Source organism: Chrysemys picta, chromosome 2, assembly GCF_011386835.1.
Source record: "Chrysemys picta bellii isolate R12L10 chromosome 2, ASM1138683v2, whole genome shotgun sequence".
Lineage (NCBI taxonomy): Eukaryota > Metazoa > Chordata > Testudines > Emydidae > Chrysemys > Chrysemys picta.
Window position 1 is genome coordinate 25,157,846 of NC_088792.1, and position 126,757 is coordinate 25,284,602.

General features: G+C 42.6%; 2 protein-coding genes across 11 annotated transcripts; one reads left to right on the plus strand and one right to left on the minus strand.

Moving 5' to 3' along the window:
• Positions 1–265: 265 nt before the first annotated feature.
• Positions 266–35,923, minus strand: IDI1 (isopentenyl-diphosphate delta isomerase 1). 4 transcript variants are annotated; one of them, XM_065582830.1, is made up of 5 exons: positions 35,703–35,923; positions 8,433–8,596; positions 7,281–7,373; positions 3,026–3,156; positions 266–2,149 (listed from the first exon to the last, which is right to left on the minus strand). In XM_065582830.1, exons 2-5 carry the CDS (start codon positions 8,572–8,574, stop codon positions 1,832–1,834), a joined length of 684 nt encoding a protein of 227 aa, XP_065438902.1. In that variant the 5' UTR covers positions 8,575–8,596; positions 35,703–35,923; the 3' UTR covers positions 266–1,831. The 4 variants fall into 4 exon arrangements, with proteins under 4 accessions (XP_065438902.1, XP_065438903.1, XP_005314099.2 ...); XM_065582831.1 differs by lacking the exon at positions 35,703–35,923 and adding an exon at positions 30,785–30,868; XM_005314042.5 differs by lacking the exon at positions 35,703–35,923 and adding an exon at positions 11,519–11,740.
• Positions 35,924–40,382: 4,459 nt separating this feature from the next.
• On the plus strand, positions 40,383–104,057 carry WDR37 (WD repeat domain 37). Of its 7 annotated transcripts, none has more exons than XM_065582833.1 (16): positions 40,393–40,694; positions 41,232–41,656; positions 47,350–47,381; positions 50,304–50,481; positions 56,425–56,521; positions 60,187–60,282; positions 60,445–60,509; positions 65,680–65,815; positions 67,462–67,533; positions 69,667–69,711; positions 72,509–72,585; positions 78,562–78,799; positions 79,373–79,514; positions 96,634–96,768; positions 97,121–97,235; positions 100,738–104,057. In XM_065582833.1, exons 4-16 carry the CDS (start codon positions 50,344–50,346, stop codon positions 100,867–100,869), a joined length of 1,488 nt encoding a protein of 495 aa, XP_065438905.1. In that variant the 5' UTR covers positions 40,393–40,694; positions 41,232–41,656; positions 47,350–47,381; positions 50,304–50,343; the 3' UTR covers positions 100,870–104,057. The 7 variants fall into 7 exon arrangements, with proteins under 7 accessions (XP_005308135.1, XP_065438905.1, XP_065438904.1 ...); XM_065582832.1 differs by having other exon boundaries at positions 41,232–41,255; XM_042858858.2 differs by lacking the exon at positions 47,350–47,381.
• Positions 104,058–126,757: the final 22,700 nt, after the last annotated feature.

The window sequence follows — 126,757 nt, forward strand, 5'->3', positions numbered from 1 at the left end:
AAACAGCTGTCCTTAGAACCTCTCAATAATTCAAATCATAAGTGTTTTGATATTCCACCATGATCCACTTGTATGAAGTGTGAGACTTACGTAACCACAGTAGGCTCAGTTTTGTGGGGTGGCAGTTCCATTTTGGTGTCCACAATGTAAACTGAAGGGGGGGAAGAGGAGGAAACTAAAAAACCAGGAAAACAGTTGGCTAAAATTAGAAGTGAAGAACAGCGTCAATGGTGGCTTGACCCACAACACAAATCACTCTCAAAGGTTCATGTAAAGGACAATGTTTATTTTTGTCATCAGAAGAATTTCAGAAATGAAGCTACTTAATCTTCTACAACACTTCCAGGGTGCTCCATTAACGATAAGGGAAAAGATGTCACGTGGTCACAAGGTGTTACCTTTAACTAAACCTTTCAAGAAAAGGGTAATAGCGCTTTCCTTGTGCTCTGATTCTAATGGAGAACCCTCAACATATTTTTACTTTTACACTGTACAAGACTCCCATCACATCACCAATAGTAATTTTAAGTGCATTTAAGTTCAAAGAACTTGGTGAATTACTAAGGTTCTTATATTTGCATTCTAACAATGGTTACGTTTCACTTCTTTCTGTGCTTTTAAGGACTGCAGTTAACAGCCTTGTCATTCACTTTTTTTAGGCAAGAACAAACATTTCCATTTTAGTTGTAGTTGCCTTGTATGAAAACATTTAAGTTGAAATTCCATATTTTGCTTTATAATACCAATAAAATGTTAAGTTATTAAACTTAGTGGAAGTCTTCACTGATAGTAGTAGTCTACTTCAAACTTATACAAAAGAGCACAGGAACCAGTCACTCCAGGTGATTTTCATTTAACTTAGCTAGGAGTTTACATAACTTACATTTTCAAAGGAACACATACTTTAAATTTTCATTACAACTTCTAAATATTACTGAGACTGGCATAGTTGTGAAGTTTGTGATCTGTTTACTTTGTGTATTTGATGGCATTTACCTAGTAAATCAGTTCTCTCCCCTCCCCCCCCCCATGAAAGATGAAGAAATGCTAGTTATACTGTGTCCTTGAACTAGTATAAATACAAGTTGATAAAATTCCTTTAATTAACCTAACTACCGAAAGCCTTGGGAAGGAGAAGTCTCAGATTAATTGCCAGTAGATGGGTGTTTACATCAGAAGTGGCACTTATTTACAGTCACAATGGAGACAACTAAATGGAGTTAGAGACTAGATTATCCTCCATTCATTGCAGAGAATCACTCCCGGTCAGGTTATAGGCACCACACTGGAAGGCAATGCAGGGAAGCTTACTTTGCTGTTGCCTATTTGTGTCTATCTCCTTGTACAAAACTCATGTCTGCTAATAAACCTCATTAAATGTATTTCAGTGCCCCTCAAAATAAAGGCTTACAATTTCTTTTCTACATGGGCTTTCTTAGTATTCATTAAGCCCCAAACAAGTTCATACTATATCTACGGTTATTTACTTATCATCAAGGTTGGCTTTACACTTGAAACTTTTTTCAGCACTTGGGTAACACCACACTTTGCCTGCTCTGAAAAGATGACTTAAGTTTCCTATGCTGTCAGGCCAGCACCATTCAGCAGCTGTAAATTAACTAAAAAAAAAAACCAACCCCCACCTCCAACCCAAAAAACCCCCAACCCAACTGCCACACCATCACTATGCATAGGTAAAGAAATTCCTACAATAGGTACTGCTGATGTCATTTTTGTCAGTATTCAAAACCTTAAGGATTAAAAGTTACCTTACTGCTTTTAAGACAGCATCCTACTGTTACCCCTCACCACTACATTCACTTAGAGCTTTTTACATTCTGTGTATTTTTTCATGATCCACAAATCTATTTAAATTATGCAGGTTATCCCACCATTTAAAAAGAAAAGTCTCTGCAATTAATTTGAACCAAGGAGTAATCTTGATTTCATTTTTTGATGCTTTTTCCAAGAGTTGTTTTAGTTCTTCCTGTGTCACATAACAGTAGCTTTTGATCTCATTTGGATCAGGATTCAGTGTTACATTCTTCTGCACAAACAAGATGTAATCAATTTCATGTTCTCCCCAGATCCCATCAGAGCGGGCCTTGTAGTGAATTCGCGTTAGGTAGAAGATTTCTTCTGGAGTTACCTACAACCAAAATCCTTAATTAACTAATCAGTAAGAGATGGAGATACAGCCAAGATATTAATGAATGTATTTTGGAAGTGGAAAAAACAAAACAGTTATGGATCACCTTTCTGAAGGGACACTGTCAGTTTAAAAACCACTCCAACATATATTTTTGGTCTGGAAAAAAGTTTGAAGCTTATTTCTAATACACAAATAGAGAGAAAAATGCATAATTTTTTTTTGTCCAACTTGGTGCACGTGACAGCATGCCTGTTGAGTTGGCTTCACTGTTTCCCTATACAGCAGTATGCTTTCTCGTTTTGTGTGGGTTTTTCTACATGGAAACAGAATAAATATTTTAAAATAGTTAAGTAATTAAAAAAATCCAACACTGCCATGGGACTCAGGAACAGGCATCCTACTTGTTATTCCTTTTATCTTTCATAATTGAGTAGGTACAGCAGCCCTACCACCCCCCTTGCCAATTTGTATTTTTAAAATCACTGAAATATTGTTGGGTGACTAAGGTTGGTGATTAAATGTCCTTTCCCATGTTAGTAAACATTAGAGGATTTAAACTGAAATGAGGAAGTCTTACTTTGCACCATGTTATTTACTTTTTGCCTTATATTTAGGTTGAAGGAAGAACTACTCATGAAGGATCCTTTAGTAGGCAGTTAGACAAGACTTTTAGAATCTGTGCCAATTGTCTCACCAATATTTACATCTATCCCTAACCAACTGGACCTACAAGGTTAAAAAATTCCTCTTCAGTGTAAGCTTTTGCATACAAGTCATAGCTGGTAGTTATTTTGTGCCAAATTCAAAAGTCTATTTACTGTTCAACAATTTTTCTTCAGGTAAATTATAATCTGTAGCAACACCCTCTATTACCTGTTCCAGGGGAATGCCTAACTCTGCTCTTAATCGCCTCTGTGCTGCTTGCCGAACACCCTGGGCATTATTTTCTTGCAGTTCTAGTGGGGTGCTCAGTGGATGGCTGCAACAAGTGTTGGTAAAACAATCTGTAAAAAGTTGGTGTACAGTCAATGTTCAGAACAGTAATATATGTTGCAGAAATCCAGTAAAGAACTAATGCATCACCAGTCAGCATGTTTTTAAAAAGATGTCTGCAATACCCTTCACCTTAAACCCTGAGCATCTATTCCTGCTCCCTTTGTTTGTATTTGACAAAAAAAACAAATTTCCCCATATCAAATATTTCTAACAGAAGTTAAAATTAACCTGACTTTGCATGTTAGTGCCTTATGTGTGCTGCAGTATCACCTTGGATAACAAATGTTGTCCCCCCTGAGGATCTCATTCACTTTTGCAAGATCAGCAGGCAAAATCCTGTAGACTTTACCTGGAGTGTTTGAAAGTTTGATAAGCAACAGAATCCAAAGGATACTCTCCAGCAGATGGTGCAAATCAGCTCTGAAGAGGCAGGACAAGTGAGTATAAACTGCAAATGCTGCTTGCTTATTTAGGGCTTTCCTATACAAAACTTAGGGCTTGCTTGTCTTCACTACTGGCTGATCAACGTTGCTGCAATCGATGCAGCAGGTATCAATTTAGCAGGTCTTCTAGTGAAGACCTGCTAAATCGACAGCAACGCACTCTCTGGTCAACTCCTGTACTTCAGCTTCCCGAGAAGACTAAGGTAAATCAGCCGGAGAGTGAAAACACCGAGGTAAGTTATTCATGTAGCTGGAGTAGCGTAACTTAGGTCGACTTACCCCAGTAATGAAGACAAGTCCTTAGCTTGCTGCAAGCTGGGGGGTAAATATACCCTATGCTAGCCTGCTGCCACACACTGAAATTTCCCCAGTGCATTTTAATTTACTCTAGTTTCAAAGTGAGTTAGATCAAGGTGCCCCAGGGTCCATATAGATACTTAATCCATGGCAGGAGTAGAGTCACACCCTAGCTTGCTGCAAACTAAGCAGTTGCATAGACAAGCCCTTAGATTGGTAGAAAAGAGCATCCACCCACGGCACTGAATGTTTTCACATTAATTACAGATATTGGAGCATGGTAAATGCTTCTAGTTTACCAAACCAGTCTAAATAATCATTACAACCCAGGTGCAAAGCACTTAAACACATGCTTAAATCCTACTGACCTGAATGGGATTTAAAGCACATGCCTGAGTGCTTTGACTGAAGCAGCAGTCTTATAATACAATGAGATTTTTCTGGAGCAGACAAGATTTAGACATTTTCAAGTCTAAGATGAGTTTCAGAGTTCTAAATGGAAACAGGCATATTTAGGTTTCTCTGTAAGTTGTCTTGCCTATTGTTTTGACATTAGTAAAGAACTAAACTGTGAGAAAACAGACCAAAGCCGAATTTTTTTAGTAAAATAGGGAAACACCAGAGAAGGGGGGTTGCCTTATGAACAGGTATAGAGAGGGAGAGGTGGGAAACAGCCCCTCCCCCCAACAGAGGGAGCAAGGAGAGGCAGCAGAGCCAGAAGGGAAGAGGCGGGGCCAGAATCTCTCCCCTTCTGGCCACGCTGCTCTGCCCCCAGCCTCCGAAGCAGCTGCAGCTCAGGGGCTGGCAGACTGCAGCTGTGCCGCTCGGCCCCGCCCCCCAGAGCAGGCTGTGGCCGCACCACCCAGCCTGCCAGACCAGCTCCAGCCAGGCCAGAGACATCCTCCCTTGGCCCTCCCCAGATAAGGTGGAAAGGGATGGGATGAGAAGAGTGTGGGGGCCCCGGGCTAGGGGTGGGATCATGTGGGGGGTGATCACTCCCCTGACTCCCAACTTCTCCTCCCCCAAAAAATTTCCCCACCAGTTGCTGTCCCGGCCCGTCAGGGTAAGCAGCTGGCACGCCAGGACACTTTGTTTACCTAGATTTACCTCCGTCCCTGCGGATGCTCGAGGTAAACAAACCATCTCGGCCCCCCCAGCGGCTTATCCTGATGGCCCAGGAACCAAAGTCTGTTGACCCTTGAATTATAGGGTCGGCTTATGAACAGGTTATAAAAATTTTCCATTTTTACTTATCCATCTTGGTGCGGAGGGGGATCAGCTTATAAACGAACTGGCTTCTGATCGAGTATATACGGTATGTTTGCTTGCTTTAACCTGTCAATAACGCTTATTTCTTTTTCCCAGGTAATAAACCTTTAGTTAATTTGTTACAGAACTGCCTTCAGGGATTGTCTTTGACATGAGATCTAGAGCAGGGGTTTCAAACACGCGGCCCGAAGGGCTATTTCCTGCGGCCTGCCAAGAGGCCCCCTCCCCCCCAGCCTACCTCCAGGCCAGGGGTGGGCAAACTACAGCCCGTGGGCCGCATCCAGCCCACGGGATTGCCCCCCATGGCCCCGCGCCGCTCCCTGAAGTGGCTGGCATCATGTCCCTGCGGCCGGGGGAGGAGGAGGGTGGGAAAGCAGAGGGCTCTGTGTTGCCCTGGCTTCCAGGCACTGCCCCCCCCCCGCAGCTCCCATTGGCCGGGAACAGGGAAGCAAGGTCAATGGGAGCTTCGGGGGAGGTACCTGGAGGAGTGGCAAGCAGCACGAGAAGCCCTGCGTTCCCCCTCCCTCAGGACATGGTTCCAGCTGCTTTGCGGAGCAGCACGGGGGCAGGGGAGGCAGCCTGCCCTGGCCCCAGTGTGCGCTGCTGCCACCCCGGAACCCTCCTGCACCCCGCCCCTCAACTCCCCGCCCTGAGTCCCCTGCTGTATCCCACACCCCTTCTGCACCCTGAGCCCCCTGCTGCACCCAACTCCCTGCCCTGAGCCCCCTGCCTGAACCCCAACCTTCTGCCACACCCCACACTCCCTCCTGCATCCCACACCCTAACTCCCTGCCCTGAGCCACCTGTTGCACCCCAACCCCCGCCACACCCCTCACCCCTTCGGCACCACACACCCAACCCCCTGCCGAGCCCCCTGCCACACCCTGCACCCCAACCCCCGCCGCACCCCTCCTGCACCCCACACCCCAACTCCCTGCCCTGAGCCCTCTGCCACACCCTGCACATCCTGCCCTGAGTCCCCTGCCGCACCCTGCACCTCAACTCCCTGCCATGAGCCCCCGCCACACCCCTCCTGCTCCCTCTGGGAGCAGGGAGGGGGCAGAGTTGGGGTGGGGACTTCGGGGAAGGGGTTAGAATGGGGGCAGGGAAGGAGTGGGAAGAGGCGGGGCAGGAGTGGGGCCTCATGGAAGGGGTGGAGTGGGGGCAGGGCCAGGGGCAGCAAGGGGTGTGTGTCTCAGTGATGCGGCCCTCGGGCCAATGAACTAGTCCTCATGGTCATTTGAGTTTGAGACCCCGAACTAGAGTACCAATTGATCTGGGGCAAGTGACTGGCTTCTTGGAACTGGGAGCAACCTGAATATTTTAGTGTAAGTGACCATTTATCACTAAGTCCAGCTTGTCTGGACAGCAAGATAGACTGAAGAGTCTAAGGGGACTGTGACTCCATGGTAACACCGATACAGTGATTCAGGAGTTCACTTATGTTACTGGCTTGGTGAAATCTAATTATAGTACATACCAACAGTCTGGGATGTCGGTTCTATTTTTGACAATTTGCCCTGAGATAGGCCCTCTCAGTTGTGAGCCACTCTAGACAGTGTGATAGGGGCACTGTACCTTTTGCTCAAAAGCAGTATTTTTGCTACCTCTTGGGTGGGGTGGGGTGGGGTGGAAAGAGAACCACTAAGACAGCAGGATCAAGTAAAAGGAGTCAGTTATTAAATTCAATTCAGGATCACCTTTCAACAGCTAAATATTTTTTTCCTGAGAAACTTCAGTTGCACTTCTTTCCAAGTGGAATCTAAAGGATTAAATTCCATTTGTACAGGTAGTTGCATGGCTTTCCCACTTTGTTTCTTAGCTCTTCTCTACTGGAAAAGTTAGTTACAAGCACTCTCTGCACCTGCACAAACATGTCTGTACATGTCCTAGGACAATCTCTCCCTACAAGCCTCTAATCCATGCTATAATTATTCTCTAATGCAAGAAACTGATGTGCCTATACATTGACTTCATCCCCTGGAAAAGCCCAAAACTAATGAACTCTCTCTCCTCTCCCCAAGGAAACTGATCTTAAAGTCTGTAGAGGAAGTAATGGTGGGAAATGAGAGAGAGACACAAACACAGCTTTTTACCTTAGCATGAAATGCTTACATACTAACCTGGAAAAGTAATTTTAGCATCTGATCTCTGCTGCAATAGCAACTTATCTTCTGTATTGAATAAAAAAACACTGAAAGCTCGGTGCAATAATCCTAAAACAGAGACAAGAACCATGAATATTAGTCTCTGAAATAAAAGATTTAAGAACTGCAAGTAGAATAGCAAAGATCACAGAACCAGAATAGGTTAATCTTTTAAAGGTTTTTTTCTCAATCATATGTGCTAGAAACTTTTCTTAAGTAAGAAGTGGAAAAAAAGAAACACTTTTGATTTTGTATTTTGACTTATGTTAAATGTTAACTTTTCCTATTCCCAAACATGCACAAGTCTCTAAGTATCTGCTTCCAATATATTATTGCAATTAAGCTCAACATCGCTGAAGCAAGTTTATCTATGGCATGTTTGGGCAAGTCACTACCGAAGCTTAGTCCTTACCTGAGATTTTATATCAGGGAGAGAGAATGTAGAACAGGCTGTTAAAATCCCAAACTTAACTTTGGAAGACATCCAGCTCTCACAATAATGGGCATGGAATAAGAAGTAGAATTTAAAAATAGAACTTCCCCAAAAATGTTAGCTCTCCGTCCGTCTGCAGGACAAGCTCCTTACTTTTTACTGTGAGTACACAAGAGCAATCTGCAAACCCTTACATGCATACCATGTATTGGGCCACCAAAAAATATAAGGATAAGCATTCAAGAAGTATACAGACTCATGTTTCCAGTAGACACAAACCAGCATATAAGATTGAGACAAATTCCCGTTTAACACCCCTCTATAAAGTGGTTACATTTTGCCATTTGAAAAAAAAAAAAAAGAGAAAAAAAACCTACTAAAATAAAAGTTAATTACTGTCTTCTAAGACTTTTATTTTGTTATAATGTATCTAGTTGCTTATATTTCATAAGTTAAAATCTAAGTGAGTCAAAAGCATCTAATACAGCACCTTTGCTAACGTTCATGGCCACATGTTCCTAGTACTATTGTCTTTATTCTCCCTTCCTTATTGCCTCCAATTGTTTGTTATTCCCACTGTAGCATCTTGCTTTAAAATTAGATTGTAAACCCTTCAAGGCCAGGTTTGTGGTTTTTATATATATATATTGCACACAATTATTGTTAACACGATTTCCTATCAATTTAAACTGTACCTTTATCAATGTTTTCATTCAGATGGCAGTTTTTCTTGGTATCTGCACCAATCTTCTTGTCATTTTCATCAATAAGGATACACATCTCTGCCAAAAGCTGCACCTGCTGCTCATCAAGATTATCTGTGTTTACTTCAGGCATAGCTGTGGTACTTCTCTTTCCACTGAAAACAGTGATCAAAAGAGACAGTCACTTGATGAGACTGAGAGCCAGCAAATTTAGTACAAGTTAGAAAGAATACTTCACACATCACATGTTCAGCCTTCAGAATTTGCTGTGGACTCTAATACTGTGGATAGTTTTACAAGAAGTTATATTTATCATTATTTTGTTTAGAGAAGGATAAGCAAACCTTATTCTGCTAAATGTAAATGGATTGGCACAGATTATTGGCTACCCCACAATATGTACTGTACTGTACTGCAATATTAGCGAGATGCTTTATGGATTTTTGTCACTCTCCTCTGAAAGAGCAGGTATTAGCCCTAGAAGGAGGCTGGATATGTGATCTGATATAGGAAATCCTGCATCACATGCTACAGATCAGCTTGGCCAAACCAGAGTCAGTGAACTAATCATATGGCCTGGACCAGATGTACATATATGTATGTGAAGGGGACACAGTTGCTTCCCAGATAAAAACACCCAAGGACATACTTGAAAGACAATGGGACAATCTATGAGCTTCAAGGACCCAGTCTCCAACAAGTTGCAAAGATTATTTTCAGGGTGGATTTGATTTAAATTTCTTACCTCTATATAGTATTTATTTATTTAAAAACATTTTTGCTGTTAACAAGCAAGTTATCTGTGGAGACACAAATCCACAGTTTGAGAGCTGCAAAACTAAGCATCTCTGATGGCATCTTCTAGACTGAGCACTGAGTCCCATTGGGCAGATTGAAAGATTAACCTAAATAATCTATACAGAAGCCCCTGGAGTCCCATAAGATTGGGTTCCTAATCCATGAACTACTGGAACTCATTTACAAAACTTTTCTTAAACATTCCATGAATATATTGTCTCATACTATAGAATTAGAATTTATAATCCCTATTCCATGATGAGATATCTTAGAGCTATAATGTATCTTAATTAAAACTATCTTTAGATAGATTTTTCCTCAAAAAGCATTACCAAAAAATCTGATTTAAATAACAAAAAACAATCTTTTTTAAAATCTTTTTTATCCACCCTGATTGTTTTGCCAAAGCTAGAGGTTACCAGATCAAAGGACTATAAACAGCTAAAAAGTTACATGATTCCTGCAAAGGAGGGTGGAGTTGCCAGACTGCTTAGGGCGTTGTCAGTAAGCTCCCCTAGGGAGACAAATTGAGACAGAGAGAGGCTCAATGGAAAACTCTATAGGAAGTCAGATCTACATGTGAAAGATGGTTAAAAATCTGATAAGCTACACATGTACAATCTGTTTTATTATTTTTTACGATTTTTTTCCTGACATGCTTGCTTTAAGCAGGTTGTTTGGTCACTTATCTACCATTGTCATTGCCCCACAGAGGGAACAGAATTGCAAAGTCTGGACATAAATCAGATCTGCTGAGATAATCAACCTAGGGTCCTGTCAGAGTGGGACAATTGCATGATTCCACCCTGAGAGACATGTGACAACTACAGGCCTGAAACCAAGAGGGCGCGTGCTCAGAGTGTACATCTACACTGTGATAAAAATAACTCACAGCACTGGGTCTCCGTGCCAAGGTCAGCTGAGTTGGGCTAACGGGACTTGAGCTGTGGGGCTAAAAATTCCAGTGTAGATGATCAGGCTTGCGCTGGAGCCAGGGCTCTGAGACCATTGTGAGATATCTTTTAACGCAGTGTAGCAATAATGAGAGAGCGCAGGAGTCTGAGGTGCAGTATGCCCAGAAACTGTAACGTGGGGCAGTGTATTCTAAACCATTTTCTAATTAAACAAATACCTTTTTCATCCTGTTTTTTTCCTATGCCCAAAGTGCTGCAAGATCTGCCCAAGATGTGACAAGTTTATACAGAGACTTTATTCTCTATACAAATCAATTTATACTTTTTAAAAAGGAATTAAAGTTAGTTATAGGTGATTTGTCTTCCCCTATGGCTCCTACAACTGACTGAGGGTTTTGCCCTCACCTTTTGCTATTTTTAAAAACTGTTTCATTTTTGCTTTGTGACAAACCCACACTACCAAGTGGAAACAGTGATGACGACTAGACAACGAGTACCATCAAATGCATCAAGGAAATATTTTCCTTTAATCTCTCTCAGTTACAGGGACCTGCTTCTCAGTATTGCCAGCAACACTGAGAAGCAGGTCTCCGACTGAGGTATGAGTTAAGATGATGGTTAAGAGACATGATCCGAATTCTCTATGTGAAGGTTAGTTCCACTGCAGCAGTGCTAGCCTCACACACCAACCTACGCAACAGCATGAAAACATCCAGCACAGAAAGATACTCCTGGGCCCTCAGGCTGGGACCAGATGAAGTGAATGAGGAGTTACAGCTAAGGAGCCAGGGGTGTAAAAAGCCCTTCCATGCAAAATCCCCTCAACCCCACCTATATCAATCTTATGACACCCCCCTAACCTCCTGTTCCCCTTACACTCCCAACGCACCCCAGTCCCCAATACCACCCATCCTCCCTTCCCCAACACCCCATCTCAGACAGCCCAGTAGAAGACCCTATAGAAAGTCAGATATACCAGGGTCTCCCAATCCGTTGACACCCCCCATCCTATCCCGACACCCCCACTCCCATCCCCCCCGACACACCTACTCCTGTCCCCGACATCCCCACCCCACAGCTTCCTGTCCCCCCAACATCCCCATCCTCCTATCCTCCGACACCCCCACTCCTGTCCCCCCAACATCCCCTCACGGCCTCCTATCCTCTGGCGCTCCCAACCCCCACCCCCATCCTCCAACTCCCCCGCATACCCTACATCACCACCCCCCGTCAATACCATGCCCCCGCTCTGCTCCCGTTAGCGCCCCCCCGCCCCATACTGTTCCCCCGCCGCTCCGTTCCCATTACTCCCTCCCCCCGCGCCCCCGCCGGAGACGGTGCGGCAGGCGCCGCCGCTGCACTTACCCGACGGGCAGTAGCGGGGTGGGAGCGCGCAGGACCAACCTGCCAACCGTAGTCCCCCGAATCGCGCACAGCGCCCGCCACATCGCCCGTCACCCCGCTCCCGCCAATACCAGCGCCCCGAAACCCGCACGTCACCGCATCGCCCGATCGCGCCACCGCGCCTCGGCTTCCGGGCTGGGCTGTGCTCCAGGTAGCCTAGCCAATCAGAGCCAGCTACTGACTAACTTGAGAGTAGAGGGAACGGGTACAGCCAATGGCGAGCGAGGGTCAGGCAGCGACTGACCAATGGGAAAGCGAGGATCAGGCTGCGTGTATGGCCGTGGAGAAGTTTGACCCTGTGTCTTTGCCGTAGGAAGGAGCTGCAGACTCTACAGGGTTAATCATTAATCCAGGGCCCGCTCCAGGCACCAGTTTAACAAGCAGGTGATTGGGGCGACCCAGGGAGAGGGGCGGCACCTGTGGCAATTCGGGGGTGGCAGGTCCCTCACTCCGTCTAGGAGCGAAGGACCTGCCGCTGAACTGCCGCCGATCGCGGCTTTTTTTTTTTTTTTTGCTTGGGGCGGCAGAAATGCTGGAGCCGGCCCTGCATTAACCCCTGGCGGTGAAGATGAGCTGGAATGAGACTGAACTATGAGCAGTGCGGTGCTGGCCTGGCACGGCCTGGGCTGTGGGGCCTGAGCCTTTCTTCACAATGGAGCATTAACTCTGAAACCTACAGAGGGGACAGCAAACCTCAGCGTTAGGAACTATCATGCCACTAATGGCCATTTTAGCAAAAATGTGAATGTATTTATTCCCCATAATCCTGATCTGTGACCATGCTTTAGGTGTCACCCTAAAAAAATGCTGTGGGAGCTGGGGAGGTTCTTATTTGCATTGCATTAGCATGTAGGCACCCCTGTTGTGGACTAGGACCTGGTTGTGTTAGGTACTGTACAAACACAAAACAAAAAGATTGTTCCTACCCCCCAAAGAATTTACAGTCTCAGACAAGAGACACCAAGGAGATACAGACATAAGAGGGTGCATAAAGAAATAGTGAAACAATGGGGCTTCCTGCAGAATTTAGTTTGATTTTGCTGCAGATATGTGAGTTCTTGGTTAGACTAACCCAGGGGTCTCAAACACGTGGCCCGCGGGTGGAGCTCCCCCCCCACCCCCCGTTACTTCCTGTCACCGCCAAACTCCCCTCACCCTGCCCCCCTGAGTTATTTTCTGTGCCTGTTAAGCTGTTAAATGTTTGGGGCCACCCCCACGCGCCCCCCCCCGGAGTGTCTCCCGGCACCCACTTGCTGCCTCCTCACTGCCCTGGAGCCTGCAGCACACTTGAATCCACTCTGCTCTGCAGGCTGCCGGCTTCCAGCAGGTCCTAGTGTCCCTCTTCACTAGGGCCAGGGCAGGCTGCCCTTCCCCTGCCCTTCTGCCCTAGTCCTGAGCCTCTCTCTTCAGTGAGGTGCTGCCACCCTGGAGTCGCTCTAGGTAAGCGGCGCCGGCCAGAGCCTGCATTCCAACCCCCTGTCCAGAGCCCCCTGCCACATCCCACACCCTCCCGCACCCCCAACTCCCTGTCCTGAGCCCCCTGCCACACCCTGCACCCCAACCCCCTGCTGCACCTCTCACCTCTTCTGCACCCCAACTCCCTGCTCTGAGCCCCCTGCTGCACACCTCCTGCACCTCAACGCCCTGCCCTGAGCCCCCATCACACCCCGTACCCCTCCTGCACCGCCTGAGGGCAGAGAGGGGGCAGAGTTGGGGTGAGGACTTCGGGGAAGGGGTTGGAATGGGGGCAGGGAAGAGGTGGGGCAGGGGCGGGGCCTCATGGAAGGGGTGGAGTGGGGGCGGGGCCGGGGGCAGCAAGGGGTGGGCATCAGTGATGCAGCCCTCGGGCCAATGCACTAGTCCTCATGCGGCCCTCGTGGTCATTTGAGTTTGAGACCCCTGGACTAAGCAATACAATCATCATATGGAGTACTATAAAGCTATGAAATTAAAGCACATATAGGCCTTTGCTTATTAGAATTAGGGTTTAACATGTTTAGTTATGTGAATAGTGTAAAATATGATGTTCTTACTTGCTCATGTCCTTGTTTTTAAGTGCTTGGATTTGTAAATGACATACTAACTAAGTTTACTGTTGCTTAGCGATGTTAAATAATTTTGAAACTAAGAGGGTTTTTTGGGTGGGTTTCCCAGAGGGTTTATTAAATAAAATGTATTCAATAAAATGTGAAACAATTAAATGAGCTGTTCGCCAAATTAAATTAAAGGTGATGCACAAACCTCTAATGGCTCCTGAGTACCATTGTCTCATTCACTGCACACTCACCAACAAATTCACATAGCTGCTGACATTCCAAAGAGCTCAGCGTGGACAGAGTTCACCACCACCTGTGGGCCTCTCCCCTAATTCTGTAGGTTGGAGTGTCTCACAGTTAATGCCCTGATCCTCTCATAAACTCTGCAGAGATGGACTCCTGCACTGCATGAGCCCTAATACCTTAAGGCGCTTGAGACCCCAACAGACATCTCTGTGGTATACGAAGTGTCCTAGTTTTTTCATTTTGAAAATCTGGCCACATTCTTCAGTTGCAAAGTGCTACAAATGGAGTGGATACCCCTTCTTAGCACCTCTCAGTTCTCAGCAAAAAATTACTATTATCTGAGAGTTGCCAATAAGCAAAAGGTAGATTTGCAGGGCTCCAGCTGCAGAAGGAAGCACTGGAATGTGTTAAGGCCTGGCCCATGGTGCCAGGGCAAAGTGCAGGTCAGAGAGCGCAGCAAGAGGTACCACGCAGCCCTACAGGCCCCCATTGCCCTGCTCTCCATGGAAACGCTCCACACGCAGGCTGCTGCACCCCGCCCCGCCCCCCACTGTCCTGCCTGCAGCCTTACCTCCTGTGACATTCCACTCCATATATTTTATGAAAATATGCTTATGAATGTGAATATAATGTAACTGGAATATGCTTTATGCAAAAGGTCCCTTGTAAGGTATCATAACAAAGGTTATAACCTACTGAACCATACCTATTTGTATGTATGTATCATTCTTGTATCTGAAGCTAGAAATATGAAGTATAACTCTGAGGTCCTATTGTAATTATGCAAAGTATGGGCCATTAATGGTGGTTGAGAATCTTGATGGCTCCCATCCCCTGGCTCCCATCCCCATTGACTAGGATAATTGGTTGTGAATGGGTTTATTTACCTGCAAGCCTTCCTGTGTACCTGTGGGCTAGCCTGTGGGTAATGAAGAATGCGGTCTCACAGGACATGTGACCATGTCACATGATACTGGAATCCATCTTAAATCTGGTACTTGTCCATTTAGAAGGAGGGGTGGGGATCCAGAGAAACAAAAGAGTCCTGCCTTGTGCCAAAGCTATAAAAAGGGGTGGAACAGAACAAAGGGGCAGCCAGTCATGAGAAAACCCCTAGTTTCCACCTAAGATGTCTGCTGGAACTAACAAGGACTGTACCAGGGGAAAGGACTGGGCCCAGACTAGGAAGGAGTCTAGTCTGTGAAAGAAGCTTATTGGAACATCTCTGAGGATGAGATTTTACCTGTAATCTTAATGTATTAGGTTTAGACTTATGTGTTTTTGCTTTATTTTGCTTGGTGACTTATTTTGATCTGTCTGTTATTACTTGAAACCACTTAAATCCTACTTTTTATACTTAATAAAATTACTTTTGTTTATTAATGAACCCAGAGTAAGTGATTAATACCTGCGGGAGCCAACAGCTGTGCATATCTCTGTATCAGTGTTATAGAGGGCGGACAATTTATGAGTTTACCCTGTATAAGCTTTACACAGAGTAAAATGGATTTATTTGGGGTTTGGATCCCATTGGGAGCTGAAGGCAGGTCTGGGTGCTGGAGGCAGGTAACCTGCTAAGCTGCTTTCAGTTAAGTCTGCAGCTTTGGAGGTGTGGATCAGACCTGGGTCTGTATTTGCAGCAGGCTAGTGTGTCTGGCTCAACAAGGCAGGGTTCTGGAGTCCCAAGCTGGCAGGGAAAATGGGTTGAGACGTAATCTCAGCACGTCAGGTGACAGACCCAAGGGGATCTCTGTGACCAAATCCGTCACACCTCCCAGCTTCCCTTCCTAGCCCTTAGCATCAGGACTCGAGCAGGGCTCCCCCACTGGGTGGGGATGTGGATGCCTCAGCACATTGTCTCCTGTGAGGGTGATGGGTCCCCAAAAACAGACCAGTTAGTGGGACTGCAGCAGGGAAGGAAGCTGTGGAATGTGCTGAGCCTGAGAGCAGGATGCATCTTAAGAGCACAGGGAGAGGTACTGTGCACATCCCAGCACTTCCTTCCCTAGCTGCAGCCCTGCAAAGCTGTCTGTGGCCAGGGCCCTTTTTCCAAAAAGTTGTCAATAAGCAGCATGCCTGTTGCCAGTAACTGAATGCCATTAACGTGACGGTGTGATGGGGTATACAAACCCCATAGTGGCAACAAGGGATTAAGGAACTGCTCTGGACTCAGCCAGCCCCTCCCAGCTACACCTGCAAGAGATGCACAGATTGGGGGAGGAGTTAAAAGGGAGCAGAACAGCTCACTTGGTGATAGACCATGGCAGAGAGTAGACCTGTAATTGCTAAGGGAAGGCAGCTGCTCAAAGGTCCCTCCCTGAGAGAAGGGAGGATCTGTTTCAGGTACACCCTGAGAGGGAGGCACTTCACCATTGCCCCCCCCCCCTCCACCCCCCCAGTATGAACTCTGTTTGTGTTAATTCCCGTTTGTGTTGTTTATGGACTACACTGACAGGGGAGAGACTTGGAACTGACTGGGCCAGAGGGCCAAGTCACAGGAGGAGGCAACTGCTACCCTGAGAGGGAGTGCTTCCATGCCAAGCCTGGACATGAGGAGGCATCCAGCAGTGAGCTGACCCGCTTCACACCTCCTTGCTGCAGACTGAACTTTGGACAATAGTGGGGTGGTAGGAAGTGCCCAGGGAGGGCAGCCTTAAGGTGCTCCTGGGTGTTAGACCTTACAGATCTCACAGGGCCCTGGAGGGGAGTGGGAGGGCTTGGGCTCCCCTACCAAAACCCTTACCCCTTAAGTCCTGACCACTAGGCAGTGCTCCCCATGAGCACAAACCATCACATACAGGCAATGGGAAGGGATTGGTTCCCAACAAAATGTTGCTATAAACCAAAAGTTGTTAATAAGCATTTATTTAAGCATCATCCACTTAATTAGTCCTCTTGAAGGTTGCAGAAATACATGACTGGATCCCCAGTCATAAATTCAGTTTGCTTCCTCTTGTCCAAACATAGCTTGTGCTTCACTTCCTTCACCTACCCACCCGAATTATCCATCATAACCCTGCCATCTTTTCCTCATGCCTCAGCACCTCTCTGCTATGCTACTTAACCCCAATTACATGAAGTCATGGTGGTTCGCCCTACTCTTCTGCCCTAACACTCCTGGTGTTATCACTACCCTGTGGTGTAGCCTGTTAGACTAGCTGAAGACTCACATTTCACTTTAATACACAGCAAGACACATGGTCTTGTGATAAAACAAGAATAAGTTGATTGATAAGGAACAGAGATTTAAGTGCTGCCAAACAAGAAAAAGACAGGTATGGTTACAAACAACACAAAATACAATATGCTTTCTAGTGTCTAAAGCTTAACAGAGGGCAATGTTTGTCTCAGGCAACTTCGCACGTATAGTCAGTTCCCAGAGACTTCAAACCACATGTTTGAAGGATCCACCTCTCAGATTCCAAGAGCACTAGCCTCTTTTGTGCCTTAAGTGATGTTTTTCCAAAGTCCACTGTCTCTGCCTCAAGAGCCAAGAAGACTTCCTGGGGCGCAGGCTCTGTCTCCGGGGTGTGCTCACTAAACTCTCTTGTTAGCTTGATGGCTTTGTTTACCTTCAATGTACTTTCATTGTCCTCTGCCTGTAATCAAGCCAGGCAGACAGGTAAATGTACATTCCTCAGTCTAGGGCAGGCTAGATGTATGCACTGCCTCCCAAACACATTTAAGAACATATTTCCAGCACACATATAACTGTACACAATCTGTACATACCTCACACAGTAATTTTCAGAACCAGTGTATCACCAGTTTACATATACCTTACAAAATTCCTTTTATATACATATGACAACAATGTTGGGGTAGTGAGTGTGTCAGGCCTGATACAAGTAACAATATAGTGCAGGCATGACCAAACCGTGGCTCACGAGCTGCATGTGGCTCTTTGACAGGTCAGCTGTAGCTCACGGAGCTTGGGGCTTCACCCCGTGGGTGGGATGAGCTGGTGCTTGTGGCTTCAGCCCTGTGGTGGAAGGGGGTGCCAAGGCTCGGGGCTTCCCTGTGACAGGGGGATGAGCCAGCATTTGTGGCACCAGCCCCGGGTGTGTGTGTGGGGGGGTGCTGAGGCCCGGTGCTTCCTCCAAAGCAAGGCGCTCGCAACTTCAGCCCCGCGGGTGGAGGGGCGCTGATGCTCAGGGCTTCCCCCCGCAGCGGGATGAGCCAGTGCTTGCGGCTCCAGCCCTGCAGCGGGGGCACCGAGGCTCAGGGACTCTTAAATCAATTTCACGGATAACAATGACATCTTCAAACTGTAAGAAATGCAAGTATGAAGAAGAAAACCGAAGTTTTCAGCCAGAATGGGAGGAAGATTTTGCATTCACTAGTAAAGGTGGCAAACCCCTGCTGTGCCTAATCTGTAATGCATCGCTCTCTCACTATAAAGCAAGCAACTTGAAACGTCACTACGAAACGAATCACAATAACTTTTCGTCTATGTGCCGTCCTGGATCAGAATTAAGGAAAACCAAGCTAACCACATTAAAATACACCTCAACAATCAACAGACACTACTTTCTGCATTCAGTAAGGAAGCTGACACAATGACTGAAGCTAGTTTTGTTATGGCATTGAATATCGCTTGTGCTAAATGTCCATATTGTGATGGAGAATTTGTTAAGAAGAATATTACAGTAGTTGTTGCAATTTTAGATCCAAGTAACACAAAACTTCAACGACTAATACAGCAAATTCCAATTTCATGCCACACTACAAAGAGGCGGCTCTCCCAGATTAGTGGTGATGTTGCAAGGAACATGCAAAATTGATGCAAGGAACATGCAAAAATGATAGAATTCTCTAGCATTCAGCCTAGCTGTCAATGAATCCACAGATATTCAAGATAAACCACAACCAGGAATATTTATTCGCTATGGTTCCACAGATGTAATTGTGAAAGAAGAAATGTTGGACTTAGTGGTGCTAAAAGAAACAACTGGTGGTGTTGACATAAAGAATGCACTTGACAACACATTGACAAATGCTGATGTACCAATGGATAAACTTGTCAGATGGAGCACCTGCAGTGGTGGGGGGAAAAGTAGGCCTTATCGGACTCTTGAAAAGCGATCCCAAATTTCTGGACTTTCTCTCTGTTCATTGCATCACCCATCATGAACATCTCACAGGCAGATACTTCAAGTATGAAAACGTTATGAAAACAGTCCTAAAATTGTCAATTTCATCCGCTCAAATGGGAAGACTCATCGACAGTTCAAAAATTTTATTTAAGAGCTGGATCTTGAAGACAAACCTAACGACATCTCTTTCTACTGTATTGTGAGGTGGTTATTAACCAGCAATATCTTAAATAGGTTTGTGGAACTGTTGGAGCCTATTGGTGCTTTCCTTGAAGAAAAGGAAAAGTCCTATCCACAACTGAAAGATGGCAATGGATGCAGGATCTGATCTTTTTCACTGATATTACACAGCATCTGCAAACTCTCAATTTGGCACTCCAAGGGAAGGATAAAATTATTTCTGACCTTACTCAGACAGTCTTCAGCTTTCAGAACAAATTAAAGCTTCTGCAAAGAGACATAGTGTCAAGAGACTGCAACCACTTTCCCCATCTCAAGAGTAGGGTAAACACATTCCCTGAGATCTAAATAGAAGATCACAAACTCAAGGAATACAGAGGTAAATTACAAGGACTGCTTGATGACTTTCAGGCCAGGTTTTGAAGACTTGCAGAAGCTGAGATCCTGCTTCGCCTTTCTTGCAAAGCCATTCATGATTGATGTGATCAATGACGGCTGTCCGATTCCCAAAACCGTGGTTAACAGAACCATCTACTGTAGAAATGGAACTATTGGAACTCCAGGAAGACCAGGCTCTAAAGATGATGCATAAATCACAGTTTACAATTGAGTTCTGGAAGCAAGTGCCAGGAACGAAGTGTCCTCAACTCAAGAAGACTAGTGTGCAATTCATTTCAATTTTTGGCACAACATACTGCTGTGAATCGCTGTACTCTGTGATGAAGTTCGTAAAATTGAAACATCGTGCAGTCCTTACAAATCAGTATCTGACCGAGCTCCTCTGTACCGCCTTGACAATGTATCAACTAGATTTCTAAAGACTTACGACCAGGATGGAGACCAACGAGGCCTCTAGCTCTAGCAGAAATTAGCCGTGACACAGTAAGTAGGATGTTCATATGTTCAAAAATACACATGTAGAGGTTGTGCATGTCTTGTGGCTCTCGAATGTCTAAAGATTATCATATGCAGCTCAGAGGGTCAGTAAGTTTGGCCATGTTGGTATAAGGGACCATGGCCAGTTGGTAGTGAGGGGCTCTTAGTGTCACCCCTTACTTCTTTTGTCACCTGTTCCCAGCACCTCTGCTGTCCTATGATGCTCTTTCTCAGAAGAGTCTCAGCCCCATACTCCTAGTTCCTTTCCCCTCAGCTGGGTTACTCCTCTCTCTCCAAATCACCTCCACTATTTCTACAACCCCTACCCCACGTTAATAATATATGGAGATCTACCTAGCTCATAGAACTGGAAGGGAACCTGAAAGGTCATTGAGTCCAGCCCCTTGCCTTCACTAGCAGGATCAAGTACTAATTTTGCCCCAGATCCCTAAATGGTCCCCTCAAGGACTGAACTCACCACGTTGGGTTTAGCAGGCCCAAGCTCAAACCACTGAGCTATCCCTCCCCCCTTCTTTGGGTTCATCTTCTTTGGGGTCTCTGCTCACAATTCTCTCAATCCCTGTTCTCAACCCCTCATGCCCTTTCTACAACCCCCCCACTATCCCCAAATTCATGCTTCCACTTCTGCCTTTTTTTGAGCTCCCTCTTCCCTTCCTGACCTTCACAAACTCATACTTCCAATTTGTCCACAGCCTCTGACAACTATTAGTTGTGCTGATGGTCTCTTATTTCCCCTAAACTTTTGAAGGGAGAGTGTTATGACAGCTAGCTTCCCCATACGGTGCTCTGTAGTATAACACTATGCTTATATATAGGGCAACCTCTAGAAATTGGGAGACCAGCATGTTGCGGGGTGGTTACGCGCTCCTGACCCGAAAGGGGTTAAAAGCTAGCCCTTGGAAAAGGCTGGGGCTGGGAGCCTTAGTCTGGGCTGATTGGGAGGCAGCCTCAGCTGTGGCCACGCCCCAAACAAACTCAGCTGGCAGGGAAGCCAGGGGCAGACACACAGGCTCTCTTTGGTCTGAGAGGGAGCAGGGTCTGGTTGCCTAGCAGAAAAGGTACTGGGAGTGAAGCAGGGCTGGGGCAAGCCAGATGAGCAGGGGAACTCCTGGCTGGCAACTCCCCAGGCTGCACGGCCTGGTTTAAGGCCTAAAAGGGTACTGGGTGGTAGAGGAAGGCAGCAGGTCTGAACCCCCTTGCCTGTGATGAGTGGCTTATACTGCAGTCTGTCCCAGCGAGTGGGGCTAGATGGTGACTGGCAGTAGCCCAGACTGAGGTGGGGTTAGTGAGCAGCCAGTATGCCCCTCGGCCCGTGCCGCTTCCAGCAGCTCCCATTGGCCTGGATCAGCGAACCGGGGCCAGTGGGAGCCGTGATTGGCCGGACCTGTGGACGCGGCAGGTAAACAAACCGGCCCGGCCCACCAGGGGCTTTCCCTACACAAGCGGCGTCCCAAGTTTGGGAAACACTGCTTTAGATAATAGGAAAACCACGACATTGTGATGGGGCTAGGTATAAAGGGAAAAACAAAAGAAGAGCAGCTGTATTATTAGAAGTAATGGTCTACAGTTACCACATGGTCCAACAGCATGTGGATATGGCAAGGGCAGCAGACAGAGGATCCATGTCAAATCCTAGAAGCACGGCAAAAGCATTGTCAACCCACCAAAAATATCATGTATGAGCTCTGTGTGGCTCAAAAGCTTGTAACTCTCACCAACAGAAGTTGGTCCAGTAAAAGCTATTACCTCACCCACCTCATCTCTCTAATATATGAAAGGTGTCTTTACAAGAAGTGTAATTCGGAATCTGGAGAAATAACATCAGTATACTACCAAACTGCACAAAATGGATGACTCATGAGGTTATTGAATCTTAAAAGATAAACTAATTCATTCTAGATTAGTAATAGGAACAAAAGATGCAAGAACTTGAAGCAGAATGCTTAGACTACCCACATGAGCTCTTCCAAGAGCCATAGACACATGCAAAGCTAGTGAACAAGCTCACATCCAAATGTACAGAATAAATGGTGCAGCTGCAGAGATAATTCACTGAGTAGCAGAAGGAAACCATGAAATTAAAAAGAAGAATACATCTAAATTTATGCAAAAATAACTGCATAAATACAAAGCACAGGAAATAAACAAAATAGAAAGAAAGACTTGTGAGTATTTTAGAGAAAAATATGATAATGGAAAATGCCCTGCATATGGGGGTCACATGCAATAACTGTGGCAAAATAAATAATTAAGCCAAAGCTTACAGACAAGAAAAAACAAGACAAAAAATGCCCCATATCAAGGAAGCAAGCAATGATGCTGAGGATGAGATTTTGCATTTATGACATTAATGAAGTGCAAAACAGAAAAAAAAATCAAGATTTGTAAAGCTCAGATTAATACCAGATGCAACTACAAGGCACCAGCACACAAACAAACAGGACATTGAATGCTAAATAGGAAAGTCATATTAAAATTATCTTATGGCATGAGCATAACACCTCTATGACAAAGCAAATTACAAGCATAATACCAAGGAAAAGTACAGGATGACATTTCTCGTAGTACAAACAACACAGCTCTCAGCTAAAACAAGTGAATGCTTGAACCCTGTGACACTAAACCTAAGACAAAGCATTAATATAACAGACACACAAGCAAAATAATAAAAAAAAAAACATATCTGGCAGACTGCATTGTGGCATCAGCAAAGCTGCTGAAAAATTACTAAGATAACTTTGAAGGACTGGGAAGTCCTTCAGGCATGTAACACCTGGAAACAGATAAAATGATTCAACCAGTACAACGCCTACCTCACAGAGTACCCATTGTGTTCAAAGAAAAAATAATGGGACCAATAAAGCAAATGGAAAAAGAAGGCATCATTGCTGGAGTCACAGCCCACAAGTTGGATAAGCAGCATGGTAATAATGAGAAGCCAGGCACAGGAGTGGCAGAAGCTCCCTAAAAGTATGGGGGGCCACCGGTGCCCAAACCGTGGCCCCATCCCCCTGCACTGCCCCTTCTCCCCGAGTCCCCACCCACATGCCACCCATTCCTCCAAGGCCCTGTTCTCACCCCACTTCATCTCCCCGAGGCCCCGGGGTTCTACATAGATACATATGGATTTCTACATAGATTGCTTCCGTCGACGTGCAAAGGCTGAAATTGTGGAAAAGCAACATCACTTGCCACATAACCTCAGCCATGCTGAACACAACACCATCTACAGCCTCAGAAACAACCCTGACATCATAATCAAAAAGGCTGACAAAGGAGGTGCTGTCGTCATCATGAATAAATTGGAATATGACCAGGAGGCTGCTAGACAGCTCTCTAACACCACATTCTACAGGCCATTATCCTCTGATCCCACTGAGGATTACCTAAAGAAACTACACCATCTGCTAAAAAAACTCCCTGACAAAGCACAGGAACAAATCCGTACAGACACATGCCTAGAACCCCGACCAGGGGTATTCTATTTGCTACCCAAGATCCATAAACCTGGATATCCTGGACGCCCCATCATCTCAGGCATTGGCACCCTAACATCAGGCTTGTCTGGTTATGTAGACTCTGTCCTCAGACCCTACGCTACCAGCACTCCCAGCTATCTTCGAGACACCACTGACTTCCTGAGGAAACTACAATCCATCGGTGATCTTCCAGAAAACACCATCCTGGCCACTATGGACGTAGAAGCCCTCTACACCAATATTCCACACAAAGATGGACTACAAGCTATCAGGAACAGTATCCCTGATAATGTCACAGCTAACCTGGTGGCTGAACTTTGTGATTTTGTCCTCACCCACAACTATTTCACATTTGGGGACAATATATACCTTCAAGTCAGCGGCACTGCTATGGGTACCCGCATGGCCCCACAATATGCCAACATTTTTATGGCTGACTTAGAACAACGCTTCCTTAGCTCTCGTCCCCTAACGCCCCTACTCTACTTGCGCTACATTGATGACATCTTCATCATCTGGACCCATGGAAAAGAAGCCCTTGAGGAATTTCACCATGATTTCAATAATTTCCATCCCACCATCAACCTCAGCCTAGATCAATCCACACAAGCGGTCCATTTCCTGGACACTACTGTGCTAATAAGCGATGGTCACATCAATACCACCCTATACCGGAAACCTACTGACCGCTACACTTACCTACATGCCTCCAGCTTCCATCCAGGACACACCACACGATCCATTGTCTACAGCCAAGCTCTAAGATATAACCGCATTTGCTCCAATCCCTCGGATAGAGACAAGCACCTACAAGATCTCTATCAAGCATTCTTAAAACTACAATACCCACCTGCTGAAGTGAAAAAACAGATTGACAGAGCCAGACGAGTACCCAGAAGTCACCTCCTACAAGACAGGCCCAACAAAGAAAATAACAGAACACCACTAGCTGTCACCTTCAGCCCCCAACTAAAACCTCTCCAGCGCATCATCAGAGATCTACAACCTATCCTGAAAGATGATCCTTTACTCTCACAGATCTTGGGAGACAGACCTGTCCTCGCTTACAGACAACCCCCCAACCTAAAGCAAATACTCACCAGCAACCACACATCACTGAACAAAACCACTAACCCAGGAACCTATCCTTGTAACAAACCCCGATGCCAACTCTGTCCACATATCTATTCAAGTGACATCATCATAGGACCTAATCACATCAGCCATACCATCAGGGGCTCGTTCACCTGCACATCTACCAATGTGATATATGCCATCATGTGCCAGCAATGCCCCTCTGCCATGTACATTGGCCAAACCGGACAGTCTCTACGCAAAAGAATTAATGGACACAAATCTGACATCAGGAATCAAAATACTCAAAAACCAGTGGGAGAACACTTTAACCTGTCTGGTCATTCAGTGACAGACCTGCGGGTGGCTATTTTACAACAGAAAAACTTCAAAAACAGACTCCAAAGAGAGACTGCTGAGCTAGAATTGATATGCAAACTAGACACAATCAACTCCGGTTTGAATAAGGACTGGGAATGGCTGAGCCATTACAAACATTGACTTTATCTCCCCTTGTAAGTACTCTCACACTTATTATCAAACTGTCTGTACTGGGCTAGCTTGATTATCACTTCAAAAGTTTTTTTCTCTTAATTAATTGGCCTCTCAGAGTTGGTAAGACAACTCCCACCTGTTTATGCTCTCTGTATGTGTGTATATATATCTCCTCAATATATGTTCCATTCTATATGCATCCGAAGAAGTGGGCTGTAGTCCACGAAAGCTTATGCTCTAATAAATTTGTTAGTCTCTAAGGTGCCACAAGTACTCCTCTTCTTCTTTTTGCGGATACAGACTAACACGGCTGTTACTCTGAAACCTTTGAATTTCATGTTGTTTTTTAGCTTTACTTCCCTTTCTAGCAAGCAGATGAGGTTGTGGTCAAGATCTGACACAGCTTCCACCACATTATCTCCACATCCAGACACCAGAATGCCATCAGCCATGATGCTGCTCCTTGTGAGCCCTCTTAGTATGTCTTGCTAGGGGCACTGATATTCTTCCACTTCAGGTTTCATTCCAAACAGCATTCTCAATCATATGTGTCTACCTATTGGTGTCCAAAATGTGGTGATTTAGCTGCTTACCTTATCCAGTAGCACTTTCCAATGTCTGGCATCAAGTACTGTACTGAGAATAGTAGTGTCCAGGAAATGGACCGCTTGTGTGGATTGATCTAGGCTGAGGTTGATGGTGGGATGGAAATTATTGAAATCATGGTGAAATTCCTCAAGGGCTTCTTTTCCATGGGTCCAGATGATGAAGATGTCATCAATGTAGCGCAAGTAGAGTAGGGGCGTTAGGGGACGAGAGCTAAGGAAGCGTTGTTCTAAGTCAGCCATAAAAATGTTGGCATATTGTGGGGCCATGCGGGTACCCATAGCAGTGCCGCTGACTTGAAGGTATATATTGTCCCCAAATGTGAAATAGTTGTGGGTGAGGACAAAATCACAAAGTTCAGCCACCAGGTTAGCTGTGACATTATCAGGGATACTGTTCCTGATAGCTTGTAGTCCATCTTTGTGTGGAATATTGGTGTAGAGGGCTTCTACGTCCATAGTGGCCAGGATGGTGTTTTCTGGAAGATCACCGATGGATTGTAGTTTCCTCAGGAAGTCAGTGGTGTCTCGAAGATAGCTGGGAGTGCTGGTAGCGTAGGGTCTGAGGACAGAGTCTACATAACCAGACAAGCCTGATGTTAGGGTGCCAATGCCTGAGATGATGGGGCGTCCAGGATATCCAGGTTTATGGATCTTGGGTAGCAAATAGAATACCCCTGGTCGGGGTTCTAGGCATGTGTCTGTACGGATTTGTTCCTGTGCTTTGTCAGGGAGTTTTTTTAGCAGATGGTGTAGTTTCTTTAGGTAATCCTCAGTGGGATCAGAGGATAATGGCCTGTAGAATGTGGTGTTAGAGAGCTGTCTAGCAGCCTCCTGGTCATATTCCAATTTATTCATGATGACGACAGCACCTCCTTTGTCAGCCTTTTTGATTATGATGTCAGGGTTGTTTCTGAGGCTGTAGATGGCGTTGTGTTCAGCATGGCTGAGGTTATGTGGCAAGTGATGTTGCTTTTCCACAATTTCAGCCTTTGCACGTCGACGGAAGCAATCTATGTAGAAATCCATATGTATCTATGTAGAACCCCGGGGCCTCGGGGAGATGAAGTGGGGTGAGAACAGGGCCTTGGAGGAATGGGTGGCATGTGGGTGGGGACTCGGGGAGAAGGGGCAGTGCAGGGGGATGGGGCCACGGTTTGGGCACCGGTGGCCCCCCATACTTTTAGGGAGCTTCTGCCACTCCTGTGCCTGGCTTCTCATTATTACCATGCTGCTTATCCAACTTGTGGGCTGTGACTCCAGCAATGATGCCTTCTTTTTCCATTTGCTTTATTGGTCCCATTATTTTTTCTTTGAACACAATGGGTACTCTGTGAGGTAGGCGTTGTACTGGTTGAATCATTTTATCTGTTTCCAGGTGTTACATGCCTGAAGGACTTCCCAGTCCTTCAAAGTTATCTTAGTAATTTTTCAGCAGCTTTGCTGATGCCACAATGCAGTCTGCCAGATATGTTTTTTTTTTTATTATTTTGCTTGTGTGTCTGTTATATTAATGCTTTGTCTTAGGTTTAGTGTCACAGGGTTCAAGCATTCACTTGTTTTAGCTGAGAGCTGTGTTGTTTGTACTACGAGAAATGTCATCCTGTACTTTTCCTTGGTATTATGCTTGTAATTTGCTTTGTCATAGAGGTGTTATGCTCATGCCATAAGATAATTTTAATATGACTTTCCTATTTAGCATTCAATGTCCTGTTTGTTTGTGTGCTGGTGCCTTGTAGTTGCATCTGGTATTAATCTGAGCTTTACAAATCTTGATTTTTTTTTCTGTTTTGCACTTCATTAATGTCATAAATGCAAAATCTCATCCTCAGCATCATTGCTTGCTTCCTTGATATGGGGCATTTTTTGTCTTGTTTTTTCTTGTCTGTAAGCTTTGGCTTAATTATTTATTTTGCCACAGTTATTGCATGTGACCCCCATATGCAGGGCATTTTCCATTATCATATTTTTCTCTAAAATACTCACAAGTCTTTCTTTCTATTTTGTTTATTTCCTGTGCTTTGTATTTATGCAGTTATTTTTGCATAAATTTAGATGTATTCTTCTTTTTAATTTCATGGTTTCCTTCTGCTACTCAGTGAATTATCTCTGCAGCTGCACCATTTATTCTGTACATTTGGATGTGAGCTTGTTCACTAGCTTTGCATGTGTCTATGGCTCTTGGAAGAGCTCATGTGGGTAGTCTAAGCATTCTGCTTCAAGTTCTTGCATCTTTTGTTCCTATTACTAATCTAGAATGAATTAGTTTATCTTTTAAGATTCAATAACCTCATGAGTCATCCATTTTGTGCAGTTTGGTAGTATACTGATGTTATTTCTCCAGATTCTGAATTACACTTCTTGTAAAGACACCTTTCATATATTAGAGAGATGAGGTGGGTGAGGTAATAGCTTTTATTGGACCAACTTCTGTTGGTGAGAGTTACAAGCTTTTGAGCCACACAGAGCTCATACATGATATTTTTGGTGGGTTGACAATGCTTTTGCCGTGCTTCTAGGATTTGACATGGGTCCTCTGTCTGCTGCCCTTGCCATATCCACATGCTGTTGGACCACGTGGTAACTGTAGACCATTACTTCTAATAATACAGCTGCTCTTCTTTTGTTTTTCCCTTTATACCTAGCCCCATCACAATGTCGTGGTTTTCCTATTATCTAAAGCAGTGTTTCCCAAACTTGGGATGCCGCTTGTGTAGGGAAAGCCCCTGGCGGGCCGGGCCGGTTTGTTTACCTGCCGCGTCCACAGGTCCGGCCAATCACGGCTCCCACTGGCCCCGGTTCGCTGATCCAGGCCAATGGGAGCTGCTGGAAGCGGCGCGGGCCGAGGGGCATACTGGCTGCTCACTAACCCCACCTCAGTCTGGGCTACTGCCAGTCACCATCTAGCCCCACTCGCTGGGACAGACTGCAGTATAAGCCACTCATCACAGGCAAGGGGGTTCAGACCTGCTGCCTTCCTCTACCACCCAGTACCCTTTTAGGCCTTAAACCAGGCTGTGGAGCCTGGGGAGTTGCCAGCCAGGAGTTCCCCTGCTCATCTGGCTTGCCCCAGCCCTGCTTCACTCCCAGTACCTTTTCTGCTAGGCAACCAGACCCTGCTCCCTCTCAGACCAGAGAGAGCCTGTGTGTCTGCCCCTGGCTTCCCTGCCAGCTGAGTTTGTTTGGGGCGTGGCCACAGCTGAGGCTGCCTCCCAATCAGCCTAGCCTAAGGCTCCCAGCCCCAGCCTTTTCCAAGGGCTAGCTTTTAACCCCTTTCGGGTCAGGAGCACGTAACCACCCCGCTACATGCTGGTCTCCCAATTTCTAGAGGTTGCCCTGTATATAAGCATAGTGTTATACTACAGAGCACCGTATGGGGAAGCTAGCTGTCATAACACTCTCCCTTCAAAAGTTTAGGGGAAATAAGAGACCATCAGCACAACTAATAGTTGTCAGAGGCTGTGGACAAATTGGAAGTATGAGTTTGTGACGGTCAGGAAGGGAAGAGGGAGCTCAAAAAAAGGCAGAAGTGGAAGCATGAATTTGGGGATAGTGGGGGGGTTGTAGAAATGGCATGAGGGGTTGAGAACAGGGATTGAGAGAATTGTGAGCAGAGAGCCCAAAGAAGATGAACCCAAAGAAGGGGGGAGGGATAGCTCAGTGGTTTGAGCTTGGGCCTGCTAAACCCAACGTGGAAAGACATCTTGAAGCCAGCACCCCTGGAAGGAAACCATAGGCGTCAGACTGTCTTTGGGGGAGAAATAATGAGTTTTGGGAAATATAAGGTGAAGGAAAAAGCCATTTTATCATCCTTCACTCAGGAAGCAAAAAGGACAGTGCTTTCGGCATTTATGAAAATCGGATCTTGGCCATGTGGTAGGGTTACCATATTTCCACAATCAAAAAAGAGGACACTGGGGGGGGGAGCCCCGCCCTAGCCCTGCCCCCATCCACTTCCTCCCACTTCCCACCCCCTACAGCCCCCCTCAGGACCCTCAACCCCACCCTGCTTCTTGTCCCCTGACTGCCCCCTCCTGAGAACCCCCCACCCTAACTGCCCCCCTAGGACTCTACCTGTCCCCTGACTGCCCTGACCCTTATGGGTGGCAAGTTTGTAGAAATTTTGGTGGTGCCCAGAACCTGCCCCCGCCACCTACCTAAGGGTCTGGGAGGGGGGTTGGGTGGGGGGAAGAGGTCTGGGTGCAGGTCCTGGGCTGGGGATTAGGGTGCAGGAGGGGTGCAGGATGCAGGCTCTGGGATAGAGTTTGGGTGCTGGGTGCAGACTCTGGGCTGGGGCAGGGGGTGGGTGTGCAGGAGCGGGTGAGGAGTGCAGGCTCTGGGATGGAATTTGGGGGTGGGAGACGGTGCAAAGGGAGGGGGTGCAGGCTTTGAGAGGGAATTTGAGGGCAGGAGGGGATGTGTGGGAAGGGGGAGGGGGTTTGGGAGGGAGTTTGGGGATAGGAGGGGGTGCAGGGGTGAGGGCTGTGGGTCTGAGGATGAGGGGTTCATGATGCAGGAGGGGGCTCAGGGATGGAGCAGAGGATTAGGGTGTAGGGGGATGAGGGTTGGGTCTGTGGATGAGGGGTTCATGATGCAGGAGGGGGCTCCGGGCTGGGGCAGAGAATTAAGGTGTGGAGGGATGAGGGTTGGGGCTGAGGATGAGGGGTTTCGGGTGTTGGAGAGGCTCAGGGCTAGGGTGGAAGGGCAGGGTAAGAGCAGCTTACCTTGCCATTAGTGGATGTTGGGCACTAGGACCCTGGGGCAGCAGACAGCAGTTGCTGCCAGGAGGGCATAGGAATGTGCTACTCTGGCAGCACAAGCAGGCACGGGAGAGGGGCGCGCTGCTTTCTTTCAGCCAGGGACGGGGCGGGGGACGACCCGTGAGGGGGGACATGCACAGAGGGGGGGTGGCAAGTGGAGGCCGGGGCCCGCTCCAGGCAGGGCCGGGGGAGAGACCCAGCTCCAAATATTACTGGAGCAGGGCCCCCGGCCCTGGATATTGCTGGAGCTCGGGCACCACAAAAGAATATAACCTGCAGCCCCCCCAACCCCATATTCACACCCCCAACCCCAGACAGGCCCATCCAACCCTCCCCCTGCCCCCTGGGACTCCCCTTACCATGCCCATGCTGGTCAGATGCTGGCTCCACGTGTAGGCAAAACACGCTGCCGTTGGGGCTGTTTGTGTCATTACACCGGGCTGCAGGCAGTAGGGGGGGAGCAGGGGAGGGACTGTGGCTGCTGGAGGCCAATGGGAGCGGCTCAATCAGGCCCAGACGCCCAATCAGCCGCGCCACACTCTGCGTGGAAGGGAGGGTGGGAGGGGAGGGGGGAAAATCCCGGACCTTTAACCTTGTTACCAATTCCTCCCAGACGGCTATTTAAAGATGCAAAAGCCGGACATGTCTGGGGAAATACGGACGGATGGTAACCCTACCATGTGGGCTAGTGGCACTGGGAGGTTTTAGGTGAGAAATTGCTTTCAACAAGGATTTTAGCCAGTTAAAAATTAAGTTTAGACTTGTAGAAGCGTGTTACACCTTTTTGTTTTATAAGTAACCTGTTGTTCTTATCCTTGCTCACTATCTCTTAAATCTTAATCTCTGTTAATAAACTTACATTTATTTTCACTGTAATTAGTTTACAGAGTTGTGCTCTTGTGAAGGACCTGATCCTGATTTGTATTAATCAAGCTGTGTACACACTATCCTTTGGGGACAGCTTACCTGGTAATCACCGTGAGTGTCCAGTGACGGGCTAGATACTACAAGGAGTGCTCAGGTGTTCATGTGTACTTAGGACTAGCTTGCACAGAGAGGGTGAGGAAGTCAGTAGCTGTGGCACCAAAGGATGTTGGTTTCAGGGAGCTGAAGCACAGCAGGCACAGACAATATTGTTTCACACTAAGGACAGGTAGTGGTGAGTTACTTCACAACCCTGAGTTCCCTTTTGAAGAATCACAGCTATTTAAACAGGAAAGGTGGTGACTAGAAGCTTTGCAGGTTATGGTCTTAGGTTCCAGAGGACTCATCTGACTGGGCCCTGGGGGCTTTGTTTGATGACTCTAAGGTTGGGAGCTGTGAACCAGAGTCTTGAGGTAAGGGCCTTATGAACTTTAAGACTGTTCCTTCCCTGAGATCTTCTTAAAGGAAACATATTTGTTCTGTTTGTTTTTTAGCTTCCCCTTCCTTGAACTGTTAACACCTGGCATCCCAAACTATGTTTGTGCAGTTTACCAGGAATGGAAATTCGTTCATATCACACCATCACCATAACACAGCCTGTCAAGTGGCAAAGCTGAACGGGCAGTTAAATTGCCAAAACTCTACTAAAGAAAGCTGAAAAAAACAAAGAAATTTTATGGCAGGCCATTCTTGAATGGAGTAACACGCCCACAGAATAATTTAATAACAATCTGGTACAAAGCTCGATTTCAAGCTGCACATATATCCTGGTTCCTATAACCTCCGCATTACTACAAACAGTAGTGGTGGAAGGAGCAACAGACAAAAAGGAAGAGAGACATGCAAAGGCCAAAGCCTACAAAGCTAAGCTAAGACCTTCCAGAATTACAGCTGGGAGACCCTTTTAGGATCACATTATTTCCTCAGAACAAATCATGCCCTTTGGAAGCAAGCTATGCTTGTTGAACAGATAAATCCTCATTTATATAATGTAGCTATGCATCGGCATGGATTGCACTGAAGTCACAAACGAATACGTTTACCCATGACCCTGCCAGCAGGTAGGGGATCTTGGGGGACAACTACTGCACTGGTGGGGGGCTGGGGTGAAGGTGAGGTATGGGAGAACTGGACAAGTATTTGCTCGCTGACACACGCCGAATCTTATTCTCATTGAGCAGTGTCTCAATGAGCTGGGCAATGTGTGGTTGACCTTCTGGGGCTGTGGGTATGGGTCTGTATTTCCAGGGTGTGGGATTAAGCAGTTCGGGTTCGTGGGGAGCACTGGTACCAGATAGGGTGACAGGCAGTGCCTCGAGTCGGCCAGCTTGAAACACTGTAACTCCTTGACGCCGAGGAGGGGCGTGGGCCCCACTAGGGCCCGAAATGTTACTGGTGTGTGGTTTATGTATGCATGCACCTTTACTTCTGGGCGGGGTTCTGTGCTATTGAGGCCTTGCACGTAGATAGTGTGTCCTGTGGGGGACGTGAGGGGGAATAATGGACACCTGTGCCCCCGTGTCCAGCAAAAAGGGGATGACAAGACCCTTGTCAAAAACTAGCGGATAATAGGGGCGGGGGTCCCCTGGCTGGGTGCTGGCCACTGCCAAGCACCCGGCCGTTATCCGTTTTTTGGCTGGGAAGATTCTAGTCACTCTTCCCATCCCAGAGCTATGGCCAAGGTTTTTTGCTGCTCACTGCTGAGCTTATGTACAACCTCCTTAGTGAGGCCTTTATGCAACAAGAATCCAAAAAATTTCCGTTCTATGAATGAACGCTCCGGGTGCTGAGATCTGGGCTGTGGGCTGGTGTGTGGTGGGTGGGAACTAATGGGTAGGGCTTGGGCTGAAGGCCACTTCACCCTCTTGAAGGCCTCATAGAGCCGCCCAATGGGGCGTCCAGCATACCCCCTTAGCCACAGAACTGTTCCGGTGTCAGGGGTAGTACTGTTATCCATGGCTAAGTCAATGGCAGCTTCATTTATGGGTATTTCAGTGGGGTCAACAACATGCCGGAAGGCATTAACCTGGTTAATCTGAGCCTGAGTTAGTCCTAGAGGGTGTTGGGCAGGGGACCATAGCATGATGGACCCCCCTGCGATGGCACATCTTAGGGAAGAGAGGTCCTTGACATTTCCTTTGGGGACTTGGATCCCTTGAAGGGATTGCTGTAAATGGAGGAGGGCCAGGGCTGGGGCAGTTAGGGGCCATGCGGAGTTAGATATTACCGGGCTCCCTGAAAGACCCCGGAACCAGCTACTGGTTCTGGCTAGTACTATGCCCTCTTCCCTATCCACTAGCTCCTGTCCATGTTCCAGGGCCAACCGGCCTAGCCACAGTAATGGCGGCTCATTGACTCCCCTAGCGATGTCTGAGATGAACTCCTTCATCTCTGCTTTGGAGCGGGGCCGGAATTCTGTGATCTGTGTGGAGTTGCCCTGACCATCAACCTTTATTCGGCTGATAGATATAGGCAGGGCCTCACTGGAGGTCACAGTGGGTTGGAGTGTATGGGCTTGGGCATCTGGTGGGGTGGAGGGTAGGGTGGGGTATAGCGGGGTTTTTTCGAGGGGGAGTGGGGCCTCTGGGTGTACTTATGGGGATGGGTGTTTGGGGGTTTCATTGGGACTGGGCTGGCTAGTGGTAGGTGGTGGCGGCCCTTCCTGGCTGGGCTGGCTAACGCCCTCCTTGGCCGAGGTCGTTAGGGCCCCATGTAAAATGGTTACCTTATCAAGGGCCTGGGCCAGTATTTCATAGGCAACTGTGGCCACCTTTGGGGGTTTGTATACATCAGGCCACAGTTTCTTGGGCTTCCGAACCCCTTCTAGCTTCTGTACCAGGTCCGTTAGTATTCGGTGGGCGGGGAACCCCTGTAAAATTCGGGGTTCAGGGGTGAGTTTAGATGGGGTCCCCCCGCAGGCTTTCATGACCCTCCCCACCTCCCTCCAGAGGCGGGTAGGATCTGAATCTGCGGCTGGCTCTCCTGCCTTAGTGCAGGTTAGCCGGAGGCTGGAATCAGCAGGGCTGGCCCTGAATGTGGGGTGACAGGTTAAAAGGCACCCCACATCAGTGAGCCCCAGGTGGGTAGTGTATACCCTGGAGCTCTGGCCACTGCCAATCATGCAGACCCACTCTAGGGCCTCAGGCTACTGTTTACTTTGCAGCGAGTGGTACTGCAGGTGGTTAGTTTGATCCTCATCTGTCCCAGAGGTCTTGTCCTCCTTCCAGGGGAGGCAGCAATTGTTACCCCAAGATCCTGTTCGTGACACCATGACCCTGCCAGCAAGTAGGGGATCTTGGGGGACAACTACTGCACTGGTGGGGTGCAAAATAAACTTTATCAAGAAAATATAAAAACAGGGAAAATTCAATAGTGAGGGGTATGGGGTTTGTTAAGGAAGACAATTGGGGAGGGGTTTCTTTTAGTAAATAGGATAGGGCGTTTCAATGGTGGGGTACAATACAGTGGGGTACAATACAGTTGGTAACCAATTAACACTGAAGTATAAATGTAACAGGTAGCTAACAATTTCTATGTAAAGAGTGTGTCACAGCAGCATATAACCAACTAACAGTATGGGTAAAATGTGTTAACTAACCAACAACTTTAGGTAAAAAATGTGTCACAGTGGTGTAAATGTAAAATGTGAGCTGTGTTAGAGAGAAAAGGGGTAACCAATGGGGTTTTATGCTAGACTTCAGTAATACAATTGCGGTTTGGCAGCAGTAGGAGCGGGGTGAGCATGTGAGGGAAGGGATTAAAAGAGAGAGAGAGAGAGAGAGAGAGAGGAAGAAAGTGGTAGAGGAATGAGGTTGGGGGATGGGGAAGAGGAGCACGTGGTGGAGGGAGATTTAAACTCAGGGAGACACAGAGCGCAGACAGGCTGCAAGTTTAAACAGCAGAGAGACAATTATACAGAACTCAGCAAAATCTTATCTATTATTTAACTTAACCAAGACTACACAAATTAGCAAGTAACAAAACACAATGCAACAATTCTTTAAGCCTAACTTACAGAGTACAATGCAAGCAATTTTCTAAACCTAACTTAACCACAACTATGCAAAATGAAATTACAATTTATCTAGACTAAAGGCTAAATCTAACCTAATGGGTACACCTTATACTAGGGGTAGTTCCAGAGGGCAGAGTGGTGTGTGCCCAGGACACAGCTTCAAGGGGGTGTGGGGGGGTGTTTAACTAGTTTAACTGCAAGCAGGCTTATTTCTAGCAGCAAAGGCGCTGCGGAGTTAGAAGCAGATTACAGATACAGACCAAGGAGTTAGCTTGGGTCTGCCTGCTGACCCTGCCAGCAGCTAGAACAAGGGGAGTGTGCAAGAGGTTTTTCCTTACCAATCCCCAAAGCAGCAGCAGGAACAGCAGTTTCAGCATCAGAGGACGCAGAGAGGACTCGATTCGCTTACAATAATCAGGAGATCTCCAGGCACAAATTCGTTGTTCATGGGAGGGGAGTTTAAAAACGGGGGTATGCTCAAAAACAAACGAGAGCGGGGAGGGGGCCCCCCAAAGATCCCTAGCTGATCAGACCAGGTGGCAAAGCAAGGACCTTCTCCGGGCGTCTGATCAGAAAATGTCTGGTTTTAAGGGCAAATTCAGGCAGTTTCCCGCCAGTAACTTTGATTGGTTCCCCTTAATCCAGGGGAGGAGAGAAGGCAGGGAAACTGCAGGTAGGCACAGGACATGTCTGGGCAAGTTCTGAGTCACAGGTATGACTCATATGCTCAGCTATGTGGCCACTTTAGGTCTCGCATACCTGGGCAGAGCACCCTACACCGAGCCGGGTCTGAACAAAGAAGCTAGACAAAGGAGCGAAAAAGCCCCCACCTCCTTGAGCAGAGCAATGGCTCCAGTCAGTCTGCACAAGCCATTTCCATGAGCAGGGCCAGGCTGTGACTTTGGTCAGTTCCATGGCCGGGGGGGGGGGGGGCGGCCACTCAGCACAAAGGGAAAGGAATCCAGCAGGGGGACAGCTGTAACAGACAACCCACTATAAACACAAGACAAAAATATGTCATTGGAGGACGGTGAAATATGCACTCTGCTGACACTTGATCAGCAGGACACGGAAGGGAATACAGGCTAACAAGCAACTGACAGACTCTCAAAACACCAGACCACCCAAAGAACCAAATGCAAGGCAGTCTTTTATCATCACAAGACTCGCACTGTTTCTAATATTCAACCACCTGTAAGATGTAGACAAGACCTTGTACGAGACTAAGGTGTGAAAGAACAAACCTCCCAAATCCAGAGGAAAATATCTTAGTTGCCAAGCAAGTTAAGAGTTAATCAAAAGAACCCCCCCCCCCACCACTAATGTTAAATTGTATGATGAGATAGATTTTAAGGGAAAGCAACAGACTATTAACTATTTAAGGAGGTTATGGTATTTGTTTAATTTTGCTATCTCAAATGTGGTAAAGGGGATGTTACAATAGAGAGTACCCCTTGTTGAGAACCTGTAGTCTGATAATATGCTTATATGTAGGAACCTAGAGAACACTAGTTTGAGGAAATGCTTGACGAGAAAGGACTGTACATGTGGAAGAAGGAATAAAGCCTGAAAGTTGCATTGTCTTGGCCCTCTCTCTTCCAATGCTTGAACACTGAACAGAGGGGGCTTTGCCTTCTTCCTTTAGCAGGTTTTAAGAACTTGAGCCCAGGAGATGCAGCTCTCCCTCCAGATCCTCTTCTTAGTTTCCTAAGTCCAAAGCCAAGCTACTCCGTAGTGTTAGATGTGGCCATCCGGGAAAAGGGAAACGAGGGAGTGTATGCTTTGCCACCTGGTGGCTGAGGCTGAGAAGCAGTAATAGCTGCAGTTCTGCTCCCTAGCAGCTTCTACAGGATATCCCCTCTCTGGCTCCCAGGTCCCCAAGTACCACAGGGATGGTTGTTACATCCTTTGTCCTTCTCTTATTGCTATAGGGCCTGATTCTGCTTCCATTTACAAATCCTGCATCATCCTGTTGCTGTTGTTCCATAGGAGAGAGAGAACACTCTCTAGGCCCCTGCCACAGGACTAAGAGTATTGACTCAGAGGGGAAGGGATGCACCACATGTCTCCAAAGCCTCCACCAAATATGGAATCTTGTGGTCTGCTTTTTAATTCCTGGATGAATCCATATGCAGGTGGAAATACTTGGGGTGAAGGGGTTATCACGGTGTATGGAGTGTCTCACAACTGAGAGTGCCAGCCTCAAGGCAGACTGTCAGAAAACAGGTCAGACACCCCAAACTGGTGGTGTGGTCTATAATTAAATTTCCCAAGCCACTACCAAATGTGAACTCCTGGATCACTATACCAATCTTACCACCGAGTCAGAGACAGTCCCCTTAGATTCCCCAGACTCTTACCACCCAGACAAACTGGACTTTGTGATAAGAGGTCACTTATACCAAAAATCACATCATATCAGGTTGCTCCCAGTTCCAAGAGAACAGTCACTTACCCCAGATCAATTGGTACTCTAGATCTTATACCAAAGACAATGCTGGTAGCCAATTCTATAGTAAACTAACTAAAGGTTTATTAGCTAAGAAGTTAGAGTTATTGAGGTTAAAATAGGTAAAATATATGCACAGGTGAGTGACAGTCTATAATTCTCAATGGTTGCAGAGATGTAGTAATCTGCTAGTTTTCCAAAAGTCTCTCAGGGCCACCCAGAATAATTCCGGAGATTTCCATCTTCTTGTTCAGCTGTTCTGCCTTCTTAGAATCCAAACAGTCCAGAGATGCAGGATCTTTCCTTGAACCCATACTTATAGCTTCTTCTCACAGAAAACAGCTGTTTCACTACCCACATGGGCTTTTCCTTTGATGACGGAGTGTGAGGAATGCATTTTGAGTCTTTGACCTCCAGTCATCACACACAATGACCACTTGTTTTGAAATTAGCACTTTTCTGTTACAGTTCTTCAGTTGTATTTCACAAGGCTTCTTTCTTGTTTGATGGGTTATTTAGTTAAAGGGGTATTCACAGTGTAAATGTTTGCTATTACATTATAATAGGATACAGGTAAGTAAAAACAATGCAAGCAACTTCACATTAGTTTTCATGAAGTTTAAACACAAATACACTCTTATAAATTTAACAATTACTTTGATCTATACTAATACAAAAGTGAATTGAACTGGGGTTTCAGCCTGAGCTGGCACCTGGTCTGCCAGCATCACAGGGATAATTATAGTATGGTGGTGACTGGGGTAATTGGAGTAGGGTAAGAGAGTCAGGAGTCAAACTGAAAAATGAAGTGATGGGATTCTATTCATGCTTCACTTTGTATGCTCCCTTTCCTGGGTTTCCTTGTTGTCTATGCAGTCTCCATTTTTCCTCATATCTTCTTGAAAGGCTGTATCCCCATTTCCCCCTGTAAGGTCTGAGGCCGTTTTCTTTAGTAAGCAGAAGCCACCTTAGGACAGCAGCAGTCATGAGTTAAGAAGCAGAAATCTAAATTGCATCAAAACAGTGCACTATTGGGCTATTAACAAGGTGCCCCTCCTAATAGTGCCCACCATCACCAGAAAAAGAAACAGATCTTAAGATGTATAAGGAAAACTTTATTTGATAGCATTCTGTCTGGCAAGGAATCACTTATCAATAGTTGTGATTGTTGTTGCCGGCCCAGAGGGCCTGAGGGGGGCAACAGGGTTCGTTGCCCGGTGTGCGCCGCACCAATAGACACACCAGGGTGGAGAAGCAAACCAAATTTATTCAAGAGCTCTGAATAGGCACTAGGAGACCAGCATGTCTCAAATCAAGCGCAGCAAATACAAGCAGGTTTCCCATTTTAAATTCCAAGCTGTTTGTGTGCAAGCCTTTGTTCTGTTTTTCCTTACCCCTCCCTTCCCGACAACGGTTACAGCAGGCAGTACATTGTGGCATGTGAGAAAAGTTCTCGTCCGCATGCTTATCTTCGGCCTTGTAGGTCCATGCATACACAGTCTTCCCCACCCTCTCTTCCCCATCCTTATCACTACATTTGCTAGTGTGAGTGAAACTGCAGCTGTCTGCTAGAAAAGCTGACTTTTACATATTCTGCTTTTAGGCTGGTTAGCATGTAGGTAGGTTAAAGTTCACAAGATGGAGTTACTGTGGCTCACTTAGACCCAGAGCAGGGAGGTTTCATTGGCACTTATGGCCTTCCACCCCTCCGAGTTACCTGGTAGCTATGCCTAGTGACGCCAACATTGTGAAATATATACTTTATTGTTTTTCTTTTATGATCCCTACTTCTCTATTGTTTATCTGTGTGGTTTCTGATTATTTGATTGTTTCTGTCTGTTGCATAACTAATTTTGCACGATTAAAATTAATTAAGGTGGTGAGGTCTGATGGGTTAAAAATTGTTTTGTAATGGGCTAAGATTGGTGAAAAATACTGTTTTGTACTTAGTTTAAAATGATTGGTTAAGGTATAGCTAAGCAGGACACAAATTTAACTATATAAACTGGGGTCCAAAAGGAAGTTCTTTGCAACATAACTCCAGGACACAGCCTAAGATCAGAGTTGCCAGATCTCAACACATGCCAATCACATGTGTGACAGAGTGGGGATTCAGCCTGGGCAAAGTCTATACTGCATTTTACCCTAAATGCCTGATCCCTAGTCTCAGTAAATGCAGCGTTTGCCCAGGCTGCTGGTATCACCTGTGTTGGGAGCTACACTGTGATTTTTTTTTAAAGTATTGTTACAAAACCTAATAATTAAAAAAACACGTTTAAATATATTTAGGCAGTACTTAAACTGTTAAAACATTATGTATGACGTAGTCTCATTTTCATATTTAATTATACAAGAGTTCAAAATAGTTTCCCCTTCCTCACCCCCATGGCAGTAATAAACCACCATTAACTGCTCTCTAAGGTGCCCAAGGCATGCATACCCTCTGGCTTGGGGTGTGCACACGCTGCCCCACCGAGCTGTGCAGACACCGACCCCTATTAGCCTGCGGGCCGCTCTGCGGCTGTTGTAACCTGCGGCCCGAACACCGCAGACAAGCTCCTGGTCACGTGATCTAGACTGGGGCTGTCCCCCGGCCCGGCTCTGCCTGCAAGCTACGCTCTGCGCAGTCGCCCCTTTCTCTATGGTGCGGGTGGAGGCGGCGCTTCCGCTCGGAGCCGGATGTTGGCGGGTTTCTCTTGCGAGCGGTTTCTTGGTTCTTCTCAGCTCTGAGATTCTTCGGACCCCGGCCCAGCTGTCATCTCCTTCTGCGTGTCCTGTCCCCCTTCCGCGCTAGGCCCCGCTCCCGCCCGTCCTCTTTTCCCGTGTCCGCCACTTCCTCCGCGGCGCTCGCTTGCGAGTCGGCCCCGGCCGTTGGTGACAGGTGAGTGCGGGGGCCTCGGTTCCCCTCTCCCCGATCCTCCGCCATTTTCCCGCCCGAGGCGGCTGCCCCCGGAGTGGGGACGGGCGAGGCGGCCGGTGGGGGAGAATTTCAGAGCAGTTCGTACCCTCCCCCGCGGCTTCCTTTCCCCGGGACATCCTCCCTTCTCTCCCCGTGGGGTGGGGCCCTCGCCGTTCCTCTGCGGCTGTGGGCACAGCCGCCTCCTTTCTCCCCTCGCGGGTGGGTGACGGTGGGGAGGGGTCTGAGTGGGCCCTGGCTGTGGGTGAGGGGCGCGAGAGCGCTCCGTAGCGGGGTGGAGGGGATGTCACTGGGGGGCACAGCTAAGGCGGTACAGGTGATCTGAGCCATGGGTGAGGGACGTTGCCAGGGCCCCAAATGCTGTGACGATTGGGGTTTTAGACAGGTTGAGGATGGGCCCTGGCCGTGCCCTGTGAGCTCTTTACTGTCCGGGGCTATTTGATTTTACAGTTGTTGCCCTGAGCTGCAGCAGAAATAACCTCCCCATTTCCCCTTGCTCAGGGCTGAGTGCTGATCACATGCCCAGTACGTGAGGAACAAGCTGTGTTGAAGAATTTCCGTTATTATATTTTATCTGTTAAATGACGTTACAGACTCCACATGCACAGCACAAGTCAAATGCTGCCACTGCTCAGTTAGCATACAGTACAGCAGTGTCATCAGGAAAAAGTTTATGGACCCAGGCAAATCATTACTCTTCGGAAAATGACATAAAGATATTTATAATTAGGCTTTTAAAGCTTCACCAGCTATGTTTCTCCCTCTTTCTCTGGAGTGGTCCCTTTGGAAATGAATTTCCAGGAGTTATCAGCATGTTTACAATGTTAAGTGAAAGGAAAGGTGTTTCATTTCCTTCCTAAAATTGGGAAATAAAAAAGCTTTATACAAAGACTAGAATAAGTGTTGTGTTTCAGGAATTAATGCAGGTATTGTATCCCTAATTGTTGTGTTTGTGGCAAAAACTTTTACATGTCTTATCTTTGACAAATTGGAAATGCTGTGAAATTCAAAAGTAGACACTTAATGTAGTCATCGTTTTAATACGTCCATGGAAGGTTTATCTAATGAACTGGCATAGCTCCTTTGAATTTATTTCAACTCCACTGAGTAAACCTTTCAGGGAAACACAAATGTGTGGTGTTAAAAATATTCCTTCATTACAGCAAAATCTCACTTCATTTATATATAACAAGTAGGTTTAGGAAAAATGAGTACCTCTTACTATGTTTGCATGATAAAAACTTGGTTTCATCAGTAACATACTTAGTTTTAGGAAGCTTCCAAACTGCACTCTCTTTTCTGTTGTTTTGTGTGCTCTTCTACAGTTTGGTTAGGTAAATGCATCATGCTAGGAAAGGCTTGTGTACAAACTGGAACCAAATTAACTAAATCAATTTTAATTCACAACTTTAAAGTTGTTTCAATGCAAGTCTGTGTGAAGTCTTATTTCAAATAGTGTCCCATTCTAATTTAATTTAAATTGTTCTTTTCCCAATTTAAATTAAACTGAAATAGGAAACTCTTAATCTGAAATAAGTATCCATATGTAGATTTGCACTAAAACCGGGGATTAAAACTGATTTAGTTACTCTGGTTCCAGTTTGAGTATAGACCAGCCCTTTGTGTCTTAACAAACATTAAATGTAACTTTGTCCTTGATGTGGATGAGGACAGGTTTAAAAATATGTTAGCTGGTTGTAGTTAACCCTAGAGATTAGTGTTAACCATGACCAGCTAATGTGTTCTTAAAGATCACTTGTCCATGTCTACACTAGTTACTAAATTATCTATCATGTTCAGTAAAACATATTAGTACTGTCTAATATAATGTACTTTTCCAGTGGAGCTGTGGCCTAATGCTGCACTTCATTTTAAAACTTAGTTTGCTTAAATAGATTGTGTGTACTGAAACTGTTTTCTCGAACATGGGATGAAGTGGTTAGTTTGGAACAGAATACTTTATTCACATGGTAATACTTGCATAGCTTGCCAAAGTGTAAAAATGACAGAATCCTAGGATTGTTGTAATAATATAGAAATATTCTGTTCATCGGTAGATCTCAAAGTGCTTTGTAAAGGAGGTAAGTGTCAGATGGGAAAATGAGGCACAGAGAGGTATATTGACTTGTTCAAGGTCTCCCAGCAAGTCAATGGCAGAGCTGGGAGTAGCCCCAGTAAGGTGCTCTATCCACTAGGCCATCTTCTCAAGCATTTGTCAGGAGAGACTCACAGTATGCTAGGGGTTCTTCCAGGAACCATTGGTCATTGTTGTCTATTCCTGATTCATTGACAGATGCTACATTATGTGGCGTTGAGTCTACAGTCTTTTCATAATTTAAAGAGCAGTGCTCAGTTTGGATGTTCTCTGGGTTATGTTTGACCAGTTTTAGAGTTTCACTTAATGTTTGAAGTTGGGAGGATTGGGCATTGCAGTGTTTGTGTGTGCCATTTGAATAATGTTTGAGTTTTTGTGATGCATAGTGGATATGTTAGAGCGCTTACAAATGCTTTGAGACAAGGTGTTGTATAAATGTTGGATTATTCTTGCTAGTACTTGAGTGAGTTTACTGAGAAGTATTAACCCTTGGAGAGTCCTTGCTATGTGTTTTTTGTTAACTCTTTAACCAATAAAGCACAGTAATCCAATAGCCAAGTAATGTACATAAGAGGTTTATTGCTGTTAGAGATTAGTCTATTTAAAAAAAAAAATCTTAATAGCATAATAGCAATTTAGCTACTGAGGGTTTTCAACACCCAGATACACCTCTGCCTCGATATAACGCTGTCCTCGGGAGCCAAAAAATCTTACCGCATTATAGGTGAAACCACGTTATATCAAACTTGCTTTAATCCACCGGAGTGCGCAGCCCTGCCCCCCGCGGAGCACTGCTTTACCGCATTATATCCGAATTCGTGTTATATCGGGTCGCGTTATATTGGGTTAGAGGTGTACTGTTTATCCAGTACTTAACACAGTGAGGTCCTGGCCCATGAATGAGATGCCTAAGTTCTACCCAATAAGAATAATAACTCCTCAAATACTCATAGCCTTTGTATTCACCTGGATTCCTCATTGCTGCTTGATGATCAAATAGCTGTAGCCATAAAAAAAAGAAGCCCTTTTCCGTTTGATTTACAAGAAGACTGCACCCTACTGTTAGATTTGCATTGTGATGCATGAATTTGAGACATCCAGAATTGTTTGGAGGGAGGTAGTTTGTATCTTTCTAAGAAATTAAAATCTGTTGAAATAGCATGGAGGCCACTTAAACATATCTTACTGGAATATCAGTAACAATTCACTGAAGAAATGTTGTTCCTTCAAAACTCTTGGATAAAGCTATGAGGTCACTGTGAAAATGTCATTAATATGAACTAGTGTGCTGTTGGATAGCCAGTGTTGTACCTAGAGAGGTGAGCTTTATTTCCAGGGCTTTGGAGCGGAGCCCGGAGCTGGAGCGCGGAGCAGCAGGTTTTTGCCTGGAGCTGGAGCGGAGCCGGAGCACAGCGCCAAAGCCCTATATTCTGTCAGTTAAATTGAAGCAATAAAGATGTGCTATGAATTTGTCTACTGGGTAGATTTAGAGATTTGTCCACCTTCAGTATATCAAAATTTTACATTTTCTAGGTCTAGCTGTTGTCAGAGGCTAGATATTGCACTGTGAGACCGTATTTTTTTTTAAAAAAAGCCTTCAACACTTCTGTATTGCTATTCCAGGTGAAAAATAATCCCTTGAGAGAGAATAAATTCATACATTTAAAAGGATGGTGTCACTTTGCTTTACAGTGGGAGGCACTGAGTTGGTATCATGTCAGGTAGAGCATTAGACTGAATCTCAGGAGACCTACATTCAATTCCTAGCGCAGTCATAGACTTGCTGTGTGTGAGACCTTGGGCAAATAATTTAATCTACCGTTTGTGTCAGTTCTCTATCTATGAAATAGGGATAAGAAGTCCTTGCCTTCCATATAATTATGAAGCACTTGGATACTATGATGATGAGATCCACATAATTGTTATTGGATGATAAATATATGCTTCAGATTTCAGATAGGCTAATGAAAGTTGGAGCCCTGAGATGGGTCTGGGGCAGTATTTACTGCCTCTTCAGCACATGGGAGTGGGGTCTGGGCTTTTCACCAGTACATTGCACTTCACGGGTGGGTTCTCTTCCTGTCTTTCACATTGGCCTTTGTCTAGTTGGCTGAGTCCTCTGGCTAGTAGCTGCCTAGTTAACTTTTCAAGCCATGGCATTTATAAAATTTATAACAGAGTCATTTGTCAGCTGGCCTAATGGGAAGTTCACAGTTACCATTCCTGGAGAGGTTCCTTTCTCCTTTATGACCCTTCTAAAAGTAACCGAATGCTGAAAAAATGTAGTAGGTTGATATAGCAAGTAAATATGTTGTCACAATAGCTACTGAGAGTTTACACTATCACTGTCAGGGTTTTAAAGAAAACTGCAATGTTAGTTATGCCATAATTAAATGTATGTATTGTGTATGTAATGTTGAAATTGTCATTGCCTGCATTGCAGTCTATAATTTTGTTTTCTAAATTATAATATGCTACAATGTATGTTGAAACTAAATTAGTCTTGTAATAAGTGTCAAGTAGATTAAATATTTGATCACCCTTACAATGATTATCCTTAGCTTTAGCATTGCTACTATGATATCTGATATGGCATAATGTTTAAATGTGTATTTATTTAGAAGAAACAACTATTCTTTTATCCTAAAAAGCCAGTTGGCCTGACTTTCAAATCTGCTGCATGCTTGGAACTCCCACTGAATTCATGGGAGCTGAGAGTGCCCAGTGTCCCTGAAAATAGTGTTCACAGAGTACCTCAAAATGGAAGCATTTTGTTCCTTCTAATTCCTAGAGCTATATGCACACTGAGAACATAGCTGCATAAGCTAGGAATTAAATTAAAAACTTTTGTTAATTTCAAAATCCATCACATATAATGAAAGGCTTGCCAAAAAAATAATTAATCACTCTTATTTTCAAACATGACCTGTGGGAAAACAATGACTTAAGTGTTTGACATCAACATATTTCATGGGACTTTATTTTAGCAATTATCCTCCTGTTCAACAGTAATAAGGAACTTTCAGATCTACTTTATTATTCACTGCACACTAAAATAGCTAGTTATTATTCTGAAACTTAATGTTTGATAGGGAGATATTCAACAGTACTTAAGGGATATAGGAGCAAAAGGTAATGGGACTATTAAGTTCCTTATTTGCTTTTGAAAATCTTCCTCTAAAGTATTCAATATCAAAATAGACAGAATTAACAAAATTGAGCAGGGAATGAGGAAAATGAACTTGGTTCTTAGGTAAAAGAGATCTTGCTGCAAACTCTTAACATTCTCCCTGACCTCCTCCCCGTTTTTTCCTCAACTCTTACGTTGTTTTGAATTAACAAAAAAGGAGATGCAGTGCTTTAGTCATTCCATCTGCACTCTGACACTTCCTACAACGGATTTCCTCTCTGGCTTGCAGCAACAAGCTTGCCCTTTGCATTCTTTCCTTTCATTACACAACTTGTTCAACTCCTGAACAATGACCAACAGAGAAGAAAAATGCAAGCAGAGTAGGTTGATTGTTGCAGTGAGTTACTTTCTGAAAAGAATGAAAGTCTAATTTTAGTTTGCACCTTCATTTGAATTAGTGATTGCTGCTTCATCATCATAGTCCAATAAAGCACAACAGTAATTTGTTACACGAATCTATTCCAACTCTAACAAAATACTATAATTGAGTCAATATATGGTAATTTTCAGTACAGAAAGGTAGGTGATAGTGCTTCCTCACATTTTAAAATATTTATTAGTCATATCAAAAAAGGATAATTGAAATATATGAATAATATGGCATTGTAAGAATAGGTGATTATTCACAACATAGGCTGTTCTCTAGAGTACATCATTTGTCCCTACTTGTGCTGATTGGTAGCAAATAAGTTTGATGCACATCTTTATTATGTCAAGGCTTTGACTAATCACTATGGGAGAAAATACTATCCAGGCATTTATTATAACACTTGAACTGTCCCAAGCTTCTCGACAGAATGAGTGTAGATAATCATTGTGCTGATTTTATAATACATGTGTATTAGCACTCAAACAGCATTCTAGCTGCATTTGAAACAATATTGCATTATTAGATCCCGCTGCTGTTTTCAACAGATTGTTTATTCTCGATCAGCTGCCCCCCTTTTACACTAAGAATTAGCTTTGAGAAGTTCCATTTGTTTTGGGATCAGGGTTCAGGAGGCAAGTGGATCATTAACCCATGCTGGCTCTTCAGCCAGGTAGCTCTATCAGCAGAGGAGAGATGGGTATGGCTATTTTCAAATCCTTGATCAGCAGGAAAAAAAAGCCAATATACTTGACTAATCAGACTAACTATATAACATGACAATTTTAAGTCTTTCTCCTTGTTTGGGTCAAATATGGTGCTTAGTATTGACGTGTGGTTATTTATTTATTTATTTATTTATTTTAAGTCTGGCATGTTTTAATTACTAAAGAGTTCAAGCTAAAGATGTGAAAGACTTCGGTTTATGTGCTGTTTTACTAATCAATATTTAATATGGTTTTCATAGGATATGTAACATGACACTGATACTCTGGACAGGTAACTTTAATTGTTTGAAAGCATTACTTAATAGGGGGCATCCAGGTAACTGCCAGTAATGAGCACCTTTATTGTTTTATGCTGTAGGATCATATTGCCAAAGATCTTTTTTGTGAAGCCTACACCAAAGAAAATATAATTTATATTGTGATCACACGTTTACCTTTTTGACCAAAAAATCATTTTTACAACTTTGAAAATGTTTTCATATTTAAAACATTTAAAGGGATACTGTCAATTTAGCTAATTCAAACAGTCAATTGTTTAAACATCTTAAACCAACACATACTATTTAAATTTTAAAAAAATCCTTAATTATCGGGGTTTTTGTTGTTGTGCTTTGCTCCTTTACTCAAGGTTTTTATGGTGGGCACGGGAGCAACAACTCTGAATGTACTTAAGCCGGTCCCTTCTATTTCCCCTCCCCTCCCTCTCTATGCACATGCTTGCCTGCTGCCTCTTCAATGTCAGCTTTGCTGTACTGTTGTACTAGTAAACACCTTCATGCAAGGGCTGGGGAAGAGTGTGCATGTGAACTGTCTCCAGAGTAGTGCATGAGTCTTGTGGTTGTGCTGGTGCATGAGAAAGAGAGTGTGCAACTGATCGTCAGTGAAAGTGTTAAAATACTATCAAGTGGACAAAATAAACTGAAATAATAGAGAAATATTTTCCTCTAATCTTTCAGTTATTGTAATATTAGGTATAACAGTAGGTACACATTTTTCAGAGAAATGATTTTTTTCTCCCAGTTGACTGTATCAAGTTATTAGTCTGTTTTTTTCAATGTGAAAACTATTGGGGGAAAGAAGTCTAGAAAGGAGTGTTGTGAAGCAGTCTGTAAAGACCTATCAAAATGAAATACCTTGGCAACACAATGACAGATGAAAATTAATAAGCCAAGGGGGTGCACGTTGAAGGGAATAGTGTAATCTCAATGCTACTATCTAGGCATCCTTGTTGATCAAGGACAATGACTCGAAGTGAAACATTTAAAACTGATGAAAATAAATTGTTGGGTGTATCTTAACATCAATCCTATTTTTATATGTACTAAGTTTCCTTTTATGTGGTAAATAAAAAAGGAAACTTGGGTGAAATGAGAAATATCCTACACAAAAATACAGTTCCCTCCCTCCTCCGTGCATCCCAATGATTTTGTGAACCTGGTTGTGACTAGTTTCTTCTAATAAACTACAGACAAAAGAGAGTGAGGGGGCAATGTGAAGTACACAGTGAGACTTAGTGGAAGCATTTTAGTGATGCCAAGATCCTGTTGTAGCCTGAGTTTTATTTTAGATTCATTGTGGGTTTGGTACTGGAAGACAATTTAGTGGGACTCCTAGAACTGAGATGATGCATCAAGGGGCCCAAAACCTCTAAAAAAAAATAATTTTTGTATTTTAAGTAAGAAGAGAGAGAGTGTGTGTGTGTGTGAGAGCATTCAAGCCTTAACTAACAGTTGGAGTCCATCAGATTTTTTTTTAACTACAGCCTGCTTTTTACACTGTTTTTTTAAATATATATATATATAAAAAAATCAGAGCAAATTGAAGGACATTGACTACTTAGCGCATAATACTTTTCAGTAAGTTACTTTTGTCATTGGCTGAATATCTGATAATGCAGGATTTAAAAATGCTGAAAACCAAATGAGTTAACATGTAATCTTGTAAAGAGTGTGACGGTGCTCATTCCTAGCTTGCTCACGCTTTAGTATTTTGGCAGATCTTTAAACTGGAGATGGCAATGGACTTGATTTAATTTTTCTTCTGATTAACTTCTTTAGGAAGTTCAGTTAATAGCTCAGCCTTAATAGCTGTGCCAACTCTGCTCTCCTTTTGCTCTGCAGACTACTGCAGCTATTCTTTGGGTTGTGATTACTTTTTCAGAAATCATTAAGGCTGGAGAATGAATAATGTTTTCAGTTACCTCAATGTTACATTATCAACAAAGTTTTAAATCAGTGAGAACTTAAGATATTTGAATTGCTTTATAGTAAAACTGAGATTGCATGAAATTAAATGTTTTGAAACTGATACTGAAACCAGTTTTAAAACAACTGTTATAATTCCTGTTTTTTTTTCAAAATTAAACTAAATTTTTGACAACAAAGTATATATTCTCCAATAGTTTATGCAATAAATAATTTGATTTTCTTAAATTGAGAAACACCGTGGGTCATGCATAGTAAATTTAGCTGAAGAGATACTGTCAGGTATATAACTTGGCTTTTGTTTAAACAGCCTTACGAAACCTAATATTTATAGAAATTAAATGAAATTAACTATAAACAAATGTGAAACTGACAAGGCTAGTTTCTCTATACAAGTTGAGTGAATGTTGGAAAAACTAGATTTTCAAATTTTTCAACCTTATTTTAAATTACTAGCATTAGAGGTAAAAAGCAAGCACGCTAATGGAATTGTGTAGACTAACAAACCGTGGTTTTATATATTTGTAACCTGACAGTGTCCCTCAATTATCAAGTCCCTGTACTTTCATTTTCCAGCTGGGTTTTAACTTTGCATGTGTTTCAGTGAAATACAATATGAATATTGGCTGTTTCCTGGAAGCATTTTGGAGCTATCTCTAGATTTTAATTTGGAAAGTGGTTAGTAATCACAAGATAGTGAAATTATTGTTTTCATTTTGCGGAGGGTTAGTAATGAATGAAAAAGTGCAGTGTAATGTGATTCCATTCCCTACTTCTAATTATTCAGATGCATATATTTAAACTTTTAAAAATTAGTTACTTAAATTACAGCTGTAACTTTAATAGAAATCAGTCCCTTCTGGAAGGGCTTAATGAAATCTAAAACAAAACTAGAATTCAATAGACCTAAATGTTTCCATTCCAATAAATACTTTTTACTGTGGCCTGTTTCTGTAGAGCAAATTGTAATGCTTAATACTTGTCCTTAGTTTATCATAGGCGCCTCAGTGAAGTTATTTCCTTGAAGTAATGCCCACAGAAAGTGGAAGTTGTGCAACTGCTCGGCAAGCAAAGCAGAAGCGCAAATCACACAGTCTTTCTATACGAAGAACCAACAGTTCTGAGCAAGAAAGGACGGGATTGCAAAGAGAGATGTTGGAAGGGCAGGTAAACTAACAGATTGATATTCAAGAACTAATTTCTTAAAACTCTTTACAAATAAATAATGGGACTGTCTTATTTCTTTGTGTACAGAAAAATAAGTACAGACTTAACTCATGAAGAATATCTAGTTAAACTGGAACTTTAAGTGGACGATGTTAATGGAAAAACTTTACAAATTATGCTGTAATACCCTGCCATAAAATAAATGCCCCTAAGAACATAGCCTAGCCACATTTATTGGGAAACTGGTTTTAACAGTCAAACCATGTTAAAAACTGTGTGTACAAATCATGCTCAAGTATAAATGAGATCATTGTGCACTTCCTTTAGGGCAGGGAATGGCAAATCCAGGATTCTTGTGTAACCTTCATTTACCTGACCAGAGCTCTGATAACAGATACAAACTTGACTCCATTTTAACTTGAAGTGATTTTGAATGCTTTAGTAACACACTTGCAATACAAATGTAGAGTTTGTAAGGAAATGAGGTGGGAAAAACATAATGCAAGTAAGTTCCAAACTGCCATTAACTTCATGTACTGGGCAATATGGACTTGGCAAAGAATATCAAACTTCTAACTGGATTGTCCAGGAGAGATGACTGAAATATTAAAAACAAAATATCAGAAAAAGAAGTCTGAACTTCTTTGTAGTCACAAATCTTCAAAGGAAAAATAGGTCTAACTGTGTGAGGCTCTCTGAAAGGTTACTCTCTCTGAGGAGACAAAGGTATATTGCTTCATTTTGCTAGACAGAAGCAAAAATCCTTGTAACATTATGGGCTTGATTACTCATTTAGAGTTGGTAATGAGCTTTTTCTAAGTTTTGGGTTAGTTTGTAACTTATAAAGAAACCTGTACTGTGTTTAACTTTATAGTTAGTCTGTATTTTTTCAGCTCATTATATAAAACATCCATTTTTGTGTGTCTCATTTTCTGAAGTACTGAGTAGGTAATGTCCTTTTTGAGACTATTTTCTTACCTTCCTTCCTGACTTAAACAAGCAGTGATAAGGGACAGTTGAGATACTGGCCTAGCAGAAAGGGCACATTGGATTATTTTGGATTACTCCAGGCATTGGTCTAAAAGCAACCAGGACAACAAGGGCAAAGCTTGAGAGGTTAAGAGCTGCTGACATTTTTACTTTTATATGGTAAATATTAAAAGAAATTAAAGATGGGTAGTTTTGTTTAATATCAAAGAATACAAACAGTTAGCAGGCTGTTAAGCTAAGGGTATGCCTACACAACAATGTAAGCATAGGGTTAGTGGAACTTGAGTTAGCTGACCTGTATCAGGGAACCCTGGGCTTGAGCATCTACATTACATTTTAACCCTAGGTTAAGGATTTTCTGACCTGTACTAAGGCTCTTTCTTTAGTTGTAGGCTCCCGGTAAACTTGCTAAACTCTGCTGACAAGCACATGTGTGTGATACTGTCTAATAGCTGGTCTACATACACACTTTTAATTAAATCTGTTTCATAAAACAGATTATTTCAGATCAAGTCTGTGTGTGGAAACTTGTATTTCAGAGTAAAAGTGGTTCAAGTCATTTTTAGCTAACTTGCACTAAAGGTAACTAAATTAATTTAAATTCACATCTTTTGTTTCAGTACAAGTTTGTAGACCACATTTGATTTGTCTCTTTTCTTTAACAGTTGTTCTTGTCTATCCCCAGTCCTGTCTTGTCATAGATTGTGCTGGGACATTAAATTGTTGGGGTTTTTTGTTTGTACAAAACCGAATTAGTTTTTGAGGCTAGAGGTTGATTAAAGGTGGCATGTATATTGGGTCATCTAGTCAATCCCCTTGGTATCCTGATTAGATGAAATTTTATTATTTTATTAAAATATATGGTAACTTGTTCCATTGCTGAAATTTATTCTCCTCTCCCCACCAACCCCCCAAATTTCTAACCTAGATTTTCCTTTCTGTGGTGTTTCTCCAGTATTACTTGCTCTGTCTTCAGTGATTGCTGACTGTAGTGACTTCACTTCTTGGTTGTGTGCACTTCCCCACCAAGTGAAGTAAGCTGTTGTTGCCTCTGGAGAAGCCTTTTATCCTCAGCCTAAGCATTCAGATGAAAGGCTTTCTCCTTAACAGCCTTTGAAGCAACTGACAGTGCAGCCTGTTGGTAGTGCCCTTTTCCCTGTTGGTTGATAGGTTCTGACCTAAATTTTACAGTGCTCCTATTTTATTGTCCGCTTCACAACAGAAGTTGGGACTACACTCACTTGCTTTTGTTGCCTGGTTCTGTTTTCCTTTTACCTGATACAGTCTGCTCAGTGTGCTCTTTGTAGCTGCTTAAACTAGGAAATAGAGGCAGAGGTTTGAAATTTAAATGATTAAAAATTTGGATTTTGCCTCTTCACTTTTCTTTTTATAAAAAGTTTTGTGATGAATCCCATTCTGAAGTTTGCAAATTGAAACGTGAGTCTGGAAGTTAGTTAATATTCTCGATGTAATTGTGGATATGTTGCACGTATTGCATATCTTAACCTAAGCTCATCCAGGTGTGCATAGCGTGGACCGGTAGGTGAGTTAATGTTAGATTATTTTCAGTTTTCAGCCTTAACATAGCATTAACATAGGATTATGTGGATTTAAGAGATGCTGTCACTTGGTGGTCTTTATCCTATTTATAACATGTCTTGCTAGTTCCCATTTTTCCAGAGACATCACCATTTGGAGTGTCTGATAAATCTATCTTTGGAGAAACTTAAGTTTGCTTACTTTTTACTGGCAATTGGAACACCTAGGCAGGCGATTGTGGTTTAAGGGCTCAGAGTTTTGAGCTATGCAAATTATTTCCCATCTGCTTAAAACACCCACAGGTATTACTAAATTTGCTTCTTTATATCTTGAGTGTAATAATTCTCACTTTAGTGAAAACTTCTCTAAAATAAAACATACAGCTGTCAAACTGAAAATGTAACACACAATTAATAGCTCACCTTCAGTTATTGTGTAATATCAACAGAAGAAAGGAAAGAGAAATGTCTCAGCCATAGTGCAAGGATGTTGTACAGTTAGAGACATAATGAATTGCAAAACTGTATATTTGAGTCTAGGTAACTGATTTGCATAATCATGGTGTATAGCTGTTTTTCACTCTGTTCTGGCTATTCATAATTCTCCTTCTCTAGTACACTTTGTATTTAGCAGTTCTAAGTAGTTTGTCTTCAACAGGCAGTTGCTTCAGCTTCACTGCATCTAAAGAGATTCCAGCATGTATGAGAGAAGATTAAAACAAAAAATGTCCTGTAAAACTGATGAAAGTGTAATGATATCTTTTAAAGAAGCTAAATCCTTTTGATTCATTACCTACTTTCTTCTGTTTTACTCACCATCCTCTCAATAAGGCAGCCAAAGGGCTTGGTAGCAGAATTTATTTGTATTATGAACAGTACACAGAAATCCCACTGCTCAAAAAGAGTGTGAGAAAATTGCTTGTCCCAAAGACATTACTATCTAAATACATAACACGTAGAGTGGGAGAAAAGTACTCTGTATCCCCATGTTGCAGATGGGCCAATGAAACAACAAGAGATTTGCCCAAGGTCAATACAGGAATTTTGTGGCAGAGCTTAGAATTGAACCTAGATCATTTAAGTCCCTGTCCAGTGCTTTTACCACAAGAACACCCTTCCTCTCTTGAATAACTGTCATATTTGTGTATACAGGTGAGTATCCCAGCTCATCTATTTGACTTCAGTTCTGAATACAGCGTAAAGAAATGTTGCATTTACTATGGAGAGAAGAGTCTTGATGATCTGTAGGGAGGGAAGGAGATTATTAGAAATAATGAGATGAAAAGAGAGAGGAGATGGATGATGGGTGACCAGAATAGCTAACTGTTCAAAGTGAATGTTTTTTTTTTTTTGTTTGTTTGTTTTTTTGAAATTTGGCAACCCATTTTGTTTTATATATATTTAATTTGATACTTTGTTTAGTACAATTGGAAAGTGCTTCCTGTTTTAGGTAATAACCACATCTTAAGCTAATAAACTCTTCAACTTTTTTAATTCATTTTTTGTACTTCCAAGGTATGACTACTTCATAAACTGGAAACACCTTAAACTATATAATATAACATGCACACTTTTAATTTATAAAACCATTTACACAGGAAAAAACAAGCAGCATCTTGGTATAAATTGTCCTCTAGCAGAAAATAAGAAATTCATTTAACCCAGCAAGTTTGATATTTATCCTTTACAGGCAAAAGAGCTTGAAAATTAAGCCATTATTACATATGTGTAAAATACAGCCCAAGAGTTTTCTTGCTTGTGTTTTACATTACAAATTCCAGTTTTCCTGTGTACTGGAGAATGGGAGAACTGCTGAGATTGATTTAAGAGATTGAAATTGGTGCTGTAGTTTCCCTTTTCCAAGGGGAGGTTTAGTCAAATTGTTTATACTTTTGAGTTGTTTGTTGAAACCTGATTAACTGAAGACTCCAGATTACTAGGTGAAAAACTCTTTCTGAAAGCGTAAACATCTCCTTCCCTTTAAGTCAGATCTGGGAAGCTACACTTAGGTTTCAGTGCCACTCACACTTGTGAGTCTTGTGTTTTTGTTGAAAGTTGGGAGAATAATTTTCTTATGGTGGTTAACATGGGTAGGTTTTGGGGAAAGTTGATGGATTTCCCCCCTTTTTTAAATAGGGATTTGAATGAAGAGAATTTAGAAGGCATTAAGGTAGCATAGAATGATACAAAAGGAGCAGTGGGACCAGGAGGCTTGAACAGAGTGACGGTAATGCGGAGGAGTAGGAAGAAATGAGCAGAGACGTGGTAGGCAGGGGATAGCTGTGCAAAATCTTGAAGCTGAGAATGAGGAAATTTTGATGTTGAAGCTGAAAGGAGACTAGTAGAAGACATGAGAGGGAGTGTTGTTAGTCTTGGAAAAGAAGATTTTAGCTATGGCATTTTGCATAAACTTGAGCAGAGCAAGAGGGGCTGTAGTAGTCAGTGTAGGAAGCAAGAATTTTCGCCATGGAGGTGTGGATGACTGAGATTTTGAGATGTCAGGAAATCAGATGTGACTTGCTTACAGCCTGTGTGTAGGGAGAGACCTGAATAGAATCACAAGTTGAAAACTTGAGTAATTTGGAGGATGGTGATATCAAATCTTGTAGACGAGAGGAAAATGGAGTCCAGTTTTCAGCTACACTGTGTTTGGGCTGGTGCAGAAACATTACATGCTAGATTGGCTCTATTCCTATTCCCTTTCTTTCAGTTCAATTTGAAAGTTTATCTTGGACAAAGAAAATAAACTCCCCTTTCTTCGATTTAATTTCCAGTTTTCCAGTTATCATAATGCTGCATTATTTGGAGTGCCAGTACTGCTGGAGAATGTTTTGTTAAAAGCAAACTTTCCTTTGGAATTTAGATTAAAAAAAAATCTCATGCAGCGAGGAGGGTGTGAGTTGACAGCAGTTGAACTTGTGATTCAAAGAAGTCTTAGGGTTTCAGGCTTTTAATTATTACAGCTAGAATTACTTGAAGAATTTAATGTTTTTACTTTTGCCCGTGTATCTGCTTAAAAATGTAATAAGAAATTAAAATATATGGTGGTGTAACTTATAAAACTTCATAGGTTTTGAATAGCTTTATAAATACCAGTTAAAAATCTCAGGTCACCACAATGAGAAGTACCATATTTTGTCTTACTCTTCAGCATCAGACTAAGTGAAAATATAAGCATGCTACAGTTGAAAAATCATGTAAATGTTAGACTGTGATTTTTTTGCATTGCAAGCTTGCTGCTCTGCTAACAAACTAATGTTTAGAAATGATTTTATTAAAACTAATGTCTTTGGTCCTCAGCAACGCAACATTCATATTATATCATAACTTCAATATTTACAGAATTAACTGCTGATAGTTTTTTAAAAACTAAACTTAAAACTTGGTATCAGTGTTAACATTTTTTCCCCTCTAGGATACTAAACTTCCTTCATCTGTTCGGAATACACTTTTGGAGCTTTTTGGGCAAATAGAGCGAGAGTTTGAAAACCTTTATATTGAAAATTTGGAATGTGAGTATGATTTTCTTATAACTTGAAAACAACTATATGGAATTAGATTATAGTAGGATTCATTGTGGTCATAAAATACTCTGTATGCTAGAAAGTAATGTACCCTTATTTAGAACGTTTCAAATGGCCCAAAATCATATCCCTAAATTGGAGTCGGCCCCTTTTCTGAAAAAGTGCCTTGGGATCTTTTCCCCAAGGAGTTAGGACTCCTGTTGTGTCTTACCTGAAAGAGAGAACTCTGGCAGCGTTGTGCTCCTTAGCACCATACTGGGGAATTGTTTCAGTATTGACTCAGAAGGGAAACCTGCCGTCTCCCATATCAGCAGTACAGCTTCCTGCATGACACAGGTGTTCTTAGAGGTCTCCAACCAAGGTATTAATTGGACCTAACCCTGATTAGGTTGTGAGATGAGATAGGATTATAGTTCTAGTATGTCTACAGGCCATTATTTTTTTGTTAGTATGGGCTACTTTAGTAAAGAGGATTCACAATACATATACACCGCTACCTCGATATAACGCGACCCGATTTAACACAAATTCGGATATAATGCGGTGAAGCAGTGCTCGGTGGGGGCGGGGCTGCGCACTCCAGTGGATCAAAGCAAGTTCAATATAACGCGGTTTCACCTATAACGCAGTAAGATTTTTTGGCTCCCGAGGACAGCGTTATATTGAGATAGAGGTGTATTAGCATTATGCAATACCTGAGGTTTCCTGATTAGTTAGTATATTATACACAAAAAACATTAAAAGAACATTGTTGCAAAGTCAAGCACTCAAAACTTGGGAAATGCCTAGGGTCTTCTTGAAAAAAAGTATGTGATCATATAATTTAAGTGCATCATAATGCATATACACAAGGGCTCAAATTAAGGTTGCACAGCAAGCCTTAATTCTGATATTTCCTTACTTTTGATTGTTCAACTCTGCAGCCTTAAAGTTCTTTGAACAGTGTGTGTCATTTCTTGATATTTTTAAAAAGCAAACCGAAAAAAAAAAAATTCTGGCATCTAGTAGACATCCACATCATTCATTAGCAGGGTTGGAACTTTTAGAGCCCCCATACACACCTTTGTAATTAGGAGTAACTGGTAGCAATAGTAGATTGCCATCCTCTGTGCGAATTAGCACTAGAGGAGAATATGGGACATGTTGCCAGTGGGTTTTGCAGGTATTTGCTGACGACAGAGCAATGATGAGACCAGGTTGTTTTGGGTTCCATTCCAGACTCTGAGGGGACTGTGCTCTCCCCTTTTTTCCCCCATAGTATGACCCCTTCTGTCCCACTCCCTCCACTCCAGTCTGTCCCTGTTCCAGTTCTCTCTTTCCCACCCTGGCTCGGTGTCTCAATTCCATTCTACTCATCTAGCTAGTCCCACTCTCCACTCCTCAGGCTTCTCATCCCAATCCCAGTCTCCTTGCCCAGTCATTCCCAGCTCCTTGTCTCCAGCCGTTGTGCCCAGCCATTCGCAGTTTCCCCTCTCAGCTCCTCATCCGGTCTCTGTCCCCGCCCTGGCCTACCATTACATCCCATGCATGTTCCTCATCCCAAAGCTCCCTGTCTAATTTCAGTGTCCGTCCCATCCCCCCCATATACACACACCTGCACTCACTGTCAGTCTCCTTGCCGGGGCTCTCTCCCCAGTTACTTATTAGATATGTCTCCTCTTCCACCTACTGGCTCCCAGTCCTACTCTCCTTGTCCAGCCAGTCTCTCCTCCCTTTCCCCCTGGGCTCCTTGTGCCAATTTTACTGAACCAACAGGTCTGCTTTGTCTCCCTCTACGTTCAAATCAACCAGGTTCCTCCTCAATGCTGCCAACTGCTTATAAAATTTTTTATAGTGCAAATGGTGAGTGTGGGTAGTTTAGAGAAGTAATGGTAAAAGTACATTGTGCAATACTGTATGCACACAGTATCAGAGGTGATGTTGAGATTCTCATTCATGTTGTGAACATAGTTTTTTATGCTTACATGCAAAAACTACTTTTGTATTACAGTAAATGTTTATGGAACACTTGAATGAAACACATTAAATGTATAGTACAAACATCGAATTCTTCTTTTAAAAATAAGTTAACCTTAATTAAGATACTTATAGGAATAAAATGCATTACTGCTGGGAGAATTCTGTGCCAAAAAATTAAAAAATATTTTAAATTTCTGCGTATTTTATTTGTCAAAATAACACAATACAGTCACACCAGTTTCAATTATTTTTGGTCATTTATTTCAAAATACCTGTCAGTGAGTATGTTTGTAACAATACAGACAACAAAGGTTCAGGAAATGTTTTTTGACAAATTCCTTACTAGGCATATTAATACAGAACTCTGAGTAATAATTCATTTAAACTAAAATACAGAACAGTATTTCCTGCACTCCATGAAGCAGTGCAAAGGCTGGGGTGGGGGGGGAGTCAGGGGTAACGGAGGAGCTGAGGGAGAGGGAAGTAAATTGTTGGGAAGGAGCCTGGGTGTGAACTTGGAGAGTTGTTTGGTATGGGTGGGGAAAAGTATGGAACAGGTTTTTTGTGGGGACAGGGAGGGATTGTTAGGGAGCTTCCCCCATGCAGATCCTGGCTGACCCCTAGCCTCTCCCATTCTGTCAGGCACATCTGCCCTGTGCCCATGTATCCTTGCACACCACATGTCTCTCCATCCCAGTCAGACACCCACTTCTTCCATCCCCATATGGCCCTGCTCCCCTGTCCCCATGTGTCTCTTTGCCCCCACACAGCCATTCCCTCGTCCCTGTGTGTCCCTGAAGCTCCTTCCCCATCACCCTGTGGACTTGCACCTCCACTCCCATTCAGCCCCTGTCCCAGTCTGTCCTCCCCCACTAGCCCTTATGAGCCCCTGTCTGACCCCCCCCCCCCAGCACCCCCATGCTATCTGTCTCTCCATAGCCCCTGTCTCCTGACCTGTGAAGAAGGCTCTGCAGGCTCTTTCTCTTCCCTAGCTGGCTGGGAGCTGCTGTGTTCTAGCACCACAGCGCCCTATGGTGGGCAAAAGGTGGAACTGCAGGAACATTTTGGCAGAAGCTTTTTTGAGCAAACAATTTAAAATATGACTCATTAATTATGCGCATACACAGTAGCGCAGAATTCCCCCAGGAGTAATGAGTGTTCTTGTTTAATCTTATTAGCTTCAATATGCTGTTGCCCTACTATATCTTTTTGATTTTCAGCAATGCACTAACTTCAAATGAATAGCATACAGCAGGAAAAACTCTGCTTTATAACTTAATAGAACCTAGAAATGACTTGCTAATTGTGGATGAAATAACTGTTATGAGGCCACAGACTTCCTGAATTTTCATTTTTTGAATGGAGTTAGTTTGATGCATGGGTTCTACACTCATTACAGGTATTGTCCTGTTAATGTTCAGTCACATCTGCTAACAAACTGTAATGAGAAGTGATGAGACTGTTTGGCAAAGTTTCCTTGGAACCTGGGTCAAGGTTTATCTTTGGCTTGGAAGTTCAGCATGACATTTTGTCTTTGTTTAGAACATGCAGACTGTTTTTATAAGATAATAAACTACTCTTGTGACTCATAACATAAAATAGATGACTTAATACCACGAAATTCCTTAGAGTACAGTATTTTAATTATGTGCTTTTAATTGCATATTTATATTAACTTTTTTTGCTACTGTTAGTACGTCGAGAGGTCGATACACTTAATGAGCGCTTAGCAGTTGAAGGACAGACAATTGACGGAGCTGAACTGAGCAAAGGACAACTGAAAACAAAAGGTAAGATAAATATTAACAAATATTAGGTTTTCTGTAGCTTGCTTTTCCTACTTAGCTTAACCAAATTTACAATTTCGTTAAAGGGAATTAATACCATTGCACAAATAAGTTAACAAACCTATTACCCGAAATATTTTCCTTTGAACTTATTTGTCTCAACAGCCAGTCATAGTACCAGTCAGCTTTCACAGAAATTGAAGACCACTTACAAGGCATCTACCAGCAAGGTATGTGACAAACTAAACCTCTCCTTAATGCTCATGTGTACTTATGAGACTAATGTGGCTGTTTTTACATTATAATGTATTGTGTGTTAAGCAGTATAGTTCCATTTCTAAATAAACATGCCTAGTAAAGAATAGTATCTATCTTGGATTCAGCAATTATCCCTCACTACAGAAGTGCTATATTAAACTTCTGTAAGATACGATTTTTAAGAAGGCTAATAGAAATTGGAGTATGGGGGAAGGGATTTTATGGCAATGTAAACTACAAAAGAGTTACTGTATTTTCATGTTGAAAATACAAAATTAAATAAGTTTTGACTCTGAGGACTTCTTTGGGAATGACCTCTAAAACTATCCTTCGAAGGCCTTGCAATTGAATTGGTTTAAATTGGTTGATTGTCTATGTAGTGTGGTTTTGAGCTTTGTCCTATCACAGGTTGTCTATTCTTGAGCTTCAAGTATATGATAATGGATAGGTTCCCAACCTCTCCATCATGCTCCTTTCCAATTGGCAGATAGGCACCCCTTCTTGTACTATCTCTCTGCACAGTTGCCACAGTCTTCCCATTTATGTCCAGACTTTGACATTTCTCTCCATTTTTGGTCTTATTTTTCTGTGTTTGTCTAGTGTGTTTTTATCTACCCGTCTTTTCTCCCTCCCATTCCCAAACCACTAGGTGTCTACACACTGCTCTTTTTTTGCTTGGTGTGAGGGTCATTCATTGGTAACTTCCTGGGGAAGGGCAGCAGAGGTGTTTGCAATGAAAAATGATGCCTGACTTAGATTAAATACATGAACTGTTCCCATGATTAGCTGCATTATGTGCTGCTGTGGGAGTAGAGAGGCATTGTGGGAGGTTTTTACAGGCACCATTTACTACTCTACTTGTTAGTGTGGGAGCATGGATATAGTATGGTGAAGCATTGAAGCATACTGTCAGACCCTTGAATTGGTCTGACAATCGCAAAGGCCTGCCAACAAGCTGGGAAAACATTAGTATAAGAAAGTAAATGCTAAAAATTAACACACTGCTAATTTTTTGGATGATTCAAAGTTAACATTTTGTATATAAGCTAGATAAATAAAAAGTATAATGATGCACTGGGCTGACTTTAAAGTCTGTATTTAATGTGCATGGATTTCTTTAGACAAAATTCATATACAGGGGGGAAAGAGGATAAGAATGGGATATTGTTGTTTTTTTATTATTTAGTTCAATCTAACAAGATTGTTCACTTACTCTCTGAAGACTTTTATATAGTTCCTATTGTCGTGGATCAGTGTGCATGCACTGATGTGATGAGAATATACCCCCATTTTTTGTAATGCATAAGTTGCAAATTCTTTAACTAGGCTAGTTAAAATATGAGCAACACAAGATTAGTTGTACAGCTATTTTGTAGTCACAGAATAGTATTTTTCATTTTGATGAATATGCAGAAATTACTGTTTGTAAAGCAGGTATTGAATACTTATCTTCTCTTAATTGCTTGCAATGTAGCACTCAAATTCTTTCCTAGGCAAAGCAGGTGGATCTCGCAACTTCTACGTGGGAAGCTGGGAAATATGGGGTGGAGACTCATGGGTAACTGCTTTGCTTCCCAGTGTGCCAGTATGCATGTACAGCTAAGTAGTGGCGAATGGTGGAACATGCAGAATCTCATAATTTTTCATGGGTATCATATCTGTCAACTGTGCCATGTCAGAAGACTTTACATTCTTCATTGTTACTCATTTACTGCTTTTACTTGTAGATAAAAAACAATGAATCAGAAGAGTAAAAAAGACTGCAGAGCAGGTAGCATCTCTTCCCACTGCGTTCTGCAGAGTTTAACCTCTGCAGTTGGTGGGAGTATGCTCATTTTGAACAGTCACTTTTGTGAGTGGGAAGGTAGTCACTCTTTGGCTTCTGTAAAACAAAGAAACTATAATGTGCTTAGAGACAGAAGTTCAAGAAAGATATACATAATAATATCTGGTTAAGAAAATAAAACTTCTCTTGCACTCAAACTCCATAGGAAAATCTGCCAAAATGCTGTAGGATAGCAAGTGCATGGCTAAGTCAGAGGGAATGGAGCCTCAATTTTCCACTTTGAGTGTCAGACTGCTGTATTGTGCTTCACCGATCAGGTTCTTCAGTCTTCTTTCTACTTGATGCTGTAGTGTAGTTAAATGCCATTTTGACATTCGCCTTTCGAAATGGAAATAACTTGTAACTGGTTTACTATTAAGACGTCAATACAGGATCAAGAAGGTGAGAGTGAGCAGTTCTATGAAAGAAGACTTTATCTAAACTATCTTAAATAGCAAGTGGTAGGGCATATTTTTAATAGGTAAATCCCAAATTAATATCTATATAAGGTATATTTGAAAGTTTTCTCCTGTGTAAAGTCCTTTTTTAATCGATTCAGTGGTATTTGAATAACTTTTGCTTCCTATTTGCACTGTAGTTCTTGAAGGTGGAAGAAATAGTAAAATATTCCAGTAAATAAAACCACCCGTGTTTGAAGTAGGAGAAAGCAAAGGAAAACAGATTTGGTTTATCTCTCCTGTAAAGATAATATCTGGTACAGAATTCTTATTCGTGAGTTTTAGCTCCTCAGTGTGGCACAGTAAAAACTGCCCAGGCTTTAAAAGATTTTTATCACTTGGTCTTGGGTGTGAATCAACCATCAGTGGTGGCCACACACCAATCTGACACAGGCACAGCTACTGTGTTTGAACAGTACAGTAAATTCTTAATTGGTGGTCGTGGGGCGCTGGGAAGGCTCCTTCCAGAAAACTAAGACAATCCCCAAAGAACTCATGCATAGAAAAAATCATGACTCAAAATCAGAAACCACAAACTTAGAATTCTAACATAAACACCACCTGAAACAAACCCGTCAAATCTGTGGGAAGTGCCAAATGGTTTTCAGAGAAGCAGAATTAAAAGGTAAATAACTAGCTCTTCCTTATGGGCACCATTTTTTACAGAATTCTTTGTCTTGAAGAGTAAGTAATTTAAGGATTTTTCTAACAGAAACATGTAGCAATGACTACTAAAAAGGGCTTTAAAAATGAAGGCAAATGCCAGATGCTCAAAGTATGGTGTGTCTAAGTACATGGCTTGACAAGCCTGCCTTGTTGAATCTCTTTTCCAGAGAGACTTTAATGACAATGGGAAGAAAATGCATAAGAACTTAAACTGACAGAATCTTTTTCCAAAACTGAAGATAAAATTGCTTTGCCTAGGTTACTTTGTAATGGCATGTTCAAGAGGGGAGTGTGGGCTCAAGAGCCAAAAGGTGTGTGTGTATATGTAACTTTGAAATTTGATAAACAGTTGAGAGGTATGTTAGTCCTCTTTCTGTAACTTACTTCTACTATTCTGCTTTGCATACATGGCTCCATTTTGTTTTAAGGAGTATATTAAATCTGAAAGCTGCATTTTAAGATTGTCTTGAAGGTTTTATGATTAATTCTGCAGTATGATTAAACTACTAATCTCTATCTTGTTTTGTGAGGATTAACCTGTTTCCTTTTAAATGCATCCTTAAGTGATTGTTACTTCTGTTGATTTGAAGCTGTTCTGTTTATTAACAATTTAATTTTGACTTTATAGAGGATTTCATCATTAGAAGACAGACATGCAAAAAAACTTGGAATATTTTAATTTTCAATATTCTTCCAGGCTTTCTCTGTTTTTATGACGTCTCTTTTTCCTGGAACAATTTCACTTTGTTTTAATCACGTGATATTTGAATGCCATGTCTGCCTAGCTCAGTCATCACAGATTAATGGAATTTCATTCTTAGTAATATTTTTCCTGAGTAAAACCTCTGATAGAGGAATTTCTTTGTAGCTGAAATGTAGAATTAATTATTTAAGATCCTATTTGCTTTTAAGTCCAGACATTTTAGGGTTTGAATTAACCAGTGTCTGACTACATAACTTAAAATATCTGTTCATAATTATACTTCTGTTAAGAATTTTTTCAGGATGTATCATTTACAGAGTTTGTATCCAACTTTGGGGTGCCATCTTCCTCATAGTATACTCGTTAAATGAGCCCCAAAGCTTGTGAAAATGAAGTAGTACCTACAGCATAGATGAGCAAAGCTTGTTTTTATCCCCTTTGTATTGGGGGATTTTCTGTTTATACATGCTTAGTTTCAGCATGTCTCTGGAAGTCTGTCATGTTCCGGCAAGGCAAATTGTATTTCTATCTTGCTTTCTCTTCTTTATATACTCCACTTCCCTTTGATCTGGAATTTATCCAATTCAGATACCCTAATATGGATGGGTCACCATTGTTTTCAGCGTTCCTGCACTAATATAATTATTTATTTTCCTGTAAGATGGGTATATTTCCCCTAGGTTCTGTTATCTGCTTTCTTGTTCTGTTAGTGCTTTTCTAAATACTAATTTTGATTTAATAAAAAGTTGTTCATAACAGCACTGAATCTAAGGGAATGTGACCAGCAAGTGGCTCAGATATAACTTTGTTAGCCTCTGATTTTTTGACACTTTTGTGAAAAAATGCTTCATTATCATGCAAATAGAACTGCCTGCATATGCTTCCTGGTTAATTCTTATATACTGCAAAATGTTAAAGATTTAAAGCTAATTGAATTTTTGTTGCAATTTTGAAGAAAAAAAGTGGCTCAACATTTTTGGGTTTTTTTTTTTTTTACACATTTTTGGCAGCTCTACATATTGTATGGAAACAAATTTCCCCAGACTTATATAATACAATACAGTTCACATCAGACAGCAAAATACAAGCTATCCTCAGACCCTCAGGCACATAACCATTTGTGGGGAGGGGAAGGGAAATTCTTTTAGCCAAGGACCTCCTACCAAACTGAATGGAAAGTGTAGACATTGGGCCAAATTCTGCTCTGTGGTATCTGTGCAATCTCATTGTATTGCATTATTCTAACCCAGGACAAAATGTGTCCCATTGTCTTTATAAGAAAACATCTAGTGCATATGCATCAAAAGACTTATTTTTCTGCAGTTAAAGGTCAAGAAACTCTTGAAAAATAATGAACTATAAGTGAGAGCTGATTATAAAAATCTTATCTATTTATGTTAACAAAGGCTGTGCATACTGCCTTTTTGGGGGTGATTAATAATTATCTGCAGATTGATAGGAAAAATAAATTGTTCTCTCTGCTGTTATAGATTGTATCCAGTTTCAAAACTACAACATCAAGGGCAATCTGTCAACTGGTGAAGGAGTATGTTGGCCACAGGGATGGTATTTGGGATGTCAGTGTCACGAAAACTCAGCCAGTGGTGTTGGGGACAGCATCTGCTGGTAATGTTTTTTGTTTTAACTCCGGTATCTCTCTCAAAATGTTTGTGTTAGATTCAGTAAGAAGTGTAATTAAATTTAAAGCATAAGTGAAAGCTTAGTTGCATTCTATATATGAGAATGTCTTCATGGGTCTTTTATGTTAGATCTTAATTTAATTGTATTTGTTTGGCTAACAGTCCGTTCAAGTAGTTTATATAGTTACCCTGATAACAGAATTATATTAAGGAGGTTCAGCATCTTAAACTCTCTAAACAAAATGAAATGGATTTATCTGAAATTCTGTTTAGCCTGGGCATATGTGGAAAAGTTCAAGCATCCTAGTTGGGTGTTAGCCGTCAACCCTGTGTTAGCGGTGATCCACTTACAATTTAATGGCTATTCAGTGTGCTAAAAGGAATGCATTTAGTATCATTTAAGGAGATCCTTTTTTTCCCACTCAAAAGTCCTATAAGGTGGTTTCGGGTTGTCGTTAACTTTGAGGGTACTCACATGGGATACCACAATTGAGGGAGATGACTTATTGTTAACTGTGTACATATAGCCTGTGTCTGGTTTTGTGTATGTTAATGAGCCCTTTGGGAAGCAGTATCATTAATATAGTGATGACAGTTCTCTTCTTTGTTCTTGTGCGATCCAGAGGTGCAGTAGTGATTGCTTCCATACATTTAATTGTATGGTGTCTGAGCCGTACAACTGAGAGTAATCCCTGGCTTTTGATGCTACTTAAGCATCTAGGAACAGCTGAAGGATCTGTAAGGATCACAGATTGAGGACCTTATTAATACATATTCTTCCTCAGTTGAGAGGCAGATACTACAGCCATCAGTTCACACTTTAAATATTTTTTGGCAGCAGTAGCATCCCCTCCATATGAGCCCCTATCTTGGAGGGGCACTGAGAAAGTAAAGCTTTGTTACTTCTAGGCTGGATAATATGTTCTAATTGGTGCTACCTTAGAGAGTAGATCAGCATGTGGAAATGCTTAGTGGTCTTCAGTGTATGGAACCTATGTGCACCACAGACTGAACTGGCTATTGCTTCTAGGTACAAATGAGTTGTTTTAATTTACAAAGCCCTGTGTGTTTTAGGTCCTCATTGAACTTAGAAACATCCTTTCTCCTTTTGTTGCATCTCCGCAACAGATCAGCATGGATGCGCTTTACTTGCAATCTGAGGACTCCTATCTGTTGAAAGGCCTTCTTGAGTGAATGAAAGAAACACTCTTGTGGGTTCCGTTTAAGTTGACTTATTTTTTCCCCATAACTTCAGTTGTGCAGTGTTTTTAATGGCATAAAAACATCCTAAAATTGATGGGTACATAGTTGCAGTCATCTTTTTCTAAGTAATAGAATACAACTTCTAGAAGTAGATCATGCCTGTTAAAACTCATCTCAAAGTAACTTGATTTAAAGTAGCAGTTTCCTGTTAAATTTTATAATTTACACTAACCATTTCAAGTTGCAGTGAATGGAAACTTTGAAAATACAATGCAGCTTTCCTTTAAGTACTTAGTCAATTGAAGCTTATTTTATTTGTCGTGCTAGCAATCACACTTTTCACTGTAAGACTTGTATAATAGTAGTTGAAAAATAAAATTTTGCATATGCGTGAAATGCTTACACATGCTTCTGTTTTAACCTTTATAGACCATACTGCCTTGCTGTGGAGTATAGAAACAGGAAAGTGCCTTGTCAAATATGTAGGTCATGTTGGATCAGGTAAGAGCATATGAGGTGCTTGGAGTGTGTGTGTGTGTGTATGTATGTATACGTATACACGTTAATCTTTCTATAATGGCTTCCATTATAAAGGTTCCCAACTCTATTAGAAAACTCCATTGTAAAGGTTTCAGAGTGGTACCCATGTTATTCTGTATCAGCAAAAACAATGAAGAGTCCTTGTGGCACCTTAGAGACTTGCACATTTATTTGGGCATAAGCTTTCATGGGCTAGAACCCACTTCATCAGATGCATGAAGTGAAAAATACAGGAGCAGGTATAAATACATGAAAAGATGGGGGTTGCTTTACCAAGCGTGAGGTCAGTCTAACGAGAAATCAATTAACAGCAGGATACCAAGGGAGGAAAAATAACTTTTGAAGTGGTAAGAGAGTGGCCTATTACAGACAGTTGACAAGAAGGTGTGAGTAACAGTAGGGAGACATTAGTATTGAGGAAATTAAGTTTAGGTTTTATAATGACCCAACCACTCCATCTTTATTCAGGCCTCATCTGATGGTATCCAGTTTGCAAATTAATTCCAGTTCTGCAGCTTCATGTTGAAGTCTGTTTTTTAAGTTTTTTTTGGTTGAAAAATTGCCACTTTTAGGACTGTTGTTGAGTGACCAGAGAGATTGAAGTCTTCTACTGGTTTTTGAATGTTGTGATTCCTGATATCAGATTTGTGTCCATTATATTCTTTTGCGTAGAAACTATCCGGTTTGGCATGCATGCATGCATGCATACATACATACATTTATTTAGTTTATATGCAGAACACTTAAACATGATGAAGGTCCTAAATTATCATGTTAATACAATTCTCATTGACTTTTTTATCTTTGTGTATAAACTAGTCTACGTAGGTTTATGTGGCTAATAGTTTTAGAATCATAGAATTGTAGGACTGTAAGGGACCTCGAGAGGTGGTCTAGTCCAATCCCCTGCACTCAAGGCAGGATTAAGTATTATCTAGATAATTCCTGACAGGTGTCTGTCTAACTTGCTCTTAAAAATCTCCAATGACGAAGATTCCACAACCTCCCTAAGCAATTTATTCCAGTGTTTAACCACCTGGACAATTAACAAACTGTTATGTGCTCCCCTCAGTCTTCTCCAGACTAAACAAACCCCTTCCCTCATGTTTTCTAGACATTTAATCATTTTTGTTCCTCTTCTCTGGACTTTCTTGAATTTTTCCACATCTTTCCTGAAATGTGGCACCCAGAACTGGACACAATACTCACAGTTGAGGCCTAATCAGCACAGAGTAGAGCAGAATAATTTTCTTGTGTCTTGCTTATAACACTTCTGCTAATACATCCCAGAATGTTTTTTTTTTTAATTTTTTTGTATTTTTATTTTTTTGCAAGTGTTACACCGTTGCCTCATATTTAGCTTGATTCTCTCTGACCCCAAGATCCCTTTCCACTGTATTCCTTCCTAGTCAGTCATTTCCTATTTTGTGTGTGTGCAACTGATTGTTCTCTCCTAAGTGGAATACTTTGCATTGTCGTTATTGCATTTCATCCTATTTACTTCAGACCATTTCTCCAGTTTGTCTAGATCATTTTGAATTTTAATCCTATCCTTCAAATCACTTGCAACCCCTCCCAGCTTGGTAACATCCACAAACTTTGTAAATGTTCTCTCTATGCCATAATCTAAATAATTGATGAAGATATTGAACAGAACCGGATCCCACTTGATATGTCCTTCCAGCTTGACTGTGAGCCAGTGATAAATACTCTGAAGGAATGGTTTTCCAACCAGTTATGCACCCACCTTATAGTAGTTCCATCTAGCTTGTATTTCCCTAATTTCTATATAAGAAGGTCATGCGAGACAATATTAAAAACCTTTCAAAAGTCAAGATATATACATCCACCGTTTCTCCCCATCCACAACGCTTGTTACCATGTCAAAGAAAGCTGTTAGGTTGGTTTGACGTGATTTGTTCTTGACAAATCCGTGCTGACTGTTACTTATCACCTTATTATCTTATCACAAGCCTTCAGGATAAAATTTGACTCTTCACTACTTTACAAATGTTTTTACTATTTAAGCTGACTTCTTTTCTAAAAGATTTTTTCCCGTAACTTTGGCCTAAAATTTGGTTTTGTTTTACGCAGTAAATTCTATAAAGTTCCATCCAACGGAGCAAGTAGCTCTTACAGGTATGTAGAATTTTTGTTTCATACATTGTGTTTGTCATAAGAAAGTAAAAACAAACCACTCTTTTTACTGTAACACTGTGTGTTAGCTCTTGCTGAGTAGCAGATATTTTTGATGTTATCCCCACCTTACCCTCTCCAATTCCCTACGATTTATTAACTCATTCTAATTTAATACGCTTTTGGTGCAGAGATCATGTCTTTTCTGATTTGGGAAATATCTAGTAGTCTAGTAGTGTGCAGATGGGAATAATAAATATCACATTGCCATTTTACATTTTTATTTTCTATTCTAATTTTCTTCAAATAAAGAAAAAAATGATACTTTTTAATATTAATGAAGCAACTATAGACTTCAAAAGGCAATAATGGAAGGATATTCTCTGTATAGTGGCTGATGCATGTTATGAGTGTGACAACTTTCTCATTGGCCATAACATCATCAGTACAGCGTTGTGTTCAAATCTGGAGGATGTGGTTAATCCTATGGTTCATATGATTCAGCGATAAGGTGTTAGCTTTAGGATTCAGGAGACTGAGATTCAGTTGCCTGTTTTGCTACAGGCTGCCTGTGTGACCTCTGGGGCAAGTTACTTAATATCTCTGTGCCTTACTTCCCCATAGGTAAATGGGCATAATGGAACTTCCCTGCTAAACAGGGGTGATGAGAAAAAATGTGTTCAAGATTGGGAGCCATACAAGAGTTCTGGGGACCATATACATATCTATGAAAGTGAATATTTCTTCCCAGCCAATCTTGTGGTGGTTTTTCTCTAGCATTTATACTTGACTCTGCTCAAGTTTAGAGTTACATAATAGCAAGGACCATACCAAAATCACAGGTCCATTTAGGTCAATTTCACGGGCATAGAATTTTAAAAATGGTAAATTTCATGATTTCAGATGTTTAAATCTGAAATTTCAATGTTGTAGCTGTAGCAGTCCTGAACCAAAACTGCGTTCTGTGGGGGGGATTCGCAAGGTTTATGTGTGTGGGGGGGGTCGCAGTATTGCCACTCTTACGTCTGTGCTGCTGCTGGCGGTAGCGCTGCCTTCAGTGTTGAGCGGCTGGAGAGTGGTGGCTGGTGGCTTCAGAGACCAGCTCTGAAGGCAGTGCTGCTGCCAGCAGCAGCGCAGAAGTAAGGGTGACATGGTATGGTATTGCCACCCTTACTTCTGCGCTGCTGCTGGTGGCGGCCCCCTACAATAACCTTGCGATTCCTCTCTCCCCTCCCCCCCAGTAGCCCCTTTTTGGGATGGGACCCCCTCCCAGGTCTCCCCCATGAAAATCTGTATAGTATAGGACATCAGATTTCATGGGAGAGACAAGATTTCATGGTCTGTGACATGTTTTTCACGGCCAAGAGTTTGGTAGAGCCCTAATAATAGCAGTAATGTTGAAATATTGTTGCAATTATAAACCTCATTTTCCTTTCTCCAAAAGCCAAAGCGGAGTTTTCTCTGTTTAATCAGAAGTTGCTCAAACAAGCCACTTTTGAGATATGGGATGCTGAAAAATAGCAAAGTTCTTAACCTCTACACCAGTGGTTCTCAAACTTTTCTACTGGTGACCCCTTTCACATAGCAAGCCTCTGAGTGCGACCCCGCCCCCCAACAAATTAAAAACACTTTTTAATATATTTAACATCATTTTAAATGCTGGAGGCAAAGCAGGGTTTGGGGTGGAGGCTGACAGCTCGCGACCCCCCCATGTAATAATCTCGTGACCGCCTGAGGGGTCCTGACCCCCAGTTTGAGAACCCCTGTTCTACATTGTCCTCTAGTGTGAAGTGAATTTATAACTGAAAAAAATAAACCCAGAATGCTGAAGGTAGGAAATTATCAAATAAAGTTTTAACACCAACCTTGATTGTGCCCTTGTTTCTACCAATCCTCCTCCTTCTAGCATTTCAGTGTAGGGCCACAAATCCTCACTAAAACATGCCAGAGAATACTCCTCATATAGATCTACCAACCACATGTGCTGGAGATTCCACTATGAGCCAGAAGCCATCTCACTTCATACTTTCTCATAGGGGCAGTAACAGAGACCAGCCTGTACCTTTTTCCTAATTACATAGATGGGCAGCAGATCCCACAATATCCTGTGCACCTTCACATGAACTTGAAATCCTCATGGAATGTACCTTGTATAGGCCACAGGTGTGGGAGAGTTATCGTTGTGCAAAGAGAGGCTATTGTTTCTAATTCACATATGCTATCGAGATGTAAGTTTCCTTTATGCAGCAACCGGTAGGTCTGTAGCCTTACAGAATTTGATGCTACATTGAGCTACTCAAGGTAGAAACGTATGTGTTGGTTTGGATTCTACTTAGGATCAGACTTAATGTTTGTGTCTGATGATAAAAATCCTTGGATGACAATGAGAAAGAAGAGGGGGAGAAAATTCCTTTTTATTTCCTAAAACATTAAGGACACAACATCAGTTGTTTTACTAATATAAAATCCATATTTAAATTTGCTAGTAACATCTTAGTGTTTTGGAACAGAAGACTAATAAAATGTTGGAAGCATACACTATTTTCAATGGTATGTTTTCCCTAAAAGAAAGTGAATGTTTTCGTTTTAGGAGTAATTAAGTTGGATTACTTCTCCCCTTTTGCGTAATGAATCATGTTCTCAGCAAACTGTCAAGCCTGGGAAACAACCATTTATGCTGAGTCTTACCAAAATTTGTTAGAAAAAAGTGTTATTCATGCAGCATAACCAAAATGTGAAAACAAAACATTTTCTTTATTGTGTTTATGGAAATATACTTATTCAGTTTATTTCTGTGCAGCATCTGGAGACCAGACGGCTCACATTTGGAGATATATGGTACAGTTGCCCATGCCTCAGCCAACATCAGACTGCAATGTAAGCAATAAACTTACACAAACTAAAAATTGATCCTAGGGCAACGTCATCCAATTTAGGTGGTATGATTACATGTAGAAGTGTAATAGACACTTTTATTTAAAGGGATATTTTCAACTCAAATTTGGCCCAAATGTTACATTTTTTGTAAAAAGACAATTATAAAACTCTGTGATCAATAGATTAATTTCTGTGGCCTTCCTTTAGTGCAGGGGTAGGCAACCTTTCAGAAGCAGTGTGCCGAGTCTTCATTTATTCTCTTTAATTTAAGGTTTCGCGTGCCGGTAATACATGTTAACGTTTTTTAGAAGGTCTCTCTCTATAAGTCTATATTATATAACTAAACTATTGTTGTATGTAAAGTAAACAAGGTTTTCAAAATGTTTAAGAAGCTTCATTTAAAATGAAATTAAAAGGCTGATCTTACGCCACCAGCCTGCTCAGCCCACTGCCAGGCTGGGGTTCTGTTCACCTAGGCCTGCAGTGGGCTGAGCAGGGCGACTCGAGGTCAGGGCAGAGGGCTGGGGGTGTGTGGAGGTGCAGGGCAAAAGGTTGGGTGTGGGGGGGACTCGAGGTCAGGGCAGAGGGCTGGGGAGGCGTGGAGGGTGCAGGGTAGAAGGCTGGGGGTATGGGGGTGCAGGGCAGAAGGCTGAGTGTGTGGGGGGAGGTCAGGGCAGAAGGCTGGGTGGGGTGGGGTGCAGGGCAGAGGGCTGGGGTGCTCGGCTCGTGAGGGTGCTCCCAGCTGCTCAGGGCAGGGGGCTGGAAGGGATATGCCCTGTTCCACTCCCTTTCCCCAGGCCCGTCCCTACCTCTCTCTGCCTGCTCTACGGAGCAGCGAGCACACTGCCGCTCTTCCCCCTCCCCCTCCCCCTCCCCCTCCCCCTCCCCCTTGCAAGGGCCATCCCGGCAGGGAGAGGGAGGAGGAGGGGCAGAGGGGCCAGAATGCACCAAGCTGTGGGAAAGAGCGGGGGAGGAGGGAAATTTGGCTGCCGCAGGACCAAGCTTCTGCCTCCTGCCCCCGCAGGACACCTTCTCCCCCCCCCCCCCACACACACACACACTGCTCTCCCCTGCGGAGGCAGGAGGCAGAAGCTTGGTCCTGCCGCAGCCAAGCTTCCCTCCTCCCCTGCTTCTTCCCCCAGCGTGGCGCTTTCCGGCCCCTCCGCCCCCTTCTCCTCTCACCGGCAGGCAGCGTGCCATTCAGAATCGGCTTGCGTGCCGTGTTTGGCATGCGTGCCGTAGGTTGCCGACCCCTGCTTTAGTGTTTCCAAGCCGTATATTGCAGCATTGAATCTGAAAGTGCAACTGACTTCATTGATTTTTTTTTCCAAATGAAGAGAATTGCATAATTAAACAGAATAGTGACAAGTAAAATTTTGCATTGTAATCCAAAATATAGTTGTTAATAAAGTTGTATAAAATAAGATTAAAGTTGAGTGCACCTCTAACCACTTTATTTTAAAAAAAATTGTGTAGGCACAATAGTAGGTTGTTCATGGGTCACATATGTATCAGTCTTAACTAGCATGAATAATGAACTGGTATTCAGGATTTAGCTTTATCTTGTATCCAATCATCAATATTTAGCCTGAATTCAGTAGAAGTTCACTAATTTGTACTAATAACAGCGAAACCTATTATGGATTACCAAACTTTCTGAATTAGTCCCTGATCCTGCAAATGCTTAAATACATCCATCCATGGGACTATTCACAAATGTAAAATTACTCACATTTAGTGAGTCTTACAGTATCTGGGCTTCCGTAAGTCCCAAATTCAGCAAAGTACTTATGTATGGGCTTCAAAGAGTCTTAACTTTAAAACACGTGTCTAAGTGTGTGCTTAAGTTCTTTTCTGAATTGGGGCCTTAGAGAGCAAATATAATAAGGATAATGCTTCTATGTATTTCATTATTTTAGTAAGTATAGATCAGTTTTAGTCTGTTTTTTATTTTAAAACATTATACAGATGTACTATAGCACATTTTCTAAAAGTAGTGTAATATTAGTAATTATGGTCTCACTTCAGTCTTTTGCTATTAAATCTTTGCCAAGAACTAGGGAGAGACTGTCAGTTATTTATATAGTTATATAACAGACATCTGCTAACTTAATTTTGCTAATCCACAAAGCTGCTGTGTTCTACTGTACAGATTCTGGTGCAGTGTTTTATTTGAACTGCCAGATAGACAAAATCTAATGAGACTAAGCTCCATCAATGTATTTGAATGTGCTATACATGTTGGGTATGTCTACACAGCAGAGTAAAACCCATGCCAGCTGACTCGGGCTGTGGGGCTGTTTAACTGCTGTGCAGACTTGCAGGCCTGGGCTGGAGCCTGGGCTCTGGGACCCTGCAAGGTGGGTGGATCCCAGAGCTCAGGCTCCAGCCAAGCGCAGAAGTCTACACAGCAATGAAATAGCCTTGCAGCCTGAGCCCCGAGAGCCTGGGTCAGCCAAGGGGTTTTTCTTTGCTGTGTGGACATTTCCTTTTAGCCTGAAATGTACCAGCTACCACCCAAGAAACCCTAGTTTTTTGTTGCATGTATAACGTAAGGTATGGTCTTCCATTGTATGAGGTATCTTCACCCACCTTTCTGGTCTATGGTACTAGTGTATCTGGATTTCAGGCCCACTCTGATATCTGTGTAGGGTAGGTTAGATGGTGTACAGGTTAATGTCCAGTCTGTCCTTGGAGGCTAGGGTATGTAGGAATTGTCAGTGTGATAATGGCACAGTAGGCTTTCTGATTTGTGAGACTAGTCTGTTTTAACTCTGATTCTCATGCACTTGTGCTGCAGTGTTTTGGTTACAAAAACTGTAAAGGAATGTTTCATTCCAACAGTTTCTTTGACGTGTTTAAAATTTCAGTGTAAACGCTTCTAAAGGTATTTAAAACCTTTTTAATAACTGAAATTTGGGGCCCAAAGTGCTATTGATTTTTAACCACATAACCTTTTATCAATCCCTCTAACTTTATCAAACTAAATACTCCTACTTAAAAAATAAAGCTGTGTAAAAGTATGTTTAAACTGGATATTTTGCTAGTGGATTTTTGTGCAAAGAATCCTATACCCTAGTTCCAGAAATTAGGGGCAAAACATAATAGTGAGCTAATATGTGACTTAGTCAAGTAATGAGTGAATATGCAGTTAAAACTGTCAGTATTTCTATTGTAACCTTCCATTTTTAGTTGTCTGAATGCCGGCCATTTCAGATAATTTCTCACTGATTTGTCATGGCAAATATAAATTCCCTTTCAAGTTTGCAAGGATCTATTTTAGATTTTCAGAGAGAGAGCCCCTTTCCCCAGTGAGTTTAGTTAGTGGCAAAGGTTGGGTGGAAGCTTTTACCAAACTCAAGGTGAAAATTTTAATTATATATGGTGGTTTACTTTTTTTGGCACTTTTCGTTTTCCAAGAGCTATACAAATGCTCCTCCTAGCACCCAAATCTGTTAGGAAAGTAGTATTTTCATTTTGCAGATGAAAAAACTAAGGGGATGTCTACACTGTGAAGGCTATACCAGAATAGCTACAGTGCCATAACTATGCTGGTATAACCCTGTAGTGTAGACACAGCCTCCACTGACAGGAAGAGTTTTTTTCTATCGGTGTTGGAACATCTCATCCCTGGGCAATGGCAGCTAGACTTAATGGAAGCATTCTTCCATTTACCTGTTTGTGTCTATACTGGGAGTTAGGTTGGCATAGGTACATCGCTCAGGGATGTGGATTTTTCACATCCCTGGCCTATGTAGCTATGTTGACCTAAATTTTAAGTGTAGACCAGGCCTCTGGCACGGAGGTTGATTTGCCCAAGGCCAAAAAGGGAATTCTTGTCAGAATGAAGTGTAGAATTTTAGCGTTTCTAGCTCCCAGTCCCTTGCTGCATACACTGGGCTACGCTTGTGTCAAAAGAAATGTACGTTTAGACTTACACACCCTGGCAAGACCTTCTGATATAGTAATTAATGGAAACTTGTAATTACTTAACGTAAACTACAAGTAAAACTAGATGCTTTGATAGCCTCTTACAGGTCTTCCTCTGTGTCAGGTGCTTGCTGGGTAAGAATAGATGTGGTACAGTACTAATTTTACATTTGTAAGTCTATTTATACTTTCACTAAAATGGGAAAATCTCTGTTCACAAGAGATTGGCCACTAAACAGTGTATTTAAAGATTACAAATATTGCAGGATTTTTCTTGGTATGACCAAGATAGCAGGGAAGCATTGTGGGGGCGAGGGTGGATGACTAAGGGTAAGTAAAGGTCTGTTGAAGAGTTAAAGGGGTAATAGATTCATAGATTCCAAGGCCAGAAGGGACCATTGTGATCATCTAGTCTGATGTCCTGTATAACACAGGCCATAAAACTTCCCAAAACAATTACTAGAGCAGATCTCCAAAACATCCAGTCTTGATTTAAAAATTGTCAGTGAAGGAGAATCCACCAGCACCTTTGTAAATTATTTCAGTGGTTCATTACTCTCACTTAAAAATTATACACATTATTTACATCTAACTGGTATGTGTGCACCATCCATGCATTGATCCCATGTCTTGTGGCTCTCTCATATACCTTCTTGCACTGTGTGTGCGCACCTTAATTTCATGTCTTGCTGTGTGTGTCACTAAAATTGGATGCTTTCGCTTACTCCCACCTGTCTTCCCTGCATCCCCAGCCTTTTCTGCATGGGAGACCAAACCCCAATATGATTGTGGGTGAGAACTGGGGAAGTTCAAAAATTCACAGAGTGACATTTGACTTGCCCAGTGTGTGGAGGAGGAGTGAGGTGTGAGGTGGAAAAGAGTGTCTGGTGTTTGATCTCAGCTCATTATAAGGCTCAGGATTCTGAATCTCTCTGACCTCCCAGATCTTGGGGGTGTTGGTAACTCGGTAGGAAGATGCTGGGGTGTCTCTATTGGGGGGCTGCCTGGGAATGTGGTTTGGCCCTGGGTGCTATCGAGTCCTGTTCCGTTATGTGGTGGGATTTGTCAGCAAAAATGAAAGTAAAATGAGAGAGACTTAGATTTGGTCCCCAGGAAGCTGCTTGGCATGCTTTGGAATCCGGAGAATGCAGAGACTCGATGGGGAGCGAGGGGACCCCCAAAACTCAGCCCTCTGGAGAGAAACTGCAGTTGAGGAGGAGGCACCACCACCATGTGCAATCCAAGTCAGAGGAGTCCTGGGGATGTAGCCACCGGGCTGATCAGGAGCCCAGCCAGCCCTGGTGGAAGTGCTTGGCCCTTGCCTTCCTCCTGCAACCACAGACCCCCAGGAAAGGAGGCTCAGCGTTGCCTGATGCTGGTGGATACAGGGGGGATCTGATTTGTAGCTGGGACAAGGCGCAGGAGTTGCTGTGGGATGGGAAATGGAGCAGTTGCTTGTGTCAGGGAGGCTCTGGGATCCTAAACACCAGCAGCAGACAGGCCACGTGGAATAAGAAATGTGGAGGAGCAAGGTCTATGGTGACTGTGACCTGATGCCTCCTCCTAGACCCCTTTCTGCCTCCACATCCTCCCGTCTCCTGACTTTGCCCCTTACACCTCTCTGTGACTCTACACATACTTGACTTCAACCCCTCTGCTTCCCCCTACATTCCCTCAGTAATACTGTAAATGCTATTTACACTAATTATTTAGTGCTTAATCATAATATACAGCTGTGTCATCTGAGAGATGCATAAGTTCTAGAGAAATATAGTAGGCTACCACTTGGTAATGCACCCTACAAAGGCTTTGCTGGAACAACTATACTGGTATAGTTATACCAACAGAACCCCTTAGTGGAGATGCAGCTTATGCCAGCAAAAGGAATACTCTACGGTTAAACCATCTCCCCTATGTATAGCTCTGTATCGTTGTTGGATTTTTTGCTGGTATTGCTATGTCAGGAGAGCGTTGTGTTTGTTTGAAGTACAACTTCCCATTAATAAATAGAAAAATTGTTCATATTTATACTTTTGTGATTAACAGCAAATGTCTGGGGAAGATGAAATTGAGTTTTCAGATAAAGATGAACCTGATGGAGATGGAGATGGTTCCAGTGACTGTCCCACTATCCGAGCTCCTTTAACCTCCCTGAAAAGCCATCAAGGAGTAGTCATAGCAGCTGACTGGCTGGTTGGAGGGAAGCAAGCTGTAACAGCTTCCTGGGATAGGACAGCAAATCTGTATGATGTGGAGACATCTGAACTTGTCCATTCACTAACAGGTATCTCTTTGCTTATATGAAAGCTTTTTAAGATTGCTGGTTTGTTTCTTAGTAATGATCACTCTTTTCAGACATCACAATCTTCTGGGTGAGTAATGTGTCTTTTGGGGGCAGGAAGAGACTTAAACATAAAGCTTAAGCTACAAGGAGGAGCATAAATATTACATCACTATTTATGTATGATATTCATTGAATGCCATGAACATGTAATTATTCTCCTTTGAGCATGTGTTAAAATGTATAAAATTGAGCAATTGTTTTTGAAACTTAGTGCAGCAGTTTTCTTAGTACTTCTTAACAGTTTCATTTTTCATACCTGTGCTACTTCAGGTAGCAGTAATATATGACTACTTAATGGTCAGATGAAATGACTATTCATTAAATTGTAACTTTCAAATACAGCGCTAAATGTCTACCACAGCAGTAACATTACTAATTACTATTACCAGACCAATTACTGTTTTTTACTGTTTTTGCAAAAATTGTGTCTGATCAGCATTTCATTCCAAATGTTTGTGGAAATGAAAAGTCTTGCGTTTTCGTTACCTTATATGTTCTCATCTGTGGTTGTAGGGCATGACCAAGAGCTAACCCATTGTTGTACACATCCCACTCAACGTCTTGTGGTGACATCATCACGTGATACAACCTTCCGTCTGTGGGATTTCAGAGATCCTTCTATCCATTCTGTGAATGTCTTTCAGGGCCACACAGAGTAAGTGACAGTTGCTTCACAGGTTTTTTACATATTTAGAAGGGATGAATGTATTGAGTTGATAAACTGTACCAAAAGATTCCTGTACTTTTTGTGATATTAAGACCATCTTTGTGTTAGTTTAGGAAACTTTGCCTTTCACAGAAACCCTTTAATACTGTCCTGCAAATGTAATACTGTGCCATTTAAATACTAAAAAAGCAATAATTGCACTTGCTGTGTTGTTGCTTACACAATAAGTCTCTTTTTAATTAGGCATCTTTAATAAGTAGTTCATACTCTTTACATTTAAATTTATTGTAAATTCTTGTTTAAGCAGTGCTGTGTGTAGTTTAGGAACACTGCTGTAAAATATTAAGAGAAATTTCCCGTCCCTTATTTGTTGTAATCTTAACAGTGAAATAAAGGTGACTTGTACAGAACCAAGAAAACAAATTAAAGACAACATTTTAAGTTTCTATACTCCTTTTTCATTTTGCAGTCATTTTTAACTTCACAGTTTATACTTACAAATTAGAAGCATGCAAATATTTCAGACGTTTCATTTATCAAAAACGACTGATATGTTTTAACACCTTTTTGATGAGTTTTGGGATTTGATGCTGATCTGCTGGCTTCTACTGAAGATAAGCAGAAGTAGCTGTATGAGTCTCTGAATATGGTGGCGAAACATACCCTTTTTTGAAGTAAAACAATGATGAGGGAGGTGAGGAAAGCAGAAGGCAAACGTTCTAAATATCTTATCCAAATTAGAAAGTGGTATAGATTTAAAAGCCCTTGCTGTTTGCGAAGTTTGAAAGCAAAGCTTGACTACCAGAAGGTGTGTGTGTATGGGGGGAGGGTTTCCCAAAAGTTGAGCACTGACTTCAATAGGAGTTTCCTTTTATTCTCAATTAGATATTTCCATGTTGCTTAATAATAATTTGAAATTTTGCTAGATCAATAGTTTTTGTAAGTGCCCACCTCCTTCCAAACTCAGGTACACTATCTCAAGAGTGTGACTTCCAAACTCTGATGGGTGCCAGTGTATCACAAGTAGCCATTTACTGATCTGTTTTTTCCTTACAGTAGAGTAGACCTAACCATGGCCTGAGGGCTGGAACTGGTCTGTGGCCTTGTTAATGGTGGTTTATACATAAGAGGAAATAGGTTTTGTGCTGCTCATACTCCTTCCCCCTGTGCTTTAATACTCACAGGTTATACATACAGAGCACAGAGGGAAGAAATGTGATTTGAAAATTAATGCTTTCATGATGTCAAATGGCATGGATCTTGAGAGGCTGGAAAAAATGAAAAGGATAGAAGATTGAAGATGAAAAATTACCATCTGAACTATTGCAGATTGTGGTGGGGGCTATGTTTTTAACACTAGAGACAATTTTTGACCTTTCTTTGGTCACTCTTCCTTCAGCTTCAACTACCACTCCTGTCTCCATTTGTCTCCTCTTTTTTGTGTCTCATTCTTTTGCATATTTGTCACCTTTAGAGTCCTGCATCAGAGTTTTGTCAGCATTATCTTACTGATTTGATATAGCACTTTCTCTCCTGCCAATACTGAATTTAAAAAAACTCTTACTTTACTGTATATCAGTTATATTTTTATCTACTTTATTTTTGGTACCTTTTATGTCAAAAGAATGCTTTTACAGCCTTAGATCCTAGAGATGCTTACAATTCATACTTTGTGGAAGAGATGATGCTTTGCTCTAAGCAGGATATTATACCTGAGAGATATCCTAAGCTTGCTTGCAAGAGGAAAGCTCCATAGTTCATAGATGACATACTTCTGGTCCATGTGTCTGTTTTTATGTGCTGCACATAAGTCCCACAATGTGCTAGCACAGCTGGGTATGCTCTGCTCCCATTATGTAGTATGAGAGCAGTTCTTTTGCCTTCTGGAATGAGGTATAACAGAAGGAATTGATGCAGGTGTAAGTAATCCCATTGTAGCACTGAGTATTTTATTAGGCTCACACATTAAAAGGAATAGTGCATTTGTCATGGTGACAGGGCTAGCTGCACCTCTGTCCCCCTTGTGATCTCTCAGTGTAGCCCATCAGGTGTTGGGCCTCTTGTATCTTTACCTATCCAGGTTTGGAATTTTGCAGTTCTCCCACTAGTAGCCCACGTCATGGCTTGGAGTACTTGTGTATCCACTGTTATCACCCAGAGGTCGGAGTTAGGCACCTGTGATTCTTCCCTTTGGAAGTCTTGACCAGTGGTATATAGTGACCATAAGCTTTCTTACATCAGAAGTACTGTTTTGTTTAGCAGTAGGAACAAATTTTTAGAGAAAAAGGATTTTCAGTCTGCTTGTATGTCTGTCTGTCTTAAAGTCTTAGTACTCCTTGATGGTAATCTAGGTAGGCCTAACTTCTTCTTCATCCCCAACAGTTCCCTTTGTGTAGCTGGTTCCACTGAACAACTACAGGCTCTCTTGAGAGAGTGTCACTTTAAATTCTGGGAGTGGGTAGTTTTTTGTTGTTTGAACTGGTCCTTGGTGGTTCCTAGTCAGTACCAGTTTTGTAAGCTGGTTGAAGACAGAAGTAGAATCATCAAAGCTTGCAGTTCTAGCATTGTTACTTTAACAATTTTTTAAGTGTCAGTTGATGGGTGGGTGACTGGAGCAATCTCCTTTTTCCCTGCGTGTATTCCAGAATTGTTTTCCCTAAGATACTATTCACACAACATTTTCAAGAACTGTCATGCTATTTATAGGTTGATCAATTTGGGAATATGTAACCTATTTTTATCTAAAAGATCCAAGGGAACATACAAGTACTTTTTAAGAATTGATTGTGTATATATATAAAAATAGTGTGGGTGATGTAGATTGCGAGGAATAGATAGTATTCATATAAATGATTTAATTTGCCACTTTTGTGTGTTTCTTCCTGAAGTCACAGATGTTATTCCCACTTGTTCTGGTTGAGATTCAAAACTACTGTTGGATCCTGTTGGTACGCAGATCAGAAATAAATTTTCCTTCCCCCATCAGAAGAAATGTTTTTTCAGTCATTTTTATCTTAAAGTGGGAGTAAAACTTTGCACTTCCTGTTCAGGTGGGGCCTAGCATCTGCTTGGTCATCTTAATCAGTAGGAGATAGTAAGTAATCTGAGACTAAGTGTGAATTTCTGTAAGATTATAATTCCGAGGTATTCTGAATACCCTTCTTACCTATGCCATGTAGAGTGTTCATCACAGAGCCCTACAGTTAAATACTTGCAATATTTTGTTCAAACTGCTTTCAGATCATCTTCCAACAGATGGCACCATAATCCTTTATTAAATGCTGAAAATGTTCCATGACAATACTTGGGCACTCAGCCTCCAGAAGAGTCCCAAATTTAGGAAAAGAGAAAACAAACCAGAATGAGATTCTCCTCAAACATCCATTGCTTTAGCCACTTAGGACTGACACTACAGTTTCTCTGTTTTAGATAGGTTTATGCATCAAGCAGCTGCTTGTTTAAAAAAATTGGAAAGATGTATGAGAGAGGGAATCTAAACTAGATGTTACCATAAACAGCTTTTTTTCAGCACAATATTAAAACTCAAAATGTAACATGGTTTAAAAGTACAGTCTCTCTGTCCCTATTGAAGGAAAACCGTCTTTAAAATCACTTGTGTTCAAAGTATAATGTCACATGATTTTTGTTCGAGCATCTTTAAAATCATAAATTGCAGCTAACATGTTTCCTGACAGCTATCCTAAGTCTTTCAAGTTGAACATTGAATTATTATAATGCTGCACATGTGCTAAGCTAATTCTAGAGCATGTTACATTTTTATAAAAGCACTCTACATTAAAAATACTTCTTGAATTTTTGCGCTCTCTCGCTCTCTCTCTCTCTCTCTCAAAAGGGTAACATAATGAAAAATTAGACTACCATTCATGTTTGATCCATGTAAACCAGACGTAATTAAGAGAAATCAGTAGGTGCAATTCTCAAATGTAACTAAATCAGACTTCCAGACTTGATATCCTAGGCACATGATAAAATGCTAGTCTTACTTCCGAAGAATGCATCTGTTTTGGTGAGGAGTTCCAGTGGTTAATTACCTTCACAGTTTAAAAATTTGCACTTTATTTCTGGTCTGAATTTGTCTAGCTTCAGCATCCAGCCATTGCATTTTGTTTGCTAGATTGAATAGCCCTCTACTATCAAATTTCTGTTCTCTGTGTAGCTAGTTACAAACTGATCAAGTCATCTCTTAACCTTCTCTTTATTAAACTAAACAGATTGAGCTTCTTGAGTCTTTCACTATAAGGCATTTTTTCCGGTCCTAAAATCTGTCTCATGGCTCTTCTCTAAACCCTCGCCTCCAATTCTTCAATATCCTTCTTGAATTGTGGACGACAGTACTGGAGTATTTCATCAGTGCCAAATACAGAGGTAAAATAACCTCTCTACTACTACTCCTCTTTCTTCCTCTGTTTATGCTCCTAGGATCTTATTAGCCCTTTTGGCCACAGCATCACACTGGGAGCTTGTATTCAGCTGATTATTCACTGTCATCCCCCAAGTCCTTTTCAGAGTCCCTGCTTCCCAGGATAGGAGTCCCATCCTGTAAGTATGGCCTACATGCTTTACATTTGACTGCTTTGAAATGCATATTGTTTGCTTGCAGCCAGCTTACCGGGCAATCCAGATTGCTCTGTATCAGTGATCTGTTCTCTTCTTTACTTCCCATGCCCCCAGTATTTTGATAATCTGTGTACTTTATTAGTGATATTGTTTTCTTCCAGGTCATTGATAAAAATATTAAATAGCATAGGGCCAAGAACCAGTCCTTGAGGACCTTGTTTGAAACAAACCACTTGATGATTCCCTATTTGCGGTTAACCAGTTTTTAATTCATTTAATATGTGCCATGTTGATTTTGTATGTTCTAGTTCTTCTTTGAGTGCTTGCTCATGTCCATTCCATATTAGGGGTGGGTGCTCACCACATGCATTGGTGCCGGAAGTCTTTTCCCTCAGCATTATCCGTAGGGGACCGGCTCTGGTGCCCTTTGGAGTGGCACCGGCATGGCATGGTATAAGGGGCGCCACCGGCTCCCCCCCACCCCGTCCTCAGTTCCTTCTTGCAGTGTGTGAAGGTGCTGGAATGTCTGCTGCTTTGGCTAGCCTTTTTTCTTTCTCTGTTCTTGCGAACTTTGAAATGCTGTAAAATAGTTATATAGTTAGTAGTTTCTTAGTTATCCTTAGTAGTAGTTCTTGAATTCTTCGTTAATCCTGGACAGGACCCAGCTGGGGGTCGGGACATGCCCCGGTCCCCAGGCTTTAAGCCCTTCGCTCGCTGCAAACGGCCTATGCCCGTCAGCGATCCATATATCAGATGCCTAAGGTGCCTAGGCAAAGGGCACATAAGTGACAAGTGCTGTATCTGCAAGTCCTTCAAACCTAGGATGAAGATGGAGCTCAATATCCGTCCAAGAGCACTCCTAATGGAGTCGGCACTCGCTCCGGCACTGGAGCAGTGGTCCGACTCCACACCGAGTGTGACCTCCGTGCGTAGTGCTCCCGCAGTGCCGTCCACGAGCTGGCACCGGTCTCCCTCCATGGCTCCGCTTAAGAAGCCAAAAAAGACTGTGAGGAGAAGATCTCCTGCCTCCCGCAAGGAACAGAAAGGGCAGGGGGAGAGCCAAGACCCGTGTCGGGCAACTCAACGTTCCCCTCAGGAAGTCGGGTCCCAGCTCAAGTTGAGCGGTGCAGCCCACCCCATGCTTTGCCTGCGACTCCAGATAGTGACGCCTGAGGCCCTTCAAGCAACTCAGGAGATCCTGACGCTCTCTACTTAGAACATACCAAGCCTTTCTGTAAATCAACTCAACTCTTCATTGCTACAGCGAATAGAATGGTCACTCGGTGTCCTTGCAGAGGATTTCCAATTGGATTACCTTGTGCATAAGGACCTGTTACGACCTGGTGGGGGTTTTGCCACCACTGATTGTCAGAGACCACTCGACGAGAGCGCAGGTGTCTTCGGCGGCCTTCCTGGCGCACATCCCGATCCAGGACATCTGTAGATCCACAACATGGTCCTTTGTTCACACATTTACGGCACATTGTGCCATCACTCAGGAGGCCAGGGACGAAGTTGGGTTCAGCAGAGCTGTGTTGCAATCTATGCGTCCGTGAACTCATACCCATCTCCAGGGGTACTGCTTGAAAGTCACCTAATATGGAATGGACATGATTAAGCACTCAAAGAAGAAAAGACAGTTACCTTTTCATGTAACTGGTGTTCTTCAAAATGTGTTGCTCATGTCCATTCCATGACTGCCTTCCTTCCCCACTGTCAGAGTTTCAGGCAAGAAGGAACTGGTGGGGGGGGAAGCTGGCAGCACCCCTTATAACGCGCCATGCGGGCGCCACTCCAGAGGGCGCCAGAGCTGGTCCCCTACAGATACTGCTGAGGGAAAAACTTCCAGTGCATGTGGCGAGCACACACCTCTAAAATGGAATGGACATGAGCAACACATCTCGAAGAACACCAGTTACGGAAAAGGTAACTTTCTTTTTCTTAATTAAAATACAGTTTCGTATCAAGTCAGAAGACTTGAATGAGAGCTGCTGAGTGCTCTAAAATCCACATGGTGACTCAAATTGTGGAGGTATGATGGAGGGAATATTGGAGTTGGAGCACTGCCTGAGCATTTGGAAGGGGAAATGAGGAGGAGAATGAGAATGTTGGAAGTACTGGAACTGTGCAGGGAAGAGTGGGGTAGAAGGGAGGGAAAAGACCAGTTCAGTGGGAGATATTGGGGGCTTCAGCACTATCCTTCAATACTCCTCACTGCACCCATGCCGTGAAAGCTCTGTCCTCTTTCAAAACATGTCCCCACTGACTGCTTGTCCCTGCACTATACCTGCCTCCTCACTTTAGCACTTCAGCCTACAAGTTGCATTCCAGCACCAGCCTCTGTATGATGAGGGTTGAGAAGGGAGGACTAGGCTGTTTGGGACAAGTGGAGAAACAGGAAACAATACAGGAACAGTGAAGGGAATAACATACTGCCAGTGGCATTCAGTTACCTGGATAATCATCGCTAAGGAGCCAGAAGTGGTGGAGAGGAAGAGCTGGGCTGTGACCGATGGGGCTGTTGAGGAAAAAAAATTATTTTTTAAACAAAGAGAATTAAATGCCAAAGAACTTTAACATAGAGTTAAGGTTGCTCAGTAGTGTATCAAGCCCTCACAGGACTCATTCAGATATGCTCGCACCTCTGAAAACCAGGAAATAGAGTTAAGGCACATGCTACTCTACAACTCAATCTTACTGTGCCCTCTTCGAGTGATACCCCAACATTCCAATAACATCCACACCCTTACAGATGCTATGGACTGCTTTGGGAACAGAGTACTTGAGCACTTGGACAAAGTCTAACACCTTAACTCTAAGGCAAAACTTGGGGTTAGGTTAGGCATAGTCAACGTGAGTTGTCAGACTCACACTGAGCCTGCCTACTCCACACAAACCCTGCCTTTACCCTTGACCTGAGGATTCCTGCAGAAACATTGCCTCTGCGTACCCCTCACTATGTACCAGAGACCAAAGTCATGTGTGCCGCCAGACTGCTGACAATCCCTATAACAAGACTACCTCCGTGTGCATCTGCTGATGCAAACTGCAGAACTCCTCACAGAAATGAGGCACACTTGATCCTTCAAAGTACATGTTAACTCCTCATATCTGTGACAGTTCTTCCAGTCTGCTCCTACCAATTCTTCCATCATTCAGTATAGCTACCTCAAAGACAGTGCATGCAGACAAATGCTTCCGTTGTTTTACAGTCAGAGGTCAGACCTTTGAAATCATGTAATTCCCATTACCAGCTTACCTATTTTCATACTCCAGCTGCAATATTATGTAGCTGTCTGTACTCAATTCCTATCTCCGATTCCCAATGTATCATTACAGGATCTTTAGCTCTTCAGGAGAGATTAGCTAATAAAATCACACTGGAACTGAGGAACATTCGTGAGGGAGAGAATTGTGAAAGTTTGGAACTGTCAGAAAATTGTGACCCCCTCTTCCTGTTTGACAGTATAATAATTCTCTGTGGTGGGTCTAAGCAAAAAATACCAAGCTTTATTGGAAAAGAGAAATTGTGAAACTCTGGGAGTTTCATTTCCTCAAGAGAATTTGACTTTAAAAACCCTTATTAATGAGGGGACTGGAAACAAATATCAAATGAGGCAGCTTCTGATGCCTATATTTCAAAAATGAGAGTGGCTGCCTTGGAGTTATGCTTTTAGGCGTACATTGACTACAGGTTTTGGGGCTGTCTCAAAAATTTCAGCAGAAACTAGAAAACCTCCTCTTTCTTGTAGAAGACCTGCTTCTGGGGTTTGAAAGACACATGTTAATAAAGCCACCCTTTGTCAGCTGGGTGCAATCATCCAACCCTTGTCTTTTTTTCAGTATTTAGAATTAAAATTGCGCCTAGTGCAGTAGTAGGAATTCAGGGGTGTCCAGAACGTCTTGCAAATAACCCTTGTTGGTTCCAGCCCCATGCTCCCAAGCAGTACCAACCCTTTGTTCATGAAAGGTTATAGAACAGGTAAGCAATCAGTTTCTGACCTGGAGGATAATCAACCTTCTACCATCATTGGCCCTAATCTTTGGAGACCTGTGGGTGCTAAATATTTTTGAGGGATACTGAATCAGCATGTGGGAAAGCCCAACAATTTTCTCCCACCAAGCTCATGTGAGTACAGTTCTATCTGGAATATCAAATGATGGAAAAATCCATTCCGTTCTTGCAAAAAATGTCTAATCCATGCTACCTACAAAGTGTTGTGTATTTTTCCAGCTACTTTCTGATACCAAAAGTCCAATATCACCCATCCTGGATATTGGAGACTTCAGCCAGTATTTGCTCAATGAAAATTTCCAAATGAATGTGTCTAAAATGTAATTCCTAACCTTGCTGGAAATATCTGCTGGTTATGTGCTTTTGAATGAAGTTCACCTCTGTGCAGAGGACCTGGACAAGGCCTATGCACAAACGAAACATTGCAAAGTCAGATTTAAGTTGACATCAATACAACTGGTTAAAGTGTGTCTACTTCTCGAGGTTATTCCCACTCCTCCACTCTGCTAGTGATGCTAGCATTGAGGCTTTGTTCTCCATTTCTCCTTCATCTGTGACTGCGTAGTTACTTACTGTCCCTGTGCATGGAATGCCCTCCTGGACTGGTTTGCCAGACTACTTTCTCATATATCCTCATTAAGACCCTCTCTGTTAATGCAATATCCATAAGAAATTGGTCAAGTGTTCGTATATGTAACTTTTCTTTTTTCTTAAAATGTTTGGTTTCATGTTCTGTTCAAACCCCCTAATTAATACCTGTATGATCCTATTATTGTAACCCTTCGTCTTTCCTCCTTCGTTTTGTTTGTTTTTGTTACTCTGCTTCACAACTCATCTGTAAATGGATTAAGTGTTCTGGACAGGGACTATGTATTTTTGTCTGTATTGTAAAGAACTTGGCACACTTTTTTGAGCACTGAAAATAAGTTCTTAGCCCTGAACCCTGAAACTTCTAGAGTCAGATTTTCCATGTACACTTTCAGGGTCCTAAACTTGTACATATAAATTCTAGATGTTCATTCACAGATTAGACATATGCATGTGCAGATGATAATGTGCAGTGATGCTAACTTAAGACAACTGCAAATTGCAAAACAGCAGTATCAAGTTGTCTATACACTGTATATTTAGCAGTATGGTTTTGACTCTTGCCAAATTTAGGGTGTCTCCCCGATAGCTTCCTGACATTTCTGGATAGTATGGCCAACATATCTTGGATGTCTCTAGTGCGGTATTGAGAGTTGTGGTATCTTACTTGTTCTTGCACATTCTTCCCACGCACTTGTGTAAAAATAATTTCCAAGCTTGTTTACCTAGTTTTTATGGCCTTTTTAGAGTCCTCTGTGGAGATGTTGAGTCTTTATATTGGGTTCTAATACAGTATGTGCTCTGGAATATCATTTTCCTACTGCTTTCTGACAAGAATTACTACAAGTATTTGACATATTCCCTATGTGCTCACCCTTCCCCATCTTCTCTGTAGAGTTGGGCCATAATAGTTTCTTTAGTTTTTCGTTGCAACTGCAATAAAAAGAAACTGACAGTTGAGACAGTTACTGCCCATTAAGCCTCACCAGCAGGTGGGCTAAAGACTCTATTTGTACCAGTTTTGACAATATTTATAAGTGGACCAACATTTTGGCATTTGATAAGATTTTAAATTGATTTAGGATATTTGAGATACACATGAATGGAAAAGATCATACATTTCCTCCCCTGTCAGTAAATGGACACATTTCTCTCCTTTCATTTCGTTTCATTTCGTTTCAGCTGACTTGGAATAACTCAAATGAAGGAAAATAAAAAATTGTCATCACTTTTGCTGTAATAGTACAACACAGTTTGGTTTGTAAACCAAACTAATTTGAAATTAATAATTAATGCTTACAGTGGGAAATTACTGTTGTCACCAAACTAATGGGGAAAATATTAAAATGTAAACTTAGCAAATTATTTCAAATTTATAATTTGAGATATATAGATTTATAATTAGAATTTAAATTTGTCTAACTGTACTTTCTCTACTTTTAAATAATGAAATATGTAATGTTGGTTTTTACTGGGCGCATTACACTGAATTTTTAACTAGACATTTTCTTACATCGTTATGTCTGTCCAGAGAGCATAATCAAATAAATAATCTCAGTGCTTTCATAGTCATTTTCTATAATAGTGGTGTACAGCATTTGTTATAATTGCATTAAAATTAGGTATATGGAGGAGTTGTTACAGGAAATCTCCTTTATGTTCTAAATAATTATTTCGTATCTTATTGCTATACTATGGAATAACCAGTAATGCATACTATCTGAATTAGAATAAGAATCAATCATGCTAGAAACACCATTAAAAGAGAGCCTTTTTTGTGACTCTAGAAAATGAGCCAAGAAATGCTAATAACATAAGAACAGCCATACTGGGTCAAACCAAAGGTCCATCTAGTCCAGTATCCTGTCTTCTGTCAGTGGCCAATGCCAGGTGCCCCAGAGGGAATGAATAGAACAGGTAATCATCAATGATCCATCCCCTGTCACCCATTCCCAGCTTCTAGCAAACAGAGGCTAGGGACACCATCCCTGCCCATCCTGGCTAATAGCCACTGATGGGCCTATCCTCCATGAACTTACCTAGGTTTTTTTTGGAAGGGTTGCAATTGTGTGGTTACTTTAAAAACGTGTTCATGACAGGAATAAAATGAGATGGGTTCCTTGCCTTGATTAGCTTACAGTTTACTAATAGGACATGTAAAGGGGCAGTAACACATCAGGGATGTACTACTGGGGTGACAAAACAGTGGGGAAATAAGTGACAAAGGAGGAAGTTTAGGATATTTTGGGAGTATAACTATTGGGTTGTATTCAAACTGTCATCACCTAGCCTTTAATTTATGATGGTCAGATAGGGAGTGCTCAGCTGATGGTTAATGGTAGATGTGCACTGGCTTTTTTACTTTTTAAATAGTTTTTTGTTTGTCCTGTGCTGGAGCTGCTATTAGAAAAAAAAAATTACTTCCAGCTTGGCTAGAAGGGTTCTAGTCTAAATTTATCTAGAGAATAAGTGCAATGAGAAATACTTCTTTTTATCTAAGAGAAAATGTTTTTTTTTTTTTTTTTTTTTTTTCAACTGTCATGTTTCTAGGTTTTATAACTTGTACTTTATATAAACATGGTAATATATTTTATTGGACAAACTTCTCTTAGTGAGAAAGACAAGCTTTCAAGCCACACAGAGCTCCTCTTCAGGTCTGGGGAAAGTAAGCAAGAGAAGACCTCTGTGTAAGCTCGAAAGCTTGTCTCTCATCAGCACAAAATGGTCCAATAAAAGATACTACCTCACCCACCTTGTCTCCCTAATATCCTGGGACCGACCGACTGTAACTATACTGCATTTGTATAAAAATAACACTTCTGAGTAGTTATTTATTAAATAGCAATAAATCAGTTAATCACGATGTCCAGGTTGTCTGTCTTTGTAAGTCCAATTGCAGAAGGAAACTCAACTGGCTGGCCTGAACAAAACCCTAGTATCTGGTCATAACTTCTCACAAAATATTTAGTCTTCAAGACCATACAGGCATCTTCCTCGATATGAAAAGCTGTATTATTGTTATTATGTTTAACACTTTCTAAAATAGTGTGTACTGCAAATAAAGGAAACGATAGTGTTAATTTTTTTTGATATGGTGCCAAAAAGCATACTGTATCAGCATTTCATGGTCCAACATTTTCAACATCATTTTTTTTCCTGTGTGTGAAATTTCAGCAGATTGTTATGCAAAATAGTTTTGTGTCTCTGTGTGACTGGGGAGACAGCTGTTAGTCCTAATGAGGAGTGCTAGCATCACAGTATTTCCGTTGATTGAGACCCACGGAGGGAGCAGAATGTTCCAGATCAGGCAGTGGTGTGTGGTGAGAAAGTGCCACGCTGTCAGCTGGAAGTATATGCTCGGCTGCTCGCTACGACAAGATAAATGAGTTTTGCTGGGGTTTGGCAGAGTCTGAAGCTTTCCTGGAGAACAGTAGTAGCACACCAAACTCCCTGTGGGACCCACAGTTTAAGGTGTCATAAGACGACTGCCTCTTTGCCAGTTTTTTGTCCTACAATGCCTGTCATCCTTTTGAGTTATTAAAAACCTAATGTCTTTTAGCATTCCATTAACACGGGGTCTAATGATCTTTTGTTGATGCGTTTTATTAATTTAGCCAAGGGGATGTTAACTACAGTTTTAACTTGGTTAGAACCACTTAAAGGCCAGTAATAACAGAAAAAGTGAGAAGTTACTTAATCTCTTCCTTTTTTTCTTTACATTAATATTTTGTATTCAGTGCAGCTAAATCTTGATTTTTTTTTTTTTTTAATTTTTTATTTTTTACTTCTAGGTCTCCAAATCTTCGGTGCTAACACATTAACTGGCTGCTTCAGCAAACCCCCTGAGTTCAAGTTCTGTTTTAGTTTGTAACTGAAAAACATTGGCTTTTGTTGTTCCTATTTTGTCTAAATTAAAGAACCTTACAGTTTGATGTGATTTTTACCAGTCTCATATCAAAAAAAGCCCCAAATTGGAATAGTAGGAAGTTTCAAATGAGCTATGATTTGAATTGTATGAGAACAGCGCAGCATCGGCCCACACTCTTAAGCCAATGGTATTATTTGTACCCATTTCTGAATTTAATTTACAAGTAATTTAAATGTTTCACTGAATGCGTTCCACCTTAAAGAAACTTAGGCTTGGTTCTTAGTAAACTTGTTTATCTAGCAGTAGTTTAAGCGCTGATAATTTACTGCTTGTTGTCTGTCTGCAGGGAGGTGGTGGCAACTGCAGCTTCTCTGGGTATGTCTACATTGCAATTAAAAACCTGTGGCTGGCCCATGCTGTTGAATTGCAGTCTAGATGTTCAGGCTTGGGCTGGAGCCTGGACTCTGGGACCCTCAGTTAAACAGCCCCTTAGCCCGAGCCTCACAAGCCCAAGTCAGCTGGTATGGGCCCACTACATGTGTCTGAAACGTACTCTCTTTGCCTCTCCATTGAAGAGATCCAGGAGGGGAACGGTTCATGTGGTGGAGGGGGAAAAATCTCATTGGGTGGCTTTTGGGGAAACCTTATGACAAACTTACTACCGAGGAGTCTCTTGGTTGCATAAAGAGCTAGTGTAGCATCGTACAGAAACCATATATTTGTAGGTTATACTTTGGAGGAAAGATTTTCTACTTGTTTAACTCTGTTGCATGGTATGGAAAAGACATGTACCATATAAAACTCTCTAGCCCAATAGTGAAGTAATTTTACCATGAAAGGGTATTCATCCCAGTCATCTAGGGCACCTATTACTTTGCTGTCCAAGGGCTCCATCTTGCTCTTGTCAGTGGGAGCCAGATTGTGTCTTCGGTATTTGTGACCCCAAAGTACTGTGTAGGTGCATAGATGCCGCTATTTTTGTGCTGGGGAGCATGGAGTTCTGAAGATTAGGTTGTGAACACCTTTGATTCATGCTGTGTAAATTTCCCTGGATAGCTTAGTTGCACTCTAATAGTGCATTAAGAAACTTTGTATCATTAATACAGTGGAGTTGAGTCCTAATTAGAGTTTAATTTGATGTCAATTTAAATTAAGAGGGCTTGCGTAAACTGGTCCGTTGTGACCTGGATAGTGCTAATCTCAATCAGTAGTCTGAATAGACATGAAATCAAATTCTCACAGTACACCAGAAATGACAGGAACAACTGACATCTTAAATTAAAATTACTAAATTCCAAAAAATTGATGTGCCTGACCTCAGCTACAGGATAGGTCATTAAATCACATCCATGGAAACTGAGCTGAGAAGCATACTTTAATGATTTAGGAGAGGGATGAAAATGCCTTGAGCACATTGGATAGGTGGAAACTAGCCAACAAATTTTTAGTTGAGAATTTGTGTATGTATTAATGAAATAAAATTGAAGAAATAGGCCAAAACCCCTGAGATCTGTCATTTCAAGTTTAACAACTAAATGTGTATTCCTTTATGGTCACTTTTCATAACATTATCATCCTCCATTAGCGTTCAGCAATATATTAGACATTCTGTATTTACCTTTCTTGGCAGCATTGTTCTTCCTTTAAGGGGTGTGTGTGTGTGTGAATATATGCATATATATTTTGTTGTCATATCACAGATTTAGGTATAATGGGTCAGATCCTAAGTATCAGTAAATGACTGGGTCCAGTATGATCATTTACCATTTCTTTTGCTATATGATTATAAAGCAAGTGGAGAAAACTAATGACTGATGTCAAATCTTCTAGTAGTATCTGAAATGTGTCTATATACCATTACACTTACATGTGTGTACAATAAAATCTAAAAATATTTTAAACTAAAACATTTTCTAACATCATCTGACATCTCTAAAGTAGCTTAATTTTCTTCCTGATGTGGACAATACAAATGACTAAAGCAGTACAAAAATTCAGTTTGGCAGGAAAAATATAGAAACTTGGGTCTTGGGAGATTAAAATGTTCTCAATTTACCTAGAAATGTAGTATTCATTCCATTTTAATGAATACTTTAGTACTTTATCTTCTGGAAAGATGACCAGCTTGACTGCAGAGGTCTTCATTAGAGATGTTATGATTTGATAACTAAAATTAGAGATGGAAGATTGGGCAAGTTGGTAGAAACTATAGTAATATATGGAGATATACCTATCTCCTAGAGCTGGAAGGGAGCCTGAAAGGTTATCAAGTCCAGTCCCCTGCCTTCACTAGCAGGACCAAGTACTGATTTTGCCCCAGATCCCTAAGTGGTCCCCTCAAAGATTGAACTCACAACCCCTGGGTTTAGCAGGCCAATGCTCAAACCACTGAGCTATCCCTCCCCCCCTAAAGAACAGAATTATCAAATGTAGATAAACATGATTTATTGGGGGAAAAGTTCAACACAGTTTTTGTATAAGGAGAAGTCATGCCTCACCAGTCTATTAGAATTCTGTGAGGTGTCAACAAGCAAATGGATAAGGGTGATCCAATTGATGTAGCATACTCAGATTTTCAACCACCCTTTGACAAGATCCCCGCCAATGGCTTTTGAGGAAACTAGGCAGTCATGGAGTAAGACAGACGGTTCGTTTATGGATCAGGAACTAGTTAAAAGATAGGAAACAAAAGATAGCTTTCAAGAGAGAGAGGTGAACAGGAGGGTCCTCTGTACTGGGACCTGTGCTGTTCAGTGTATTCATAAATTATTTGGAAAGGGGAGTGAAAAGTGAAGTGGCAAAGTTTGCGAATAAAAAAATTATTCAAGATCATGAAGTCCAAAGCTGACTGAAGAATTACAGGGGGATCTTACAAAACTGGGTGACTGGGCAACAAAATGGCAGATAAAATTCAACAGTGATAAGTGCAAAGTAATGCACATTGGAGAAAATAATCTCAACTGCACATATATACACATGGGCTCTAAATTAGCTTTTACCACTGAAGAAAGAGATATTGGAGTCACCATGGACAGTTCTCTGAAAACTTCAGCTCAGTTCGCAGCACCAGTCAAAAAAGCTAACAGTGTTAGGAACCATTAGGAAAGGGATAAGATAGAAAATATCATAATACCACTATATAAATCACAGTGCCCCCCACCAGGATATAGTAGAATTGGAAAAGGTTCAGAGAAGGGCAAGAAAGTTGATCAAGGGCATGGAATGGCCTCTGTACAAGGAGAGACTAAAAGTATTAGGGTTGTTCAGTTTAAAAAAGAGACAAGGGTGGACAGGGACATATGTTAAAGGTCTATAGAATCATGAATAGTGTGGAAAGAATGAATAGAGAAGTGTTATTTACCCTCTCTCACAATACAAAAACCAGGAGTCACCTGATGAAACTAGTAGGCAGCAGGTTTAATACAAACAAGAGGAAATATTTTTTTCATACAACATATAATTAACCTGTGGAACTCGTTGTGATGGCCAAAAGCATAACTGATTTCAAAAAAGAGTTAGATAAGTTCATGGAGGGTAGGTCCATCGATGGGTATTAGCCAAGAGGGTCAGGGATGCAACCCTGTGGTTGGGTGACCCCAAATCTCTGACTGCCAGAAACTGCAAGGGGAGGATGGGGTAGATCACTCCAAAATTTCTACTTAAGCTCTGGGACTGGCCACTGTTCGAGACAAGATACTGGACTAGATGGACCATTGGTCTCACCTGTATGGCGGTTCTTATGACCAGGTAGTTTCTCTAGTCTATCTGTACCAGTGGAACATTTTCTTCTACAATTTTTTTTCCCTAGTGCTTTGTCCAATCTAACTTTATGTCCCATGTGACTTGGCTTCCCTGATTTCCACTGACAGTTTATTCAAAGTCTCATGTCTTTCACTTGAAGACTTTCTTAAGTTTTAGTCACTTTGGTTTAAAATTATCTATTGCAAATTACACATTTAAGAGAACATAAGAACAGTTAACAGAAGAACTTGAAATCAAGGTTCCTTAGCTCTTCCTGAAGCTTTGATTATTATTCTTTTTTACTCCCAATTGTTTAGCACCGTGACATCAGCTGTTTTCACAGTGGGTGACAATGTTGTTTCGGGTAGTGATGACCGTACTGTAAAAGTCTGGGACTTGAAAAATATGAGATCTCCTATTGCTACTATCCGTACAGACTCTGCAGTGAACAGGTAAACAATTGAGTTAACCTTAAAAGTTTTCAGTTTAAAATGTATTGAACCTGAACTAAAATTCAATGATCAAGAGTGAAAACAAAGCTTGGGTTGGATTTGTAAAAAGCCTTCTTAAAAAGTAGATCATTTTGCTTTCCTGGAATTTCTGGTGGTAATTGTGCATCCATGTGCCATAGATGATCAAGCTTATTCCAAGAAAAAAAACTTAGCTGTAATATACTCATTATACTGTTAAATTTAATAGTAAATATTCAACCACATCACTGTCAATGAACTCAGACTTGTACTGTCAAGTCCTATTTGTCAGTCTCAGTTTTGTACATAACCTACTTTTATCTTTTCTGTGCAGGATTAATGTAAGTGTTGGCCAAAGAATCATTGCCCTTCCACATGACAACCGTCAGGTTAGATTATTCGACATGTCAGGAGTGCGATTAGCACGGCTCCCTCGCAGTAACAGACAGGTAGCTGAATTTCTGGACTGAAAATGTTATCAGTTACTGAAAATTAGCATTTAATACAAAACATTTTGAGTTTTCTAAATTTGGGTAAATCTCCTTGCAAACTTTGGAACGGATAAATTAATATATTGTAATTTTTTTTTTTTTTTTTTACTGAATCCACAAAATATGTATGATGTATATCTTCAGTTTACCTGGTTTCACCTTGACTTCTCTGTGCTGAAGTGTTTCTGATTTTTTTCAATGTTATAAATGAAGTGAAGAATGCTTAAATACCACTTGAAGTCTAAATGTAGAGCATATCTTAGAACATGGATCTGCTCTGAGAAATGACTGACTACATAACATCTTGAAGTTCCAGGTCTCTCAGTGATTGCTTATTACATTTGTTTAGTTTACAAGTAAAAAAAATGTTGCTGTCCATCCTGCAAACTGAAGTTTTTGATAGTGATATTTTTTTCCCATGCTTGTGCTAGTATCCATTTTGTACTTGGGACTTGGCAATAGAGTTGATGTGTAGGTTAAAAAAAAAAAACCCAACATTTTTCTCTCCTTTTGTCTAGGGGCTGTAGTGTTAACCTGAATAATGTAGTAAAAACAGTCATGAAAAATTTAGCTAGTATGACTGATAATAGACACAAAATAGATCTGAGTAGTAAGGTGCCATTTTTTTATAGTCACTTGTTCTAATAATAGCTACCATTTAAAATTAGAGTAAACTTGCTTAATACTGCAATTCTATAGCATCTTTCAAGCATTCCATAGGACCTTAAAGCATGTTACAAACTCTGCATCTCACAACATTCCTGCAAGGTACATGTATAGAAATCACATCACTTGCCACTGAAATGCAGCCCACTCTGGGCGTGGAATGCAACAGCTGTAAAACAGTGCTGCACAGTTTAAAAGAAGGGTTTTAAGAATAGCTTAACCATAAGGAACAGGGAAGGGAGTATTGAAGTGTCAGTATTTTGGTTTGGTTTTTTGATGCTTCAGCCCACAGATCCGTGTGATTTGAGGGATGGCAAGGATTCTGTTTAGGACTGCTTGCTAATTGATTTGAGGGGTAGCTGTTGTGAGACCTTATTTTTCTCCAACAATGAGACTAATATGATTCCACAATAGTATTAACCCTTCTTGGTTAAGAGCATGAATGATCAGAAACCAAAGCCATATCGCTTGTGAGTGCAGAGCCATTGGGATGTCACTGAACAGGCTGCTATTATTTTTCTTACAGAAAATAACTTTTGTTAATACTTTTTTTTAAAAAACAAAAGTAGATTAAGACTTCTGGGTTGAGCAAGATCAGTAATTAGGTAGGACCCAGGGTGCTGGTGATTCAGTTGGTGATACTCTTTCATATAAGCCAGTATTACCAGTGCCCCAGCATGGTTTTAAGGGATACTGTCTTGCTGAAGAACTTACCTTTCAGGTGAGACCAAAGGATCCCTATTAGGGTACATCTACACAGCAAAAAAAAAACCCCAATAACCATGGCAGTGTGTCTCAGCCTGGGTCAGCTGACTTGGGCGCATGCTACAGGACTAAGTTTAGAAGTGTAGACATTCAGGCTTGGACTGGAGTGCAGGCTTTGATACCTAGTGAGAGTGGAACGGTCTCCAGCCTGACCCCAAACATCTCCACTGCTATTTTTAGCACTGTAGAGCAAGTCCGAATCAGTTAATCTGGGCTCCGTGACGCTCTGTCACAGGGTTTTGTTGTTGGGTAGACACACTCTTAGGGGACAGTGTTTGAGAGAGAAGTGGTGTTGGTCAGTTTCTGTCTTGTATTTGGTATAACTAAAAAACATTTTGCAATATACCATTAATCCTGTTTTTAATTCTAAAATGTATCAGGAAAGCAATTCAAGCAGATCGCAGCAAAGCAGTTCAACCAAGGATGTAATACTTAAATTGAGGATTTTCATGCTACTTGATAGATATTTAAGATTATAGAAATGCGGTGGGGATTGGAAGTTTTTCATAGTTTCATGCTCTTGCTGTTAAATTTGTAGATACATTTTTACAGGGAATAAGTAAAAGGAACAAAGTCCTTCAGAACTCTTGCTGTTCTGGAGAAACCATATTTACAAATCTCTGAAATTATTTCTCTGTAGGATGTAGATTTTTCTAGACTGTAAATGCTCCTTTAGGTTAGTAGTACTTTAGTAGCAGCAGCACAGATCTGTTCAGTCATAGTAAAATTATTGTGAAACTTTCTGGAGAAAGTTATTTATGTCCAAGGCCTGCTTTTCTAAACAAAGTTATTTTCTTTCATGATATTCCGAGAGATCCACATCAGACTTCATAGCTAAGGTTCCGTGTTTGTCACGGAAGTCACGGATTCTGTGACTTCTGCAGCAGCCTGTGTGGCTGGCTTGGGAGCTGTCTGAGCAGCTCGGGCAGCCCCTGGGCCAGGCGCACAGACTGCTGCTGGGGAAGTCTCAGCCCCTGGCCCCCCAGCTCAACGCTGGGGATTGGGGTGTGGGGCGGTGCTTATCTGGTGGAGAGGCTCCCCGGAAGGGCGACAAGAACTCCTCTCCCTCAGCTCCTAGCTCCACATGCTGCCTCTGCCCGCAGGTGCCGCCCCCGCAGCTCCCATTGTCCGCGGTTCTCAGCCAATGGGAGCTGCAGAACTGGGGGTTAGGGTGGAGCAGAGGCAGCACATGGAGCTAGGAGTTGAACGTTGCTGCATCCCAGGAGCTGGATAGGGAACCTGTCCCAGCACCCATGGTGCCCCCACTGGGCCACAGCCCCCAGCACTCATGGGGCGGCCCCTGGAACACCCCATCCAGTACCCGCGGTACCCCCAGGGTGCCCCCCCCCCCCGTCCCGCAATGTTTTAGTCAGGGGTATATAGTAAAAGTCATGGACAGATACGGGCCGTGAATTTTTGTTTACTGCCTGTGACCTGTCCATGACTTTTACTAAAAATACCCATGACTAAAACATAGACTAAAACAAGGAGTCTGGTGGCACCTTAAAGACTAACAGATTATTTGGGCATAAGCTTTCGTGGGTAAAAAACCTCACTTCTTCAGATGCCACCGGACTCCTTGTTGTTTGTGGATACAGACTAACACGGCTTGATACTTGACACCATTCATGGCATATAAACTTTCATTTTACAAACTAACTTGTTCTTGAACAGGGACCATTGACTTACATTTTTTGTGTGCTCTAAAACTTGCCAAATGTACTTCATTATATTTGAGAGCTATTTTTTTCTGATAAAAGTATGCATGGCAAGAGAGTGACTGAGACTTTTTAATAAAAATTAAAAACATTTTGTGTTCTGTTAAACACTCGAGCTCAAGATGCTGGCAGGTTTATCCTGGTGTGACTTTTTAGATAATATAAAAAAATCTATTTGAATAGGTTTATTTGGTAAATGAAAACAGATACTTGTATCAGTTCATCATGAATTAGTATAGTGAATAGGTTGCTAATTTAAAACCTCTTTCTTGTCTAATGTAATACTAATTTATTTATTTGAATTGTAATAGGGCCATAGAAGAATGGTTTGCTGTTCAGCTTGGAGTGAAGACCATCCAATATGTAACCTATTTACCTGTGGGTTTGATCGTCAGGCGATTGGCTGGAACATCAACATCCCTGCATTGTTACAGGAAAAATGAGATGCTGGAAGAATTTTTGCTTTTGTTGCCATGGACTTGTAAACTTTTGTTGTTGTTGCAGACTTTTCTGAATATTAGTCTGCCTTCATTGTAAAAGTTCTCCCTTAAAAGGAGCGCTTTGCAGATGTTGTTGTTACCACATCGTGCACCATTTGCATGTAATGTACAGAAAATGTGACTTTTTTAAAAATTAGTTTGTCTTGTGTATGAACTTTTATATCTTAGCATCCACTGGTCAGTTGAAAGGAGTTCACTGTTCTATAGAGCACATAAGTGTTCGTAAGCTATTCAGCATTTGCTAGATGAACATTAGGGCATTACATTTGTGACTTTAATGTGAAATTTATATACTTATTGTGAAGAATAGATAATAGTCTACTGCATTTTCCATAATTTTACATATCTGCCTCGTGTTAAAAGGAATCTGCAGGGCTGAACTTCAAGAAGTGTGAATTTCAGTAATAGTATCATGGTAAACATTTTCTTGTTTGCATCTGTCTGAAGTATGATTTTTAGTGCTGCAATGTAGTGTAACTTCAACTCCAATTTTATTCTAGTTACTGGAGAAATAACATGGATTTGAGAGAGAAAAAGCAAGCAAACTCTTACAGTGTGCACAGAATGCTACATTAAAACATTCAGGATGTTTTTGCACATTTCTCTTGAAAAAGAACAAGAAAATGTTCATTCTGCCCTTCATGCATAAAGTTCATTCCAGTCTTATAGCATTTCACACTAGCAAAAATCCAGAATATTATGATTCTAATCACTGAAATCTATTCAAGCAAATTTTAAAGCACTTTAGTTTATAGCTATTGTTATAAACCATTTATGAATGTGAGTTGACTTATATAGGAAGGATTTGACACTTTTTGGTTACCTACCCAGAAAGGAAATTTTTTGTTTTTACACCTTCAATGAACATATTTTTAAATGGGTTCATTTCCCTAGTTTTATTTTGAGCCAGCATTATGTAGTAAATGAGTGCTACCTCAAAAAATGAATTTCGGTCAGGATAGGTTGAGTCTTTCCGTAACCTTGAAAAAGTGCTTTCGGTCTGTCTCTGAAATACTGTCTTTAAGATGAAGAAAGACAATTATGCCAAATATGGTTTTTAAGATGATTAATACTTAAGGCTAATGGGGCAATACCACAGATAAACATCACGTGTCATCTTTGTTCTTGCAGCTCTAACTAGGGCTGCTGCAGTCCCTTCTCCATTCCAGAGGGAATAATTCTGTAGTTTTTCCCTCCTTACTCCCAAGTGATCTTACACTGGCTTTGCTCCTCACTGTCTTTCGCCTTATTGTACTGGCATTGTGTTGAGTTATTGCCAGCTGTTGCTCAAATAAGCAAATGCATGTAGCAGCTGACATTTTCAGAAGGAAGAGGAAGGCTGCTTCAGACAGACCTTTTAGCTGCCCCTAACTGTCTGACATATCACAGCATAAGATGAAAGATCAAAGTAATTAGATGGTGTCTTTTTATATAGTAGGATGTTTAAAGTTGATTACCATAAGATCTTAAGTATTATGATCTTTTAATTACATTCTTATGATTATATGAAACAATAGCTGAGCTGGAGTCCTCTACAGCACTGTTTAGATTGAAGTTGAGAGGCTGATTTGTTAACCATATCTTTCATTCATTAGTATATGAACGCAAAGAGGTGGATTAGGAGGGGAGAATAAGTGCACCATTAAGTAATTATTAAAAAATTTGGGTCCTAACAGTAAGCTGAAGCATAAAACAATGAAAGGATAAGAAGGGGTGAGACACACTATAAGAGAATGTATGTGGTGACTTCATAGAGCAGAATGTCTTCAAATAGCTTGATTTTTTTCAGAACACTGGTTTGTCTGAGTTTCAGTATATATTAGACTGTGAGTCTTTCATAATTGCCACACTTCTATACCTGCTAGTGAAAGGTTCAGGTGATCAGCTGTAGACTTTAACTGCTGGTATCAGAAGACTTTTATTTAAAGGACAGTGTCACAGTATCTACGGTAATTGTCAAGTAGTTTTTTGTTTCTAACGATTTGGAAGATTAAATTTAAACTCTCATCAGATTTTTTTTTTACTCTCTAGGGCATACACACTGGGTTGGTGTTGGGCTACAGACATGGTTTTTTACAAACAAGACTAAAACATCTTTTTGTTAGAGAGGAAGGAAAAGAAACATAAGCATGGATGCAGTCTGGATACTTAAAAAAAACAAAAACAAAAACAAAAAAAACCCTACACTTTTGCCATGTGCACCTCCTGCTAATAGAATCAGAGCAATTCCAGTTTGCTCCATATCTAGTATCCTGAGCAATGATTAACCATTTCATTTGCATGGACTTGACAAACTTAAGTTGGAGGAAAGGTTAATAGTGTGATCCTACTATCCTAAACTGTATTTAATATATACATATGTAACACAGGACCATTGGATTATATGCAGTTTAATTGTCATTGCGTCCAGTGGCTCCTGGCCCTTATATCACCAGAGGGATCAACCTCCGACCTCAGAAAGGAGTATACACTAACTTATTTTCTCTGGGGATGGAGTGGAGGAACCAAGCAAGGTGCTAGAGACAGGTTCTCAGGAGCAGACTAATTCTTAATCAGTTGAATGACTGTACCATCTTTTAACTTTTATATATTCTACTACTTGGATGTAATATTGAGGCCATAAATTTCCCCTTCCAGTAAGGCAAAGATTGGTGGTGGACAATGTTACACTCACTGAACATGTGTAAGCATTTCAGTTTTGGCCATGCATGGAATCAGGAGTGTTGTAAAGAGAGAATCAATGCTGAACTAATTATATCCAACATTTCATAAAATGGAGGAAAGTTGCTATATTTTCATTATTGATGCAGAACTTCACTTGGATGCATCACTGGACAAACACAGATATTTTGCGTCAGGAAGGGAGGGGTTCCCCATAAGCAGTGCACATTGGTTTTCACAGACTCAAATTCTGTACATACTTTAGAGTGAAAATAATTTGGTGTGAAACATCTTATTTGTTGTCTAAGTCTGTGAAAGCCAATTTCTTTTGGGGAAAAAAATCCTGAATTTATAAATATGTGAAACTACTTGTTTTTATTGACTTGTATTCTGCTGATTGTTTTTAGATGTTTAGCGTTTTCTTCATTACAGTTTGAAAATGCATTAAATCATTCAACAGAGTTTTGTAACTTGCTGTTCATAAACTCTGTCCTTATTACCTTAGTATTGCTATTACCTCAGTATTTCAGCCCTAAGGGAAAGCAATCAAATGATTCCCCCTCCACCTAGGGCCGATGGGGGGGGGGAAGCCAGTACAAATTACTGGGGCCCAGCGGTCCGGAAGGGGGCCCGGCTTCTCTGGCTCCCCCCCCCCCCTTGTCGGCCCTGTTTAGCCCGTCCGCCCTTGCTGGGGGGCCCAAAAAACTTTTTTCACTGGGGCCCGAACCCGCTCTCGGTGGCCCTGCCCCCACCACCATAATTTTCAAACCTGATCCCTTTCTTCTCCTCTGGTTCAGTTTCCAAGGCAATGGCAGGCAGATTGCTGCTGTCCCTGAAAATATGACTTCTGTGTTGTAATTTGCTATGCTCACAGTTCAATATGGATTTTAAAAGGGCTCAAATGTCTTATTTCAATTTTTTCCCAATTCCGTATAAGCAAATCTTTAATTGCATCTTGTTGCACAGGTTATAAACTCCCTCCATGTGACTTTTTAAAAAAAGTTGTATAAAATTGATTTCGTGCTTAAAGACACTAGTTAAAACGGATACAGTACAATTTTATTTTCTGTGTAGCACTCCTCTGAGTATCACTTTAGAGATGGAAAGAAACCACTGATATCACTTACAATAAACTGAAATCAAGATTGTGATCTTGTAGATTAGAACATCTATGTAAAAATGAAGAATTACAATTGCTATGGAAACTCCTTGCAGAATTCAAATCCGTCCTAAAATGCTCATGTAGAGTTGTCAGTATCATGTAACCATTCCACATTGTTCTTGTCTGGTACCACAAGCTAAGCAGGGTCACGTCTAGCAAGCAATAGGATGCAAAACCTTCAAGGAGGAAATCCTAGAATACGTATGGGTTCGGAGCTCGGGATACAATAGGTGGCACTATTCTGACTTTCTGAACTAGTGGTGTTAATCGGTGTTGCTGGTTACCCCAGGCAACTGGAAGGAGGATCTTGACTGATTTGAATGCAGAGCGGGCAAGAGCCAGACCCAAGCAGGGGATGGGAGTAGATTGGGAGATGGACCCTATGGAAAGGGGAGTTACTGGGACAAGGAGCCTGGGGGATGGGGCAGAGTGGGGAAGGAAACTGACTGGGAGTTGGTGGGGGACTGGAACTGGCGGGGCAAGAAAAGTGGACTAAACCAGAGATGAGGGAGGAGGAGAGCCAGTATATGGTGAGATGACTGGGAGTATTGTGTGTGGGGGGGCATTGAATTCGGATGAGGAGCACTGGGAGAAAAATTTGGACTGGGAACCAATTGGGCGTGGAGAAATGTCATTGTGGGAGGGGACTGGAGAGACAGATTGCTAGAGGAACTGGGGAAGGGAGGGATCTCTGCCTGGGTGAGGAGACTAGGGATGTAGAGCTTAGGGCTGTGGGAAAACGGAATGATTGGGCAAGGGGAGTAGGAGTGGCAGGGAGACTGGGAAGAGGTATCTGGAGGGATGAGACTAGGACTTTCTGGGCAAGAAGATGGGAACTGGGATGAGAAGCCTGAGAAGTGGAAACATGGAGTGGCTAGGTGAGGAGAATGGGACTTGGATGTGGAGCCCAGGGTGGGAAAGAAACAGAATTGGGACAAGTTGGAGGCAAGAGGGCAGAATGGGTCTTGCTTGAAGAAAACAAGTGGAGGTTGGTACCTGCTACAGCATGCTTCTCAAGCCTGGAATGGAACCCAATCTTCTTGAAATCTAAACTTTTTAATCATGCCGATGAACCATGTAGGTGTTTGTAATGTGTCATGATAGGATTTCTATGTTTTCAGCTGCTTTTTTAAAAACCTAGGCAGCTATGCACACTAAACTAAGCTGAAAGAACATTAAGGTTGCAGAGTCAAGAACTTAACAGTTGGGAAATGCCAGAATTAAGAGTGCATGTGAAACATTAATTTGGTCCTCTTGTTTGTATTATTTAGAGTAGAGTTGGCCAACAAGTTTCTGCTGGAATATTTTTTTTGCTGGAAAATGCCAGTCCCTCCAAATATTCTGTGAGAACTTGCTGGTTTCAAATAATTTTGTTTAGAAAAAAATCAAAATGAAGCATTTTGATAAAGTCTAAACAGAATGTTCCTGATCAGATTGAAACATTTTGATTTTTCATTTTGAAACTTTATATTTTCTATATTTTATAAAAATATTAATATATAAACATTGTCAAGGGTCTAAATCTAAACAACACATTTCAGTTGCACCAAAATGTTGTTTTAATTCTGTGGGCATCCAGAATTCTGCTGTTTCCTAGTGTCTGAGTGATTGATTTTGCAACTTTGAGGTTCTTTTAATATAGTTTGTTGTTGTTTGTTGTTGTGTGTAGTATTACTTAGGTCTTGATATTTCTGTGCAAACATCTACGGTCAGTAATGATGTCATTTACACGTAGAGCCGGAGTAGACTTTAGTGTCCTTAATTCCAGGTTTGATTGGTTTTCGTTTTTAAAAAAAATTCCCTACAATTTCATTTGGGTATATTCAATTTCTATCTTCAAGTGTTGTGTAGTGCTGCTAAGCCTAGTCAAACAGATGGTGCATTCACCATCAGAAGTGTCAGCATGGCAGTAGTAGGTAGCGATTCTGGATATAAAAGATCTTGTGAAAATCAGCAATTCTCTTGGAATAGTATCCTTCCTAAAGACGCAAGCAATGGTTACATTGAAATGCCTTCAGTTAGGGTGCACACACTAGCAGTTTTTAGACTAGGTATCTTTGCTTCTTACTCAGCTGGCAGGAACAAATTAAATTGGTTGAAGGAGATGCCATTTCACCCACTCCTTTCCACAACCCAAAAGCATGGGGCTTGTCAGCACAGTTAAGTTATGCAGTTTAAATAGAGATTTTAAGCCAGTTTAATTAAATCTGCAAAAGGCTATGCAAACACTTTCTTACTTTGGTTTAAATTATGCTTATTGTATATAGCGTACTAATCAGGGAGTCTTTAAGCTAAACCAAAGTAAGGATATGTCTATACTAGAAACACTACAGTGGCCCAGCTGCAGATGCATCGCTCTAGTGTTGACACTGACTAGAGCGATGGAAATGATTCTTCCACCACTGTAGTAAATCCACCTCTCTGAGAGATGGTAGCCAGGTGGATGGAAGAATTCTTTCTTCCACCTAGCAGCATCTGCATGGGAGCTTAGGTTGGTTATACATTGCACAGGGTGTGATGTTTTTCACAGCCCTGAGCAATGTATTTAAACTACGTAACTCTAGTATAGAGCAGCTCTGAGAGTGTCCACATATTTAAGTTACAGTAAATCAGTGCAGCTCTCGGAAGGACAAAGTCCTCGCTACAACTTTTCACTTGGCACATTTTAGCACCCACTTCAAAAGCCCTCTGAAGTCAATGAAAAGACTCCCATTGACTTTTGTGGGCTTTTGATAACACCCTAACAAGTCTTTTTACAGATTAGAATACATATGTACAGATAGTAGGGCTGTCAAGTGATTAAAAAAATTAATCGTGATTAATTGCATGATTAAAAATAATCACGCTTTTAAACAATAGGATATCATTTATTTAAGTATTTTTGGATGTTTTCTACATTTTCAAATATTTATTTCAATTACAACACAATACAAAGTGTACAATGCTCACTTTATTTTTTATTACAAATATTTGCACTGTAAAAAACAAAAGAAATAGTATATTTCAATTAATCTAATACAATTAATGTAGTGCAATCTCTTTATCAGGAAAGATGAACTTACAAATGTGGAATTATGTACAAAAATAACTGCATTCCAAAATAAAACAATGTAAAACTTTAGAGCCTACAAGTCCACTCAGTCCTACTTCAGCCAATTGCTCAGACAAACAAGTTTGGTTACAATTTGCAGGAGATAATGCTGCCCACTTCTTGTTGGCAATGTCACCTGAAAGTGAGAACAGAGGTTCGCATGGTACTGTTGTAGGAGGTGTCGCAAGATATTTAGATGCCAGATGCACTAAAGATTCATATGTCACTTCATGCTTCAACCATCATTCCGGAGGACATGCGTCCATGCTGATAGTGGGTTCTGCTTAATAACGATCCAAAGCAGAGCAGATCAACACATGTTCATTTTCATCATCTGACTCAGATGCCACCAGCAAAAGGTTGATATATATTGGTGGTTTGGGTTCTGTCAGGGCCATCCCTAGCTATTCTGGGGGCCCTATGTAGCCCCCCCCACAATGTGGGGGAGGGCCAGGCCTCTCGGGAGGGCTGGCTTGGGGGGCAAGGGGGAACCACCCCCCAGTGGCGTAGCTGGGGCCAGGTCACTGCACTTCCTGCTGCTGGTGAGTGCGGGCCCGGCCCTGCTTTAGTCCTCAGGGGAGTAGGGGCGGGGCTGGGGTGGAGCAGGGCTGGGAAGAGGCAGGGCTGTGGTGGAGCAGGGGCAGGGACTTTGAGGAGAGAGTGGAGTGGGGTGCGGGGTTGGGGCGGACCAGGGGCTGGAGCAGCAAATAGGTGCCCAAAATTTCCTGGTGCCCTATGCAGCTGCATACTTTGCATATGGGTAGGGATGGCCCTGGGTTCTGTAGTTTCCACATCTGAGTGTTGCTCTTTTAAGACATCTGAAAACATGCTGCACACCTCGTCCTTCTCAGATTTTGGAAGGCACTTCAGATTCTTAAACCTTGGGTCGAGTGCTGTATCTGTCCTTAGAAATCTCACATTGGTACCGTCTTTGCATTTTGTCAAGTCTGCACTGAAAGTGTTCTTAAGAGAAACAACATGTGCTAGGTCATCATCTGAGACCATTATAAAACATGAAATATATGGCAGAATGCGGGTAAAGCTGAATAGGAGACACAATTCTCCCACAAGTAATTCAGCCACAAAGTTAGTTAATATTCTTTTTTTTTTTTTTTTTTAAATGATCATCATCAGCATGGAAGCATGTCCTCTGGAATGGTGGCCAAAGAATGAAGGGGCATATGAATGTTTAGCATATATGGCACGTAAATACTTTGACATACCAGTACAAAAGTGCCATGTGAATGCCTGTTCTCACTTTCAGGTGACATTGTAAATAGGAAGCAGTCAGCAGTATCTCCTGTAAATGTAAACAAACTTGTTTGAGTGATTGGCTGAACAAGAAGTAGGACTGAGTGGATTTGTAGGCGCTAAAGTTTTATACTGTTTTGTTTTTGAGTACAGTTATGTAATAAAAAAAATCTACATTTGTGAGTTGCACTTTCACCATAAAGAGATTGCACTACAGTACTTGTGTGAGGTGAATAGAAAAATACTATTTCTTTTGTTTGCCATTTTTACAGGGCAAATATTTGTAATAAAAATAATGTAAAGTGAGCACTGTACACTTTGTAGTCTGTGTTGTAATAGAAATCAATATCTTTGAAAATGTAGAAAAAATCCAAAAATATTTAATAAATTTCAATTGGTATTCTATTGTTTAAAAGTGCAATTAATTTTTTTATTCATGGTCCTTAGTGGAGGAAGGTAAAAAGGTGGCTAGGACCTCCTTGCAGGCCTCCCTAGACATAGCAGACTCAGCCGCCAGAACACTAGCATCTGGAATAGCCATGTGACGCGCCTCCTGGCTCCAGGTTTCAGGGTTACTGCCAGAACTGCAGCACACCCTGCAGGATCTGCCGTTTGAGGGACAGGGATTGTTCTCTGACAAGACGGACTCTCATTTGCAGAGCCTCAAGAACCATCATGCTCTCCCTGAGGATGCATGTCCCAGGACCCCAGTGCAGGCCCTTTAGGCCCCAGCCACAAAGGTTCTACCCTCCCCCTCATCCAAGACAGGACTTCCCCCGAAGGCGGGGATGAGGTGGTAGACGGAGGTCGACTGGCCCCCAACCGGGTCAGAACCAAGGCCTTCCTAGATCACCTTCAGGCCCTAGGCAAAAATTTTGAAGGTGCGCTCGAGGACAGCGTACTAGCCACTACCCAGGATCCATTTCCTTTATTTCAGGATCGCCTCTCCCGTTTCCACCGTGCTTGGTCCCTTATAACCTCGGACTGTTGGGTCCTTCGCACGGTGGAGAGGGGATACACTCTCCAGTTTTCTTCATCCCCTCCCCCCTCCCCGTCCCTCTTCAGGGACCCTTCTCACGAGCATCTCCTTATCCAGGAGGTTTTTGGGCTCCTCTCTATGGGGGCCATAGAGGAGGTTCCGTCGGAGTTAAGGGGCAGGGGGTTTTACTCCTGCTAGTTCCTGATCCCCAAAGCAAAAGGGAGTCTGTGACCCATTTTAGATTTACACAGACTCAACAAATTCATAGTAAAGTTGAAGATCTGCATGGTCTCCTTGGGGACCATCATCCCTTCCCTGGATCCTGGGGACTGGTACGCTGCCCTCGACGTGAAGGACGCATATTTTCATATAGCAATCTATCCCCTGCACAGGCGCTTCCTGCGGTTTGTAGTAAACAAGGTGCACTACCAATTTGCCATCCTTTCCTTCGGCTTGTCTGCGGCTCCGAGAGTCTTCACCAAATGTATGGCTGTCGTGGCAGCATACCTTCATTGTCAAAGGATACAGGTGTTCCCGTATCTAGACAACGGGCTGGTGCGCGGCCGCACCAGAAAGCAGGTTCACGTTCACGTTCAGATAATACTACGAACATTCCGCGAGTTAGGCATTCTGCTCAACGAAGAAAAGTCCACTCTGGAGCCAACCCAGAGAATAGAGTTTATCGGGGCAGTCTTAGACTCCACACTCGCCACACTTCTAACATACGCTCAGTTACATGCCATCACAAACATCATCCACGGACTCCAGGTCTTCCTGATCACCACGATAAGGATGTGTCTTGGCCTGTTGGGACACATGGCCTCTTGCACTTACATAACCAGGCATGCCAGACTTCGGCTTTGCCCACTTCAGGCCTGGGTATCATCAGTGTACCATCCTTATCGGGACAACCTGAGCATGGTGGTCATGGTTCCAAACTCAGTTTTGACCTTTTTCAACTGGTGGCTGGATCACAAGGCGGTTTGTGCAGGAGTGCCATTCCACGTCCCGCAACCCTCCCTGCACCTGGTTATAGACGCTTCATCTCTAGGTTGGGGCGCTCATCTCGGGGAACACCATAACTAGGGCCTGTGGACCGCATCCCAAGTGGCTCTGCACATCAATGTTCGAGAGCTGATGGCGGTGCGCCTAGCCTGTCAAGCATTTCTCGGTCTCCTATATGGCCGTTGCGTGTCAGTCCTCACAGACAACACCATGGCCATGTTCTACATCAACAAGCAAGGAGGAACTCGGTCGTCTCTCCTATGCCAAGAGGCCATTCGCCTGTGGGAGTTCTGCATTGCCCACTCAATACATCTAATGGCATCGTTCCTCCCTGGAGTCCAGAACACTCTAGCAGACCATCTCAGCAGATCCTTCCAGACATGAGTGGTCGATTCGCCCGGACATCATCCATTCCATCCTCCAGAGGTGGGGATTTCCCCAGGTCGACCTGTTCGCCTCACGAGCCAACAGGAAGTGCCACGTGTTCTGCTCCCTCCAAGGGCGATCTCTGGGCTCCCTGTCGGACACTTTCCTCCTATCGTGGAGAGACCAGCTGTTCTACGCTTTCCCTCCATTCCCACTGGTCCACAAGGTACTGCTCAAGCTACACAGAGACAAGGCACGTATGATTCTAGTAGCTCCAGCTTGGCCAAGACAGCGCTGGTACATCACGCTTCTGGAGCTATCGGTACAAACTCTGATCACGCTTCCCTTGTGCCCAGACTTGATCTCTCAGGACCACGGCCAACTCTGTCACCCCGACCTGCAATCACTCCACCTTATGGCGTGGATGCTCCATGGGTGAAGCGGGCAGAGCTGCGATGCTCACATCCTGTGCAACAGATTCTGCTGGGAAGTAGGAAGCCCTCTACACGGACCACTTACTTAGTCAAGTGGAAGCATTTCTCCTGTTGGTGCGAGCAGCGAGCCACGCCCCCCCTTGCAGGTGTCAATTCCACTTATACTTGAATATCTCCTATGCCTAAAACAGCAGGGCTTGCTGATATTTTCGGTCAGGGTTCACCTGGCCGCTATATCGGCGTTCCACCCAGGAGAACACGCTTCCTCGGTCTTCTCTAACCCGATGGTCGTCAGATTCCTCAAGGGCTTAGACCGTCTATACCCACAGCAACGTCAACCGGTTCCGGCGTGGGATCTTAACCTGTTTCTCTCCAAGCTCACAGGGCCCCCGTTCAAGCCATTGGCTACCTGCTCACCCCTTTACCTATCTTGGAAGACAGCCTTCCTTGTAGCCATCACTTCAGCAAGGCATGTTTCTGAAATCAGGGTGCTCACGTCTGAGCCTCCATATACAGTCTTCCATAAAGACAAGGTGCAGCTTCACCCCCACCCTGCCTTTCTTCCTAAAGTGGTATCTGCTTTTCATGTGAATCAGGATATATTTCTCCCGGTCTTCCATCCTAAGCCGCACGCCATGCACCAAGACCAGTGTATGCACTTCTTGGACATACGCAGGGCCCTTGCTTTCTATAATGAGCGTACGAAGCCGTTTAGGAAGACGACGCAACTCTTCGTTGCAGTGGCTGACCGGATGAAAGGCTTACTAGTCTCCTCGCAATGTCTCTCCTCTTGGATCACGTCCTGCATTCGTGCTTGCTACGACCTGGCCGGTGCCCCGAAGCCGCGCCTCACAGCCCACTCCATGAGGGCCCAAGCCTCCTCAACTGCCTTCCTGGCTCAGGTTCCGATCCAGGACATTTGTAGAGCAGCGGTGTGGTCATCGGTCCGCTCACTATGCGCTGGTACAGCAGTCCAGAGACGATGCTGCATTCGGGTCAGCGTTTTTGCACACGGCAATGTCTCACTCCGATCCCACTGCCTAGGTAAGGCTTGGTAGTCACCTAATTGGAATCGATATGAGCAAGCAGTCGAAGAAAAAACGGTTACTCACCTTTGTAACTGTTGTTCTTCGAGATGTGTTGCTCATATCCATTCCAAACCCGCCCCCCTTTCCCCACTGTCGGACTAGCCAGCAGGAAGGAACTGAGGGGGCGCTGGGTCGGCTGGGGTATATATCCAGCACCATGAAGGCGCCACTCCAGGGGGCTCCACAGCCGACCCACCGGCTGTTGCTAGGGTAGAAAATTCTCCGACGATCGTGCACGCGGCACGCGCACACCTAATTGGAATGGATATGAGCAACACATCTCGAAGATGTTACAAAGGTGAGGAACTGTTTTTTCTTCGATATGTATGTCACTATGGGTGCTCCTTTACCTTCCCCACATCTCCACTTCAGAGATTCCTCTATGGGATTTGGGGTAAAGAAGGAAATGAGGGTGGTTCACCCGCACAGCTCTATAAAGCCTTGGTTCAGAACATGAGGATATATAGGGCTCTTGCGCTGGCCAAATGAGCATTGCTAGTGAATTTCACTGATCGAAGGTGCATGTGCATGTGAAGTGGAGCATAGGGATACACATCTCAAAGTACTACAGTTACTGCACAGGGTGAGTATCCTCTCCTTCTTCCTGCAGGTGAAGTGGTATAACCCAAATCTAAATGATATTTTTGACTTCTGTAATACAAGGCCATGACCCCTTTTAAAAACAGATTTCTGGGCTAGTACAAGTATGGTCAGAAAAGCTCATAGTTATGTGTCTCGTGTGTCTCCAGGCTTGATTTAAGGAGCTCCCTGTTACCTAAAACCTAGCAGGGAAATGTATTGTTTCAGACAGACTGTATTCTGTGGCTGGAAGGAGAGTATTATTGAGTGAGCATGTCTACAAGATTGCAGCTTGAAAACATAAAATCATTTATCTTACATGACATAAAATGTGAATGACTAAGGAGAATTCTGAAAGGCCAGTCACCAAACAAGACAAGCTGTAGAATGAGCACTGAAGACTACCGCTGAGCAGGAAAGCACCTGGTGAAGATGGCATTCCCAATGATAACATGAAAGATAAAGAGAGTCAATAACAGAACTGTTCACAGATTTTACTACAGACAAAAAAGATTGTCCAGGATGCCTGAAATAACATTGTAATACTTCATGGAAAAGGTGAGTTCAGAAATGGTTTCAGTCACCTTTACAATTTTCCATGTTTTCCAGAATGTAATGTGCTTGTTGCAATAATGGACTTTAATCGAGCAAGTGGATGTACATTTGAGTAGGACATAACAATCGGCTGTTTCCATATATCAGCTGCTGGATAGCTGAAAGGTAAGTTGTGGTGTGACTTTCTAAGGCAGCATTTCCCCAAACTGGGGCTCCCGACTTAAAAGGGGGGGGGTTGCAAGGCTCTTGTGTGTGTGTGTTGGGGGGGAGGGGGTTTGCAAAAACACAAAAAATATTGCCTGAGGGAGGGGAAGCTGGAGCAGCACAGAAATAGGGGTGCTGATACCATGAGCATGCTCCTATCAGTATATACAGTAATTTGCTATCACTTTTTGGGGGAGTGAGGGGGTGTCATCACAGCCTGAAATATTTTCAAAGGGGGGCCCATAAAAAGTTTGAGAACCCCTGTTCTAACGAATTAACTGCCTTTGAGGTAACTGCTTTGATGGGGTGGGAAAGAGTTTGGTACTATATGCTCTGCAGGAACAAGGTATAGATTAAACTTGCATGCAGTTGCCAAGGAACAACTTCCTTGCTGAAAGTATGTATAAAAATAGACATCTATAGAGAGGAACACTACAGGCATCTCTCCAAGCTGTTCAAGCCTTGTCCAGAAAATACCTTCCTGGAAACACAGAGAGCAGCTGAGCAGTCATAGTTTTCGATGGAGCAGACAGAGGGTCTCGACCATGAATGCCAATGGCTATAATTGAAACTCAATCATAATATGTACACAAGAGAGAGATGGAGCCACATAGATAGGGATAATGTGGAAGAATATACCTTGGACAGCTGCTCAGGTCAAATAGAAGCCAGATGGAAGAAATCAAGAGGAAAGAGACTGAACTCCCTAGGAGGTTCTCTTTATGGCAGACTGAGGGAAGAAACAGTCTCTGAGAAGTCATCTATGGAGTTGATGATGCATGTTCATCCCAGGACTTCTATTGACTGAGCATTTTTCTCTTTTAAGAGAGAGGGAATACTTGAGGATTGTTAAGAATACATGCACATTAACTCTCATATCTATCAGACCTAGTCTGCTTTACAAACGTAATACCTACATGGTATTTATCCCCATTTAAAACTTCTTATCTCTGTGCACAGCATTTCAGTCCCATCTTGTTCTAACCATGTGCATTATTTCACATATTACCACTTTTAGATCTAGGATCACCTTTGTTCTCTTCTAAGCACAATAGATTTTCTGAGTTCCTTATTCCCTAAATATAGGGTCTTAGTGAGTGTGTGTGTGTGCGCGCGCATGTGCCCACATGTGTGTGCGCATATCTATATGTTTGAATATAAGTATGTAGTGTATGTGTAAGGGTTTACTTTTAACATTGATTTATTCCGTCGAACCAAATTTGGTATTGAAAAATATCTGGGCAAACTATTAAAAAAACAAACAAACCTTTGTTATGTTGAAAGATGTAAACTACACCGTTTTACAGATTAGGCTATAAATAGAGTTTGCGGGGGGATGTTTTTTACCATCCCATGAACATTTTTGAGATATCGAAAACTTTTCCCTATCCCAAATCAGGACAAAAAAAAATAAAATCTCAAAAAAAAAAAAAAAAAAAAAAAAAAAAGTCAGTGGAAAATTGCTTTTAATTGATTTTTTTTTAAAATATTTTGTTTTGAGGCGCATCTTTTATGTAACCTTTTTTAGATCTAAATGTACTAATATTTTGAAACAAAGTTGTTTCAATATGAAAAAACTGAAATTTTTTAAATTTCAAGTTGGAAGATTCATCAAACCTGACTCTGTAGTGAACAGTTTTGGTTTCAACAAACTGGTGTTTTTTGGTGAAAAAACAGTTTGTTGAAAAATTCTCCAACCAGCCCTACCTATAGTGTACCCAGCGCAACCTTCATGCAAGGACAACGAGGAGTCTGTTTTTGACATTTTTGTTGTTGAAGAATTTCCACTTTTAGGTCTGTTATTGAGTGACCAGAGAGACTGAAGTGTTCATGTGCCAGCAATGCCCCTCTGTACATTGGCCAAACCAGACAGACTCTATGCAAAAGAATAAATGGACACAAATCTGACATCAAGAATCGTAACATTCAAAAACCAGTTGGAGAACACTTCAATCTTTCTGGTCACTCAATAACAGACCTAAAGGTGGAAATTCTTCAAAAAAACAAACAAACCCAACACACCTTCAAAAACAGACTCCAACGTGAAACTGCAGAACTGGAATTAATTTGCAAACTGGACACCATCAGATTAGGCCTGAATAAAGATTGGGAGCGGTTGGGTCATTACAAAACCTAAACCTGTTTTCCCCAATACTGATTTCCCCCTACTGTTACTCACACCTTCTTGTCAACTGTCTGAAATGGCCCACTCTCATTACCACCTCAAAAGTTATCTTTCCTCCCTTGGTATCCTGCTGTTAAGTGAATTGTCTCGTTAGACTGACCTCACACTTGGTAAGGCAACTCCCATCCTTTCATGCTCCTTTATTTTCCACTTCATGCATCTGATGAAGTGGGCTGTAGCCCACGAAAGCTTATGTCCAAATAAAGTTGTTAGTCTCTAAGGTGCCACAAGGACTCCTCATTTTTTTTGCTGATACAGTCTAAGACGGATACCACTCTGAAATCTGTCTTCATGCAAGGGAGTCTTTGGCTAGCTAGTGGAAAAGGGGTGTTGCATTTTTAAGGGCTCCCTTGCAACAGGGAGCAGAAGGGGGAAATTTACAGGAAGGGACAGGAAACAGTTGGGGTCAGATCAGGAGAAAGTCACTGCACAGCCCTTCATTCTGTTGAGACCTAATGAAACCACATCCACTGCCCCATCTTCCTTCCAGAGTGGCCAGACAGTACATTAGATTAATACAACGCTGAAAGTACCAAAGCCTTGATCCTACACTCAGGGTATGTCTCCACTACGAAATTAGGTGGAATTTATAGAAGCCAGTTTTATAGATTTCGGTTTTATACAGTCGATTGTGTGTGTCCCCACATAAAATTCTCTAAGTGCATGAAGTCGGCGGACCGCGTCCACAGTACCGATGCTAGCATCGACTTCCGGAGCGTTGCACTGTGAGTAGCTATCCCACAGTTCCTGCAGTCTCCGCCACCCATTGGAATTGTGGGTTGAGATCCCAATGCCTGATGATGCAAAACAGTGTCGCGGGGGGTTCTGGGTACATGTCGTCAGGCCCCTCCCCCTCCATCAGAGCAATGGCAGACAATCGATTCGCGCCTTTTTACCTGGGTTACCTGTGCAGACAACATACCACGGCAAGCATGGAGCCCGCTCAGCTCAGCTCACCGTCACCGTATGTCATCTGGGTGCCGGCAGACGTGGTACTGCATTGCTACACAGCAGCAGCTAATTGCCTTTTGGCAGTAGACGGTGCAGTATGATTGGTAGCCTTCATTGGCGATCTGGGTGCTGGCAGATGTGGGGCTGCATTGCTACACAGCAGCAGCCCCTTGCCTTTTGGCAGTAGATGGTGTATTATGACTGGTATCAGTCATCGTTGTATTCCAGTTCGATCAGAGGCACCTGGGCAGACATGCTTTGTCTCCTGGAGACTCAGTCCTGCCGGCAGTCCTATTGAACCGTCTTGATGATGATGGCTAGCAGTCGTAGTACAGTATCTTCTGCCAAGCACCCAGAAGATGCCGAGGACTATCAGTCATGCTGCACCGTCTGCTGCCAGCTTAAGATGTAAAAAATAGATGGACCAGATTTGTTCTGTATTCATTTGCTTCCCCCTCCCTTCATGAAATCAACGGCCTGCTAAACCCAGTGTTTTGAGTTCAATCTTTGGGGGGGCCATTCTGTGTGACAGTTGTTTGTGTTTCTCCCTGATGCGCAGCCACCTTTGTTGATTTTAATTCCCTGTACCTGTACGCCATGTCGTCACTCGCCCCTCCCTCCTTCTGTCAGTTTTGCGCCTTTTTTCAGCCCAGACGCCATACTACTGGGATCATGGAGCCCGCTCAGATCACCGCGGCATTTATGAGCACTATGAACACCATGCGCATTGTCCTGGAGTATATGCAGAACCAGGACATGCCAAAGCAAAACCAGGACCAGCCGAGGAGGCAACTGCAGCACGGCGACGAGAGTGATGAGGAAATTGACATGGACGTAGACCTCTCACAAAGTACGGGCCCCAGCAATGTGCAAATCATGGTGTTACTGGGGCAGGTTCATGGCGTGGAACGCCGATTCTGGGCCCAGGAAACAAGCACAGACTGGTGGGACCGCATCGTGTTGCAGGTGTGGGACGATTCCCAGTGGCTGCGAAACTTTCGCATGCGTAAGGGCACTTCCATGGAACTTTGTAACTTGCTTTCCCCTGCCCTGAAGCGCCAGAATACCAGGATGAGAGCAGCCCTCACAGTTGAGACGTGAGTGGTGATAGCCCGGTGGAAGCTTGCAACGCCAGACAGCTACCGGTCAGTCGGGAATCAATTTGGAGTGGGCAAATTTACTGTGGGGGCTGTTGTGATCCAAGTTGCCAGGGCAATCAAAGACCTGGTGATATCAAGAGTAGTGACTCTGGGAAACGTGCAGGTCATGGTGGATGGCTTTGCTGCAATGGGATTCCCAAACTGTGGTGGGGCCATAGACGGAACCCATATCCCTATCTTGGCACCGGAGCACCAAGCCACCGAGTACATAAACCGCAAAGGGTACTTTTCAATGCTGCTGCAAGCCCTGGTGGATCACAAGGGACGTTTCACCAACATCAACGTGGGATGGCCGGGAAAGGTACATGATGCTCGCGTCTTCAGGCACTCTGCTCTGTTTCGAAAGCTGGAGGAAGGGACTTTCTTCCCGGACCAGAAAATAACCGTTGGGGATGTTGAAATGTATTGCAGTAGCATCTAGGAGCCACAGCCATGGACCAGGATCCCATGGTGCTGTACAAACACACACAAAAAAGATTGTTTCTGCCCCAGAGAGCTTACAAGCTAAGTATAAAACAAGAGTCGACAGGTGAATACAGACAGGCAGGGAACCACAACTAAACAATGAGTATGTGTATAACTCTGAGCATACGAATGGTATGCGTCACGCTTAAAGTTATGCATGTGCTTAAGTATCTTACTTAATTGGGGTCTTAAATCTCAATGTGTAGCCAGCCCCAAACCTACAAACCCTTCCAATGTATGTAGTCCTATTGCCTTCTACAGGACTCCTCGTGAGTGTAAAGTTAATCATGTAAGTGTTTGCAGGATTCTGAACTATTGTTTTTGATTTTTGGTCTTAAGTCACAGCTACAAATACAGAGATGCAATGTCCTTGTGATGTAACTTTTTTTCTGCTTAGTCATTTAAAAAGAAAAATCATAACTACTGTGAGATCCCCACAGAAGAGATTTTCCTCCCAGCGGCATCTGCCTGCCTCAAAATAGCATGAGAGGGAGACAAATGAAAAGCCACTTGCATAAACAAGCTAGGATCAAACTTTCCCCACAACTATTCTTTAGAGAATTGTGGCGATATAATACGAGGATTATCTCTGTCAGCACCCTCCCTCAATCTTATTATTGAAATATTGGAGGCCAGGGACTTATTTTCCAGGGCCTCCAGACTGCCTCACATTGAAGCATCGTGTTGTATTGATATACTCAATAACATTTAGAGCTATTTAAATCCAGCTTAATTTGATCTTGATCCTCAATTAATATGCTTTTGATTTTTTTTCCCACCTGTTCTCCTGAAGTTTACAACTTTTGAATCTTAGGAGAAATGGTGTCTAGCTTTTGATCCATTTTTTTTTATTAAGGTGATATCAAGTGTTTAAAATTATCTCCTCCCCAGCAGGCACTACAGAACAAATGGCCTCCTAAAATAACCAATCCTGCTGACAAATGTCTTTTAGATATAAACAAGGGCAAAGTACAAACATAGACCCCCCCTCCCCCCCCACCGTGCAAGATGCAAATCCAAGTGACTTAAATGGAGCTTCCTGTAGGAAGAAGTGTCCAGTCCTGTGGTTAGGGTGACCAGATCACTGACAGGAAATATCGGGATGCGGGGGAGGGAGAGGGGGGAGCAACCCCCCCCCAAAAGCCGTTTTACTGGTGCCGCGGGAATTAGCAGGCCCTGGCCGCGCCGCGGCCCCACCCCCCTCAGGGCCCCGGGCACATGTGGCACATCCCACCGCCCCGCGGGGAAGGAGCTGCTGGAGCTAGAGGCGTGGGGCTCCGGACCCCGGCAGCAGCTGGGGAGAGCGGCTCAGGGCCGCGCAAAGTTTATCGGCTGGGGGGGACCCCAGCCGGCTCCTCGCCCTGCCCTGTAGGGGGTAGCATCCCAGCCCCGCGCCAGCATGTGTCGCCGGCCGCCGCAGGCCAGGTAAGGAGCCGAGTCCCCCCCGCCCCCCTCGTCCTGGCTCCTCAGCTAAGCGGCATTCCTCCTCCCTCCAGGCTTGCAGCTTGGAATGCTGGCACAAGCCTGGAGGGAGGGGGTGGGTGGTGGCCGGCTTCCAGTTCCTGGAGCTGGTGAGTAGGGGCACCGGGCGGGCAAGGGGGGCTGGCAAGGGGGCTGCTCCCCCAGGAGGGCGACGGGGGGGGGGGGGCTCAGCTGAGGAGCCAGGACGAGGGGGGAGGGGTGGACGCTACCCCCCTACAGGGGCAAGGAGCCGGCCGGGGTCCACCCCGAGCAGATAAACTTTACATGGCCACTCTTGCGGCCCTGAGCCGCTCTCCCCTGCCGGGGTCCAGAGCCCCCCCGTCACTCTCCTGGGGGAGCAGCCCCCTTGCCAGCCCCCCTGCCCGCCCGGTGCCCCTACTCACCAGCTCCAGGAACTGGAAGCCGGCCATCACCCCCTCCCTCCAGGCTTGCCGCCATTAGAGCAGCAAGCCTGGGAAGGAGGAGGAATGCCACATGCTTCGGTAAGAGGCGGGGCCAGGGCGGGGATTTGGGGAGGGAGCCAATGGGGGAAGGAGGGGGTGGAGTCGGGGGTGTGGGGGGGGTGAGAGCCCTCCAGGGAGGGCAAAATTGCTTGTTTGTCCAGTGTCCCGACCGCACATTGGTCGGGACGCGGGACAGTCCCGATAAAATCGGGACGTCTGGTCACCCTACCTGTGGTTCAGCTTGCAGGATCAATCAAATAGTCAATTTTCAATTGACAAAACATACTGAGTAATGTTCACATTCAAACTATTTAGTAAAAGCCATTGAATAATTTTTTCCGTGAGCACATTTGGTAGGTTATCCTCTAAATTCTACAGCTGGTGTAGAGGCAGCATGGTCTAGTGGTTAGGGCAGTGATTGACTCTAAGGATGCTTTAATTCTAGTCCTGACTCTGCCACTGATTTGCTGTCTCTCCTTGGTCATTTCACTTCCCCTCTTGATGTATGGTTCCCCGTATCTTTTGTTCTGTCTCTTTATAGTGTAAGCTGTTTGGGGCAAGGAGAGTCTCTTATTGTGTGTCTAGACAGTGCCTAGTACTATGGGTCTATAATATATTTGTCTTTTAAATTGCCAAATGTATTTGAAAGATATTGTGAAACAAAATTTGAATATTGTTCAATTAGCGCTCACTGCGAATATTCACAGGTCAAAAATTGTACAGTTTGGATAGCTACAAAAGTTACATATTGCTTTCCTTTCATGACTGGATGTGTTATTTAACTAAGCCACACACCATAAACAACCCATTTGACAATTAAACATAGTGTTTTAAATGGGCTTTCAATAAACATTAAAGCGTTTGTGTGTAAAAATGGACTTTCTGTGAGTATTCTCTCTAGACAATGATGAGTGCTGGAATGTTCTTGGAGAGTGAATGTGATGGAGGTTGTGTATGTAGTTATTATGGAAAACTTGTTTCATTATCGCTCAGCTTTAGTACTTCTGGAAAAACATGGCCAATTTGGAAGCACAGTTTCCAAAGCTGCTTTGGGAAATTGGTTCTGATTGTCCACGTTCTGATTGGTGGGTTGGGCCTTTTTGTGCGGTTATCCCTGTGACAGACGGAGGGCATAACAAGATCTAATGGCTGAGAGTTAACAAAATTCAAACATGAAAGCAGGTACACATTGTTATGGTAGCAGCTTACAAGGGAGCTGGTAAATACTTGGAGCCTTTAAATCAAGATGGGATGTCTTTCTAATAGGTGTGCTCTAGTTCAGCCATAAGTTATTGGGCTTGATGCAGGAATTACTGGGGGAAATTTTGTGGCCTATGTTATGTAGGAGGTCAAAGTAGATGATCTTAATGATCTCTTCAGGCCTTAGTCTATGATAGAGGTTCTCAAACTGTGGTCCACGAGTTCCATTCAGGTGGTCGGCAGATAGTTCCCTCTAAGGTGCGCGCCTGGGCGGCCGCACACAAGAATGAAGGGCCACCCACCTAATTAGTAGAGCTGTGCAGGCCTGGCTCCACTAATTAGGTGCCTGGACCCTGGAGAAGAAGACGCACATGTAAGGTGAGGTGGTGGCCTTGGGGGGAATAGGAGGTAGGTGGGAGGGGACAGTGGGGTGAGAAGAGGGGGGGGGGGAATTTGGGATATGCAGGGCTGCGGTGGCAAGAGAAAGAGGTGACTTTCCGCAGCTCCAGGGCTGTGGCTGCCGGGGAGAGACAGCACTCCTTCCCAGCCCCAGCTCGGGGGCTGCCATGGTGGGGGAGAGAGGGCACATCCATCGCATTAGAAAGGTAAGCCTACTGATATTAAAATGAGTTGTGTGCTTTTATTTTTAGAACAAAAAAAGTTCATTATTACGTTTTTTTTACATAGCGCTTTTATCCAAAGCGCTTTACAATAGTTAGCTAACGGTACAAAGATCATTAAGTGGTCCACCGAGACCCTCAGTAATTTTCAAGTGGTCTGTGGAAAAAAAAAGTTTGAGAACCACTGGTATGAATATGTCTAATTCACCCATGAAACAGGCATATCACTGGTCTTGTCGTAGTTGCAAAAGAGTATTAATTGACCCCCATTCAGAAGGCATGATGTTCTGCAAGCCGTTTGCCTGTGAATTTCCAGTTGGCTTCAGTGGCCGCTTTGGGCAGGATCTGGCTCTGGAACTGCTATAACATCTCCTGTCTTTTTCTTCCTCTTTCTGCCATCAGCTTTCTTCCTCTCCCTCATCTGCCTCTGTCCCCACTTCTAATTAGTTTCTAATACCACAATGTGAGTCCATCGGCCATTGAGCCCCACATGTACCTGTGGGTAAAAGGGGAAGTGGGGAGGCACAAACGCTATGAGGCTACGCCAGCCTGAGGCTAGAGCAACAGCAAAGGAGCACCTTAGATGTTGCTCTGTGGTTTTGATGTATTCCTCCCTAGCACCCTTCCTTGTGGTCACATCCTGGTCTGTAAGGATCATCAAGAGGAATTTTTTTCTTTCACTTTGTTTGTGTGTCTGAGTCTTTCTAAAATGTCAGTAGAATATGATTATTCTTCTTACAGCAGGGAAAAGAGATTGCTGTGTAATCAGATTTTGTGACTCAAAGGTGCAATATTTTAATTGACTGCTTCGTAACTGGTGCCTGTGAACAGAAAGATTTGAAGTTTCTTACTGGACAAATGATGCACCAATCATTGCAATAAATAATTAGTGGGTCTGATTCCGAGAGCGCTTGAGCTCTGTTGTGACAATGGGCCTACAAATTTACCTGAACTGTGAGCTCAACTGTAAAAGGTATGTAAAAGTTAGTAAGATGTTACAATAACCTATAACAACAAAGACTGATGGGAAAAGGTACGAAAGGGAGACAGAATAACTGAATTAGTCTAAACAAAAAGGACAAGTTGATACGAGTCAAGGATTGTGTTGAAATTATGCTTGTTAAAAACAAGAGATGTGGAGCCAGAAGTTAATGAGCCAAAATTGGTATGGTGGATATTAGGCCTAATTGGAGGACAAAATAATGAGGGGCTGGGCTGTTCCACTCATCACTCCCTTTGTGGGTCCTTAAAAGAAAGAACAAAAAGGACAATAGATGGAAAGCACAGACAGAGGCTCCCGGAGTGAGCTTCACCATCATGACTGCCACTCCCCCTGGGACCTGGGGCCTGGGGCCTTCACCATCCGGATCCTGATCCCGAGTAGAATAGGCCAGAAAGAAAGGGGCTCTGATGACATTGTCAACCATCCCAGCTTTCGCTGAATCCCAAATACCACCTGGGATGATAGTTATTACCATCTTTGATACCACCCCAGAGACTGTCAAACAACAGGGGATTTTCCTTCTACAAACTTGCTCCAGCTAAAGGGGAAGAAGGAACAAGAGATTTTAAAATAAAAACCCCATGTAATACTTTGAATTTCAAATGCCTTAACTCTTTCCCCCTCTTTTCTGTATCTTTAACAGAAGGTTAAAAGGATCTTTAATGGTGTGTTTGCCATGGTGCTATGCAGGCAAAGGTCTCTGTAGTCCAAGCCCTGGTCCTTGTTTAACGCCGTTTAATGTTGGACAGTGTCTGGGTTATGTTAACACCATCTGCCCATTTATTCCATCTGAATTAATACAACAGCTCCCTAATTCAATGAAAGCTGCGGCCCCAAAACCACGCAAGATCAGGCCTTAATTTTTCAGTCACGCAGGATTTTCTCTTTTCAGATCTAGCTATTTATATTCTTCTATTTGAGAGGCCCTGTTCTATAGGAACTTTAAACCCAAACTACATGACATTTTACTGCCAGAGGCAGGGCAGAGTGACGGGCGCAGTGGAGGATAGCTGGTTCTCTCAGTGCATTATTAACGCCCAGAGCACTTGCTACTATCACTTACTTAATCTCGGCTTGACCAGCAGTGCCTGGAACTGAATCTCAGCCTTCAGAGCACTTTGATTCACTTGCTTGCTATTCAGTAATTTGGAGCTAGGAAATGGTATTAACTCACTCAATAGCAGTTATTTATATACATATATAAAAGCGTCCTAGAAATCTTTCACATTTTACAACATTCTCACTATGATCATTGAGGCTAGCAATACATGCAAACACACCTGCTATTGCTCAGTCCCCATCCCCTCCCATTTGTCACTAGATTTAACTGTTGTATCTTGTCAGCATTCTAGATTATGCTCACTCTGGAGCACAGACTGCACTGTTCAAATGAATAGAACACAGCACAAAAAATCCCTGATACCCGATTGGGGCCCTCAGGTGTGACTTCAATGTAAACAATTAGAATGTGTGATCTTTTAATGCATAATATTCACTAAATATGTTCTCTCTGTCTTGGGTAAATTACAGATTTGGGGTTTGAGATTATATCATGTATTTTAAACAAATGCAATACAGCAAACCTTAGTAAAAAGGTGATGATGGAAGGAAACCGTGTTAATAATTTGTGATGCAATAGGATGAGAGTTTAAAGGGAAGTCATCTTAAAAAACTCCTTTCTCTTTGATTTTTTTTTTAAACCTACGATTGTTACAAATAACACCCAAGATTCCTTTGAAAGAGATTAGAAGGGGGGAAATGTTCTGTTGGGGTATTTTTTTTTGTTTACATTGGGAATGTATGTAGTTCCACTGTAGTTTGTGTGGGTTATTGTTTCACAATACTTTGTGCTTGTGAGGCCTGCCACTCAGCAACAGAAGAGAGAGAATTTTTTTTATAAAATAGGAAAATGTGATTGTAAAACCACAAAATTTGGCAGGTGTGTGTGTGTCTGTGTTCTTACTAGCTCATGGTAATAGATAAAACTATGTTAGTCATTTTTTAAATTGACTAGATTTCAAGTTGATAATGGCTTTTATGTTCTCATGCTGTTACCAGAAAAAGGTATCCACTTTATCTCCTCTTTTAACCAAATAGGACCCTCATCCTACAATGAATTCTGCATAGGCAGACCCCATTGATGGTCAAGGGTAGGATTGCCAACTTTCTGATTGCAGAAAACTGAAAACCCTTTCCCCCACCCTTTCCCTGATACCCCACCCCTTCTCCAAGATCATACCCCTGCTCACTCCATCCCCCCCTCCATCTGTCGATCACTCTCCCCCACACTCACTCACTTTCACTGGGCTGGGGCAGGGGGTTGGGGTGAGGACTCTGACTGGGGGTGCAGGCTCTGGGATGGGGCCAGGGATGAGGGGTTTGGGGTACAGGAGGGGGCTCCGGGGTGGGGCAGGAAGTTGAGGTGTGGGAGGGGGTGAGGGATCTGACTGGGAGTGCAGGCTTTGGGGTGGGGCTGGGGATGAGGGGTTTGGGGGTTGGGACTGAGGGGTTCGAAGTGCAATAGAGGGCTCAGGGCTGGGGCAGGGTGTTGGATTGTGGGAGGGGATGCGGGCTTTGGGAAGGAGTTTGAGTCCAGGAGTAGGCTCAGGGCTGGGGCAAGGGTTTTGGGTGAGGAAGGGATGTGGGCTCTGGGCAGCGCTTACCTCAGGTGGCTCATGGAAGCAGCTGACATGCCCCTCTGGCTTCTAGGTGTGCTGCCCCCATCTGCAGGAGCTGCCCCACAGATCCCATTGGCCATCTCTGTGCCTAGGAGCTGGAGGGACATGCCATCAACTTCTGGGAGCTGTGGCCAACCGGACTTTTAGCGACCTGGTCAGCTGTGCTGACGAGTCGCCAGGGTCCCTTTTCGACCAGCCGTTCTGGTCAAAAATCAGACGCCTAGCAACCCTGGTCAGGGAGGCCTAGTAATCAGACTGTACTCATTGCA

Coding starts and splice junctions, on each gene's coding strand:
- IDI1 (XM_005314042.5), bottom strand. CDS start 11,601: ATGTGGCGGGCGCTGTGCGCGATTCGGGGGACTACGGTTGGCAGGTTG. Junction 8,597..11,518: donor ACCCCGCTACTGCCCGTCGG/GTAAGTGCAGCG, acceptor CACTGTTTTCAG/TGGAAAGAGAAGTACCACAG. Junction 7,374..8,432: donor GAATGAAAACATTGATAAAG/GTACAGTTTAAA, acceptor TCTCTGTTTTAG/GATTATTGCACCGAGCTTTC.
- WDR37 (XM_005308078.4), top strand. CDS start 50,344: ATGCCCACAGAAAGTGGAAGTTGTGCAACTGCTCGGCAAGCAAAGCAG. Junction 60,510..65,679: donor ACAAGGCATCTACCAGCAAG/GTATGTGACAAA, acceptor CTGCTGTTATAG/ATTGTATCCAGTTTCAAAAC. Junction 78,800..79,372: donor ACTTGTCCATTCACTAACAG/GTATCTCTTTGC, acceptor CTGTGGTTGTAG/GGCATGACCAAGAGCTAACC.